We start from the raw sequence: 121896 nt of genomic DNA on the forward strand, positions 1-121896 counted from the left end.
CTGTTGTACAACACAGATAGGAAAGGTTTTTCAGATTATTATTTTTCAGTAAGTAGGAAGAGACAGAGTGTGTGGATGCCTATGTGTTTCCCTAACTGGAAGAAGCCCTCTCTGAGGAGGGGCTCAGTAGAGTCCTGCTCATGGCAGGGGCATGGAGGGGCTGCAGTGGGGGAATCACACAGGAGCCACTGTTCCTCTTCATTTTCCGGAGAGCATCCCTGTGCCTCACAGCTTGTTTAATGGTTTGTAAAATCACCCTGACAGAAATTCAGAGTCTCTTCTGATCTGTAAATGAAGCTGTACTTTGAAGCCACTTTTTAAGCTGACCTAACAAGCCATGTTGCCACTGGCTAATTTGTAAACGTGCTGGAGAGTCATTTGACAAGCAGGAGTGATGGCATTCCTGAAAGATTGTCACAAACATTAGTTTTTTAATACTGTGCTGAAGCCAAAGATAGTTGCCTGTGGGGGGGGAAAGTTTCTGTCACAGATCCAGCATGTTAAACACTGAGTATTGGCTAGATACTAACAGCTGAAAGTAAGAATTAATGTATGTCTTGAGCACTGAACAGTAGTCTAGAAAGAAAATCTTGCTGATACTTTGTTGAATATTCAGTTGTAGATGCTAAGCCTGGAACACAACCAACAAGTGCTTAAAGAGATAAATACTGTTCAATTATAGTCTCAGCAATTATGTTTTCTGGTTATTTTTAAATTTACTTTAGGAATAAAGATAGATGTTGTGATTTTGAAACACAGTTCAATTAAGCCTAAATTGATTAATTTTAATGTTCATGAAGCTTTAGGTAGTTGTTTGGAAAAGATTAAATAAGCATGTAAAATACCTAGAGATTTGCAATCACTGCAGTCCTCTTTTCTGGGAAGCAAAAATCAACATTCATATCTACATTGGACAGAACAAGCTAATAAATGAAAACTGTCTGAAGGGTTCATTTGTTCTCCAAACTATGACTGCACAGCAACCATGGATTTTTATGCAGAAGGTTCAATAGTCCTTTAGTAGATGGATGCTTGCTTATTTTCTAGTCACAGTATGCATTTACTGCTCTTTACTCCATGTGGTTCTGCAGAACCATCATAGGCACTTACAGGGACAACAACTACCACAGCACTGTCAGACAGGTTATACAGAGCTGACATGAGCAAGGGAAGAGCAAGCTTGACTTTCCCATGCACATGAAACACCTCTAGGACCTTAATAGCATCTCTGAATTTAAGATTTGACCATATCCCAAAGAGTTAGCCAACATGGGAGCTAATGCTGCAGTTCAGGTACTGACATTTTAGAGTAAAACTGCCAGTTTGGTAACTTCCTCTCAGCCAATTCAAGCTCTTTGAATGAAAGGTAGATCTTACATGATAAAGTCATGTTTAACAAAGGAAGCAAACTGACTGAATGACAGGTAAATACATTTGCCTATCAGATTATCAATCAAAATTAATATTGTAGAAGAGTAGCCTCCAGAAATATCCTGAAGAAATTTCTTTCCCTAGGCACAATATAATTACAGAGTATCATTATGAGAAAACCTGTTGTTGTATTAAAATTATCTTGGTAGCTGTAGATTTGCTACAATAGCTCTATTAAAGCAATCAGAAAATAATACACCAAATAATCTTAAAAGCTCATAGCCCTGTTTGGCTGTGACTTTCATCCCATTGACATCAAAGGAGTCAGTCAATGAATCAGGTCTGCTCCTTCAGCCTCACAGGAAGATGAGAAAGAGACAAAAGACATAAGGTATGTTGGAAGAAACAACAGTTTTGTTTTTAGGATAATAATCAACTAATATGCCTAAATAACACCAATTTTCTGTGAATCCACTGTTCTTCAGTGCTTGCTATTTTTGAAAGAACACAAAAAGTCCTTTTTTGGCCTGAAAGAGAGAAAATTTTTGCTTGGCTCACAGTACCCAAAGAACAATTGTTCAGCAGCTGTGTGGTTAAAAAGGTGTCAGGTGAATGGACATAGAAAGAATTGAACACAGGAAAGCTAGAAAAATGAGAACATCTCACCAAACAGTTCAGTGACATAAGAACTACAAGTTTAATACAGATCATAAATGCCAGAAGCATTTGAGCTTTTTGACCAGCAAATAATTTTACTGTAGGTGGAAAGTCAGCAATTCTCACAAAGGAAGCAAATTTGACACTGAGTATACCATAAACTAGTGGGTTCATATCCACAATTCTGATAGAAGGAGACTTCCCCCTTGTTGCAGCAGACCTCTCATTAGGGGTAGAAATTAGCCAAGACACAGATTCTCATGCAACACCATGAAAAGGGTCCTGGTTTATTCTTCTTTACAGCTCAGCCACCCTGATTCTGACCACAGCAAGCTCCCACTGCAGGGTCCAGCTGCAGACTGACTGTGGCTGCCAGTGTTGGTTTGCAGACTCTGAACAGCTTTCACCAGCTCAGCTGAGACTGCAGCTCCAGCAGCAGCTCTGACTCCCTCAGACCCAGACTGACCTCACAGCAGATCTTCTACTGCAGCAGCTCTCTTCCTTGTTTCATTCTTCTTTGTGTCTCTCTGGAGCATTCCTTGTTCCTCAAGGCTCCTCTACCTCCTCAAGGTCCTCCTTCTCCAGGCCCTCTGACTCCAAGTTCCCCCTGACCAGCCAACACACCCCTTCTATCACTTATATCTATTAATCACAGCTCTGACCTATTAAGAGCCAGTCGGTTCCTCTTCTTTGGTAATTAGTACAACTGTAACTTGTCAGGGGCAAGGTAACCTGTAATCTCTTCTTTTACACCTACACACCCACCCCAATTTCATTTAGTGCTGCAAAACCTGTCTGAGACACCCCATTGCAATACAAAGAGAAAGAAAATCTTCAGAGATGTACCCAGGCAACTCAGAGACCCATGATAAAGAGCACAAAGGCACGAGAAAGGCCCAGGTGTGCAAACAGCAACATGAGGGAACTGAAGGGATGGCTGAAACAGGGAGAGTGTTTAAAAACATATTGGCAAGACCTGCTGCTGCCATAGGACAGCCAAAACAAAAAGCCAGGTTCTGACTTAAAAAGGCATTATATTTACTTTACAAAAGATCTAAGACCATGTAGTAAAAATGCAAATGCAGACAGGAAAACAGATGACATTCAAGAGGTAGTCATGCCAAACCTTATCAAACCAGTACCCAAGAAATTTTAAAAACCTCCATTGCAAGACCTTCTGATCCAAATACCTTGAAAATCAGCCTGCAATAATTTGAAAGCAGTTGTAGGTAGTGTAGAATGCTCAGTACTTTTAGGTGCTACAGGTTTGTTGTGCAGAAGGAGAATTTAAACCCTCAAGCACAGATTGTCAGGTGTTTCCCCTGTGTTCAGTGCTTTCTGATAGTATATCTCAATTGCAGCCATTTGCAATTTCATCAGACCCATACCTTATAAACCTTCCTCTGGTGCAGTACAGAACTGCTCTCTGGCAGAAACAGCATTATTCTTTTGAAAGGGAAGACAGTTAATGGTATGCAAATTATTTTTATCACACTGTTTTCTGATAAGTTTTCAGCTAAATTAAGTTCTTGGTGAGAACTAGCCATTTACCAGACAGTTTCATCTTTTTCAAAAGTCAGTTTTACATGATCAAGTTTTGGTAGCAAGGAGACTGCAGGAGTTTGAGAAGCTGCCAGAAGCTTCCCCTACATGTGAAGAAACCAACTCAGCCAGCTCTAATATGGACCCTCCACTCATCCAGGCTAAGTTCATCAGTGAGAGTGGCAGCACCTCCTGGATCATGTATTTAAGAAGGAGAAAAAGAAATTGAGCAGCCAGAGAGAGGAGTGAGAATATGTGAGAGCAAAAGCTCTGCAGGCACTCAGGTCAGTGAGGAAGGAGATGGACATGGTGCTCTAGGTCCTGGGGCAGAGATGGCCCTGCAGCCCATGGAGGACCTTACACCAGGGCAGGTGCATGCCTGCAGCTGTGATCCCATGGGAAGCCCACCTAGGAGCAGGCTCCTGGCAGGACCTATGGCCATGCTAGAGCAGGCTCCTGGCAGGACCTATGGCCCTGTGGGGGACCCATGCTGGAGCAGCCTGTTCCTGAAGGACTGCACCCCATGGAAGAGACCCCCACTGGAGCAGTTCATAAAGAGCTACAGCCTGGCAAAGCTCATGGAGCATTGTCTCCCATGGAGGGACACAAATGGGAGCAGGGGAAGTGCATGAGGGGTCCCTTTCCTGAGGAGGAAGCAGCAACAGAGATGTGTCTGAACTGACCACGTCCCCTTTCCCTGTCCCCCTGCACCACTGGGGTGAGGAGGGAGAGAAAAGCAGGAGTGAATTTGAGTCCAGGAAGAGGAGGGCGGGGGGAAGGTTTTTATAAGATTTGGATTTATTTCTCATTACCCTGCTCTGACTTGCTTGCTGAAAAATTCAATTAATTTCCTAAAGTCAAGTCTGTTTTGCCCATGACAGTAATTGGTGAGTGATCTCTCCTTGTCCTTGCCTCAACCCATGAGCTTTTCATTGTATTTTCTCTCCCCTGTCCAGCTGAGGAGGGGAATGATAAAGAGGCTTTAGTGAAAACCTGGCATCTAGCCAAAGCCAAACCCTCACAACAGCTTGCCAGAAATCTAAATAATCTAAATTTTCTTTTTTTTCTGGCTCTTTGTTTGGGTTTTTTGTTGTTGTTGTCATTGTGTTGGGTTTTTTTTGTTTAAAACCCAAAACTTTAGGATTGTCCCTGTGGTAGCACAGGAAAGCTGTAGCTGTCTCCATTCCCTCTGTTGCCCAGGTTTTCTAGCTGGATTAGATTTCCTATGACAAGTCCTACAGCCGGGAAGTCACACAGCAGGTCAAGGGAGGAGCAGTTTGTTTAAGAAGCCCCCACAGCTGAAAGCTTTGGAATATGAAGCATGCAGACTACTGCTCCCGTGAGACTCTTGAGGTATCAAAACAAAACCATTTTCAGTTGAAAACATGAGCTTCATTTTTCATCATAAAGAACAATTTTCATTAAGAAAAATAATTTCTGAGCAGCTCCAAAAACAACAGTCCAGTGGCATACACAGTTCAATGGCTTATTAAAACCAAAATGGGGAATTTGCATGCAATAAAATTGAGGCACAGCCAGGATTTTCTCGGAAAAAAAAGAGCCAGGAGACCTTTGCAAATTATTAACAGTCACAAATGCCAGTGAAAACACATTATCCAAAACCTGTTACCTCTGAAGTCGTGCACCTCCCTAGGACACTGAGAAGGAAGTAATCAGGAAGGATTTGGGAAAACCTAGCAACTAATAAATGCCTACTTTTGCCAAAGTTGAGTAAAAGTCCTTCCTTTTGCCAACAAGTCAATTATTCAACATGTATACCTCTTTCTCCATCTGTATTAAAATGGAATGGTCTTCCCTGTGTTTGGTTGCTGGTATTATTAGAAGTACCAAATCTACAGACAAGGTGCATATTACTAAGAAAAACATCTGACATTTTCAGCACAAATGATGCAAATCCCCTAAGTGCATGTTCAATAACCCAAGTGTGGCATGGCAAGTCCAGGTTCTTCAAGATTACTAAAGAGCTCTTGTTCTCTCAATGTCAGGCAGCTGGCCTTGTTTACCACTGTGGGATTCATTGTCAGCTGTGAACTTGTAAAAGGCTCTCAGAAAGCAGGCACTACCTTAGGGCCATATTGCAACATTTTTCCCAGTTTTCCCAGCAAAATATTTTCTGCTCCATGGCTCTGAGAGTGAGGACCTTTCTTTTCTCTCAGTGATTTTTCAGTGCTCTCAGAGGCTAGGTGAGAGGCAGGATGAAAGCAATGGCACAGCTTGAAGAGCATCACCAAAAGATGTGTGAGTCTCAGCCCTGTGGGCTGGCACCCTGCCCTGTGCTGCCTTTGCACAGGGACAAAGGACAGGGAGCCACCATGGAGAGGCAGCACAAGGCAGCTGCAGAGCTCACCCATGACTGCTACAACTGTGCTAGAGCTTCAGCAGCCCTGGGATGGAGGAAGGCTGATTGAGGCAGATTAAGGAAAGATCAGACAATAAAGGCAGTGGCTTGCCAAGAGGAGAAGAGCCAATGTGTAAAGGAAAGCCTAAAATAGCTAGTCAAACCTATAGAACAGGTCAAACATCTGCAGGGAAAATCCCCCATTAGGATTGTAATGGAAGAGCTGCCTAAAAAAGGCAAATATTTGAGCCTTCCTACATTGTTCTTTGCTGCAAACTTAATACTACTTTTTCTAGGCTCTCAAGACAGCATTTTTTTTGTTCAGATTTTTTTGTTCTGTACTTACAAAAAAGAAAAGGGAAAAAATAAAATGAGAAAATATGCAGAAAAAAACAATTAGAATGATCAGTGGTTTATTACAAGCTGTCTAGTGTTGCCTGACTAGCATTTTTAAAGCAGAATTTAGAAAAATATTCATATATTTATAGTGCTTATGCCTCTCTTTCTATATTCCTTCTGCCTTGGACTCTAAAATGTCTGTTGGAGTCAGACTCCTTTCCTAAAAATTTTAATCTTCACTGACTTACATTTCTAGTGTTTCTTCAAATAAAAGCAAGTCCTGAAATACAACTGCTTATCTCCCAAAAGCTACATTTGAAAGTATATCTGCACATAGTTTTCTAAATCTGTTTTGTAAATTTTGAGTCATTTAGTTATTTGCCAATGGATAGGAGAATCATCAAACAGCACATTATTTGTGAATTCATAAAATGGTATTTGGCCTCTGCTTATGCTGTGAAATTAAGACAGGCTTGTAGATAAGGACATCAAATATCCCATCATGCTCTCCATCCATGGATGGATCTCTCCATCTATATATACACCCTTGCCTAACAGTTTCACTCAAAGCACCTGAGTTTAGGGCCATAAATAAGCTCCAGCAGCAGCCCAACCTCCCCCATGCTCATCCATTCAAGCCACCCAAGAGAGAGCAGGTGCCATGACAGTGACCAGACCCAGACTTTCCTCTCCAGGTGTACACCAAATACCTGTCTGAGCCCCCAGCAAAGCACAGACCAGCTCATAAACAACTTGGAGACTGGGCTTGAGTAAGGGCTTGAAATTAAAATATCAGGTTAGACACATCAACAGTGCTTCTACACATGACTGCAGAGATGCATTGTATGTCACTCATCCATGCCCGCAATTACAGGAGCAGAATTCTGTAAAATTCTCTTTATTTGTAAACATATATAAAAAAGATCAGTCAGGCACAGTAGAGAAAGTTATTATTTAGATGCAAACTGTTGCTTGTATCTGCCAGTGACAACAATAAAAAATACAACTCTTAGGTGAAATTGCTGATTCTCTAGTCTCTTGTTTTTAAAATATATTATTGATGTTGGTGTTAGATCTTGCCTGATTTACTTTCATTTGATCCAGGCTCTAGAGAAATCTGTTGCCTAGGTAACAAATGCTATGCACCATAATAAGGCAAATTGCTGTTGAAATAAATAGTAATTATGGCCCTGGTTTCTAAAGTATTATCTTTCTCTTTGTTTTAAAGTATCCTTAGGTATAGCTGTGATCACTGGCTTTTTTCACTTGCATCATTTCATTGCTCAGCAGCCAGGAGAAAAGACAGTGCTCACACATCTCTGTGTCCTCTACCTCTGCTCCCTGAGCAGCACTAAGTGTGTTTGTATGGATATTTTCAAATGCTATTTGTTCCTCAGGGGTACATCAATACAAAGTGCAAGATTCCATTCAGAAAGAGCAGGGTTTGATGTTATTCTTGTTCAACATCTCCTACAAGGACTGCTAACATGTGAGTGCTGTCTCACAGTATATCCCACACGCCCTGCAGAGTCCTGCCCTGACCTGAACCCTTGCACACCCATTCATATCAATCAGGTGCTGGATTTGTTCAGCATACATCATTCTTCATCTAGTAGTTTGGTGATTCAGAAACAAGTATGAGCTTGAAGGAACCAATAACAGTGTCATGCCTAACATTCCTGAATTTGTACTCATAAAGTATTTGCACTGAACAAATGTAGAAGGGAATAGTGATGCCTGCTTCCACTTATTGCCTTATTCATCAGTTTTTGGTATAGTATGGTGGTCTCAGCTCTAATGGGCAATGATCACTGGTAGGGAAGCTTCCCTGAGAGTGCCCTGAACTAATCATGAGAGAGCAGTGACTGTGAGGAGTGCTCATTCACCTGTGTCCAGGGGTTCCAGTCACAGTCAACTGCAGCACACACCTGAGACAAAGCTCCACACTTCACCTTTTTGCACAGTAATCAGGTCCCAGAGCAGGAAGACTATTGCTAAGCAGATATGTGAGGAACAAAATGCAATGAAACCACTTGGGAGACTGTAACCCCATTGCACATGGGAGCCCTCAGCCAACACCTCAGCAGGAAGGGAGCACACACCCTCCCTACTTGCTGCTACCACCCATGCAGTGGAAGAAGGATGCTCAGGTTATCACTCCACATGACAACTCCTCTGGGTGCACCCCATGTTTCCCTCTGCAGGAACTGGGATGCAGAAGACAAATTTATTCAGATGTAGAAGACATGTCTGTAAAGAGTGACTGCATTTCCATCCCTATATACACTTTCCATTGACATCAGATTTACTGGATTGCAATGAACTAAAAAAGCTAAGTGATGGTCCTCCTGACCAGCAGACCTCTGCAGTGGTGGCACTATCTTTAAATCATTCTTCATCTTAATGATTTTCTTGTGATTTCCCTGGTGCTTCTGCCTCTGTAATGCCTTTGCTTATCAGAGCCTTCAGGCATTCTGCCTGATAAACTATCATAGACCCCAATTCAATAACATTGATGTGACAGCAGCTAGGGACATGAGAGGATATGAATAACAGAAATGTTCAAATCACCACTTTGTGGGGTTTCACCATTTCATTCTCCCCAACACCACTTTACTTGGGAAAATGACTTCTTCCCATTAGAAGGTTTGGGGTGAAGGTGGGCTTGGTTTTGGACAGAAGGAGTAAGGCTGGTCCTCCTCTTGGCTTCTCCTCAGTTGTCAGAAGGAGCTGCAGTTTACAGATTATACACATCTGTATAATCACATCATTGCATCAGGTTTTTGCTTGGCTCACTTTGGTTGGGGTTCCTTTTAAAAGGAGTCAGAATTACATTGTGGGTATCCTTACACACCTATTGCTGGTAAGGTTTGTATATCTTTTTTGAAATGCAATAGGAGTTGAAGCAGTCATTGTGGTGTAAGCTCTAGGACACTGCCCTGGCAATGGAGATTTAGTCAGGCTTTAAAAGCTCCATGCTGAGCAAAAATGATCGGTGATGGGAAGTGAATTTTCACCTATTTTGGCTACTTTTTGAGACTTCAAAAAATGTGCAGAATATGGGCCTGGCTTCTTTAAAAAGCTGTGAAACAAATTTAAGTGTGTGTGTGTGTGTGTGTGTGTGTGTGTGTACGCGTGTGTGTACACATATGTACTGGGGGGGCAAGGAGGGAGAGGGAGTCAAAGATATTTTATTAACATAACCTGTTCTTTACAGAGTTTGACATACACAATCTTATCTAATTATTGAGAATATTTAACATCACCTACCTCCAGATAAAAATCTCTTTCCTCCTCCCCTGCCCCCTCTTTTCTGAAACTTAATACACAGAGACTAATACGGCACAGAAGCGTCTCACTGAGCTTTAAAATGTAAGACGACAATTCCTGACCTTTGCCATTGATTGCCAGCCAAGTTACACTCGGCTCAGGGGCTCAGTGGGCCACCATTTGTCACCATGCTGACAGTGAAATATGGCTCAGCCTATTGTTCTGCAGAATCACCCTCAGCCAGGGGAAGTCTGCAGGACCTGTCCCTGCATTCCCTGGGAGATTCTGCAGTGCTTCATTCCCTGGATAATCTGTCCCAGGGGTTTGGGACAAGTCACAGCCATCAGGGCAATGAGAGGCCTGTTCCTTGGAACAGCTCTGGGAACTGGGGGTTTCTGCACTGCCAGCCTGGAAAGGGTGAACGAGCATCATGCTTTTGGAAAGATCATTGTATCTTGGATGAAAAAAGAAAAAAAAATCGCCTTCCTCGACAACATAGTGCATTTCTACAGTAAGCTGCTGTTTGTGAATACTGTGTTCTGCACACTGGGGGTTGCTGTTCCCTCTGTGCACATTTCATTTGGGCAAAGGAGAGAAACTGAATCAGACTGTTTACTTGGGTGTAGCTACTCTCCCACCGTGCTGGCCAAATTTCCCTTGTAGGCTTAGAAAAACAGCTAAGGGCCAAGCAGGCTGTCAGACAGCTATTCTTCACAATTTGGTGCCCACAACTCCACGGGTACAATTGTAAGGCACTCTGCATTATGTGAAACACACACTCCCAGAATCCAAGTAACTGAGCTCTCATTATGTGTGAAAAAGCTCTTTGCCTCCAATTACCACCTTCACAACAGGAACTAAGTTTTCCAGCTGACTTCTGAAGCCCCAAATTAACACCCTTAAAACCTCCATTTGACACTAGAGATAGAGGCAAAAAATCTTTCTGCTTTCTACATTTCTGCACATGAGTATCCCAGAACCCTCTGCATCTTGGCAGCACTGAACTGTTTGAGCACACATATTTCATTTAAATCTTAGCAGCACTGCTCCACACCTAGCACCACAATAATGTGGTCTCTGCCCATCCTTTGAGAGCTAATCTGGTAATCAAAATGCATTTAATCCTAAAAAACCATGCAATTTAGGGTTCTAATTAAGTACCTATTTTGTACCTGTTTGGGATGGCAGGAGTGCTTTCCTGTCAACAGAAGTAAAACTGCAAGAAAGCCATATGCAGCCAGGTCAGTGGTCCAGTTCCATCAGCATTCTCCCCAGCAGCAGCAGCCTCTGACCTTCCAGTTTTATCAATCAGACTGCTGGGTCATCTACATAAAGGCACTCTCAGTTCCTCCATCTGGGGATGTTTCTGATCACATGTACAAATCATTCAGAGAAGAGAGAGACTGCCTCTCCTACAGCCCACATGAAAGCTCAAAATGCTGCTCCTACAGTGATAAATATCATTGATGCCAAACAGAAGCAAAAACACAATAAGAAAATGTGCAGAAACACCTTGGAAATGGGAGTTCTGAATTTTATCCCACCAGGCAAGTGGAAGGATCTAAGTGCTGGCCTATTCCCTCAGGTGAGCCCCTGGACTGCCAAGCTGCCAAACAAAAAGAGAAGGAAAGTTCTTCAGGTTGGTTACAAGAAATGAGATGTTGGACCCCAGCTCTCAGCACAGCCAAGGGTTCCAGACTTCCAGCCCACAGGGTTGGAAATATCCTGGACCTGCTATCCTCCTATCTTCTAGCATCCTATGCTGCCATGATGATCTCATATGTCATCCTATATTTTAAAATGTAGCAGCACATAAGCTTGGTAAAAGAATACAAGCTTTAATTCTATGAGCAAATATTTGTACTTCTGCTTCCAAGCACTATGGTATTTGACATTGTTCAAATTAAAGCTCCAAATGTTAATCTGAAGCTCTAGTTGGAGTACAATGAATACAAGCCTCCTTTGCTTGCCCAGTGACCTTAACCATTCTCTCTAGAAACAAAAATTCTTCCCTAGGATGCTTCCATGATTTCTGGCTCATCATGTAAGTATTGCTGTGATAAATCCAATAGGAACTTGCATGTCTTGTGTAAAAAGGCTGACCATTTCTCTTTCTTTTGTTTAGCTGTGCATCATTTCAGGGTAAGGAGGAAGAGAGTTTGGAGGGTTTTTTATTCTGATCACTGATCTTTTTGTGTGAAAAAACCGTAATTGTTAATTATGCTGGGTTTTGTTATTCATGCTGGTATTTTCAAACTCTAAAAGTTAGCTTAATTGGATTAGGCTTCCTAAGGGAGGATTCAAATAATTTAACAACAGAGTTGCAATCACAAGAATACAGTAAAGCTCTAGCATGTCATAGATAGGTCCACTCAGCCCAGTACTATATCTGATAACAAGCTAACTTCAGAGGCCTGTGGAAGGATGTTGGAACAGGGTCAGCACCTAGTGACACCCCTTCAGCCTCCAACATTTTGCAGATGCTGAGCTTCAGTTTGCATATAATGAATAAACCTTGGCAGGTCTTTTTCCTTGGGTTTTTAAACAAGAAAAGTCATGCTAAGACTGGAAAATACACTGAGGAAATGAGATAAATATCAGAGCTCTGCTAAAGTCAATAGATTTACATTTGAATAAAGCAAGTAGTAGAGAAAAAAAAATAAAGGTGCATTTTAAAATAAGCTACGAATAAGCAGAGGAAATCATCTAGACTGGAAACAATAGGAATATGCCCTGGTATTGTTTTATTCATCTTCAGGCTAACTTACAGCTTCAGAATGTAAACTTCCAAATACTCTATAATTTTTCTTCACACTGTTGAACATCTGTACTCTTCCTTCATTTCAGCACATGTGGCAGTGTTCTAATCACATAAATAGTAAGCTCCACAGCAGTACAATTTGCAGTTATATTCAGTTTGAAATCAAGCAACTACCTCTTGGATATGATGCATATCCTATTAAAAAAAAATACTGCCATTTATATTTTTATATTGTAGGTAGAAATTGTAGTAGAATAAGCCAAAACATCTCAATGTATGTAATCAACTGACTTTTGCCTCCCCTCTACACAGGAATGCACCAGCAGTGTGTAACACCCCTAGTGAAGTGTTCTAGTTATTTCTGAAACGAGAGTGGTCCTGCCATGTCCACACTCCATTCCCTACTCCCAGAAAGTGGGGAAGCAGTGAGTGTGCATGGTTTGTAACAGTCTTGGGTTGTAGAAGTTTGGAGGAGAAAGCAAGAAGCCTGGCAGTCAGGGACAGGACAATTTGTGAAGAGCCCTCAGAGCACTGGCTAGGTCCTTGTCAAATACTGTGCCACGGATCTGGAGGATTCTCTGCGGTCTTGATGATACAATTGATTATTTTCTTACCCTTTTTCTTGAGAATTAAGAAACAAAGGATCACATTATGATGGATATGATCCCAGGAAAGTGAAGGAGTCAGCATTCCTGGGTCTATTTAAAAGTGCAGCTGTGGTTCTTAGGCATGTGGATTAGTAGTGTACGTGGTAGTGTTGGGTAAATGGTTGGCCTTGATAATCTTAAAGATCTTTTCCAACATAAATTATTCTATGGCACAGAAATTAATGTTTTAATGGCCACAATACAACACCGAACTTTATTGTCCTAAAAATCTTTGTATATACATTTGATCAAGTTTAAAAAAAAATAAAATCCTGAGAAAGAAGAATATTTGAATTCTGAGTGTATTGGGAATGCTACAATCCTAGGATTTACCTCCACTATATTCACTGTGAGTGTTCCCAGACCTGAGAGGTGTTTCCAAGCTAGATTTAGCTTAATTATTCTAAGTACTGACAACAGAACTAAGGAGGCATGGACTATAACAGGTCAAAATACTCAATGTTCCTGGCAGTCTTAAACTCATAATGAATCTTATTACAAGAAGGGCAGTTCCTTATTGCCAAGAAAACTGATAATTAACTTGTTTGGTGGAAAACATGAAGATGTTCAGTACTGGAACAATTCATCAACTGCTGTCGACTGAAACCATTTCAAGAGTCTTAGCCCAGTTTCCATTGAATATGTTCAGCCCACAGAAACACTGTCACACCTTGTACCTTCTCATATCTCCCTTGACCAGTTCCCAAAGGGTCATCCTTTTGCTAAGAGAAATTTCTCTGCCAGAGCACCTCAGTTTATTGGTGCAAGAGAGTTAGGGAGAATGTAATTCTTCATTAAGTTAAGTTCATACTTAGAGTGATATTGTTCCAGGGAGAAAAATTTAGAACAACCCCTCCCTGAATGAAGATTACAAATAACTAAAATTTCTAAACTTCTTATGCTATGACTGTCCAAAATAATTTATGTTCACATCCCATCTTTCTTGAAGTAAAAAGAAAAAGACTTCTGCAAAAAGCAAGACAGAATAAGGAATCACAAAAAGTATTATCCATTAACTTAAATAAACAGTTACAGCTGAAACTTAATCAGAATTTTAACTGTACAAGAAGCCCAGAAATAATAATGGCAGGGGTAGATTATGTACCTATATGACATAAGAGGTTCTCTAGTCTTCATGTTCAAAGTCAGACAACTTAAGCAGCCATCTAGCAAAATCCCTTCCTTTCATTAGGGAAAAATGGTGTATGTATGGTGGTGTATGTGTGAGTGTTTGGAGAACTAAGCATAAAGGTGATTTCAAATAGCAAAATACTGTCTTGTTAATGTGCTGATGACAATCCTCCTTGTCCCATGCTGTGCTTTATGACACTCTCTGTGAAACAAAGTGCTGTGGTAGTTTCTTCAGTTTATTTGAGCATTGCATAAACCAGTGTATTTCTATTTTGCAGCCAGACTTGAGACACAGGGCCACTGCCCAAATGAGCAGTTGGCCCCACACAGACCCTTTTCCATGCTGTGACACTGTGCCTTGCAGCACAGCCACGCAGCCTCTGAGTGCCTTGGACCAAACCTGCTCCTTGACAGGTAATGTGTGCTCCTGGGGGAAGGCAATGGGAATGGTGGAACCTTCTGAGGGTGCTGTTATTGGCACCTCACCTCACCCAGTCTGTGACATCAGCCACGCCAGAGCACAGGTCCATGCATCCACCCACAGAGCTGCTGGGAAGTAAATATGTGCCAGTTCTGAAAAATGCCAAGGGAAAGCTGAAACTGCAAGACAACAGTGCCATGAGCAGTGTTTGATACCTGCTCTCAGAGGATTACTGCTGACTTAATCTCTTCAATTAGCACCTTTGTGGGAGGTACCTTTTTGAGGACTTTGAGTAATGACCATCCTTCTACTCCTAGACTTAGTACTTCTAGCAAGAAGTGCAGCCACAAGCTCATTCCAGATGCCTTGAGGAAAATAATGAGACCAGTCAGGTTATCTGGCAGGTTTCCCCTTGGGTACCTTATTTATTGTTCCTTTTACATGCAGGTTTGTTTTCCACTTGAGTATCAGTCCATGTGGCTCTCGGGATGGGATTCACCTAGCAAGAATGCTAAATTTCTGCTGAGAACATGCTAAAAAGTGGAGTCTGAAGAAGGCAGAATAGTTTCTCACCAAAAGGCCCCATCTTTCTTCATTGACTGCAGAGAGGATTTGGCTAGTTTATATTACACACCAGGCCTTTGCAGTCTCAGAATTAGGTGAGATAAATTTCATTTTCATCAATTACAGGAGCTTGAGCTATATGTTTTGAATTCTGAGGTGATGAGCTCTATGAAAAGCAGCTTATAAATGAAATTTGGGGGCTTATGTCAGCTTAAAAACTCTAGTGGGTATCAACAGGAGGCAGATCCAAGTCCTTAGTTTCTTCTGAGACCCCTGCTCTGTTCAGAGGTGCTGACCAACAGCTTCTGTCATTATTCCAGGTTTTAATATAAGTGTGTACTGGGCAATCTTCTCACTAATAACTTTTTTTTTATTATATCCTGTGAAACCACAGTGGGATAAAGCAAAACTCTTATTCAAATTTTAACCCTCAAGTCCACCTACACAAACCAACAAAAAAATTACCCTCCTTTGGAAGTACCTTGAGAGCAAGTAAATTATCCAACTGAAGACTACAGTTGGACCTGTTTTGTTTTTTTTTTTCAACCTGGTATTTTGCAGTGAAGATGCTGACTAATTCATTCAAAATCTGATAGTCTGCTACAATTTTGCCATAATTTCCCTTGAGGGATAAACAGATTTTTTCCCAAATTGACTGGGAAAGCACAGGAATTAGGAACTTCACAGTCAAATACATGTAATAAATTTTAAAAACAATGAAGAAGCCACTGTGCACACGTGGGTGTGCAGTTCACAAAGAGCTTGAATTAATTTGGCTTCTGAGTGACCAACTCTCAGGCTAGCTTTGAATGAAAGTCCAAAATAAATTTGTACATTCTCAAAATATGAAATATTATATTACTTTTAAGAAAAAAATAATTATTTTTGAAAATATTTGCTTTTATGAGCTTCTGGGACTGACATTAAGACATGGTGGAATTACACAAGTGTTTTGAATACACTAACAAAGATGATGTTCAAAAAAGAGACTAAATTGATTAGGATTTGCCAGCTTGAAAAAGTGACTACCAGGGGAAAATGTAAGGCTTACAAAGAAATCAAAGTATTACAGAGAAAAAAATGTAGGGAAAAGAATATTCAATATCTCTTAAAATATAGGAGAATAAAACAAACAAAATGGCAAAGCAGAGAGGTTAAAATGTACAGGAGGAAGTGTTGAAGGGTTTTTTTGCACACAGATCTTAGTTAAATAGTGGAACTCATTGGCAGAGGACACTGAAGGCCGTATGTATATGCAAGTACAAAAGATGACAGGAAAAGCAGATGGAAGAAATGTCAATTGAGCAAAGAAACCAAACTCTGAGGAATCAGGAACTGGCTCAGGAAAACTTCTGGGTGCAGGCTGTTGGAAATTGATTAGGAAAACAGGGGGAAATGTCTTTGTATGTTTGCCTTGTTCTTGTGCTTTCCCCCCAAACATGTTGTGGGGGACTCAGACGTTTGATGGGTTTCTTGGACTTCTCTCCTGGTTCAGTGTAGCAAATTTTATGCACTTATGTAGTCAGTGTCTCTCCCTGGATCTCCTTCTTTCTCATGACTTTCTAAAATTTCCCAGTGAAACCATACTTCCAAGTGCATTTTGTCAAAGCAGGTAAATTTTATATGTCCCAGGTCCATTCTTCTCAAGTTATCCATCAGGCCTTTGTCTCCACAAATTCTCCAACTTGGTTATATTGAGAATTCTGATCTATATTTCTTGATACAAGCTTTGGATATAAGGATACTTCCCCTTCATATGTGTATTATCTTAAACACTATCAAAACAAAATCATTTTTCAACAAATGCAAAAAAATTTATCTATTGACATTCTTCCAATATCAAACAATCAAACTACAGTAATGAGCATGCATTTTGTAAATAACAGGTACAGTGAAAGCAATTATTAAATTAAACAGAAAACTTCTTTTAGCAATTTTTAAATCATATTTGATGGAATATGTTTTTTAACTAGCCAGAAGTATGAGTATGAGAAAGAAGCAGGAGCTAAAGCCAGAACAATGAGTCAGTGTTCAGACTTACAGATGAAGGAAGTATGAGCAACTCAAAAATAAGCTGAGAACTGGTAAATAGAGAAAATAATAAATGCAAATAAATCACAGCTGCAGAGGGAATTACAGAAAGTTAAATGTTTGATGATGTAAAATCTAAGTAGTTTAATTCTAAGTGTTAATTATTTCAAGTGCCTTTTGCAGCATGCTGAGTTTAGTGAAACAGTATGAATCACTGTCTAGCCTTAAATATGAACCATAATAGAGTTTATTTCAGTGATGGTGTCTGTTTTCTGAGTTTTCTCCTACAGCAGTCCTCAGGCATTGTTTATTTTGGGGGTTTAAGGTCCTAGCTTGTGTACAGCACAACTTAACTTTCAGAAATGTGTTCTTACCTGAGTTTAAATAGGCAGAAATGTTATTTTTCATTCCCCTAAGGTGTAGAGCTGCCTTGATATAATATTGATATCTCTGGTTGTTACAGCTGCTAACAGTTGATCTTAGAATGGATCCATGCTGCACATCAAGCTACAGCAATGTTTTACTGGGGCTCTGCTTCAAATATTGGTTTTCATACATATGGGATTTGGGATAATGGTGCTGTCTTGGTAAACTCAAAAGGCAAAGACATCTCTGAAATTGCCATAGTATGTTTGGGCTTTTTTTCATGCCTTGACTCATTAGGGAATCACTTATGATGTGCTGAAGGAATGATTCAGATCCTCCAGGAAAAAAAGAGAGCATTTGGCTTTTTTCACTTTTCCTTGATTCATTTGGTCTAGTAGAATAGAGCACTTCAGAACCCACATTCAGAAGAACACACATTAAAAGATTCCCCTGATGCACATACCCAGACTTTCTCAGAGGTGAATGATGAAATTCAGTTTATCACAATGAACAATTACATACGTAGAAATTTTTCATCCCTTATAATAGCAGCCTTCAACAATTTAAGAAGAACTAAATTCCAGACATAATTTGCAAGTATCACAATATCTCAATTCAGCATTAGCTTTTGTGGATGCTGTAGAGGAAAGAATTGTTTAGACTACTACACTGCTTATGTGAGAATGTCTCCTAACTTTCAAACAGAAAGGAAGTCTTAGGAACTATGGAGCTGTTTACATAAATAATGTAAAAAGAAAACCATGTCTATCTCAATAGAAGTTTAAATTTTAACAAAAATTCTGTGGTAAGAAACGAGCTTTTTTTTTTTTTTTTTGTCATGGAGTGCAACACACACTTATGCCACTATGTAAATAAGGATGATAAAATATGATCTAGATATTATCTCAGAATCCACGAGGTGGCAGTGTCATAGTTTTCTTAGTATTGCACACAAATATATTAATACTCTTTTTTAAAACACTATATTTTATTATATCACATATCATTATAGTATTTATCACCTCCGGTTGAAAAATTTGGGGAATTATTTGACACATCTCCTTCATTTCTAACATCTGTCAAGGAAAAATTATTTTCCTAAGAAAAGGCAGAAACTGTTGCATAAAGATATGGAACTGTCTTCCTGTTAGGCATCTGTCATGGTCTTGGGTGTTCAGTGCTGGGGAGCCTACAGAAGCTTGTGAAGGATTCTGAATGCAGATATCATCATATCCTGCAACCAGAACATCACATCCAAAAATCAGCCAGTCTTCCAAATCAACTTTCTTTTACAATTATAAAAGTAAAGTAAAAAACAAATAGCATTTTCTCTCAATTTCTTTTTTATCTAGAAAACGTTGACTTCGTTATTTAGCAAAAAATACTAAATGTTAGGCCTATTTTTGCTCATATCAGATCTCTTCAACAAAAAGTTCCTTAACTGGAAAACACAAAAGAGAGCTCTATGTACATGTAAATATATCTGCATTATGTTTTTTGAAATAATGAGACTGCAGAACTGAAAAGAATATCTAAAAGAGAAATTTGTCTAAGGGAGAAATACCCTTGTCCTATTCTACTCTTCCCCAGGAAACACCACATCCCTATTGTAAAAGAAGGGAAAGGTCATGAAGAATTTAGCAAGTGGTTTCCCTTGAATCCCCTGGCTCCCAGTGCCTGTGCACCCTCTGCAAGGCTGTTAGCAGGCTGGCAGCTCAGTCCCAAGGGCTGGGGCTGTGGCCAGCTCCAGCTGCTGGCTCTGAGCCCAGGGGAGCCGGTGGCCCATGCCCAGTCACTGTCACTGTGAGGAGATTAATGTGACTGGAGAGATCCCATCCCTCGGGATCCGTCAGATTCCCAGGAGGATGATTAATTAGTGTAACCTAATTTAAACTCAGAATGTCAATTTCAATCTTTTCTACATCCAATATGAGCTTTCCTCCCTTATTCTAGTGAGCCCTTCAATAAACACCAGGCTATGTGGGGCCATAAATACACAGAGCTGTTATCAGCAGAGCTGCTCCTGGGATTCCTTGCTGCTGGGATTTCCTAGCTGCTGGGATTTCCTTGCTGCTGGGATTTCCTAGCTGCTGGGATTTCCTAGCTGCTGGGATTTCCTAGCTGTCACTCAGAGCATGAGCTGCACAGTTGACTAACTCAACTTGTCACCACCTTACAAAACACCTGGTTAGGCTCTGTGCAGCTGTAGTGCTCTTCTTAAAGGTTCATGTCTGTGACTGTACCACTTTCTTCTCTCCTGACTGCTCCTCCATGTGATTTTTACCTCTCCTCCAACTCTCCCCGTGGCTCTGACTCTTACTCTCTTTCACTGTTCTCTCTCCTGGGATAATCTTGCCCATGCATAACATCTCAGCTGTGGTCCCAGCTCTTTTTTCCATTCCATACTAAGTTGCATGATGAAGACAACCACCTGGAGGTGCCCATTTGCAGGTGTCCACATGTGAGCTGGCTACTCAGTTCACACTGTGTGGTGGTGTAATTTATACCAGCAGCCAGGTCAGGAAACAGGCAGACATCTAAAGTGAGTCCCAGCACACACAAGACCCACTTTACCCTTCTGAGTCAGTGTTTCATCTTCTCTGAACATCTTCCATCTCCAGCAGCTCAGATCACATCTGTTTAAGACAGAGCTTTCACTCTTCATCAAAGCTTTGTCACTTTGTCACTTTGAAAGCCCAAGTCATGCTGCACCTCAGACCTACCTGCAGATGCCCACACCTGGCCAGTCTCTAAATCACAGGTTCTGGCTGAAGGGTTCCCTGTAGCCTTTCAAACCCATCTGTAGCCATTCAGAGCAGTGGCACTCAGCTCTAATACCAGGCAGGGGGATCAGGCAGAACCACTTCTGAATCCATTCAAAAGGCATGGAGGCAGCCTCCCATCCAGGACAGAAGCATGCAAGGTTCACACTCAAGCCTGTGAAAAATATATCAAGGTTTGAATAGGAAGTCCCTTACCCTTAAACTTTCAGATTTAAATAGGACCCTGCTCCACACAAAGTAAATGTTTATCGGCTATTGGAATTACCAGGATATGAACACAAGAAGAGAAACAAAGTGTGCAATGATCCAAAATGTCTGAAATCTCTTTGTGGCCATTTAAGAATTATCTTCAAAACTACTGTGTCAGAAGTAGATCAGGAGGTCAATGCTAATGGTCTAATGCTACCTTTCATAATGAGAAAAAACCTCAGAAGTCTAGAGTCAAGAAATCTAGGGTAAGTTTAGGAGCTGCATAAGTGTTAGAGTTTTATGCTTTTTTCTGTGGATTTTGTTTGCTTTCTTCCTCAAAAGCAAAGTGGCCTGCTCCAAAATCTCTTGGACAACACTGGAGATAACAAGAATACTTCAATTGAGAGTTAATCTAAATTAATTTGTTTTGAAAATTCCATCTTTTGCTTTTTCCTAGGTACTTCCCTCATAGCACCTCAGGCAAAAAAACTGGGTTCTTTTTATATGACTACCTGTCTGTAACTGAGATCCAAATAGGAAGATGTCCTACATTTTGAGTCAAGAGTATGAAGAAAAGTAAAGTGATTCCTACTTTAGATGCATTGATTGAAACTCGCAGAGTTTTTCCTCTCTGTTGCTGTTTTCTATGAAAGAGACCAGACTGAAACCCTTGGACACATGAAGTGATCTGGTTCTTGCCTGGGTCAGAGGATGGCTGAGAGTCACCTCTGACACAGAGGCCACCCCACAGGGGGGTGATGGGGCTGGAGATCTTCCTTTCCTTCCTAGAAAGCAGCAGCCTTTCCTTTTTATCTCCAGTCACACCTCCACCCCAGCCACTCCCCTGACATGTTTGGGTTGAGATTAAGCTTGTCTCCTGATTAATGCCAATAGGATGTGTGCAATGAGACACATTGCAGCCTTCTAAGATAATGTTAACAGTTATTACATCATAATTGTCATTAAAGAGCACTAACACATACCAGCAAAATGTTTATAATACATTTTAGCTCTCAGAAAAGCATTAAAAGCTACTTTAAGATGTAAGAGGTCTGTCTAGCTTGCACATTCAGAGGAAATTGAAAACCCCCAACAAATGGCCATTCCCGCATCGCCCTCAGTGCAACTTCTGAGAGTTTCTCAGCCCTGTTCCTCTGTTTCTCTGGGGACTGAGAGGACAGGCTGAAGTGTCCTGGATGCTTTGAAGCATCCAGCTGACCTCACAAGCTAGCCTGACCATGATGACCTAGGTGACCTTCACATGGTGACCAGGATGCTCAAGGCAGATGATCTAAATAATTCTGATTTCTTCCCTGTTTCTCATGAAATGGTTGCAGACAAAAATCACTGGATTTCACAAACAAGCAGCTATGTGCACAGCCAGATAAACAAATAAGTTACTACTGTATAGATTAACAACACAGCATTGGCAAAAGGAATATTTTCAGAATCAGCATCATAGCTCAGGGTCCCAATTTCAAAGCTGTCATTTAAATTTTATTTTCACATGAGGCTTACCTCTCTGACCTATTTAGGCATCAAAAAAAAAAAAAAATCCCCATTTCCTTTAGGACTTTTTGGACATTCAGAAAGATAATTCTACATTAGACCTACTTTCATCTCTCAGCTTCTCCAGAGGTTTCCTTCCTGTTTTAACTTAGTCAAGACTGGTTTTCTCTGTTCCTCAGTCCCCCATCAGTAAAATGAAGCTAATAGTACTTCCCAATAGTGACTTTTGGGGAAGGCTAGGACAGCAGGAGTTTGAGATGTTCTTCAGTAGGTTAGCATGGGAGATAGCAGTAAGAGGGAAGAACCTATGTAAAAATGAAGAAAAGAAGGGTAAAAATCTTTCTAGTCTCTCAGTTCAGAGTCAAACTTTGGGAGCAAACGTGGGAGTCAATCAGAGCTGGATTTGTCCTGATGGTAATTGCAGCTTTTATACGATCATTTAAATTGTCTGTCAAATGAAAATATTTCTGTATAATGAGCATGCTATTAAAAACACCCCTGCCAAAGCGAGGGCAGACACAGTCACCATATCTATGAGGGACTGGCACAGATTCACAGCTACCACTGGGCCTGGTGAACACCAGAGCACAACGCCTGAGCCTTCTGCAGCCCTCCACAGCAGGCTGGGCAGGCATTCAGAGTGAGTACTGGGATTTAATTTGAAAAAAGCATCCACTTCCAGTCTCTCACTTCTGATGTACTCATTATACAGCTAAATCTCCCTAACTGGATACGCTTTGTCCTACTGGTCCCCTCTTTCCTGCTGCCCACTTCTTGGTGGGGTGCTTTTGTTCCTTCTTAGAGATAAAATTAAATCTATGAAAGTGACCAAAATCAGTAAGGTGTTCTTACAAAACCCACGTTTTAACTTTGAATTTTGCCTTTGTTAAAAATCTCTCAGCAGATAGAGGGAAGTGAAACATAAAATTACCAAGCTAGAGTAATCCTTTTTTTGGTTTGGCTCAGTATTTTCTCTAAGTTCCTTGTTTCATTTGATTTTAAAATGTTCCCAAACTCAAAGTTAAACTTTAAGCTCACCTGAATACTTGCTGGTATGTTTAAACACGCTTTCTCCCTGTATGTTACACAACAGTGCTATTAGCTCCCAAAGGAGTACAAACAATAAAATTGTAATAATAGTAAAAGGACACTCTGAATTTTTCCCTTTTTTTTTTTTTTTTTTTTTTTTGAGGTGGGGGAGGGAGGGGTTGTTGTTGTTGTTAGTTTGGTTTTGGGTTTTTTTTGGTTTTTTGTTTGTTTTGTTTTGTTTTGGGGTTTTTTTGTTTGGGTTTTTTTGGGGACGAGTTTTTTTTGTTGAAGAAATGCACTGCTATCAGTATAGATGATGTTAAGGGCACAAATATTTCCTGGCTACACATTATGGGTGTGCTCCTGCCTAATTTAAAATTATGGGATTTTAACATTGACTTCATTTTCCATAATATTACATTCATAATCAGCACATGTGTCTAATTAAATAATGAAAGCTATTGAAAGGAATAATCTCCCATCAAGATTATCATGAGTTGGGCTGTATCCTAAACCAGCCTTATGAAATAGAGCTTTTGGCAAATATCATATGCTTACATCATTACAGAATCAACTGTGTTATTGTAAAGTTAACTTTAAAATGCAGATTCTTTAATGATAATGAACCAAATCCAAGCCTGACTTACAATAATTTGGCTTGGTAACAGAACACATTTCTTTATCTTTAAAAATGTATCAGAATAGGTATTGTACATAAAAATCAACACAATTTAAACCGCATTTGAGAAATATCTCATATTTAATGACATTAAGTAAAAAGCCACTATGAGATTTAACACTGTGCTCTAGCAGAAGACAAATTTTACATACTCAAGGTGAAGTGACCAGGTTTTCTAAATTGACAAATATTTCTGTGTATAAGCCCTGAGACATGGGGAAAAGATGATGATGACATCTAGACACAGCTCTTCAAGGCTAAGCATGTCAGGCAAATTGCCACTGTCAACGACATCAGTCTGAGGTTTTGCCAAAGACCTCCACTTTGGTAGTTACAGAGAGCTAGGACATGAGTTCCCAAGTCTGCAAACACTTGTGTATGCAACTGATTTCATTACAAACCATTCTGAAATGCCTCTCCTTTCTTTCCTCCTGACACATGGTCAATGTTACTCCAAGAAAATATAGATTGATATGGGATCTCATTTTCTTCTGTATTCTCTGGCATTTTGTGAAATTTTACAAAGATGGTTTCTGGTTTTAAAGTGCCTTCCTCTCTCACACATGTTGAAAAAAATTACTGGGGAAAAAATCTTTGAGTTAATTTGAAAACAGGCGAAATGCTATAAATGCAAGAAGTGAGTAAGCAGAAAATGAAGGGGGCTTTTTCTCCTCAAAACCTCTGTTCCACTCCTTAGAAATAGTCCTTTCAACAGCATTACCTTAAGCAGTAGCATTCAGAGATGCTTTCAGACAAAGCAGAAATCTGAAGGTGATGGTTCTCTTTCAGTGCAAGGAGTTCACCAGCAGTATTACTAGTGCAAATGGCAACTGCAGAGCTGTGAAAGGATGAGCAAACTGCAAAAGCCAGGCTGCAAATGCAAATGGCACTCAGCATCACCCAACTTAGGCAAGTGCTTAATTTTAGGCATCTGATTATCTCTAGTGGAGCTTACATCCTCCAAAAGTAGGCTGAACCAGAACTGTGTTTGCTCATGCATGCTCACACGCGTGTTAGCATAGTCACACCCTTCCCCTGCTCACCAGGTGCACACATAGCTGGAGGCAGGATTTGTTCCTGTGCTTTTAAACAGGCAGATTTTCTATTTTCAATGATCTGGCTCCTATGCCCTTTGTAAATACAAACAGCAAACTGAGGGGAAGGGGAAAGCTACACCTTCATTACAGGAATCAGATTTAAAAGAGACTTTGGGAAACTTTCTAGCAGCTAGTCCAAAAAATAATCCTGGAAATATAAAAAACTGTGTGGTTTCACTACTAAACAAAAGCAACACATCTGCAGTTAAAATAAAAGGGTGGTAGTGTTGGAATTCGTTTAAAATGTACTAAGATCAATGTCAAAAAACAGTTATGCATTTTAACTAAATTTGCAATAGTGGTGAATGCATGAATATCATATATAGCAATTTCTTCACTTTGTAAATATTTTAATTTTGAGTACCATCACATTTGTTTTCAGTTATGTAAACAAATCTACAAAGTGGCACATATATGGTACTGGGTTTGGATTTTGTCACTGTGCTTTGCCTGAAGCAGTTCATGCTGAGCTATGCTAGAAAAGTTCCCTACAGCATGTGCTAGAAAGCCTTTGCTGCTGCAATGTGAGCTCAGTGAATGCGCCAAGGGCTGCTGCACTTCTGTCATTTTCAGAGATGTGAACACAAAGACTAGTCAGCTTTCCATCCCTGAAAATTGTTTCTTGGGTTTGCGTGTTCAGAGGTACTCATTCAGGGATTAAATGTATTTCAGCACCCCTAGGAAAGAAGGCAAGGTTCAGATGAAAGCAGTGAGATCCATACCATCTCCTCCCCTGCCTTCTGGAGGGTGAGGTGCCCCCTCCAGATAAGCTGATGTAAATTTCAGTTGCCATGAGCCCACCCTCCTTGGTTTCTGACCTCGTCCTTTTGCAGTACTAGGACTCACATTACTGCATAGCAGATGGATTTGAAGAGCTAATCTATCTGTAAACTAATCTTTGTTCTTCTGTGTTGAGAGATTAATTTTTGCTGGATTCCTGAACTTCATATACCAGTTTCCCACTTGATCACCAAGGTTTTGGGACTGGCACAAAAAGGACACAGAGCCATGGCAATCCAGACTTCAGATGCTCTAACCCCATAAACATTTTCCTCCTTTTTTAAGAATTACATTGATGCATTCATCATTTGGATTTTAGAATGGCCCAGTTGTGGTGTTCATTTACAAGCAGAAAGACAAACAAGGAGGAAAACCTCATCAAGTTAAACGACAGACTTCCCTTTGCTCAGAAATCACCTATCATCCACAGTGCAATAGGTGGAAACACCTTTGCTTATGATCTGTGTTTCCACACACATGGAGAACTGCCCAGGGTGCTTTAGTGGTTAGAGCTTAGGTCTTCTAACTTCAGGGTTCTATTCCTGGCTTTGCAAGTGACTTTTGCAACCACAAGTCACAGGCTGAAGTTTCTTCCAGTGACATTGTTGACCCTCTTACAAACAAAAAGAAAGTACTTATTTAGTTTTGAGAATCTGTTGGCTTCGTTAATAAATGGCTAGATAATAAATGCCAAAAAACGCAGCGATGATCAAATCTTTGGAATCTAGAGATCTAAGTAGCAATTCTGATATTTAGCCTGGTTTCCAGAGAGGCAAACAATACCATGGGCATTTTTACTCCAAAGCCCAATCCCCCAGCCAACACTCCCTGCCCACCATGTGCTGTTTGAGCCCAGGGAAGACAGTGAAAGACAGATTGTGTCAGAGTGACTTGAAGGGACAAAGCAGTCACAGGAAAATTTGCCTCAGGCAGAACCCCTTCCCTGAGCTGCCCCTGGCATTTGCAGCCAGGCTGCCTTCCAGTGAATAAGATCTACAGGAAATACAGCTACACATTACCCCAGCAGGCTGTTGCACGATAATTCTCCCCATGGATCACTGGGCTGTGAGACAGTTGAGTTGGGTGGGTTCACCTAAGGCTCTCATTTTGTTTATCAACCTCCAAGGAGACTCAGACTCAGCTATTCTGAGTCCCCATTGCAGGGGTCTGTGACAGCAGGGTACCTGATACCCACCACTACGAAGCTCAGCTCTAGAGATCTTTGTCTTGTGTGTTCTTAAGCATTAAATTAATTCCTTTCCGCTGTCTTGCTCCTTCTGAAATCATTTACTCATGAGTAAGCTCCACTAAGTCAGAAGTCTCTGGAGTCTCACAATGGTATTTGCATTTTATATCTGCTCCCAAAGGTGTGAATGACTGCAGAAGACAAAGAGTAAATCCTCTGATGCTACCATATAGCTATGGTGCCATATAGTAGAGCGTGGTTCTGCAGCAATGCACAGAAGATTCATGTTTGATTCTGCACTTTTAGAAAATGTGGTTAGATTCAGATTTGTAGAGGTATTTAAATATATTTTTTTCTTATTGAAATTAAGTATAAATCAGATACATAAGTCTATGGACTTCATTTTGCTACCCGTAGCTACGATAAATAACTTCTTAGGTTCTGAACAGAAGTCACAATGAAACCAATAAAACCAAAGTGGGCATTTTAGTGTGTTGAGATGCCCTACTGACAATGCACAGAAAAATAAATCATCCTTTGTTTTCATTCTTCATGTTTACACTTGAAAGTTTAACTTCAACATAGCCTTGCAATTCATTTTTCTAACTCTATGTTTGTATTCTTGGAAATATGATAGGGTTTGCTCATCAGCTTCCTATCTCAAAACACGTCAGGGCTGGAAAGCATGTGTCAATACACTCCCCAGTGCGTTCCAGTTCTCTTACTGAACAGATCACCCTCACAGACTCTCCTTCACACTTTTGAATTGTTTTTTCCAGTGCTGTCAGCTTTCTAAAATGTGTCACACAATCTTATGCCAGACTGAAGAGGACCAGCTCCTTTTGGACAGGAAAGAGAAGTTAGAAAAACCTATAAAGAAACCAGGATGATGAAGGAGGTCATAGTTTCTCTTTCACCCATAGCTGCACCATAAAGGTGCTTCAAGCCTCTGAGAAGCTGTTCATGGTGCACACATGTCATTGCAAACATGATGAAAAGAGTATCAGGTTGTGATTATCAAAGCCTCAGTGCAGAGTCACTGTCTCATAAAACTAACCTAAAATAACATGGCATCAGCATGGTCAAAATGGAAAGGAAACATCTGTTTCTCCTTTTTATGTTAGTGACAATTCATTTGTTAGCTTTAGAATAGCACAGGCTGTCCCACTGATAACAGCCTGGGCGCTGGCTGTTCAGCCCAGGCAGGTGCACAGCGAACTCAGGAGAGGACCAGGAACAGACAACATGAGGGGCTGTCCTCAGGATGAACTACAGATTTAAATCTTTATCACTTTCCTTCAAAACCCTTAAGGCAGATTGTTCCAAATCTGATGTGTCTGTATGGGTGCACAATGACTGACTGATCACTAACTGAAGCCCAGCATGCAGTACAATCTAATTGCAGCCATGGTTTTCCCTGGAGGGACTGACACTGTGTCTTCCTTTTCTAACTATTGCTGAGTATTAATTGAAAGAAAGGTTACTGAAGTAAGTGGACAGATTGCCAGAGACTTCAAAGAAAGGAGATCCATCAGTCATGAAGTTTAACAGAGAAAAGTACTGAATTCTGCACCTGGGATGGGACAACACTGGATGTACAGACATACTGGTTGGACACAACACTGTGGAAAGGGAGGCAGGGTCCTGATGGATGGCAAACTGAATTTGAGTCAGCAGTGCCCTGGCTCTCAAAAAGACCAACCCTGTCCTGGAGTGCATCAGGTGCAGCAACACCAGCCAGGCAAGGGAGGGGATTGTCCTGCTCTGCACTAGGACAGCCTCACCTCCAATGCTGGGGGTGATTTTGGGTGCCACAATGTAAGGACAATATAAAGCTACTAGAGAGCATCCAAAGGAGGGCTACAACGATGGTGAAGGGCCTTGAGGAGAAGCAGTATGAAGAGTGGCTGTCTGCTCAGCCTGGAGGAGACTGAGGAGAGATTTCACTGCAGTTACAACTTCCTCTCAAGGGGAAGCTGGGGGGCAGGCTGCCCTCAATCACACATCTGGTTTTGCACAGAATCAGCTTATAGCTAGGTTAGATATCTTTATCACTAGTGCCGGCAAGTCGATAGGAAAGGGGGGACAGGTAAATTGAGAAAGAACACTTTGTTCTGATGTACAGCTTTGTCTTTGTACACATCATGGTGACATCCAGGGCCTAAAACAAATACAGGCAATATTTAATTTTCCTTACAGTAAGTTTTGGTGTAAGGTCTGACATTTTTCCCATGGTTAATCATGAAACTGGGCAGTGCTTCTTACAGTTCCTTGTACTTCACTCATGAAAAACATTCATCGGTTTAAATGGTATGATTAAGGGGAGCAGAGTTGGGGCCAAAAAAGGAAGCAAGCAAAGAGAAAATAGATGTCTCCAGTAACTTCTATTGGAATATGGAGCCTTTCACTTAAAATCTGGTTTAAATCAGTAGCTGCTGAAACTCGTTACCAGAAAAAAAAAAAAGATGGATCCTTTGTTGCATGCCCCAGTGTTGAGACTTGCAATCTCTCGGCAGCTCCACGAGTGTACATTGCACAGGCAGTATTGTTGAATGACTCAGTTTCTCAGCACCTCTGAAAGATGAAGTCATCATTTGTTCTGCAAACCTTGTGAGGGAGAAACCCCAACCTGTGCAGTTTAGTACCCTGTAGGAAGCACAAAGGGGGGCGACAGATACTTGACACTATATATAAATTGAGGTCATTTACTTGAATTACACGTGGAAAGACATTTAAAGCACAGTCAGCACTGACACCATGATAATACAATATGGGCTAAATGTGTTCACTACGACATAGCCTGGGGGGCTCTCGGTACAAGCCTAGGGGTGTCCATACCTTGACCTCTGAGGGTTAGGCTTTAGCACCAGTCAGGCACTGACACCTGATGGTGGGTGCTCAGCGGCTGGGAGTGAGGAGGGAGGCTGTGCCTGACACCGCCGGTACCCGCTCGGCCTGAAAACACCGAGGTGCAGGATAAGGTTCAGCAAGGGTCCCCTCCTGGCTTTCCCCATCTGGGGAGTGACAGCCATCCCTCCTGCCCCGAGGCTGGGGGCGCCTGGCCGGGAGGGACGAGGAGAAGAAAGGAGGGGAGGGGGAGCGAGAGAAGGAGCCCCCCCTCCTTCCCCTCACCGCGCACCCGGGCTCCTGCGATGTGGTGAGTCACAGGCAGGTCAGGACCGCGCCGGAGGGCGGAGGGAGCGCGGGGACCGGCTGATTTACCGCTGGGAGCCGCCACCAGCGCGGCGGAGGCGCCGGAGGGAAGGGCGCGGAGAGCCGCCCCGCAGCCCAGGTGCCGTGCGGGAGGGACGGACGGACGGACGGACGGACGGACGGAGGGAGGGACGCCCCTGCCCGCGGGGCGCGCAGCCCGCCGCCCCCAGGTAGGGACAGCAGCGCGGAGACGGGGCCGGGGGAGCCTGCGGGCGGACGAGAGCGGCGCGGCCGCGGAGGTGCGCCGGGCTGCGCCCCGCTCCGCCCCGCCCGGGCTGGGCCGGCTGCCGAGCCGGACCGCGGGGCCAGCCCAGCCCAGCCCAACCCGCCGGGCCGGCCCAGCCCAGCCCAGCCCGCCGGGTGCAGCGCTCGCCCCTCCGGCCGTGGCGGCGGCGCGCAGCCCGCTCCGCTCCGGTAAGGACCGGCAGCCGTGGGGGGACGCGGGGAGCGGGATGAGCCGGGAGCGGGCGGGGACGGGCAGCGGCACGGTGCCGCGCTCTGCCCCGCCCGGGAACTTCGCGGGAGCGGGCCGGGGCCGCGGGGGCAGGTGGTAGCGCTGCGGGGCTGCGGGCTCGCCGCTGCCCGGCCGGGCTCCGCAGGGCGCTGCCGCCCGGTGCACCGCGGGCGGGTAGGGCAGGCGGCAGCGCTTCCCGGGCTGCGCTTCCCGGGATGCTGTCGCAGCCGCCCCGCGGCCGCAGCCCGAGCCGCTGCCCCTCCGCCCCTTCCCGCTCTGCGGGCGCGGCGGTGTCCGGCAGTGCAGCCTGCAACTTCCAACTCGGTGGCTCCGCGGTTGTGGTGGCCGCTCCGACCGCCTTCCGTGAGGCGCTGGGTGAGCCTGCGGGATTCCCCAAGTTGGGGATATGTACTTTATGGTTGCGCGGCGTTCACAGTTTTCCTTGCGGTGTGGCTTTTTTTGTTGTTGCGTTAGGGTTTTGGTTTTGGGGTTTTTTCCCATTTTTAAAAGCAGAATTTGCTTCGAACGGTAAACAAATCGCAAAGGGCTCATATAATGGCATTCCACCACTGTTTCCATGTCAGCATTAAATTATGTGGTCTTAGGCTTTATAAGTACTGAATGCAGTCCTTAGAAAGTGGAAGTTCTGCACATACATCAGTAGGGATTAATAATCAAATACCAGTGTTGTTTAACAAACTGTGCGTTTGTAACCTGTAGGAGGTTTATTCAAGCTGCAGCGCATGCTTTTCCCGAGGAACCTATGCCCTGTGTGGTAGTTCATTTGCTTTCATCCTACAGGTGCTTTTTTCATTGTCCAGCTGCAAAAAGAGGATAGTGTCTCTTTTTTGTCGTCTTTTTATTTTAGATCTGAGAGGTTTGGATTCATAATCACGCAAGATAAAGTGTTTCACATGTTTCTCAGAGAGCTGGTTAAATGTTTACAGATCATACACTGCGAGAGCAAAAAGCTAGCCTTTGGCAGGAGCTGCATGTTGAAAACAAAGTAACTTGGAGAATGACTGTATTGCTTGTTCTTTGTGCTCTAATCCTTCTTCAGCACTGTATGATACTTTTTCTGTCTTCTAATACAAACTGAATCATTTGGAAACTGGGATATTTTGTAAAACATTCATATCGCTATTTACAGAAGAGAGAGTCAATTTCTGTGTCTATTTCATGGGGAGGGAATGAATTGTCTTTATTGTTCTATAAGGATTTTCTCTTTTTTTCTCCCATTCCCCCACTTTTCCTTTTTTTTGCTTTTTTTTTTTTCCTTCTTTTCAGAGGTTAACCACTGCATAGCAGTTCTTTATTGGTAAGCTAAAGTGCCCATGTTGTGGCTGGAGAGGGGTTCATAGATGTATTATTTGCTCAAATGTAGATGACAGTGCAGCCATAGATGGCTGGGAGCTCACTGGGTCAGGGCAAGGCAGCCAGAAAGCCAAAATTCTGCAGAGGTTCAATGAAAAGCTCATGAATGCAAAACTAAGTAGCAAGTGTTGTCTTCCCAGGATAGCCTTTCCCATCATGGTTCTCCTGCATTTATGGTCTTCTGGTACCTTAACTGATGACCTGTAACCTCTTCTTGCTTGTCCAATGCAATCAAAGGGGGCAACCCACCTACTCTTATTCTTCTACGATCTGCAAATGCCTGCTCTGTATTTTTCAACTCAGATGAGAATTTCAAAGCCTTGTGCCTCCCAAATCTGGCTTCCAGAACTCCAGAGACTAACTGGCACAGCTGGTGCAGTGCAAGAGCAGCAGTCTTGTGTTTGCAGCCACAAAGGGAACCCGATGCCGGCAGCACGCTGTGCTGGGGTGGCCAGAGAGCCAGAGCTGCAGCAGTGGGAGTCAGAGCACCGGGTGATCTGCTTTGTGCCATGATTGCTTTGTGCTGGGGATGTGTCTAGACTTTATTTGCTCCAGGCAGAAAGCAAGGAGAGGTCCTGCATCTCCATCTGTGTTTGTGAAATAGCTAGTGTAAGGGAAATCCTGCTTGGGCTCTCAGCACTACACATCATTTCTTGAACAAGAAGGGGATAGGGTAGCTGAACAGTATTCTCTGAAACTGCAGAAACACAAAATGCAGTAGGGAGTTACAAGAATTTGGTGCAAAGCAGAAGGAATGTGTGCAGTGTGTGAAACTTCAAACACACCTTCCTAAGATTTTTGGGTGTCAACACCCCCTTTGTGGTGGGTTCCTGTGAAGCCTTTATGTCCAGACTTTCATCCTCACTGTTGCTACCTTGCTGTCAGTTCTTTGAGCTGGTGGCAAACTGCATGTTTCAGTGGGCTGTTGTCTTCAGATGGGCCATCAACCCATGCATCTTGTCTGCTGTGACCACAGTGATTTTGCTTCCCTTGCAAAGGTTGTATTGGGTAATTAAACCTGTGCAACACACCACTGGTGGTCATGCCACATTGCCCCAAGCAGCATGCCTTCACCAAAGAGGCAGGGCCACATCTCCATGCAGGACTCTGAGGATGGCATCTTTTTGCTAAACCCAAGATGAGGAGTTTTCTCTTGTTCTCTGACAAAAATGTTGTGTTTTTCTTGGCAGTGGCTTTAAAAATCTCTGTCTCATACACAGCAACTGAAGCAAACATGTTAGCAGAAGCCATTTTTAAATCAGTTTCCTCACCCAGGGGAAATGTACTATAGACAGGGCCTTCAGGAAACGAATAATTAGGTGACCTTTTTCCCCCCAGAATATCAGGTCTGTTTTATGTAGAGCTGTTTGAAGTCACACAAATTCTCATTACTCTCCAAATCTCTAACCTTGCCTTGTTTAAGATACCTTTTAGGAAATCAAATCAGTGTTTCAATCTAATTTCCAAAGGCATTCAAACACATGGTATGTGTGCTAACTTGTTTCCTCTAGCATTAACAAATCTAGCAAATTGCCAAGCTATTTGCCTTGAGGAAAACTATGATGTTGTACAAGAAGATAAAGTATTTTTTTCCTCCAATTTTAAACATTAGAAAAAGAAAAGAGAGGTAAAGTTATCATGCCACGTTAGTCCAGGATATAACTCCTTTGAAGTAAACAGTGTTCCCAAGTAGATTGCTATGGTTTTTGATCTGTTCTGGGTCTTTTTAGTCACGCTGTGATCTTTTTCAGTCACTTGATGTGACTGGATGGTGACTTGGCTCAGATGGACTTTCATTGAATTAGTTGCAATGGAGTATACCAAATATTAGAGTGGAAAACAGAAGTGGAGATAAATAATTTGAGAGGTTTATAGCCTCAAATTTAAAGAATTTTATAGTACTTGTATTTTAAGGAGAGGCTGTGTACATAAGCCAGGCAGAAGAGTGCATGTGGTGCAACAGAAGTAGTGAATGGTCTGAAACCTCTCCTCTGCCTCTCTGCCCAGCACACCAGTCTCCAGGGAAGCAAGTGCTCCAGAACATTTAATTTTTCAAGCAGTTGTCAATAACAGAAGAGTTTCTGCAATGCTCAGGAGTTTAATAAGCTCCAAAGTCTTAAAAAAAATGGGTTTTTGTGTATCCTACACCTCTGATAGTTACTTCTGCTTGTCCCCCCAAAAAAGGAACATGTAGTTGTCCTTTTGTATGGAAAATATCAAAAGGTTCTTGTTTGAATTCATGATAAATTTGGTTGCAAATGCATGTGGAAGGAAAATTGCCAAATGCTTTCAGGAGATTTTCATTTTGCTCAAGTGTTCACACCATGGCCATCACCATGGTATTTGATAGCTATCCACTTTGCTGTGCATGTTGCAGCTTTAGCCTCACACTGAAGGGTCGCACTGGCATATCATATTTTCTTGTAATCATACAGAAATGACAATTTTTTATGTAAGTTGCTTTCCTTTACTGCAGTTCCTTCATTTTGATATTTATCGAGCTAAACAATATCAGAATTTTTTTGACATGTATGTTTATCATTTCTGTGAAGGATCAGTGACCTAGCTTGATATATTTAAAAGTTCAGCAATAAACCTAAATATGTGACATTTATTGAAATTCATTCTTTGCCATGGAGCTACTTTCTTTCAAAAATATTGAGAATAGCAAGGGATTGCATCTGCAATTTGATTAAATCTACAGTTGTTACCATTTGCCTTCTGAAAATTGATTCCCTCCCCTCCCTGTCCCCCAGCTTGACATGCTTATTGATTAAGATTTCTGCACTGGCCTAAGCCAGCATATATTTGTTAATGTTTGTGTGCTTCCCATGCACGTTCAGAGAGGCTTTCAACTGTGGAAGCCAACTCTATTCCTAAACTATTGGAAATGGTAAGGTTCCTTAGTAATTGTTTTAAACTATATGATGACACATCTTTGAACTCCATTGTACGAAGGAAAAATACCTTCTGACTGGAGAGAGGCTTCCTGTTTATGTGTGTGTTTGCTGGAATTAAGCCTTCCCCTGTGTGTTGGCTGAGTATTTTTTGTAATCCAAAATGGCAACATGGCAAGTCACCTCCAGAGTTTATTTTTTGGACAGGATACAGGTCTTTTATTTTCAAAATAGCATGGCTCTGGAGTTGATGATGAAGCACAGGGACCTCTCAGTTACACTTCTACAAGCAGACTCAGTTAATTGAGGAGGCACACTTATAAAGACAGCTAGATTTAAGCAATGAGTAATTAATTTTTATTGAAAATGTTATACAATGTAAGTTGTTCACTTCCCACACAGGAAGTTTTTTTGCTTCAGCCAGATTTTCTTTCAGCATAATGATATGAAACTTGCCAAATGTATAATTTATTTTATAAAATGGCTAGAATTGTGGCTTTGGTTGTGACTGAAGAGTCATGTAAAATTTTCTGCTCTTTAGAGAGAGCAGGCCAGCAGGTGGCCTCCAGGTGGTAGCCCCGCTGCAGGAAGATGGCAAGTAATACCTGAAGGGGTTTCAGCTGCTTATATATGAGCAGGTGACCAAAATATATAGCATATATAATACTCTTGCCTCTTGGTATCTGGGGTGTGTACTTTGTGACCTTGTGGCATGTCCTTGCACCCTACCTGCCCTAGCTGAACCTCCTTCAGAGAGGAGAGTTGATGAGACTCAGGCATTTTGCCTACAGTAGTAACAAGGCTGGACCACCATGAGTTTAGGCAGTAAAGTTACAGTTATTTATGAAATACAGTGTTAAGGTTTCTGGTTTGCTTCAAATAATGCTAATTTTAAACAACTGTCTGGGACTGGGAGAAACCTGGGCTAATGGACTGATTACACTGAGTTAGTTAGGGCTAAGAGCCACATGGCCCTGGGGTGGGATGTGCACACCCAGCCCCAGCTTTGCAGGCTGCTGCCCCTGCCCACATCTGGCAGAACATCCCCTCACCTGAATTCCAGTCCCTTTATCACTCACCACAAACACCCAGGCCTACCACAACACGTGTGGGTCTTAGGAAACTGGCTTTTTTTACCTGTTTTAGTGGCTGTGCTGCTTTTCTGATAAGAGCCTTGAGCAAGACTGTGGCCTCGTGATTGTCCCTGGGAGTTTTGCCACTGACTCTTCCTGGACACTGGATTTAGCTCTGCTTTTGTGTGTGTCTTCACCATATTTGAAAAATGGATTTCCTCTCCTTTGATTTCAATAGAAGGTTGATGTATCTTACTTGACATAAAATTTTTCTCATTAGTAGTTGTACAAATTAAGTCCTGAAGGACATATCTATTTTCATCTAATTTTTGTGGAAACAAATCCTTTCTGAGCATGTTTAATGAGTTAGATGAAAACAATTATCATCTACAGTTGGAATTCCAAACTTACTTATTTAATGTTTCTTAACATAATGTTTCTTTTGTTTCTCTGTTTATTTTTCAGTTTGTTTGAGCTGTATGCTGAACCTCACCTTTCTTTTACTTTGTTTTGAAACTAATCTAGCTAGTGAGATTTCAAGCTTGATAGAGGTCTATTGTGCCATGTGAATGCCTGGAGACATACATGACTTTTTATTGTTTTGTCTTTAGCTGTATAATGAATAAGAGTGCATTTTGGTTTGGTTGACCCAAACTAAATCACCAGAATTTTAAGACCATCAAAGATATTTATTAAGACATTGAGGTTTGCTTCTTCCCCCCTACACACCCACATCATGGATGATCCTGTAAGGATCAAGTAGCAAGTTTCCAAATAAGCCCAGCATCCCAAGTAGGCCCAGAGACAAGTCCCAAATCTGTGGATTGTCCCAAAGCATTACTAGAAAAGAACAAACTACCATAATTCCACAAGCTTCATTTGTCCTAGATATATTCTAGGGTAACTCAGATTTGGATTGCTCTCAATCTTTGAGACAGTTCTACATTCAAAATTGTATTAGGATTTCTGTTATGGGAATTACATATCCTTTTATCTGTTGCTGTCATGTATCCCAGTATGTATTATGGGTGAGAATATATGAGTATTATTATTATATATACTTTCATATATCTTCTCATCCAAATTTATCAGATTGTGTTAGCACTGAGAAAGTAGGATAAAAGAGAACGAGGCAGCTTTGCTGAAGACAGTGAGAGGTGTTGGTAGTTGAATTTATGTTAAAAGTTGATTAGTTACCCTCTCCTGATGTCATTGAAAATGTTAAATTAATTGCTTTAGTTATATTCAGTTTTCCTGTCTACCCTTCTAGAGAGGGGGTACTAATTTTGCATGTTATATATAAGTGTCCTAAACCTTAAACTCTTTAGGTTTATTGCTTTTGCTCTTTGGATTAGAGGCCAATATTTTTCCTGAGGGAAAATATTTTTTGTTAATACTCAGTATTCCATATCATTCTTACAAATGCCCAAAGCTAAAGTAAAAAATACAATACAATTGCAATATTAATAATCGTTTAAAGAGTAGGTGGAATGCAAACAGTAATGGGCTCCAGTAAGCAGTGAGCCAATATGGAGCTCCCTGTGTGATAAAGTACTTCTGCATCAGAGAAAATAATCCAAATTTCACCCTAAAAAATGTATTTGCTATCCATTTAGATGAGTGAAAAATGTTGTTCATGTTTGAAGATGCAATTTAGCTTGCAGCAGATGATTGAAAACTATCTTAACTGTTTTTTAGCTCTTCCGATGAAGGAAAAGAAAACTTTGGTGAAGGAAAACTTTCAACACTTTGCTTTGGTCTTCCTATATATGTTTGAGGATGGAGTGCTGCAGGATAATGAGTTTTATCACTGTGTGTGTGTGCAGCACTTCCAAATAGTGAATAGGGGTGTTTCCCAGCCAGGATGTAGGTGCCTTTAAACTCAGGGTGTAAATTGTATCACCTTCAGTGGAAACTACACAAGAGCTGAAAACAGACTGAGGACCCAGATGTGCACTGTGTCTTTTTGCTTTCCTTTGATTTCTTCATTTCCTAGTATTTAGAGTTTATTAAGCCTATTGTAGTCAGAATCTGAAATTCCCAAATGTCTGTTTTTCCTGGTATTGCAAACACTGGCCTTAAAACAAATTACCAGAGTACATGACATGGTGGCAATATTTCACTGTGTCCTTTTTCCTTCTCAGAGGATTAAATAGCTCCTCTCTGGGAATGTCCTCTCCTGTGACGTTTTCAAGATCTTGTCAGCTCCCCACCATAAATTTCCACAATGGGAAAATCCTTTTGAATCTAGCATGGGAACCTTACTGTAAGTTTGTATCAGATTCCATTTGATTTTTGTCCTTTTTATCCTGACCTTATGTATACAAAAGAGAGGGATTGCAAGGCAAGTCCATTTGTGAGAAAGGGATGATTCCCTCCTTCTCCTGGTTATGTTCAAAAAGACCTAACCCACAACAGTCACCTTTTTTTTTTTTTTTCCTGGTTGACTATGGAAGGCTACATGTGAGCAGGTGTTCTGAATGCAGAACATGCTAACAGAAGTTGAGAGAGGTGAGAGCCAGACAGAAGGTAAGTAAAGTCAGCACAAGCATACATGAAATCACAGCAAACATTAATGACATTCTAACTGCAGAACTGAAGCCCATGATTTTCATAGAGAGCTAAAGAAAGGGAAAACACCTTGTGGTCACTTTCAGTTAGAAGGCCTATTTTCCAGTTCTGTGGAGTTTTCTCTCCTTTCTTCTGAAAACACATTTACAAAAATAAGCATGTGTTTGTTCTTCTTCAGGTGTAAGTTGCCATGACAAAATCAGCTGGGGTAGAGCTCAGAGACAACTTTGCTGCTTCCTGGAGATGGTTGAGTTGTGCTTTTGTTTGTTTTCAAATTGAGAAGATTTCATATAACATGCTTTGAAAGAACTTCTTTTATGCAAATAATGCCACAATTGTTTTGTAAGTGAAACACAAGCGGGGCTAGCCTCTGTCTGCAGGTAAGCAGGAATGGCTTAAAAGTTCCCCTGACTGCAGTGGGAGAGGTTCCTGCTTATCTGAGCAGAGTATGCACCCAAAATCCCCTTCAGGGCACAAAAGTAAGGAAACAACCAGTGAATTGTTTTCACAGTACAAAAAGCCTTTCAGGAAGCAGCAGGGGGCAATAAGAGGTGGCGTAAAAATTAGAAAGTACCCCTTCCCCAGCTGCAAGAGGGAAATCTGGAGTTATGTTATTTACTGAGACCACCATCACATGCTATTAACAGGGGTAAAAGCCCATCAGTCAAATATTTGACTAGTCATGGTTTATAGGGATTTCAGAGACTTATGGAAAGATAATGCCTGTGTCCATTAGCTAGTTACTTAGAAATGCAGCGTTGGTTAATTCAGCCTTTCTGTAAAGAGTAATTATTATCTTCATTAACAATATATAAGATTTTAAGATTTACTCTTCTGCACCTCTCATTCCTGATATGTCTTCTGCATCTCAGTATTTACCCTGTATCATCCATTGCTCATTTTAAATGAGGTGGTATTGAGATTCTGTCATTGCCACAGATCTTCTGTCTTTCAGCCTCTTTTAAGCACCCTGTTCTCTAGTCCTTAGTCAGCTCAACTGTCAGAGGAATCAATGAGAGCAATGTTTGCATGGAGACTGTGCAGTCAAGTCTTGGAAAAGATGATGGCTTCACAGTGAAGGAATGTAGCTTATCCTGACCTATCTTAGGTCCAAAACCAGGTTTTTGTGTGAAACCCAGGTGTGTGAGAGTTGAGATCTATCCATCTGTACCTTGCTCAAATTAAAAATGCTTAAGTGAGTAATTATTAATCACAAGTAGTCTGTATTTTTAGTCTGAACAGAACATATATGGTGCTAATACATAATACATTATAATTTGAATATTTTTGATAGGAGCAGGGATGTAAAAGAAAATGTTCCTGCTAAATAACAGGACCTTTGTTCAGTGTCCAAAATATTGAATTAAATATCAACTTATTAGTAAAACATCATGCTCAGGAGCAATTGTTTCACTGTAAAGTCCTAAATTAAACACATACATTGACTGACCAATTTCGAATTTTACCACTGCCATTTTATTTTCCTTTTGGATAAACAGACCAAGCTTGATATTATGGGGAAGATCCAGAGAGGCTGCTTTGGCATCTGAAATGGGGTTTAGAGTGAGTTCAGGCACAAGTCCAACCAAGGGATCTAAAAAGCTAATACTGACTGGTCACAAAGCTCGCAGGTGCTTAGATTAACCAGTGTCTGTGTTTTGTGCAGAATATTCCCTGGATCTCACCTGAGCTGGAGTTCTGGAAGAGAGGACAGAGCAGTAGGAGGCTCTCAGTCCTGGCTGGGTTACAGCTCCAGCTAAGCTCCTTTGCAGTGCCCAGACAGGATGGAGCAAGGCACGGGTCCTGCTGCTGACAGGCAGCCTCCATCCCCTCTCCTCATCCCAGCTGGTTCAGCTCCAAAGCATCAGGACAGCTTTGCCTAGGAGAGCTCACATTCCACTATCTGCATCTTCCCACCAGGACAGGAAGAGGAGGAGAGTGAGGAATGGCCATGGGGTGGTGGACTGCTGAATCTCATGGCAAAAGGGCAGGAGAGTGCAGGCAGAGGCTGCGGAGAGAGGGCAGGGGGCAGAAACAGCAGAGCCAAGCCCTAGTCCCAGATTTATACCTCTGCTCATGCAGGGATGAGGACCATGGTTTTAAATCAGCTCCTGTATGGCAGGCACCACCCTACAGCTCAGCCTTTCTGTGCTATGCCTGTAGTAAACACCAGCACTAAGCCTGTTGTGTTTTGGAGGTGTTTTGTAAGAATGGATTTGTTATCCTCATTTCACCCCTCTGAGAAAGGTAAATACCCTCTGAAGGTTGGAAACAGCCTCTTATCTCACAGACTCCTTGAATCTGGCTCCAGATTTCCTAAGGAAGCATTCCAGGGTCTGAAGAAGTCCAAAACCTCATTCTGGGCCCAGTATCAATGGGAACCTCTGAAGATCAACAGTTGCACATTTAAGCTTCCCAGGTCTCTCCAAATGAGGGGAGAGGACAGGCTGAAAGAAAGTAAATGAACCAGCTGAAAAATCCTTTCAGAAACAAACACACACAGAAAGATCCCATTAGCATGAAAAAAACTCAGACTGCTCAGCCATCCCTGAACCCCTTCTTCGAACTACTGAGCTTTTCAGCATCTTCTGAAGGTCAGCACAATATTTCAAAATAAAAACTGTGGCTGATGGACCCTTGCTGAGGGACATCTGCCAAAAAAAAAAAGGGGAGCTGAGGCTGCTACAGATCAGCCACTCTGCTGATTGCAGCTGTGACACTGTTGCCTCTGGTGTGAGCCAGGCTGGTCCCAGGCCATTTGGGGATTTATGAACGCCAATACTGTAAAGTCCTTGGAAGGCAATCATGAATCACAGGTTCACAGCAAGGCAGCAGTCATGCCAATGAGTCGTCATTAACTCTGTTTCTAAACTGAGTGGAAGCAGGGCATCAGTTAAAGTGCACTGCAATAACATAAACTTACAGTGACAAAAGCAAGGTCAGCATTAAAAAGAAAAGGTCATAACCTCCTAACCAAACACAGATGGGAAATGAACACTATCCTTGACATTGTTCCTGTTTGATTATCAAAAAGCTGCTATGAAGCTAAGTAGACCATCAGGTTATTAACTTTGGTAACAGATAATGTATGAAGCTGAGGCATAAATAAAGACCCCATTGCTTTCACTGGCAAATTTACAAACACATCCAATTCAGTTTGTTTGTAGCTGTTTGTTTGGAGTGTTTGCACCCCATTTTCACTTGGGGCAAAGACCACCAAAGCTTTGCATAGAGGTGGTTTGTGTTTGGCAGGGCTGATTATCTCAAACACAGCATTACACAATCGTGGTTATACATTGTGGAACCTGCTTGAGCATGGAAGGAGTGCAGTCTGCTTACCAGAACTAAATAGACATGCAGACAAAGCACAGTACCAGCCCAACACAGAAGCAGCCCAATGGACTGTGGCAGGTCAGACCAGTTCAGCAGCCCCACAAAAGTTCCTAGATGCAAAGAGATGACTTGGAGGCAATTTAAAGTCCTTTGTACAGTGCTGACACAGGCCCACAAGCAAAGCTTTTTCTCGTTTTTTTTGCCTTTCCCTAGATAAGCCACCCCCAACACACTGAGTAAAGGAGAGCTGAGGGTCTCATTGCAGCCTTTGGGCCAGTTCTCCAGATCTGTGAGCCCAGCTCACTCGTACAGATGTGCTGATCTTGCTGGGACCCTGCACAGTTGCACAGTTTGACCGTGACATCTCAGCTTGACAAGCTGTGTATCAAGCAAGGCATCAGCATCCTTTTGGAAATCCTTGACCCTGAGTTTTGTTGCTAATTTGCCTTGTGGCTCTTGGAGACACATTACCTAAGAAGGGTGAAGTCATGGGACACAGTGGCATGCTTTATGTGTGCCCACCAAGCAGAAAGCTGCTGCCTGACACTGTCCTGCCAGCTCTTTCAGAGGAAACAATGGAGCCAGCACAATTTCTTTTGCTTAGTATCCTAGGTATTTGTACCACACCTTGGAAGAATTCAGGGACTTCTTGGGTTTTAGTTGCTGATATTATTATATTTACTATGACATTTAAAGGAGACTTGGTAATTTGGTGAGCTTGTAGATCAGTTGGTACCATTCTAATAAAATATACCTTACCATCACTATTTTGGTAGAGTTGCCATATATCTTATAATATACTTTACCATCTGTATCTGTTGACATATAGAACTTCTTTTTTTTTAGGAGATAAATGTTTGGCTGTGAAGACTTATTATCTCAGGGACTCCTAAGAACCATTAGCAGCAAATGACAATTAAACTGCAGGAAATGTCCTGCATCAAGATCATTCATAATTGCTGTTGGAACATTTAGATCAAATCTGTATGCTGTCTTGGTTACTCATGACTATCTGCCTTTTAATCTTTTTCATTTTTATGACCCATGCCATTCCTTTAATTATCACAGTATGGAAGGCTGTTAGCTTAACAAGACAGTAAAGGCTTCCAAAATATGCTCTGCATTTCAATACAAGAATTCAGGTAGATGGATGTTATAATCATAAAACATAAAGTAGCAAATCTAAGTGCTGAGACTAGTTGAGGGAATTGAGCTAACACTGCTTGCAGCCAGGTTTGCCTCCTTTATAAAAGAAGAACAATATTCCAAGGAAATTGCACTGTCCCCATTCAGTATAGACAACCACAAAATGTTCAGATTCGTGTAAAAAAGTTCATGCACAGGATCAACTCAGAAATGCAAGTAAATTGCTTTCTCCTACTATAAGGAGTTTTGATCCCACCAGAAACAAAGACTTGGATCTTTACCTGAGGTTGTGCGATTTCCTCAGTCCACCAGGGTGTATCTGCATTTATCTCAACTCGCTAAAGTTGATAAAGCCCTTTGGTTTGCATATGTGGTGAAAATAGGTAAGAAATGAATTAGTCTGTTCAAACATGAAAAATTTGAAGCAACCCCCCAAATATCTCCATATGTAGAACCAGAAGACCAACACTGCCTTGTGTCATGACATGTACTACACCATAGCATGTTACTCTACTCAGACACACATAGATCTTTCTATGCTTGTACTGAACCTTTGGACTGAGCAAGATGTTCATATATCAGTCCTCAGGCTGAATTATTTGCTGCAGATACCAAGCTTAAGTCTATGCTAGAACTGGATTTATTTTACTTCAGTTGTAGTGGCAAAGAGCCACAGTAACATTTCAGTTACTTTCTTACTGAAGTTCCACAATTGTCGACTTGCATTTCAGATGAACAGGATGCAACAATTGTGTTGCTCAAAGTTTGCTTTCTATTTTCCTGTTGCAGCAAAACAATACAATGTTTTTTTAAAAATCCTTCCATCCTTATCATCCAGGTGTGGAAAGCTGTCCTCTTCTATTTAAGGATCCAAATCTATCTACAAATATAAACATGAAGAAACAGTGAAGGTTCTACCTAATTTGGGGTATTTCCTCCCTGGTTTTCCTCCCAGTTATTCTGTGTCTATTTTGAATTTCTAGTCCATGTTCTTTGTGGAATTGATTCCTCAGCCCTTAAACTTCTCACATGAGAAGTTTCTCTGAGTTGCAAGAAATGCTGTATTCCACCTATTAAATTAATCTTTTGGAGCAATATATAGCTCTTGATCTGTTCCACTCATTTGTAATATATCATTGAGTATTTGCTGAGGTTCATTACAAAAGAACCAGAAGGGCCATTGTAGCCCATGACAACAAAAAATGATTAAATAAATCCAGTTGTGCTAGAGACCCATGACATGAGTTGGCTTTAAGATGTTAAGTTCTGAAGCAAGTTTCAAATAATATACACTACTGCACTGCAGGACACCTCCAAAAAAATGCCAAATGAGTGTAAGAATAGCATTTTCTCACTGCAAAGACTAGATTAGTGTTCTTGTGGTTTAAAGCCTGTTAAAAATAAATGTGCTAGACAACAAAAATGCTTCTTTTGATAGCTGCTGTGAATTATAGTGGTATATTGGACCCAGTAATGGACTGTGTATATTAAAGGGTGTGTTTTATGCAGGGATAATTTAAATTCATTTTTATGTGTTTGAATATTGTAAGGAAAGGCTTACAGATCAGTTGAACCAGCTAATGAAAGCAATTTCTTCTGACACACACGACTGCACTGTGTATGTAGAGGATTTAGTTAATGTTAGATCCTCCAGCAATTGCCTAGATTGTGCCCTGCCCAACAGTTCTTCCCCATCAGCCATCTGCATGCACACACACCTCTTGGAATAGCACAGAAACCTCCCAGCTCTGCTAGGAATTAATTTATGACCTAAATCACTTCTAATAAGTTCTTTGACTCTGTACACTGGGAAACTGAATTGTGCTAGAGTGCATACCATGCTATAGGAAAAATTATATTGCCACCCTAGTCAGGATTAGTGACCTAACCTAGAGCTAAAATAGCACTGAAGACAAGGGAACATGAATTTTATCTCAGATTAGCCATTTGAATTCAACTCAGGGGTAATTTGCATGTTTGCTGCTGACTTACTCGTTTTCCTTGTTATCTCTTTGTTGTCTTAAGATAACTAAGTTCAGATTTAAAACCCAATTTTTTTACCTCTGAATTTAGAAAGCAGGTTACCCTCACTTAGTGTTTTACATATAATCAACCTTGTATATAGATATAGTTGGTTAATCAGAGAATTCTGATGAAGACACATCCATTGTAAGCTTAATCTGTTGAAGCTCATGGTAGTGCTGTGACAGATTTGCAACAACTGATTGAAGTTGGATGAATGGAGCTGTTACCACCCTCTCTCATTTTCCCTGTCCTCTTAAATGATGATGCTTTCTCCATGGCACAGCCTCTGAACCACAGGGAGTCTGCACTGGCACAGATTTTAGTCCAAAATAGCAAAGCAAACTCAAGTCTCAGGAGGAGTAGTCACCAGGGTTATTCTGTATAAATTTGCCACCTCAACTCTGTCAGAGACCAAAGTAACAAGATTTACTCTCCCACTGGAAAAAGTATAAAAACATACTATCAGCTTTATAGAGGGGAAAAGGCTGACAATAGCGTTTTTGAAACATGAATTAACATGGCTCTGCTGTTACCTAACCTGAAACGACCTGTCTGAGGACTAAATATGTTCTTGTACAAACATGCTCTCTGTGGAATAGAGGACCCTGTCATTTCCTTTTTTGTAAAAAAGCAAGGAAAAATGAGATGCACCAAACAACCTACAAAATGCTTTCATGACAGCATGTTGTCTGAGCTTGTATAGATGCATGGAGTGCTTGTGATTAGAGATAAATGGGACCAAATTTTCTGAAATGAGGGAAAGGCAAACAAGCATGGCTGTGTTTCCTGGCTTCCTTGCATATATACCAGCTTGGACATATTCCACAATAAGGCCAGGCCTGACTTGTCAGTACAGTCACAAACAGTACAAAGAGGAGACATGATGTTCAATATTTTAAAATTATCACCCAAGTCATAATTATAGGGAATGAAATTTGTAGGAAGAAGATTGCCATTGGGAAACTGTTAATGGTACAAAAACACTCAAAGCACCAACCATAGCACTCACACTGATATGACACATCATTACCAACCATTTGCATTTGGTTAACCAAAATCTATTTTCCCATCAGTTTTACTGGCTACAATCTGATGAGGGATGGAAAAATGAGCACATCATGACACTGGCTTTGAAAATATCCCTTACCAAAGGAATAATCCATGCACAGCTATTGCTCACTGCTAGCTATCACAGGCCAAAGCTTACAAGTCATCTTGTAGATGCTAAAAATAGACAGATGAAGGACAGTAGACAGATGAAGGACACACGTGACAAAGGAAGGTCACAAAAGATTGAAGAGCTTCCATCATTCAAACTAAGTAAAGAAACAAAAGGTTTCCTTGTTTTCTTTCTGCAACCGATAGTCTGCAGCTACTTCTTTGAGCTATAGCACAGTTATTATGGTTCCAATTCATCAAAACTCTTTAAGTTCAACAAATTACATTTGAATGTGTGCTAAGGAGAGCTACTGGGCCTTTGAAGAGAGGAAATACTTAATTTTTAATTCACCAAAATTTCTCTGCTTCTTCAGGGTGTATTCGGGTGAAGTGTATTTGCAGTGACAAAAGAGCAGCTCTGTGCTGGAGGTTACAGTGTTGTAATAGAGAAAAAACCTGGGCCAGATGCACATGGAGAGACCTCAAATGTCATGAGACTGAGTAAGAAGCAGCAGAGTCTATATGATGTGAGGACTGTGAAGTACAGACTACTCCTGCCATTCCTATGTTCTCCCTAAGCTATAAATATGTCAGCATAGGGCATGTTCCTTCTGATACCAGGCATCTTGAGAAGATTCACAGTTTGCTGGAGACATGGACTATGGTGAACCATTTTCCCTAAAGAGCTGCCCATACATCTGAGACAGAGCTTCCCATAGGTGGGAATCAACAGATTTCTGTCTGGGAAAATGCTTGAAACATCTCAAAATTATACAAAGGAAAGCACTGTGATGAGACTCAAGCAGAAGATAAAAGATTACTTGGTTTTCATTTATTGCTCATGTTTTCCTTCCTGTAGTAGTAAAATAAAGTACCTATTATTCCTGGCATTCTCTAAATCACACTCAATCCCACCTTTGTTCTTACTGTAAAATTTTCCATTCCAGCCTCACTTGCTGAAGGAGTCTAAGGTGAAATTTTTGTCTCCAGAGCATAGATTGAAATCAGTGGTGTTTTACTGAGTGTAGGCAGATCAGACTATCTGAGGATACTGGTCTCACATCCCAAAATATGGTTGGAGTGAAAGAATATGTCAGATAGCATTTATGGCTCTAAATACCCCTGCAGTGCACACTGGTGCTTGTTGTGGGACAATTAGGGGTCCTCTTTTTCAGACACTGGAAGGATAGGGAGGATTGTAAACTGAAGACTGAGGGACATACTGGGTGGGAAATCTATCTGGGAATATGGAAACGAGACCATAGCACAGAGTATACTGCAACAAATAAGGTGCCTGGCCAAGTAACCTTCCTTCCACCTTTTTTTTTCCTGTGTTGGTGATCAGTCAGCCTCATCCTCACACAACTCTTGTCCCACCCATTCCTTTCTCTCTCTCCTCTGCAGGGCCAACTCTGTTAAATGGGTTTAAACTTACTGCAGTAAGCAATATACCTACCTCTGCCTGGTGTCAGAAATGGGGCACTTTTGGAATTTTCTGCATAATCTAGTATTTGTCAGAACATGTAGACTCATCAGAAGTGAATCTGCAGGAATGCATCAGTTTCAGCAGTTTCTTGGGTGGAAGTGCTGGTTGAAGAGAGGCAGACAGTCAGACAGGCTCCCACTTCTCCCAGTGCTGGGGCCTTCATTGGCACTGGCCAGGCAGGATGTCAACACAATTGTTCTTGGATCATGTGTGACTTCTGGGTGTTTTACACAAACTTTGAAAGGTCTTGGTTTCATCCCAGCACAGAGGAGAAAAGATTTCATGATAGCAAGATGTTATAGAGGATGAGAAGACAGTTTCCTGCCTTATACAGTATGGAGATCAGCAGTTTGTGTACTGGGACTATTTTCTTATATCCTTGCTCTTTTTTCTTTTTCTATCAAATGTAAATCCAGGCTAGATTTGTTTCCAGGATTCTGTTATCACTAATTAATATCAGAAAAATGTTACTGATTTGAAGGAAGATCTTTATGTCTCAATACTATAAGTGTGACTTATTTTTACCAGCTAATACTTGCTAATAGCCTGTGTTTCTGGTTTTTATCTCGAACTGTTGATCATGATTCTTATCTGATAACAGGGAGGAAGAACAATTAGTTTCCAAAACCTATTATTTTGTGTAATTAAAGAGGTAAACCACAGAAAGAATTCAGTGGATGCTGAAATAAAGCACCACAAAAATTATTGATGGATTGTTTTAACCAGTCTAGTGAAAACACTAGATTTATACACAGCTGAAACAGCTCTGGCCTATAGTCATATTTTCATTCTGCATAAAGTCCTAATGAAATAAAATATTGGTACAGATTCCTATTTTTAGTTTGTAATTTTCAAGGTCATCTATTTTTAATTCTTTCAGTGGTCACAAGCATTTCTTGATTAGCAACAATTGCCTAACTATAGTCAAACTAGAGGGATTTTCCCAAAGTATGTGATCATATTGCTGTTAGAATGCATAATTGTTTTCTCCATGAAGAAGCTAAATTTGGCTTAGCAGCTGTGTCATGAAGCTGACAGAAAATATCTGGTGTGACAGGGCATAGTGTGGATACTGCTCTGAAATGCTCATAACCACAGTTCATTTCATTGGTCTCTCAAGGGGGTGAAATATCACACAAGTCATCAGCCTTTGGTTTTTCAAGCCACATCAAACAACTGTGTGGAGAAGTAAAAAAAAAGAGAGAAGTGCTAGGTGGTTTGATTTCATCAGTTAATGGCTGTAGGTCACTTGATAGCCCTTTGTTTACAATACAGCAATATGCCTGTATCTTGTAAGGCTCACCAGAGTGACTTACTGCTGTGGTACAGGGCCTAAAATAAAGCTTGCACATGCCAAGCACCACATGATGCATAAAATATTCTAATAATATATTACAAAGCCTTGTCAACACTAAGGAGAATGACTATTCCAAGAAGTAGGTCTGGCTGAAAAAAAGATATTTTTTTTTCCAAACTGGACCTTTATGAAAGACAGTGGTTTGGGGAACGTGGTGGGGGGGACAGAGAGAGAGAGAGAGACAAAGAGAGAGGGGTTTTTTTCCTTTGGTCGGATGGAGAAGTGTCTCTTCCTTGGTTAATCAAAAATATCAACAGAATAAAAGTCTGCTCTAAGTCAAATCTTGATGTTATTTCATGTCTTTTCTTACTTTTGATCAGCTGTGCTAGGAACCCATTTACCCCCTTGAGAACTTGACAGGTATCTTATATCCACACTCTGAAGTTCTCCAAATTCTTTGTGTGCCATTGTGTCCTAAGTGTCCTGGGCAGTTTTGCTTTCAGCTGTGTGTCCACCATCCTGTTCTAAACCACATCAGTCAGATGGTTTAATGCCATTGTGGAAGTAGTGCTCTCCCTTTTGCTGCTCTTCAACCTGCCAAGGGGTCTTGAGAAATTCATCATAAGAAATTCCTTCTGAGAATTGTTCGAAAGGTGGTGAAATGGGAACCCACAAAGAACAGTGATTATAGCCATTTCTAGCACAACTATTATGACACTAAACAAGATTGCAACACTTCTTAAACTGAAATAGTTCAGCTACTACATGCAGCCTAGAAACGGGTTTCTGTTGTCTGATAAACTGACAGTTTAGTGTATGAAATATAACCAGTTTTTCTATTAAATATATTTTGACAGATTAGATCTCTGACAATGAAGCCTTTTACTGCATATGCCTCTGGGTTTATCGTATTCCTGTTTGCCTTGCTGCAGAGGAGCCATGGACAATGCAAAGAAGCAGCTAAAAAATCAGAGATGAATCTTGGTGTAAAATACGATCTTCCTAACTTCGTTGCAGACACACCAATTCAGAATGTAGTTTTATACAAGCATCATGTTTATATTGGAGCAGTCAATAAGATTTACGTACTAAATGAAACTCTCCAGAACATCTCTGTGTACAAGACTGGGCCTGTTTTGGAGAACCCTGACTGTGCACCATGTGAGGACTGCCGAGATAAAGCCAATTTATCTAACAGCATATGGAAGGATAACGTCAACATGGCACTGCTTTTAGAAACTTATTATGATGATCAGCTCATTAGCTGTGGTAGTGTGTCCGGGGGCATCTGCCACCGTCACATCATTCACCCTGACAACCCTGCTGACATTGAAAGCGAGGTGCACTGCATGTACTCACCCCAGGCAGATGGAGAAGCCGACAACTGTCCTGACTGTGTGGTTAGCACTTTAGGAACCAAAGTTCTGGTGACCGAAAAAGACAGGTTTGTCAACTTCTTTGTTGGAAATACTGTGACATCTACATTTCAACCTCCACATGTGCTGCATTCAATATCAGTTAGAAGATTAAAAGAAACACAGGACGGTTTTGAGTTTCTCACGGATCAATCTTACATAGATATCCTCCCTCAGTTCCGTGACTCGTATCCCATTAAGTATGTCCATGCCTTTGAAAATGATCACTTTGTCTATTTTTTGACTGTACAGAGAGAAGCTCTTGACTCACAGTCTTTTCACACTAGAATTATCCGTTTCTGCACTTTAGACTCAGAGATGCGTTCCTACATGGAAATGCCTCTTGAGTGCATTTTTACTGAAAAGCGAAGGAGGAGGTCCATCCGAAAGGAGGTGTTCAACATTTTGCAAGCTGCCTACGTAAGCAAGCCTGGTGCAGCTCTAGCACATGAAATGGGCCTTGGGCTCAGTGATGATATCCTCTATGGTGTTTTTGCACAAAGCAAACCAGACTCTTCTGAACCAACCAACCGATCTGCTGTCTGTGCCGTCTCTGTGCGAACCATCAACGAGTTCTTCAACAAGATTGTTGACAAGCAGAACATGAAATGTCTCCAACACTTCTACGGGAAAGACAGCAAATACTGCTTGAACAGGGTAAGTGATAGTTGATTTGTTACATTTTGGAACTTTTGTTCTCTCTTGCCTGTTCCATTTCCAGGTATCCATCCCTTCAGTTTCAGTTGCAATATGTAAGACCCTGATCATTGCAGACTGCTTAGCATTGATGTGGATTACCTCTAAAAGGATTGGTTCCTGTAAATTGGGTATAAAAATTGATGAGGTCTTTATGGGGCTAAAAAACATAGGTTTTTTGCTTGAGAAACTATGATGCAGATAAATGGAACATTTGGGCAGTTATTTATTTTAATATTCAAAAAAGTATTCATAAACATTCGTATTCATGTGCACTGAAGAGTCCCTGAAAAACATCACGTACTTAAAAGTATGTTAATGCTGAATCACTGCCCTTCTCAGAAAAAAAATGAAAGAGCTGGTTTGGAATATGCCATGAAGAGCCAGATTGTAATGTAGTTACTCATGCTTGGTACTGAAACAGTCCGACTGACATCAGTTTTCTGCATGAAAGAAGTGTCAGTGAAATCTGTATCTGAACAAGGGTTCAGGTGGTCTTGGGTGGGAGGATTGCATTTCTGTACACTTCAAGAGGTTGCTGCTCTCCAACCATATGAAATACAGTGAGCAGAGAAAGCACAGAAATTTTCCTTTTCCCTTCTGGCCAGTGCTGGTTTCAGGTCTTGTAAAAGAAATACAGAATCTGGAATGGGATAGTTGCACAGTTACTTTGGAACATGAAACATTAGAACTTTTAATCACCTGCTTATGAAGCAGGCCCTTAAATATCCTACCTGGAGAGCTTCATTTTCTCCAATACAGAAGATTTGGAGCTCAGAGGTGGCACACTGTCTTGTACCAGAGGGCCAGAGCCTCTGTGGTGGGGCTCTGCTCAGGCTTCTGTCAGGACAGATCAGCAGCTCAACCTGCATTTAGAGGTGGATGGTACCTGTCATATCCCATTGTTGGGACAGCTCAGAGCAAGAGTGGGAGCCACAGACCTTCTTCACCTTATCACCAGTGTCCTCTTCAGCACAGCTGCTCAGCACAGGGCATCAGGTTAGGATGTGGGCACAATGCCCTGGCTGGAGATGGGAGTCTAATTTGTCAAAGAGAAAGGCTGCTCCCCAGTGCCAGAGGTGAGACAGGGTGGTCTGAGGAGAAGAACCCATTACAGAGACCCTGTGCCTTCTCCCCAGCAGCAGCAATGTGCTCAGAGGGGGTCTGAAGCAGTCTGAGCATAACCACAGCAGCCTTGGCATTTGGGGGATGGCTGCTTATAGCAGGCTCCAGGTATTCAACACAGATGTAGGCATTGACAGTGGATGCTGATACAACAGCCCCAACAGACACAGCATTTCATTCCCTTTTCTGTGAGAGGGGGACAGGCAATTTTCAGGAACTAAAAACAAGTTAGCAAACATTCAGCACAATATCTTATCTCTCTTCACTGTGTTATTGCTGTCCTAATTTTTCATTTCAGGTAGTAATATCCTCTTTTTTCTTTTTCTTTCTTTTTTTTTTTCATTTTTCACTTCATTTTTTACAAGAACCATTGTCCTTCTCTGAAAGTATTTTATTCTATATTCCTGGGGTATATGATTTGTGAATGACTGTCTTTAAAGCTTGTGGCCTTTAACTTATCTCATTCTGCACTTGCCTATACACACATTTCATAAGGTGATCTCTTCAAAGCAAAGTATACCATTAAAATATTGACAGAATAATTTGCTGCTTTTCACATGCTGGGAAGTAGTTTCATGTTTCAAAGCTTTTCCAGAGTCTGCTGCTGCTTTGCATATCAGAATGAATGTCTTGTACTGCCGACGTGTTTATTATAGTTTCCTATTTTCAAGAAATGTCATCATAGCTCTGATTTCTGCTACATTAAATTGATAAAGGGAAAAATGTTTCTATGATTTCTTGTGGTTCTTTTAAGTGGGATAAAGGCAGCCAGAAATTTTTGTTCTGATTGTTTGCTTGACACTGAAATATCAAGACTGTCAAGCTTTGCCATTCCATTTCCTGTGCCTTATTCCAGAGGACTCATTAAGGCTCCACTAAAAAGTGTCCTTTGAGGTTTTTTGGGTTTCAGCTAGCCAAAAAGATTGGCAATAATTTTCTGACCATCCTTTATACACCTGTTTTTCTCTGGTGTGTAAAGTAGACCTGAAGGGTTGGAATTTGAAGGAAGGGAAGGGGCAAACAGAAGAAGGAAAGCACATTATTTCTTACATTTGTCCCAAAAATGTCAAATCTCATCTTTCCTGATTTTACTGGAGATTAAATAATAATTAATAAAAAGGTGTCTCAAACCCCTTAACTCTTCTTAGACCCCTCTTTGTATATTACAAAAGTGTACATGAGGGTATAAAACATTTTTCCCCTTTTTGTAAATCACCTTCAACTTAAAAGAAAGCTTTTCTAAAATCTGAGAGTTTGTCACAGTTTATTTTTGCCAAGTTCAAAACTTGTTTCTGTAATGTAGCCAAGATGATCTTTGATGTCGAGAGGGTAAAACCACAGACCACTCATGCAAGTGAAAGGCACTGATCACTGCAAAATTGAGTCATAGGACAGTGAAAACAGTCCAGCAGTGAGTATGGTATACCACTAACTTCAACATTAAAAAGAAAAATGAGCCTCTATCACTCCTTGCAAGGAAATGCTCTCTGATAATTTACAGTTAGAGTCTGATTGATGAAAGCCATTTCATGCTATCAAAAAAAAAGTCCCATAAGACAATTGTATGTAATTTTGTTGGACTTTGGGTAGTCCATCTTTTTAAGTGGCTGTCCCTCAGGGCTGTTTAATCTGAGGCTTCTAAAGGTAGAATTAGACCAAAATAAACCTGAGTGATGCATCCAAAACACTTCCTCAGCTTGTTGTTCTCATATTTAAAGCAAAAGTAAGAAAAAATTCTACTCTTGATGTGATTGGCAAAATTTGTTCCATTTTGGCCTTGTTTTCTAAAGGAATGAAGTTTATGGGGTTGTGCTATTTTAAATGTCTTTATGTTAGTTATCCTTACAGCCTCAGCAATAAGGAATCTGAAAGATGTGAACTCAAGTGTGAGTCCAGGGACAGGTCCCATATAGGCATAGCTATGGAAACTGATGAAATTTTAGGAGCACCTTTCTAAACATCAGAAGGACTAACAAGGACTGGAGAAAGTATTGCTCACCCATGGGAAAAGTCTCCATCAGAGCTTGTTTGAAGAGCAAAGTCAACCAACCACAAGATATAAATCCAGACACAATTGTGCTTCACTCCAGTGCTCATGGAAAACTTCATGAAATCAAAATAAAACATTTCCAGTTGTGTTTAAGTGTAATAGATATTAAACCAAAACCTGGGCTCACTGAAGTCAGGGTTAGGAAAAGTGAATCTGATGGAGTATCTGATTGATGTCAGATGTACTTCAGCAGAGCTGTGACCAGTTAGTACTGCCACCTAATAATTTCCCTTAGTGAAGAGCTGGCTGACACTTAAATGACAGCAAGATGGAAACAGAACTGGCTTTGAATTAAAAGAAAAATGGGAAGTAATCGCGTAAGGAGGTTTTATTGCTTGAGTCAGGACAAAGATATCTGAGAGGTAACTGTGGGGGGTTTTGCATCACTGTTCAGGAATCTCCCACAACAAAGAGAAAACTGGATGTACTCTTTAAGCAGAGTTTATTTGGTCAGTTAGTCATTATCAGCCCCAGTGTGGTATCCTCAAAGCTGAGGTGTGCTTGGATGAGGAGACAAATGCTGCTTACTTCATTTGCAGGCATAGTCCAGTAGTGTGCATCTTTACTGTGGATTAAATGGCATTTTCTAGTGAGGAAGATGTATTGGTTTCAACCTTTACAATCTCAATTATACATTTCAGTTGTCATTGGATAGATCAAGATCTTACAGGATTTTTTGTCCTTTCTGCATCACTTATGTGCTAAACAATTATAAGCCAAATTACCTGACTTTAATAATTATGGACTTACATAATAAAATACTTCTAGAATGAAATCCAAATTCAGGTCTGTAAAGATCTTATGTTTTTGTTTTTTCTACAGGTAAGTTCAGGTGAAGGCCTAAAACACTTAGACCTTACAGGAAAAGAGAAACCACAGATAGGCTTTTGCCACCATGCTCCCATAAAGTGTCATAAAGCAAGACAAACTGGTCACAACACCTATTAGATAAAAGGCATAAACAGTTGGAGAACTTGAAAGGAAAACAGAAGATCACCAAAATAAAAAATAAAGTGAGAGTAAAATAAACACATGGTGATGCTTCTGTATTACCATTACACACATGATAGATGAGTAAAATTAGGTTATGCTTGTATTGTAATGGAAGAAAATAATTGCTGCCTTCTATCAGGAAACCACAAAGGCACTTATTGATCTGTCATCTCAAGGCTGTGTCTAAGAATATTTAATAAAATAAACAGAGACAAATAACTCTTTTGAGGAGGCCCTGTAACTGTAATATCCCACACCATTTGGCATGAAATTTTGGCAGGTTTAAAAATAACACCATGTATCTCTGATTAAAATGGGTTGTTGTAAATTACTTAGATAACCTCACAGCATGGAGATGTTTTTATACGGCGAGTAGAATGTGACTGAATATTTTCACTAAAAGTCAGGCACCAGAATCCATTAGATTATTTCAGTCATTATTCCTCTGGAAATGCTGTATCAGATGGCATACAGCACTCTGCCTGGGCACAAAGTCTCTTCCCATTCATATGCAAGCTCCTCTGTGGGGTTCTGACATCTCAGAACAATAATGAGGAGGGCAGAATGATGGGCAGAGTGCACTGGCACCTTTTAATTCATGCTTAAACCCCAGTAATAAGGGGGTGGGTGCATGCACATTCCTGCTCTGCCCTAAAACCTGGCAGCACCCAGGGTCTCTGCTGTGCCACATGGACATCCTCGTGGGGGAGTTCCTGGGGAAAAGACAAGGAAAAGGGCAGGGCAGGGAGTTTTTGGGAAGGTACCCCACCACTCCTTGTGGAAGATCTTTTTGCAGACTCTTCCAAGCTCCAGGAGCTGTGGAGTTTGGGGGCTAACCTCTTCATCAGTGACAGCTGCAGAAACTGCAGTTTTCCTTCTCCTGGTGTCCAGTTAGGGACCTGTCTTTCCTTGCTTCCCAGTGCTGCTGCTTGGCATTTTATCATCTTCTTGATGAAAGCTGGATTTCTCTGTGAAAAAGTAGTATCCGTTAAGCTACCATTTTCTGCAAAGGGCACAGCTTTATCAGCCAGAGTTACTAATAATGTTCCATTTCCAGACTTTTTAATCAAATTCTTCCACTGATGGCAGGGTTCCCTATTGGTTATTAGTGTGGAAAAGTGACTCTGCTGCTTTTCTGTGGAATTGCAGAGAAATCATTTCAGGCAGAAAGTAATTTTTATTTTGTTAAAATTGATGTCTGGTCATGTGGTTTTCATGTCTCAGCTTCTGAAGGCCCCTAAATAAATCTAAAGAATAGAACTGAAGAGAGTATAATTTTCTTACCCTGTGTAGCCTTGCAAATTAGAAAAAAATTACAGTCCTACTGAAAGAGATGTCCAAAAATGTCTACTAGTAGTTGTATAATACTATGGACACTCCCTGAAGATGCATAATATTTAGATCTGAGCCTCTTTTCTTAAAACAAATTCTAAGACTCCTTAATCCCGGATTAAGTTCATGCCCAGTCTGCTGATGACTCTTCTGCAGTGGGACCATCTCAGCCCCTTTTGAAAGATCTGCCTGGATGTCTTTAAGCACAGTTCCAAGTTCCAGAGAAATAGAAGCAGATTATGCAGTGCAGTGTGTGCAGATCCAAGTCCTGGATTCATCCCACCTGGCTTTGGTTGGTGTCTGACCCATCTAGGCAAGCAATGAATTTTGCTCGAGTTCTGCTGCCAAGCAGTGGAGAGACACATAAGTCCTGACCAAGCAGACATCTGCCTTTCAGCTCACTCAGCACCCACCTTACCTCAGCAGTTTTGTACTCACTCCACTTATTCTGACTCAGGACCACATCTGGCCATCATTATTGCTCACTAAAGCAACAGTAGGTAATTATTATCCAGGAGAGAGCTGTGTTACTCAAACTTTCTAGGTGGTATGTGGGTTTCTGATCTCAGACAGCTTTTGCATCAGAGTGGAATTACTCCTTATTTCCAAACATACAAGTAAAACCAGAATCAAATCCCACAGTAAATTAAAAAAAAAAAAAATTATGCCAAGGAAGAAGATCCATGGTATAAGTGGTTCAGAAAGCAAGTGTAAGCTACATGAAATTATTACTTGCACTGTCTACAGGGTGTGTGAAAACAAAGAAATGCTAGAGAAGTGATCTTGCAGGAAGTGGTAATGACAGCTTTATTTTCTTAAGGCAGATGTCACCTGCTTTTATACACAGCCTGTGGAAATTAGGGCAGAATGCATGATTTTCTTCTAGTTTCTTGACTTCTTTCTGTCCCACGTCTTGCACCACTGTTTTGGCTGGACATGCAGTTGTTGTGCAATGTTTTGTTGGAATAAGGGTCTCCACACTCAGAGTTATCTTTGGATAACTGGTCTAGATGGAATTTCCAGCTTTTCTATTTTACCACAGCTTCCATGTTACTGAGGACTTCTATGAAAAATGAACCTTATAAATGCTACACCTGTGCAGCAAAATTGCTTTCATCAGCACAATATCTCCAATGCATTGCTTTATTTCTTAAAAATGTGTAATTAGTCAACACCTCTTCTTTGATAATCTGTATACTGAGTTAAATGCTAAATTAATATAAAGGAAATCAGCAAAATACAAAGATTACTTAGGTCCATTTTGTCTGCTGAATCAATAGGATTTACTTAGTGCTAATGCACTAACCAGATTATGAGAACTAATGCAGTACTGTTCAATGACAAAAGCAAATAACTCTTTGAATGATCTTGACAAAAGAACATGAAATCATCTTAATTTGTATTAACTAATTACATTTAACATAGATGTTTTTTACTTATTACCTTAAGTGGAGCATCAGTACAGTGACTTCCTTCCCCCATCTCATTTTAGGAATAGATCAAAGCAACAAGTATTAAGAGTTGCTGAAATGATACTGTGTAAAATTTTACACTGATGGAGTTCTTTAAAAAAAATTATTCTCAGAAAGGGACATGCTTTCTCTGTATTCCATATAAAAATCTTTGAATTGCTTTCAAATACATGAGGAGTATTGGGAAGAGGAGGAAGGAAGAAGAGGGAAGCAATTCTTTATTTAAAACAAAAAGAGGAAGAAACTCTTCTACCTTTTAGAGTAAAGCTTCATTGCCTCAGCAGAAGTTCTTAGAAACAGGGAGCCCAGTCCCCTGTCCCAGGCAGGTTCTGTCCTGTATGAACACTGGACTGAGTTCACAGCACCCACACACCCTCAAGGTGTTGTTCACCAGTCAAGAAGAAACCAGAAGCATTGTGGCTCTGCTTCCATGGGAACTGCTTAGCACATGAATTGGCTTCCACTGGCAAAATTGAGCCCTACAATATGATTCATTTTTCCATTCCTTAGGATATTACCATGATGATGATCAAGTCACTCTCATCCTCAGTCTTCATCCTACCTGACTGCACTGAATTATTTGGGCTAGAATTACATTCTTGTATTTTCAATGGAGAGAATCAGTGATCAAATGCACTTCTCACCTGAAGAGAAATAATGCAAACTACCCAGAGAATTAGGGTGTATCAAGAACAGAAAGGTGTTGGCTGAAAATACAAGGAAATATTTAGAGAGGAAAAAATTATAAAGTTCTTCTTTGTTCCTCATGGTTACTCTTCCTGTTCAGAGTCTGCTGTACATGTAAATTCTTCACCATTATGTGCTTGGTTCCAATAGGACCCACTCTGAAAACTGTAGTTTTATTATTTATCCTAATTCACTGACTTCCACAAGAGAAGAGATATGGAGCTTACACACTCTCAGGTTTTAATGGACTTGGAACCAATTTGTTATGTAGAATCCCCTATTCATTGAGGAAGTCTACAGTAGTTTCTTTGGAAAAAAAAATTTTGCCATTTGCAAAAATCTGGCTGCAGTTCATTTAAAAATAGCTTATTTCTCCCTATTCCATGTTGTGCCACAGACCTTGAGGGTCTTTTCCAACTTAAGGTATTCTTTGATTCTGTGAAAGGAGAAATGGTATTGGCTCTTATAGGTGACAACTTCTCTTGAGGGAGAATCCCAGAGTTCATAGCAAAAAAGAGTTGATACTTAGAATTCTGATTCTTGACAGCCAAACAGTTTAAAGTCATAAAAGCAAACCAGCAGGAAATAAAACTCATGCAATATTCTTACTTTCATTTGAGCTTTACATCATAACTGCAGTATTTTATGATTGACACTAGGAAATATCACCTAGTTACTTTCAGACCATTTCTCCAATTTGTCAAATTAAATTTTAATTTTAATGATGTCCTCCAAGTGGCTCACAAGACATTATGAAATGTTCTGTAGCGATTAAGTCATTGACTTCCAGTTTATTAAGACATTAAACATAATATCAAGACATTATACATAATATCACTTTCTATATGAGCACTGCACTTAACTAAGCAGGTTTTGACCATCTCTAGAAGAATGACCCTGGAGGAGTGTTTCTCCAATTTGCAGTCACTGCAAATTAGAGAAAAGCTCACAAAAATATATTTGGATTTTTTTTTTCTCACTGGGTATAGTATTCAAACTAGAGACTAGACTTTTGGATCATTTTTCTGACACTGACCTAACCAGGTATTTTTCTGAGATTTTCATTAATTTCTGTAAGAATTCCTTCCTCACTTTGCACTTTTGGCTTCAAATGTGCAACTCTCTGAAATATTTTATTTTTATGCTCACTGAATATGACATGAAAACCATCAGCTGCAAAAGAGTGACAGCTCCTGATAGCTCAGCTCAGTGATGTCTAGAGACTTTTTTAGCATATTTGTCTTCTGTGGACCAAATCAAGGGTAAATTCCAAAACACCACAACTTCCCGTATGAACAAGATAACATTAATTATCTTCTAGTCTTCTGGACACAGCTGTAAGGCAGGGCTTGCTCACACCTCACTGCATTCCAGCAGCACACCTGTGCCAGTTTAACAGTAACAAAGCCCTCTCTGTGAATCACAGGCACAACTGGCACCTCTTGTCCTACAAGAGGAGCAGTATAGCTGAACCCAAGCACTTACCCGTGCTCTAATCGTCCCTTTCAATACTTGTGTGATTTCTCAGTGGAACTTGGCATAACATCCAGAGTGCATCATCTGACATCAGTTATTTTTCCACATTGACAGCCAAATGGATAGTTATGTGTATACTGGGAGAGAGGAAGGGAGGGAGGGAGGGAGGGAGGGAGGGAGACAGAGAGAGAACCAGGCTTAAAAGTGTTAATTTAAAGCAGCATCTTTGACAAAGTTTTCCCTGTTATCAATCTTCCTTTAGTTTTCTAAGTAGCCTTTTATATCTCTGTATTTCTACTCAAAGATCAAAGCCTTCCTATTTCTTGAACAGCCAACCCTACATTATGGTTAATCCATGAAGAGCCAGGTTTTGTAAGAACCATATGTGTAACAATCTGTAGGTTCTTCAGCAGATAGACAAAATTATGGCATCTCAGAGGAAGGCTGAGCTGACTTTGTGGCTTTGTAGAAGCTAAGAAAGGTGTCCAGGCAAGCAGGGAAATCTAGCCACTTTTTCCAAAGAGCTTGAACAGGGTTTCATGAGGCAGCATGTTAGGATGTTTGAATTGTGCTGAAATGACTATGTAGGAGGAAGTACTTTAAGCTTAGCACAGAAGCACCTCTCTCCAAAGTCTTTGCTTATGGAAAAAAACAGTTACAGGAAGGAGCAAAGATCCCATGTTGGGGGAGGGGAAAATCAGAAATCTGCCTTATTTCAAAAACCATGAAAACTGTACATCTTTCTGCACTTTATTCATACTCATTGTATGAGTAATCTGCACAGATGTTCCAGAAATACTTTTAGACTGGGTAGGATATGAGTGCAAAAGAATACAGCTTTTAGCTTGTTTGGTGGCCAAAACAAAGAAAAGCTAAACCTGCCCATTGATTTAACCCAGTCAAACACTGAGTTAAAAAATACTTAAGGTGTGTTCCTAGTTCAAAGAATTGATTAAGTTCCTGCTGAACAAAATTCACTGTATACTAACAGTTAATATAAAAACTAACACAGTAAAACCTTTAGTATGTGGATAACCAAACTGTTAAATCATGCTGTACCAGATCTAATTTAGATGCCCTTTTTCTGTATCATTAAGGCACTGCACAGAGATTTCAGTTTTGGTCTGATGCAGGCTTTCACCTAAATGATACAGTAAATTGACAGGGCACCTTCAGAAGAGCTGGCACCAGTGCTGACTGCAGCTCCTAGGGACCACAGAGAACCTCACCTGCCAGTGCTGCTGCTGGGCTCACCTCATAAACATCTCAATTCAACAGCAAAGGGCTGAGTTACTAGGTTGAATATTTTGTTGGTAGTATATTCAGTGCCTTGGGTTTCAGTCCAGAGTTCACCAGTTACGGCAACAAGAAATTCTTCATTCATTGCTTTTTTGAGGAAAGGCATCTGAACCTAGAAAATAAGACAATAAAATTTTACTCCTACATGCTCTTTAAGGGTAAGATGCAGGTCTATTTGACTTAGTAAAAAGAGTTCTTGAGTGTCTTAAGAATGTTTCTTTCAAGCTTCTTACAAGCTTTTTAAAACATGCTTGTGACCAAAAAAAAATCAATTAAAAAAATAGAAGAAATTAAGCTTGCTATTGATTTCAACAGAGGGAACCACCATAAGATCCTTTATAACCTTCCTAAATGTTTATTCATTAACTATGTCACAGCAGGAACATGCTAAATGACTTCCAAATTTAAACTGGTTAAAGATCCTTTAAGAGATTCCTGGTTATTATCTTTATACCATGTCCCCAAAACAGATAACGTAATATCAATAATAATGAAATTATTGGTTAATAGATTACTATTGAATTGTTAGGAGGTTATATTCTTCAAGATTTTTTCCAATGAAAATTAAAAACATGCAATCTCTATTCCAAAAATGAAAGAGAAAATCCTTCAAATGCAGCTATTATTTTAGTACACTCAAGACATATAGACATCAGATGAAATAGTGCATGAACCACAGATGATCAATATAATAATCTGTGCAATTTTTAAAATCTGTCTGCTCCATAGTTTCATTTAAACATACAATCAGAAACCTGCTTTTCCTAACTTATCTCCTTTTTATTTCTCTGTCTTCTCCACTTTAGTGTCTTATGTCTGAAAAAGGTGGTGAAAATAGAGAGAAAAGAATACTGGAAATTGTTATTTTAATGTAGAAAATCACGTTGTTGTTAGAGAATCTTTTTCTAGGAAACTGTTTTAGAAGTAGGTGTGTCACTGAGCAGACTCTGCAGTACAAGAATTCTCAGACTCTTGGAGAAGCAGCATTAAGGAAGTCACTGAGAAAGGATACCTTGATTATACACATATCATCTAGTTAAATATATGTTTTATATGTCTTATTCCTGCAGACATGATTTTAAAAGTTAATAGAAACATTCCCATAACATTAAGAAGTTTTTGCCTTCCTCATGAAACATCATAACTGATGAAGCAATTAAGTTTGAAACATCTTAAAATACTTTTGGTCGAATGCATTTGTGCTAAATGACTTCATTCTGACAAAGATCTATTGCTACTCATAAAGACAGCACTCATCTGTACTTCATTTTCAAACAGGCTTTTTCAAGAAACGCTTCATACTGCAGAGCACAAGATGATGAATATCGCTTGGAAGTGACGACTCCTCTGCAGAGGGTTGACTTGTTCATGGGCCAGTTCAACAGTGTCCTGTTAACTTCAATATCCATCTTCACCAAAGGGAACCTCACCATTGCTAATCTGGGAACTTCAGAGGGTCGCTTCATGCAGGTAAATATTACTGTATCACTACAGTAACTTCACAGAGAAACAAAATACTAGGGTTCGGCAGGATGGTGAAAAGGGAGGAGCACAATATACAGGTTCTGGAATATAAATAAAGTGTCTAATAGAGCATTCAGTGTTTTAAGTGTTTACCTGGAGTTTGTGGTTGGAACAGTGTCTGAGGAGCAAATTCTACCATGATCTCCAGTTGTCTTAGTTCACAGGACAGTTCTGGTCCATACAAACAGGAGTTCTTTCAAAGAAGACTAAACTGAAAGCACTGTCTTGGACAGACATCAAATATGCCTCAACCCCAGCTGAGGCAGAAAGGTCTAAAACAGTGACTGATTATTCAAACAGCTTCAAAAATACACTTTGTATGGTCATTTGCACTGGTGGATCAGATTAAATCTATTCATTGTAAAATACCAAGACAGTTTATAGTGTAGAAGCAGGAGCCTCAGCATTAGCTGTTTCTATATACTGATACACTCCCCTGGCACCAAATTCCTTGCTAGTGTACCCATAGCCTGTGACTCACAGCTGTAGAATTGAGATTAGCTCCTTCTCCACCTACCTTCAAGTTTCTCTGAATGTGTATTAGATTTTCAGGCTCTTGCTCCCTCCTATCTCACTCTTTTCTTTTGGATTACAGTTCTTCCTGTCCTAAAACAAGTTTTTCACAAAAAAGTGATAAATCACTCTCCTGAGTAGTCTGTCTCTCCCCACTAAGTACATAAGTAATCTAGACAGGTAGATTACACTACATGACTTCTTTGTAGGTGACTAAAGAAAACTTCCTGAATTACTGACAGTCCTCTGGCCTTCTTGTTCTGTAGGCTATAGAGAGTCATCAAAGATAATGAGAAGATCATCAGTTGCTGATTCCAGTTTTCCCACTTCCCATAACCTTCCATTAAAAAAGAAACCATGGGCACATGTAGCCTTTAGTGGAACTAAGCCTTTCCTTTCTTCTCTTCCTTCCCCTCATTTTCCTGCCACATGCAGTGCATGGGGTTATATATTGTCCTCAGTATATGCACCCTCTCTGGATAAAGGGAATCTTATACCTCCAGATTTCTGCACAGACTGGACACAGAACCAGCAGAATAATGCAAATTCTGCAGTGCTTCTACAAGCAAGGAGTTCAAAGTGATTTGCCACAAAGGACAGATAAAAAAGTAGAGAAAATCATGTTTCTCTCCCCCCCACCCCCGCAAAAAAAATAAATCCTAACAAAACTTTCAATGACAACTCTGCCAGTTTTACCTCAAATTCCCATGATGACTTTGGTAAATTTAAGCTGCAGTTTGTCTTCTGTGCAGGAAAGGCAAATGCTAAGAGCTGCACACTGAGCATGGGCCCAAACTGCTCTCTGTTCTTGAAAGCAGATACTGATTCACACAGCAAAATGAGCAATTTGTTTAACCTTTCTGAAGTCGTTTCCTTATCTACAAAATACAATTAATAACAACTACTCTCTTACTCCCAGCATTACTTCTAGGCTGTCACAAAGCTTTTAGGAAGGTTTGGTAGAAAGCACAAGGGAGCATTATTTTTATTTATAATGTTCTTTAAATTATTCATTCAAATCCTGCAGCACACACTTCATTCAGATGTTTGCCCAACTCACGGAACAATTAAATATTTCCAGAATACATTTCCCATTCCAGGTTCAGTTACAGATCAAAAGAAAAGGCTATTGTGTAAACTGCACATGGCCATTAGCAGAAATATTCTCATCATTGAATCAGACTGGCTTCAGCTACAGGGGGAAGTCAGCATTGGGCTCATATTGTACTAAACAGGAGCTCTTTCTTTGAGGGTTGGGTGAACCTAGCAAGAGAATAAGCACACTGACTGCCTTTAATGATACTACCTCCAAATAAAAAGTTAGTATTTGTTTTGTTTTTTAATTATTTTTGAAGGGATACCAGATCTGTAGGATATAGCAGACACAGATTTTTGGAGAATTTGATGTTCACTTACTTTTTTTTTTTTCCTAGTAGCAATCTAGGAAGTGCTTTTAAACATGTTCATTAGGAAATGCCCAACTAAAGCAGATTTGTAGTGTTTCTATGGAAATACAGCTATTAACTGCAATGAGATTTAGATCATTAAAAATTAAGCTATTATATGACCATTACTGAAGTAAAATGGGTAAAAAAAATCAGGATAATCTAACAATGGCTTAATTAATCAAAAATATATCCCCAGAGACTTTCACATACCAAATAAGTGTAATGTTTTTTGTTTTATTCACAAATCTGTTGGAACATATATCAAAGAATTCTCAGCTATTCACTTATTATACATCTCACTTTTGCACAGTCATTTGCACTGATATTTTTGTACTGATATATTTGTACAAGCAAATATTGAATTTTCTTATGCAATCTCCTTGTAACTTGTTCAAAGTAACTTATTCAAAACTGACTTCAGTCACAGGTATGCTTTCAGAGAAAATTAGTTACAAAATTCTGCCTGTCAGGAAACCTGTTTTAAAACTGGTTTTATTGTGTTAGTATTTTGAGAACATATTATCATACCAACTATTTAAAAACAAAAGAAGAAATATTCATGTACAGCTTTCTATATTTAGAAAATCAGCTCAGCCCTTCAAGTGCACACAGTTTATCTTGTATCTTCTTTGAAATACCAAACCTTGCTATATTTAGACAATTTCATTTCTGACATAAAATTCAGTACTAGCAGCCATCCATGAGATTAAAAGAATTAGTGCAGTATCTCTGTCTTTGACACCCTTTCACACCCTGAAGTGTCCAGATATGCTGCAGTTTGGTGAAAGTAATGAACATTTGAATCACATTTTTGCTGTATTAATTTGGGGTTTCTTTTAGTTGTTATGAAACATTTTGGGAGGGTTTGGGGGGACCTCTTAAAAATTTAGTGATCTTGTAATCTAAATTGAGTTGAAGCTCCAGGCCTGCACTGTGGAAGCCAGTAGGTGCAGCAGCAAGCTACTGGACCTGAGAAAAATTTATTTGAAAATGTTTCTCATACACCCCCATTATACTTGCTTGCACTTGATCAGCAGCCAACCACTTTATTCTTTTTTTTTCTTTCCTCTCTTTTGTCATCTTTTAATCTCCTTTTGCTTTTCTTCTGCTCATCTTTTCCTACCTTCCTATATTCCTCTTGTCTCTAACTCATTTCTAGCTCCATCTATTTTTTGTCTCTTTACTTCATGGCTATAGCACAGCACTGCTGCAAAATTCAACAGATTTAACATGTAGGTTTTTCCTTCTGTAGCTGATGACTACCAGATTCTGGAGTTTTGATGTATTTGTGGATATATCATAATGAATAGTTCCTAACTTTACAAATGATTCCCCCAAAGCTTATAGCATTGCCTATCAGAATTGTTAATGATCCAGCTCAGAGCATAGCCCATGTTTTACTTACTTTAAAAAGCTTTCTAAAGAACCAGTAATAATCAGAATTCAAAAGCAGGCATGTTTTGTCCAACCAAGCAACACTCACCTGTTGTTTTCTGCTTTTAGTTTGGTAAAATAGAATTATTCACTTGAACAGCTTTGGAAAGCACTAATACTGTAAAGCAAACATATCTTCCTTCACTAAATGTATATTTTTTTTCAGCCAAAATCTGGAACTAATATAAAATCAATCTGGATGGTCCAAATACAGAAGATGCATGTGTTCTTCTAAGGAGGATAATTAGGGCCATGAGGTGAATTCCAGATCTCTCCTGAAAAGTACTGCAGCCCATTCACATACTGAGCATGTTTTGGCTGCCTCAGAAATGTCAAATCTGTATTTGGCCATGAATAGATTGGAGTTTGTAGTTTACTAAATATTGTGGGGTTTCTGTTACAAAACAGACCAGTAATAATTTTTCTAAGACAGCTGACATGCATGAGACAGAAAAGAAAAATGGTTTTACTTCCTTCCTAAGCTGAAGCCTGACAACAAACTCTTTTTTCCTCTTCTCTTTTTTTTTTTTTTTCTGCTGAGAAGTTGCAGCTGTTTCAGCCTTTCTTATTGTGCTTGTTTTCAGACTGTGACTGGGAACACAGACTGTAACTACAGCTGTTGGGTGCAAAGTGAATCAGGTATTTCACAGTGGTTATTTGATTAGAAAACAGCACCCAGTCATACTGCTATAGCTGAGGAATCAGATTTTCAGCTGGTGTAAAACAGCCTTATTCTGCTTCATCTAAGCTATACTGAGAATACTACTCACAACTGGAAAAGACACATTACCAGCCAGTATTTTGGGAAATTATAGTTGTTAAAAAGAAAAGAAAAAAAAAACCACTCCATGATATATTGAGATAATTTTAATTTTTTGCTTGGTTTCAAGGCATTTTGTTTTTTTTCTGCCTGAAGTTGGCATTTTTTCAGAGAATGCTTTTAGAGTGATGATGAAATGAGTCTTCAGGAAGGGGAAATCTTTGTGGTAGCTCTGGGAAGTGTGGGATATGGGAACATCTAACAAGATTTATTCTTAAGAGCTCACATTTGGTCTAACCATAGCTGTGAACAAGAGATCAATACCCTTGACATAGCAGAGGCTGGATTTCAGCCTAAGATTATGTTTGGAAGCAGAATAGTGCATGTGCCCCCTACACTTTTAGCTGGCCTCAAAGAGTCAGCACTCCAGCAAAAGCACCACAGCTGCTTGTTGGTGACCTTCTTGAGGAAGAGAGATGGAGAAGTTTTCACTGTATGTTTTACAGCCACAACAGACAACCACTCTCTGCAGATGCAATTTTGGCAGCAGGGCCACCTCATCCTTGTGACTATGCCAGTGCAACTCAGTCACAGCAGGACAGCAGTGGTGCAGAATGAGGGACCCCACCACAGCCCCTCTCATCTTCATGGCTCAGTGGGACATCCATCCTCTTGATTCTGGAGCTGAGCAAAGGCTCTTCCCATGGGATACATCGACTCTGAGGTGCCACCAGCCACATGCTGGCTGCAGTCCTGTCCCATCTGGCTGAACATGAGCCAGCTGTAGCTGAAAAGCCAAGCATTAGCAAAACATGGTAATGCACTGTCATGTCTGAACAGATTCTGGACAGAAAATGGCTTTGGGCACAAAAACCAAAGCTTGATGGTAAGATAGAACTTGATGGAGTACTGCACATCAGACAACAGACCACTCATCCTCCCAGGGGCTCTCTGCACTTGCTAGACATGCAACAGTACAGATTAATATAGGCCTGATTCTAGAGAATCATTAAATCCCAGTATTTTTGCTAAGAAGGGTTATATAGAGTTATAATAAAGGTTCCAGGAGCAGAGTTCTGGCAGGGACTATGATGGATAAGGTAGAGGTATGAGACAAGTAAAAACACACAGTCATACCTTTCTCAGTACCCTCCAGCTTCTGGCACTGAGATATTTTGAGCTGGAAATTGCACCCATATTTTGTACTTAATATTCATTTATAGACTCCTTTCTCCTCAGTTTTGCTCACTGTTTTTTAAATTTATTTTTGTTTTCCCCTCCATGGTATGCTGTGACAATGACTTACATAATTTCATTACAGTTTGAATGATAAAGAACTTTTTGGGGTTTCTTTAAATCTGCTGCCTTATCATTTGCCTTTGATTCTGTTCTGATGAGAAATACAAGTGGAGCACTCACAAATCAATGGTTTGGAAATTCTCACACACTGAGCACAAATCTGTTGTCTTTCACATGCAAGTAGACAGAACACTTGATAATCATGCTCATTTCCCAGGAATACTTATGATTAAAAACAAACACCACAACCAAACTTTAACACACATCTCATTTCCCCAAAAAGAGAGAACTTAGCATGTGTTGTAGCTGCTTTCATAGACTACATGCCAGGGAACATAATGCATGCTACAGAAATCAGTGAAAAAAACCATCACATCTGCTTTTTATTTGTGACTGCATTCAAGGATTGGGAAAATTTGTCCCAGAATTCAGCAAGAGAGCCAAGTCTTCAACATTGCTCTCCTCTTGCAAACAGCAAAGCAGCAGGACCTCACCACTCCAGGAATCAAGAGTCAGAGCCATGGTGCCTGTCAGCAAAATAAGTTGATATAGAGCAAAGAAATACAAAGCTTTGCATCTTTCACTGTGCTCAGTCAAATTCGGTTTATATCATAGTGTACAAGGAGCCATATGCACCTTTGAATTTATCAAACTCCTCTTGATGCAGTCCCTGTCCCTTCAGACAAATGTAGTTGTGATAAAACCCACGTGTGCAAGTGGCAAGGCATATTTAAAGCAAGTGCAAGAAGGTCAAGAAATAGATGAGCACAGACTTCAAACCCTACAGAGCCTGGGAAAGAGTGATGGGATGCCCATGGAGTCATTGCAAAGGTTGTCCTCAGTGCCCACTGCTGTCCTGTCTCAGCAGCCCAGCAATTCATCTGGCTTTTCAGTACTGGCAGTCTGACCTATTTAAGGCTAAATGCAAACTGTGCACACAAGCATTAGTAGGAATGTGAATAGCTGCAATCCTTCCATCTTTCATTTTTTAGCCAACAGAAAACTGTGGCAAACTCTTGTTAAGTAGCATTTTCATATCTATAGCTCAACTTTTAACATTTATGATAGCAGTTCTTTCTGGGGTAAAGAATGTATCTTGATTCTCAAGAGAAAAAAGGTATCAAACACTGCATAATGCAAAATCTATATAGCCAAATTAAAATTAACACCTGGTGCTGAATAACTGGTTTGAGAGCACATATGTTTTAATATTCAGTTTGAGTAGAAAAGCTTACACTCTTCAGAAGAGATCCATTATATTCTTCATGGATTAGAATGATATACAGCATTTAGAGAGCCACATATGTGCCCTTTGCAAGGCTATGCTGCATATCCCAGGGCATTTGAGGCATTGCACAGTAAAGTTAACCCTGAGCCTATCTCTGCTGGGTAATGGCATACACCTGCCAGACATCTAGGGAAAAAATAACAATATGATACTTAGATTGGATTCCTTTTAGAAGGCCTCTCATTTTTGCAGTAGATATTTCAACATGTAGACAGTAACATTTGTAATTCAATCCTGCTGACTAGCAGAACTGAGCATCAGAATGATTTTTAAAATAAGCTGTTGCATGCTGGTTTTCAACTCCAGTTATTACAGTCTTAATTTGTCATGTTACACACAGACAAACCTAGATTCAAGTCTTCATATTTAACATTAATACTAGCTGATGGCAATGAAATAATATTTAAGTTAATAATTTTAGTGTTCATGGACCTTAGTGATCACTGACCTCCAATTCATATAATACATTAATATATTCATTATTAATTAACTATTGGTTGTTATCTTCATGAAAGTACTTTATGGAAGTAGTATGAGCTATGCTGGAAGAAAATTGTTTGTTTTTCTCTAAATAGAGAGTCATAAATACCATGTTTGCCCTAGTTACTGGTATTGAACGTGATTCTCCAAAGACATCAGAAGAGCCACATGGCTTTAAATGAAGAGTCCATCTAGTTCAGTGCTCTGTCTCCAGTGGTATTGACAAGTAGATGCCGAGTGACCCAGACACACATAGATACTACCTTCTGCTTCAAGTCTCCAAGTATTTTTTTCCTGGGAATTTCCTGAGCTATTGATTTTTGTCTGTTTAGCTCTTTCCATGTACCTGTGGAGTTTCCCTTTGAATGTGCATTTCTCTTGCATTCACATCCTTTAGCAGGGATACCATAGGTCATCACATATTGCTAGGATGTCATGTTCTTTTGTTTGCCTTGAACCCAAGTCTTGTTTTTGTCTTTTGGTGGTGTTTAGAATTTTTATTAGAATTAAATCATGGAGTAGTAGAATAATTTATGTAAAAACACTTCAAGTATCATTGAGTCCAACCATTAACCTAACATTGCCAAGTCCAGGACTAAAAAATGCCCTTAAGTGCCACTTCTACATGTCTTTTAGATACCTCCAGGAGTGGTGACTTAACCACTTCTCTGGGCAGCATGTTCCACTGTTTGACAGCCCTTTTGGTGAAGAAATGTTCCATAAAATATAATCTAAACTTCCCCTGATGCAACTTGAGGCTCTTTCTTCTTTTCCTATCACTTGTTACTTGGGAGGAGACCAACCCCAAGCTGGCCACAATCCTCTCTTGGGTAGTTGTAGAAGAGAGTTTAAGGTTCATCTCTACCCACTCATGATTCTCTATTCCTTTTCCATAGAGAGTCCACATGTACCATACTCAATCATTGTTCATTACAGCCTTTTGGTCATCTTTGTTACCCTTCTCTGAGCTTCTCCCTTTTTGACATGCTCTTTTTGCCAGGAGACAAGTAGAATTGCACAGAGATTTTAAATTTCAGCCAATTTATATGATATCAGGGTGTTTTCTGGTTTGTTCTTTAATCCTTTTCTAATAATTTCTAAGCTTTTATTAGGTTATTTTTGGCTGATGCTAAGCGGTTAGATATCTATCATACACTGTTTTAAATTAATTTTCTTCATTGCAGTTCACCTGCCATTATTTTGCCTTGACATGCTGTCTTGTAAAGTCATTCTGCCATCCTTCATAGTCTGGCCTCATCCTAACCACTTTGGATACCTTCAGACCATCACAAAACTTTTTTAATGAATTGCTCAACCACTTTTCTAACTCATTTGCAGATGTATTGAACAGTATGGACCCCAGCACAGACAGCTTGCAGAACACCTCTCGTGACTTCTTACCATTGCAGTCACTGACTCTTTACTGCTAATGTCTGTTTGTTCTCCTTTGGTTAATTATCTGTGCTAGACCTTCCCTCACTTCTAATTACTTGAGTACATGGAAATAAGCTTTCATTTCTCTTATGCTCTGGAGAAGTGCATGGTTAATAAATTAATTACTAAATTATAGATAAAACAAAAAATCCAACGTCCACTCTCACCCTGCCAAAAACAGATACCCTCAAAACCACCAGGATTTTAAAGTCTTTGCAGAGGGAAATTCTCCTGTAGTACTAAACCATTTTCATGGTAGTGGTCCCTGTATGTTGGTGTGTCCACGGCAAATGAAATTTATGCTGCACACATATCAGCTCAGTCCCAAGCCATAAAAATCAGAGCTTTATGAGAACGACACCAGAGTCCTAAGTAGCCTCTTCCTACTGCTGTAGAAGCTGTCTTCAAATTGCTTTTTTTTTCAGGATTATGTCGGATAAGGGTAAGATAGAATTTCAAGGACTGGGCTGATGTGTGCAAAAATCACACAGTTGCACAGACCAAAAAGAACATTTTTGCATCTAGTATCTGTTATAGCAGCACTGCAGGCTGGTAGATTAGTTCTAAGCAAAACCCAAACTTTTATTCTATGAGCTAGGAAGTGTAATCCGAGCTCCCTGTATGTCGTGAGGTCAAAGTCTAGTCACTCAGGCTTTGAGCAGGTGATTTGACTATCAACCTCAGTAAAATAAAGGTCAGTCAGTGTTTAAAGTACCGAGTAATTTTTCCAAGATTGTAGAGGTGGAAGCCAAATTTTCATGTGTTGCTCTGAGGTTGGAATGCAGATGTGTTTAAAGAGTTAACACCGTGGCTCAATCAGAAAGAATGCTTGGCAATAAGAGGAAGCCTGGATTCATGATGGAAAAGAATTCTTAGCATTTTATAGCAGTGGGTATTCGAGATGAGACACGGCTAATGATCAACTAAAAAGGTATTTGCAGCTGTGGTGCTACCTCTCCCCGTAATGCCAACATTAATCAAGCTTTTTCATGCAGCTTTCCAGTCCATTCTATTTTTCATTGTCCTGAATAGAAAAACAGAGCTCATGCCCTATTACACTGAGTCAGAGACCATACTTCTGTGTCACCAAAAACGATCATACCTTATTGATTTCTAAAATCTGTAATTTCTGTGCTGTGAAATAAATCCATACCAAAGTCTGTAACAAAGCCAGTCTCATTTTTAAAGGGAAAAAAGCTTCTTGCAATCCCAAACTATAAATACCTCTGGGATGTGCAGCAGTTATCGGCATGAATTAACTGCTCATATATTTTATTTAAATCTCGAATTACATCAAAACATCAGCTATAATTACAGCATCTCTAAGCCTAGTTTTGGAGTCAGCCATCTTGTTGAAAGCCCTTGGCAGTGTGAAAAGCCAGTGAAATCGTGTAAGTCAATGTCCTGGCTGTTCTGATTCTGCCTTCGGAGTCAGAAGAAAAGCTTCATTATAGTAAAAAATGAAACGTTTGACATACAAGTTATTTCCAGAATGGCTTCAATCTTTTTAAATAATGAACTCCATTGAATCCTTACTTCTCAGCAAATGTTGATTATCTAAATTCCTTAAGTAAACTACACGTGATGCAGCTTTTGAAACATGAACATGATCTTCCCTCATGTAAACAATCCTCAGCCTTTGTTGCCTGATGCTATCACATTTGGGCACACATCCTTCTGGATTGCAGGCCCAAGCCTATAAAATCTTGCTATCAAATATCCACCCCGATCTGCAGATGCTTTATGCCTCTGCTTAACAGCCGTGACTCATCCCGTTAAAGTCAACAAAGTTACAGTAGTAAAGTTAGGCGTGTGTTTGCAGGAATAGACCCGGATTCTCAGAAGAATTTAGGTAACTCAAGATGCAGAGAGATGAGTAGTGGGGAATTTCATGCTGGTGTGACTAATCTCCCTAAGATCTCCTAAAATCGAGAGAGAGAGGGAGAAAGGGAAGGTTTTCGCAAAGGGGCTTCAGGATGACTAAATTAGGCTCCTGTTTTGGAGTATCTCCTAAAGGAGCCTCCACTGTTCCATGTAATTTAAGAAGTGCTTTGAATGCTGAGTCCTGGACACCCAGCTCACACAGAAATCCACAGGAGCCAGAGCTTAGGGTGCCCAGTCAAGCCTTGCCAGGAGCCATCTCAGCAGCTCTGGGTGTTGAGTTCAGTGCATTTGTGGCTCTCAGCTCTGTGTATTCATGGCTCTGAGCTCTGTGTATTCATGGCTCTGAGCTCGGTGCATTTGTGGCTCTAAGCTCAGTGCACTCATGGCTCTGAGCTCTGTGCACTCATGGCTCTGAGTTCTGTGTATTCGTGGCTCTGAGCTCTATGTATTCCTGGCTCTGAGCTCAATGCATTTGTGGCTCTGAGCTCTGTGTATTCCTGGCTCTGAGCTCTGTGCACTCATGGCTCGAGGGGTGCCCACAGCAGCCACCTGCAGTGCCTGACATAGCTTTGCAATCTAATTGCCCCACTGCAGCAAGACCAGAGACTGTTGACACAGGCTAAAGTTTACTTTTCAAACTGAAGGACCGAAGTAAAAATAAAAGGAAATGTTTTTGACTTCTGAAGACCTGGAGTTTTAAGATTCTTTTAAACTGATATTGCAGATAAAGTTATTCACTCTTAAAAGTATAGGATTGACCAAATGACCTATCTTCATTTTTTATGGTGGTTTATAAATACCTGAAATTGAAGGACTAGGAAACATGCAGTGGCTCCTGCATATTTTAATAAATACAGCGTATTTTGAGGATCCTCCAACAGCCATGGTTTTGCTGTATTAAATAAAAGTAGATTTTATAGCACTTTAATCAGATTATGATGGAACATTATGCTAAATATTATGCAATGTAATGCATTAATTAATTAATTAATGCAAGCAGAGACCATGAGACAGCTGAGCAGCATGCATTTGTGTTACATACTGCCTGCTGATTTTCAATATTTCTTTCTTTTTTAGATAGTGGTTTCCCGTTCAGAACCCACAGCTCCGCACGTCAGCTTTCAGCTAGACTCCCACCCCATCTCTCCCCAGGTTGTTGTCAAGAATTCATTAGCAGATGATGGCTATACCCTGGTAGTGACTGGGAGAAAGGTGAGTGGTTCATAGTCCAATCCTCCTGTGTACTGTGCAAACCTGCCTTCAGAGCAGCAGCTGTTCACACTGCTGCCTTATGCTCTGCATCCTCATAGCCCTGCCATTCCTCAGAACACTGGGGCTGCAACTTCCCTCCAAGATACAGTTTTTTCCCCTACTGAACAAACTGGCAGCCTAATATTGAGAATTGTTTAAATAATGCAAGGGCTGGTGATGTAAACCAACAAAAGCCAGGAAATGCAAATTTTAAGGCTGAAACCCTGTCCCTAATTCAAGTGCTTGCAAAGACAAAACACACAATGGCTCAAGAAAAGAATGGTGTTCAGTTTCCTGGCTTTTGTAGGTTTGTGTCATAGCATTGTAACTTTTTAAGGAGGGTTGTCTGTGCAAGAGTTACATGGGTGTCTGTACTACTGTAAGTCAGAAAGGCTTGAAAATTACTTTAGCATGTAGTCTGCAAAGAGTTAATAAAAGATGAAGAGCTACCATAAATATGCTATTGTCATAAGTAGATATGCATTGAAGAATAGGTTTAAAACATCAGCAGATAATATTACAGATAATCCTAAACCATGATTGTAAGCAATAACTTGACCCCTTGAGTTCTATAAGGACTTACAGAAATACATCAGCCATAAAGATTGCTATTAATCATTTACTAGAAACGTATGAGATATTTATAAGAGTGGTCTTCAGAAAATGTACAAAATAAATTTAAGAAAGGTCCTGAAGCATAAAGAAATATGAGGCACTTACATAGGAATGTAATTATGTATCGATTTTAATATTTTGACCAAAAATAATTCTAACATGTTTAGAGTGATTATTTCATAGCTATCCTGATATTTGAAGTAATATAAATTTTAACTTGTGTTTTGGGTAAAATATAGGTTTTTTGATGATATGTGTTAAAAAACAAGTACATGGGCAGTCACATGCTGTAAGTGTGCCAGAGATATTAATACAGTCTCACCAAAGTTGAAATAGCCATCATGCCTATTTTTACAAATGTATAAACTAAGGCATACTGAGATACACAGATACAGTTCTGAGATACAGAACTGGGAGGAGCACGCTGCTGTTTTCTTTCTCCATCAGCAAAAAATGCTATCTTGCTGTAAACACCAGATGCTGGTAGTAACTGTATATAACATTAAGATGCCTTTAGGGTTTCTCCCAAGCGAATTTAAAATCATGTCAGTTAAATTACTTATAAGATCCTATAATTACTGAGCTAAAGAGAAGTCGAACTGTGGCTTGCACATCTGAAATCTGAGTAGCACCAGCACGCTATGCATAAATAGAGATTCTCCTTGCCACTTAGTGCATGTATTAAAAGGATGTGTGCATCATGTCTCTCCATCGACAGATAACAAAGATCCCTCTGAAGGGGCCAGGCTGCCATCACTTCAGGTCCTGCAGCCAGTGCCTGCTGGCACCAGCCTTCATGCAGTGTGGCTGGTGCAGCCAGCAGTGCCTCAGGGCTTCTCAGTGCCCCAGCAACACCTGGACCCAGGACACCTGCTTGCCTAGCATTTATGAGGTAAAGTGGTGGATTTCTCACGTCTGTCTCTTGAGGGAAGAAGAATCTGAACTCTGTAGACATTTTCTATTAATTGTCAGCTTTCCTCAACTTCTCCTCAGCCCTGATATCCATGAATCCTCTCACGTGGTCTCCCTGAGTACTGTGGGCTGAGATGCTCGTGGATGGACAGGTTTGTCTGGTCATCCTTACCAGCCTTGGGAGATCCTGGCCCTACAAAGCCCTTCTGATGGGGAAACAAGATGAGTCTGAACCAGCCTGGCAGAGGTCTGACAGGAAAACCAGTCACAGAAAGGAGCTTCCCTCCTCTTAGACTCTCTCAGAGACAAAAGTGGGGAGAGCACTTCCTGCCCAGAGCCACCACAGCCTGACCCAGCAGAGGTCTCTGGCACCCACTCTTCATCTATCCTTGTGCTGGTTCCAGGTCTGGAGCAAAGTCTGGTGTTTCTTTGTGAGAAAAATCCCCTTTTTCCCCCACCCAAGATCCCAGGGAAATTGTTTTTCCATAATGTCTCTCCCTGGCTCTTTGTTCCCATGTGTCCACTTGGCACCAGTGAGGAGCAATCCTGTAGCTGCACCCCCAGGACAGGGGCAGCCAGAGGCTGCTGCCAGCCAGCCAAAGCTCATCCAGGGTGTGTGAGAACAGAAAGGCACAGATGAGCAGAGAGCTGCACTGGCACGGTCCAGTTCTAATTTAGCTATGGTTAATGCAGGATTTGTACTGTACGTGGGACCAAATCTTCCCCTGTGAAGTGTGACATAACTGTGAAGGCAGAGGATTGTAGGGCAGTTGATGGACTAGAAATCTAAGGGAAGGACAAGCGTGAAACTTTCTAGTAGCATTTATACCCACTCACTTGTGTAAGTGCATTTAAACTACATCATGTAGTTAAATATACATTGTCCTTTATTAGAATACAACTTGTATACAGAGATGAAAGTTTGATATGCTAAGCTCTTAGAGAGAAAGGGAGGGAAAAAAAAGTGGGTTTTTTAATAAATAATGTATTTCTTTCATCCAGGCATATGATTTCATGTACAACAATATTTTTAAGTTCTAATGCAAAACTTCCACTAATCTAGAAAGTAGTATAGAAACACACGTTTATGGGGTTGGTTTTATCCATGTTCACCTTTCAGAGACAAAATTTTGGATTAACACAGGCAAAATTCTGTGAAAAAAACAATGAAGAGTTATAGGAATCAAACAGAATGGATGGAAAATGAAAGTGGGAGGGGCGGTTTGCTTCACCTTCAATGGCCATTTACTTAGGACAAAGCAGATGCACAAAAATCGCTAATGCAGAATGTGAATTGTTTACATTATATAAAAATAGTTTTCCTTTATATAGAACTACATTTATTTCATAAAAGTTATATTAGATAGTGAGATAATCCTTTCAAGCCTTAGTCTGAATTGCCAATTCAAAGGTATACAGTGAGAATTAGCTCTTACACATTTTTCTCTACCTCTGCAGGCCCAAGGTACTATACTGGTCAGTTTGTTTCATCTTTTCTAGAGCTCACTCACCCTTTTTAATTCACAAACTTTCCAGCAGTGGTTGTACATTTCCATAGCTCAAAAAATATTTCTCAGGCTCTGAACTGCTCAGTTTCTGATTTTCAAAGGGGCTGAACTCATGTAGCCCTCTTTAATTTCAATTTTGAATGTGGTCACTCAGCAGTTTTAAGAACCAAGAGCCTGGAGCCCACGCACAGGCACTTAGACCAAGATGTGTATCCCCCACAGCCACCTCTGCAGTCCCTAGGAGGGGAACACACCTTGGAAGTGGGGCAGTAGGAATAGGTGTGAGGCTGGTGCTCTCCCCCATGTGGCTCAGCCCAGCCTGCCCAGCACAAGCCCAGTCTACCCCTGTAATGAATATGGATCTGTGACACTGATGGATCTTAAAATGAATCTCAAATTACTGCATGCCGATGTTGGTAGAAGTTGCTTCCAGAGGGTTTGTCGGGGAAAAAAATGCAGCTGGGTACGTAAATCCATTGGATTGCTAGCTGTTAAGACAAATTTCATGCTCTACTGGACCATGACATTTAACATGATTATTGAAAAAAATATAAAACAGATTATTCATCCTCTTCTGATCTGTCTTTAAACTCACATGCATAAAATGTAAGAAACAAGCAAGTTTTGTTCCTAACAAACAGAGGATGACCTGCTTTGCACAGTATCTGAAATTCAGTCCGAACCTCTCCCTAATATTTTGCAGCTTTCAGAGGGACAGATTGCTTGAGATATGTCATATGATCTCTTTAACCCGAGGGGAACAGATTGCTCCCTGAGGGTCTGGTGCAGTGGATCTTATCTAACTAAGTCTTCAGTGATGTTTTCCCAGGTTATTACACAGAGTGGTGTACAACGGGGAAAAAATATTTTTTTTCCTCTCAGGAGGGATGGCAGAGAAGAAGCTCAGTGTTTTCCCATGGAGTCCTGCAGATCCTTTTCCCTGCTTTACACACTTTCCCTTGGAGCTGTGGGTTGGAGAGGAGCTGTCAAGTCTGCCCAGCCACAGACAGCATAGTAGGGTAGACACTGGCACACATCCCCTCCACAGCCCAGCTCCCAGCCTGCTCCCATCCACTGCCTGTGCCAACAATGAGGAGTTTCATCAGGCTGGAGGAGCAGTTCTAGAGGGAAGCCAGGAGGGAGTCTCCTCGGAGATCCCTTGGTGCTGGAACAAATTGCAGGAATCTGCGCGTGGCGTTCAGGTCACGCTAAAAGGTGAAGGGTCTAAAAGAAAAAATAAATTGGTCTCCCTTCTGATTCTTTGTTGTGGTTAAAAATCTGACATGGTCTGTTGTTGTTTTTAAAGTGAGTCATTTTAGCTGGCTTTTGTATCAGATGTATCAAGAACATCAGGCCTTCTGCTGCCTGTTTAGGTTGGAGGCTTTGCTGGAAATTTCACATGTGGTTGTACGTATTTTTGTCTTTGAATTAAAATGAATGGGCTAATGAAACTTTAATAAATAGGTATTTTCTTCCAAAAATGGATTAGCTATATAAGTGAATATTAGCTGTCAACATAAATAAAAGGAAAACATGATGCTTTAAAGTTTAAAAAAAAAAAAAAAATTAACTTTCTCACTTAACCACAAGTTCAAGGAACAGCAGAATGACAGACCTTGGAGTGGACTTGCTCTGTGTTATCAGTGGAGATAACACTATATTTTTTTGAATCCTGCATTTTGATTTGCATTTTGGTTGTTTTCTGTTACTACCAGTGCAGTGTAAGTACACAGAAGAGGCCTGCATATACCTCAGTTCAAAGACCAAGAGATTCACTGTCCATTTTTGTCAACTCTCCCAAGAAAAAGTCTGGAAAACTACATTTGATTTTCAGAAATTTCATTATACAGAACAATTTTTGTTCAAATGGAAGAAACATAAATCTTGAATTAAAATGGGGGAGTTCTGCAGAACTTAAAACCAAAACTTTAAGATTTTGTTTATTTATTTTTTGCTATCTACTTAGAGGGGTTGCCTTCTAAATTTGTTGACAGAATGTACTAAATACTTTCTATCCCTCAATTAAGCCATACAGGTTACTATCACAAGTCTCTTTTGCCATGTAAGATCACTAAAAATGTTATCAGTACCTTCAGTTTTTATTCTGTATGGCTTTATGAAGCCCTTACTTTGCTAACTTGTGTATTACATTTCAAACTCTTCAAATGCCACATGTCAATGTATTGCAAAAACCATCAGGACATCCTGTATCCCCACAGAGCAATTTCAGTTTCTGCTAGGGTTTTGTCATTTCTAAAACAGAGAATGTGCTGAGATACTGAGCAGAGTGGAAAACTAGAATCTGAAGTCAAATCCAGATTTTGAAGAAGAAAATTCCAAAGAAATAGGGAAAAGTTAAATTTGGGAATAGCACAGGTTTCATGGGCACAGTATGGCTCCAACTCATAGCTACAGTTGTGTTTCAGGGAGCTGTATGAGTTATCACTCCTTTTTTACAGATTTGTACAAAAGTGCTGTTCCTGCATAGGTTCCCTCTTTGCTCATTGAGAGCTGATTCAAAGCTCTTTAAAACAGGAAAGGTTCCTTCAGTGCATTTTAAAGCAGACTCTTTGTCTGGTTTCTAATGAGGGCAGTAAATTTCCCCATATATAGTATATGGTATAATTCTTTTGAAGTATTCTTCGACTGCCTTTCTATCTACAATAGTTCATTTGTGAGAGTCTTGAAGTATAGCTACAAGAGAGTTGAAAAGAAATGTGCTGTCTTACTGGATTTCCAGATGAAATAATAGCCAAGTATCACTCAAACACTTTCCTTTCAGCTTGAAAATTAAGCCGGGTTCTTTGAAGGACACAGCTGTATTGCATTTTAGGGGCAAAATTATTATCACTAAAGCATTAAGTTTAAGATACTTAGGCACTATAATCACAAGTATAAATTCAGTCTCTCATTCCTTTCATTCTTCTTTGTTTGTCTAGTAGTTCTGGTATGTTTGCAAAATTGTGCAGTATTGTTGAAAGTCCTCATAATTCCTAAACTAATGTCTTTTCTTTTTTGGTTGGTTTTTTTGGTAGATTTTGGGTTGCTTTTTTTTTTTTTACTGACAGTACTAACCAGTACTTTTACAGAGTTTTGTAAGACTTCTATAGTGTTCCTACGTTTTTCCCACCATTGTTATATTTTACAGGACAATTTACAATACACACACACACATACAAAAAAAAAAAGTATTTCCTTTGTAGATTGTCTCTGTGTTTCTGAGGTGCAGTTTATTTTTAACTTGGAATTAGAGGTGACCAAATGTAAAATGTTTAAGGAAAGAATAGCAGAAGTCGTGTTAACTTTATCACAGTCACCGTGGTATTGGATTATGGTGTCTTTGAAGCTACTTCACTCTGAACCCAACTTTCATCATGCTGACAAAAAACGGTCATTTGGGGGCTCTTTTGTGTTCAGCATTCAGCTTCTAACAAAATAAGTATATTGTATGTTTAACACGGCAGAAATAAGATGTGAAAGACAAGAACTGCAGGATTTAAAAGACTATTACAATGCACAGCTTGTTCAGTGCCCCTAAACACTATCTTTCAAAGTTTTCTAGTGTAGGTTTTGTTATTTATTGCTACTGTCACAGAAAGCTCATAATGTGACAAATGAAAGGTGAAGAACAATTAAGATGAATGCTAGGACACAGTCTAGCAAAAGAAATGCTTTTCTAAAGTTATTCCTTTGCCCATTCTTTAGCTCCAAGTGAAGTTCAAGAAAACCTGATTCAACTAACACAATATTTTTTTAACAGATTCTCCCGAGCAGTGCTCCCATAGAAGGTGGCACAAAATTGACACTGTGTGGATGGGACTTTGGATTCAGCAAAAATAACAGATTTGACTTTAAAAATACTGTAGTCCATATTGGGGGACAAATTTGTCCTCTGGAAGCAAAATCTAGCAACAAAAATAGGTAAGAAACCTAAAATATTAATTTCCACTTATATAGATGTTCTTTATGTTGTGTGGACTTTTTTTTGCAAATACAAACATTCAGCCTATAAGTATGATCTCTGATTCTGAAATTTCAAATTTGAAAAAACCCTGTGGTTTAATAAACTCCCCAAGAAAAACAATGCTCAGAAAGGAGATCTAGTTTCTGCAAATATCTCCTGTAGTAGTTTTTCTGATTTGTCTGTGAAATGCTCTTCAACATCTGTGGAAGCTGGCAAGAATGAATCTATTCAAAGGTTTGAAAAGGGGGCAGTTCCTTTGGCTGGGATCCTGCTGGGCTGTTATGTCACCTCTCTCTTCCTGATCTGTAAAGCTGCTGGAGAGGTGTGAGAAGATGCAGGTGTTTCGTCATCCAGGAGCTTATGACCCTCAGCTGCACCTCTCCTCCTCAGAAATAAGTATTTGAGACACTGGGATAATGGCTTAAGACAGAGGTTACTGTGGTTGTTATCTTTCAGAAACACAGTAATATCCTCTCTCTGGCACCAAGGCAATGCACAAATTGTGGCACAGCTTTCCTGTTCACATACATAGCAGTGCAGATACTCCAACAAGTGCTCCTGAAGTGTTGAGCACTCTCCTGACTGCTGTTCTGAACAGTATTAATGGAAACAAGATGATTTAAGGAGGCTAAATTATATATGAGACTATGTGAATGTAATATAATACATTGGCACATGCTGCTGCAGAAGTTCAAGTTTAATTTTTGGTAATATTTTACTTTTTACAACAAACTTGTGTATATGATTCATTTTTTTAACGTTATTGTCTGCCAAAATTTGATATTAAAGAAAAGTTCAAAAGCATCCATCAGCCATTGAATAGAGGGTTTGTTTATTTTCTGTCATGCTTCTTTTTTCTGAAATGTATACTAAAATTGTTTTCTGTGGCCAAATATTACAAAGACCAGTGTTTATATTTATTATTAAAGAAGAGGGACACAGTTCTTTTAGCTGTTATTTCTGAAATGCCACATGATACACAGAGACTGGTGATCTGTTTAGTATGGATTCCCCACTATTATGAGTTTAAAGTGGTTCTATTTTAATATGAAAAAAATCAATCAGAAAAAAAATGTAATCCCATTTTTTACCTTGTTTTCTAAAGGCTGGAGTGCACAGTTCCTGCTGCAAAAAGTCCAGGTTTTAATATATCCAGTAGTGTTTCTGTTGGACATGGCAAAACACTGTTCAATACATTTTCATACGTGGTAAGCACTATGATTAAACTATTATAGTCAAAATCAGCTTCAATATTTACAGATAAGGACTCCTCAAGAGTCCAATCTAGCATGGCAAATTCTGTATTCATATTGGCTTTATTGTTACTTCATGGAAACGTTAATAAATGTTTTAAGACCTCCTCTTTCCATTTTGAAAATATTTTTATCATCCACTGGTTTTATTTTTACCTCCCCTCAGAATCCTGTAATAACAAGTATATCTCCCACCTATGGCCCCAAATCTGGAGGAACATTGCTGACTGTAGCTGGTAAATACCTAAACAGTGGGAAATCCATAAGAATTTTTGTTGGTGAGCAACCATGCACTTTGAAAAGGTAATGTACTGACTAAAACACAATGCCTTTAATACTGAAATGTCTTGATTAAAAGCCTTGGAGTTAAAAAAACCAAACCCAAACATTTGCTTTCCTCTCCTTGTGTCATGTATTGGGGAGTTTATGCAATAAGCAGTATCTATCCTGAGTTTAGGATACCTGAAAGATTTCTAGAAGGGATTGCAGTTCTCTGGAAGTCTTGTTTATTCTGTAATTCATTAACCTCATTAAAAGGTGGCATAGACAAATATCAAATCAGCTTCTAATGGACAAGAAACTGTTATTTCCCATTAATTTTGTCACCCTGATTCCCACACATTTAGCCCTCTCTCTCGTATTAGCAAGAGCTGCTGTTCAAGCAGCAGCTGCCAGTGAGCAGCCAGTGGGCACAAGTTACCATTGCCTTGTTGGGTGGAAACCTGGCCAGTGTGACAATGTCTGTCCCATGCAGAGGAGCACTATTTCTGCACTGCTATCAGTGAACAGCCTACAAAACACAGGCAGCATCAGTTTGGGACTTTTCCTGCTATCTAGAAAGTTGGTTGGGAGGTTTAAGCCAGAATTTCTTGTGGCTCTGTACTGGATCCAGTAGGAGCTCAGGCACAAATCTTTGATGTGTTCTGTGTGGAAATGCCTTCTATCACATCTGTATATCAATTGATATACCAAGCACAGATTCTCCATTATGGACAGAATTCTGAATTTGGTAGCCATTCTACCACAGCACAAGTCCTACTTGGTTCTGTGCTTAGGTACAGCAGGATGATTCCAGAATTGTCACCTTTGTGGACAAGAGCAAAATCAGGCCCAAGGTGTTCCAGAAACAAGATATCCAGCAATTCCTCTGAAATTTGAGCATCATCTAATGATTATGGAAAGTCATTGTGGTAAAACTTCACACTTGTGGAGATGTGGGGAAGCAGCAGCCTGTTAGTTAATGCAAGACTCAGAGTCAGGAGAGATGAAATTTATTATTTACTGCTAAATGATTTATTGTATGGTTTTGATCAAATCAGCCAAGTCTGACTAAATCAAGAAAAAGGATTTAGATATTCAAGTCTGATCACTAAAAAGATCTTCATCACTTCTGTTCCTTAACAGTTAGGGTTGCATTTCTTGGTGTTTTCATCTCAACTGGTCAGCTAATGGAGAAATATATAAACCTTTTGGGAATGATTTGTTTGAGACATCTGCTATAGGGGAGGGACAGCAGCCAGCTCAGATGCAGATGTTGCTGAGGTGGACCTCTAGGTATTGAACAATAGCTGAGACTTGCCCAGTAAGCATCTCCAGCACCCCTCTTTCTCACTAGCCAAGTTGCTTCTAGGCAGGTCTTAACCAATTTCTCAAGGTAGGTGTTTCTCCAGCTAAACAGGCAGCTTTCCCCAGCCCTGAGGGCAGCTAGAGCAAGGTTGTTTTTTTTCTTTAAGATAAGTGAAAAAGTTTCCAGATATAGATGAGTGAATCACTATCCCTTATGGTGAACCCTGCCTTTCTGGAACACTATAAATTATAGCAAATGTCCCTTTTATCTAATTTGGAGGCCATCTCTTACATTCTATGAGAACAACCTCACTTGGATGGCCCATGGATGTGCTTGGGGCCAAATCACAGGAACCAGCTGGTACAGTTACATTTGCTTCTCCAGTCAGTTGCCACTCATATCTGAGGTGCCCTCCTTCCTGTGGCCAAATTTCATGTGCTTCAAACTTCAGCATCCTCCTGCTGCCCACTCACCCACTGAGCTCAGTGTAGGAGGAAGAGAACTTCCACAGTCAAGCATGATAGCAAGGCAAGGGTGAATATCCCAGAGACTGCTGATGTGCTGAATTCAGCCAGCTCTTGAATTTTCTCCCTTTTCTTTCTCCTTTCCCTCTGCCTGCCCCTCAGCATCTGGTACATCCCACACAAGCACCTTTACTTGAGGCTTTTAAGACAAAGTCCTGTGGGTTTGAAGGAGGCTTTATCCTTTGGTTATAGCAGATCAAGTCATTCTCCTTAAACAAGGAATGTGCCTTTGTTTTCCAGGCTGGAAGCTGCTTTTGCAGGGTTCAGGGGCTCATGGGTTTGTCACCAGTACCAGGGCAACACCTTCCATTAGGCAAGGTGCAAGTCAACTTAATTAAGATCAATCTTGAGCCTAGCCATGCTGTTGCAATTTCTACCTTATGTCATGCTTGCTTGTTGCAATTTGATTATCCAATGGGAAAATCAATGACATTTTTTTAGAAACAGATCCTTAGGCAATGTTGGGGCTCAGTAAAGGACAGTGTTTTAAGCCAAGTACATGTTTTATAAGGGTGACAAGCAATCTGTTTTCAGTCCTCCCAGCATTTCAGCAAGCACTGTGGAGTGCTACACTCCAGCACAGCAAATTCCCCAGGAATGTCGTGTGAGAATGGAAATCGATGAAGCTATTCGAGACACAAGCAGACCTTTCACATACAGAGAGGACCCAGTTGTTTTAAGCATTCATCCAGCCAAATCTTTTCTTAGGTGAGTAAAATTCTGTTACAGAAATAAGAAAAGCAACAAATGAAGAAAGAACTGCTATGCTGCTCAGCAATCTATCAAAAGAAATTGCATTTTTATCTCTATCTTCCGTGCCAATTGTTTCTATTATGGTGCAGTTGCAGAGGGCAAATCATTTCCTTTCAGAGGTGAAGGAGAAGGGGGAAGGGTGCCTCTTTTCTCTTTGTGATTTCATCCTAGCTGCTGCTGAGCCTACCTGTGATGTCCTGCTGAGATACCCACAGCACAGCTAAGTGTGTCTCCTATACTGTGTCTGGACATTACACTGATTGCTGAGGAAAATCATTTAATGTGACAAGTCAGCAGGCTCAGGAGAGCAAATGGATTTTAAAATGGTCTAAATACAGTGCTATATAAATATTATGAATATATATATATGGTAGTATGTGTGTGTTTTCAAGTGACATATTTATAGTCTCAGTAGCTCTAATCCAAGCCATCTTTGCCAAAAAAATGACAGCAGTAAAAAAGCACCTTTTTCAGCACCACTGAAAGCAATAGGTGAAATAAGTTAGTTAGCAAATGCTAAATACAAAAAAGCCACCTCTTTTAAAACGTACTCATTTGTTTTTTACCCTGGCTTATCACAGTTTTAAAAATTAGTTTTATTTTCTCTTTTTGATTCATTGTTATAGTAAATGTAAAATCTGTTCCCCAGAAAAATGGTCTCACTGCTCAAAGCTATATATTTGCATTTACCACTATATCCCTAATTCTGGTTTTATGTTATCATTTACTCTAAAATAGAATTTCTAATTAACATTATATTAGCTATTTATCCTACTTATCTTCTCTTTTTGTTTTCTTCTCTTGCTAAATTTTCCTAGTGGTGGAAGTACAATCACAGCTCATGGAATCAACTTGAACTCAGTGTGCTTTCCTCAGATGGTGATTACTGTACCTAAACTAGGAATGAACTTCTCTGTGGTGAGTCATTCTTAGAGAAGACAATCTGTTATCTTTTCATCTGGGTGTGGTGAATGGTTGTGAATTTTCAGTCAAAATACTTTGATTTTTGCCTTGAAACTTTGGTGCTTCCACTGATATTTTGGTGTTTTCTGCAAAGACTCTTTTCACTATATAGGCAAAATTCAATACAAATTTGAAATCAGGCTAAGGATTAAACAACTGTTTCCAAGAAACCTTTTCCAAAGAAATAAAGCTAGTACGGTATCTGTCAAGAAGACTTTTATATTTCAATTTAAAAATACAAATTCAGTGACTAAACACCGAGCAATGCAAGATAGATATGTCAGATCACATTACAAGTTCAAGCACTACTGTGATACTGAAGTGGTGAATGTGGATATATATCAAAAGAAGAGGAAGAGTAAATACATAAAATCAAAAGTAACTATTATTTTTAAGAATTTCTGATTGCCAAAATCCCTCCTGTGAAATTCTGTCCTAACTTCGGTAAATTCAGCAACTAAGTTTAAAGATGGGTTTGGGCTCTTCCAATTGGGTACCTCTACTTAAACAGCAGGTCAGTCAGAGATGTAAGTCTTCTTTTTTTGTTCCTGAGTTGAAACTGCACAGTGTCCAAATCTAGACACAGATATGACCCTATGATCTGCTTTAATTCTTACAAGGCAAAGATGGCATTTGTTGCCTGGTTTTACTGAAAGTGCCTTCTGTAAGCTTTTGTCTACACATTTGTGTTGTACCTCCATTTTCTTATCCTGTAAGGTTTGTTTAGTCTAACTGAAGCTAAATTGACCTACACTCTTTATGACATGCTACTTACTGTTCATATACTCAGCTTATTTCTAATGATCATCATACAGTGTTTCCTGAATTGAATTCTAACTATTAGACCTAGGTTTGCTCAGTGCATTTTAAATGGTATGTCTGCAAATTTGCAGTCTTTTATAGCTTCAAGGTCATCATATTCTTCATGATCCTAATTTGTATAATATTATGAGTGTCAGGACCTGAATTTCTGCAGCATGTAGTCGTGGCTTGTAATTTAATGGGTTCAGATTGTACTCTAAAAATCAGTTCCTTTCCAATGAAACACAGTGTTAAGTGTTATCAAAAAGTCACTTTACCCATCAGTCAGAAAATAAAACATTGCCGTGAAACCTTCCAAACCCAAAATTTATTAGATTTTGAGTAATGTGAGCATAAATATTTCTGAAAACAAAGCATTTTGAGGGAAAAGATCATTGCTGAAATCAGGTCTTGAGATTTTGCTTTTGTTAGCTTTTTCTGTTCCCCTGTGGGAATCTGCAATACTGCTTCTCTTCAGGTCCTGATTCTACATACCTTGTCAAATACTTAGGACTTTTTGGAATCTGAACAGATTTTAAAGATACGAAGTTTTAAAGAAAATCCACTGTCCAAAAGTGACTGGCAACTCCAGGCAATAAACACCATAGAATTTACTCTATTCCCCCAAATATTGGGAAGCAACTTTGCCTTTGAGCACTGTTTTGTTTTCATCCTGCCTCCAAGCTGCTCTTGAAAAAAGACATGGACGTAGTCAGTCAGAATTATCTTCTTTATTCTTTTCCTTTTCATACCTTGCAGCGTGTTTGACGTTTGCCAACAAATAAATCTCCTGCCACTGCCAATCTCTAAGAAATTGCCCCAGTGTATGAGCAGCTGTACACAATTTCATTCTCCCTGCACAAAAGGTGGAATATAACCTCAAATGGATTATAATCCAGAGTGTTTTGTACTTTGACATTGCCCAAGCAATATGTTTTTGCTCTACTAAAATTAAAGGTTTCTGGCACTCAGTCACCTTCCCTACCTCTGTGGCAGCCATTTGTTCTGCCACTATTCCCAAGCATATTTCTAAAGGAATAGTATTAATTCTCAGGTAGAAAGGGAACATTTAGAAGGACCAGAAAATGATTGTACTGTGTAACTGAGGAAATTTCTGGTGGAGGATGCCTATGGCTGTACTCTTACCCATCCTGCACTGGAAGTTCTGGACTCTCTGTGTGAGGGATATACCAAAAAACCCCAACATTTCATCCAGTCATTACAAAAATAAACAATGAGGAACTGTTTCCAGCAGATATCCAGACCACCCATCCCATTTATAAAGGAGAAGACAGATTGTTGTCCTGAACAGACCAAAGAAGTGCTCAAGAAGTGCTATAACTGAGGATACATGTCTTTTTCTCCTTTACTTTGGGATAGGATAGCTAAATGAGTCATTTTTTTTAATTGCTCTTTAAGCCCTTTTTCTTCCCAGTTTTCTCTCACTAGCCTCCTCCAGAAAGCTGCTTTTGTCAGCATTCAGAAACTCTGGCTCTTGGGAAAACCAAAGCCAGCACTGAAACACATCCCAAAGCATCAAAGGAAAGTACAGCTGGGAGGGACCACAACAGCCCAGCATGGCCCACTTCCCTGTGCCAGGGGCAAATGTACCCACACCACTGCCTAACAGATACTTGTTTAGACTGTTATTAAAGCTCCTTGTGAAAGAAATTTCACAATCGTGCTTAAACAAGCTTTAGAGAGAGCTGCTCTACCTGCTTACCTAGTGGTTTGGAAAGACTTCTTTCTAATAATTAACCCAAATCCTGTGGCTAATTACCTATCTTCTTGTTTAACCCTCTGTGGATACAAGCAACAGATTATTAATCTCTCCTGCTAATTTTATATATTTGCACTAAATTATGATTCAGCCTTTCTCTTTCCCAGTTAAAGTAACCAAACCACTCCAAATTCTCCTGATAAATGTTGTTTCCTAGAGTTCTTCTCATTCTTTCCCCCACCTCCCAGATCCTTTTCCATTTGCCTAAAACTGGTGGTTCCCAGTTTAAAACAGGTCTCACCTCTTCCTGTCAGCTCTCTGTCCTCAGCTTTAATTGTGGCCTAGAGTCCTGATGGAGTCACAAAGTAGGTGGAGGGTCATTTCTGTAAACAGCAGGTGCTGTTGGGGATGCTCTGCACCCCAAAGTCTCAGGGAGCAGAGCCAGTAGACAAGCACTGGGACATTTGCTTTTCTGTGCCTCTTTCCATCCTGGTGTTAGAGGAGAGTGGTACAACTGATACAAAAGTTTTTTTCTGGAAGAGCTTCCTTTAAGAAGTGCAGTTTCACTGAGACTGAAAAGTTTTGGGTGCAATGTGTCATCCCCCTGTAGAAGAAACAGTTGAGTTGAGCTTTTCAGCTTAGTTCTTTCAGCTTGGTTCTCTAAAAAGTTCTTCTATAGAGCAAAAAATGCCTTGTTTCCATTTTACAGTATTCTTTTAATATTTATTTACATTTTCTTAAAATTGTTCAGTACTGTATTCACACTAGTTGTGTTTATATTACATTTTGTGTTAGCACTGTCAAAATAATGCATTTTTCCTTCTCTGAATTTATTTCAATGAACAAAAAATGTATTGAACCATATGCTTCAATAATTGCAATGTGTTTCTTTATAATTTCTATTTCATGAGTTTTTTTGATCATTTGTTCTGACTAGGGAAAAAAAGTAGGAATTTAGGCAGTGCTGCACAAATTCCCCAGAGCTCTAGAGAATGCATAAGAATACAGAAATCTTCTCACTTCTCTCCACATGTCCAGTTCCTGTGTGAGGTACATAGGCAGGGAAGCAGCTCATTCCCTCTTTTTGTTGTCCCTGTAAAAAAATCCTAAGCACAGTTTGGAATGGTGTTTGATCAGGAACCTGTGCTGTAAGTCATGCTAGTTGATCCTTCTGCTTCTGAAGCACTTGGGAATACTTTTTGGTTTTGAGAGCCTGTAGTTTGCATTGTTTCCCCCAAAGTGAACAAGTCATTTGGGGATCCTTTCTTGTAGCATTTTCAATATTTCATCTATTAACTAGTTTGCATATATATTCCTACTGCCTAATCTCTTCTAACAATGAATATCCCAAGATATGCAAGGCAGCAAAACTCAGGAGCAGCATTTTTTAGTACATGACCTTCAACAACTGACCCTGTAGCTATGCAAGATCTTCTCTTTCCATACACTTTTAATTATCTCTTCAGTAAGCAGTCTTTTGAATGTTCTTCAGCATTCTGTAATTTCTCCCTGCCAGGTGCCATTTCCTGCTGTTATACAGGATAATTTTAAAGTACTCTAGAGTTTGTTCAATGCTTACAAGTCTGTAAGCAACCCATTCATCAAGATGCCTAGAATTCAGCAGTGAGTGTCTACCTTAGATGTATTAAATAATGATAAAACAAGTTCCCTGTAAAGTGTGGCTAGTGAGTGTGTGATTATTGAAAATACTAATGATTCCCTACCCAAAGACACCTAGGCTTGGATCCTCTGTCTGTCTTGACTCCATGGCACAAAGCCCAGTGAAGAGTTCCCCCACAAAGTGGAAAATTCGTCTTTCTTTCTGTGCCAAATCTGTATCTCACACACATCTCCTGCCAAGGAGAGGGATGTCAGGGAAATCCCACTGTGTGAAATCACCAGGGTGCCAGGGATGCAGTGCTACAAGGTGCATTGACCATCCCAATCCCATTTGGACTCCCAGTCAGCACTGATCATCTTGTGCCAAGGGCTGGCTCTCAGACCCCAGAGCAAGAGAGGTTTGACTCTGCATTCCCGTCCAATGATCTGATGGACTAGAAGTATCATCTTCCATCCTTCATCCAAGAAGAAGACTTAAATAAAAAGGCTATCAGTCCATCAAAATGGCAGCAAAAGGCAATGAATTGTCAGAAAAAACCCTCAGGGTAGGCTGCTTGAGTGTCACTGCTTTACACAGAAAAGTTTTCTGAATGGGCTGCTCTTCATGTTGGACCTGTATTTTCTTCTTTTCTATTAAGAAATCATCATTTGGCAAAGACAGTTTGGGAGTCTCTAGGTCTGTCTTTAACTTCGTTCATCTTTCATTCTTTACTGGAACTCCAAAAGTTTACTTTTTATGAAGGAACAAATTGGCCCTTTTCTGCTTTCTGACAGCTGCAGATTCTGTAATACACATCCAGCTGCCCCTCTCTAATCTGGGTCAGCTGCTGGGAGACCTCTGGAACCTTGAGATCCTCCCTCATACTTTTCCTGTTGTTCTATCAGATGAAAAAAATTGAATTGAGCTCTAAATTTCAGGTTCTGTAGGTCAGGTTTGAATTAATTGCCTCAAGGGTCATATTTTACAAATGGAACAAGAATACATACCTTAAGTGATGAGTCATATGCATTGTGCAATGGATTATTATTCCCTTTGGGGTATAGCATTTACTTATGCTTGTGAAATGCTCCATAATTTTTGTATTCTTTTTCCTCTTTGTCGTCAGATGCAGATTATAGTCACAAGAAAAATGTAGGCTTAGCTTTTAAAGTGAATGTACTTTTAAGTTTAATTAAATAAAAGTTAAAGGTGCTGGGTGATAGGCAGTATCTTAATTGAGAAGGCAATAGATTGAATTAGGGAGGTTTTCTTGGAGATCCTCAATCCAATATTTCTTGAAAACTAAACCATCATATTCTTCAATTGTTAAAACCAATTTCAAGGTAAAAATGTCATGTCAAATCATGTACCAATAAGGGCATTGCAAATGAGATTTTTCTTGACCTTACCAATCAGTCACATTGCATCGCCTCCAAAGAGTATTATTAGATTTTTATCATTTTCTGAAAGCTTCTGCTTCAGAGACCAGCCTGATGAAGTAAAGTATCTGATTCTAATAGATAGCCACAAACAAAGTTATGAATACCACTGCTATTCATTTAATGGACATCACTACTCTACAGTAGATAAAGAGTCTAATGAATTTACATTAATCAAATAAATATAATGATTACTTGGGACATATTTGAGTTTATAATTATATATATTTTAGTAATCCTTTTTAAGAATCGACACAATATGATAGATATCTTAAAGAATATTCATATATCACAGAACAGTATGACTTGAGCATGCATTATACTAATGATGCATCTTATTATTTCCATACTAATTGAAATTAATTTCTAGATCTGTGTGATAGAGCAAAGCCTGAGATATGATCAGTGGCATATAACAAGGTATTCAGATAACAGTCTGATGCTGTAAGCAAGTGGAGCAAAGATCTTCTTGTCTTGTGTCCCACAGTTTACATGGGGGTTACAAAAATATTTCTGATTTTCTGCTAGGAATATATATGGGCTGTTGGATACACAGGTGCAATGCCATTAGCGTCACATACAGCTCCACCAAGTTATTTAACTGAGTGCATAACTCACAGCTCACAGACACTTAGGAGCTCTAAACTGTAATGCTCAGTGTTGAAAATGTTTCCCTTGGCAGATTCAAGATTTCACAATATTATTCACAGAAACATGAATTGCTATGGTGATAACAGAAAGCCCTGATTTGCAGATAGCTAATTTAATCCCACTTTTCAAGCTAATGTGGGTATATAGCTGGTACAGCCTGAGTGGTTATGTCACTGATTTGAAACAGCAAAATTACATTGCATTAATTTAAACTAATTTCAAAGCTCCTTCAGGCAGCATTTGATAATGAGAACAACTTTATTTTGAAAAACTAAACAGAAAAATATATATTTTGGCCTTCTCTGGATGCACAAAGGTATTCAAGAGCATTGTTGATCTTCCAAGGAAATCTCCTGTGGAAGAAATGTAAGATTTATAATGATGAGGAGCTTAGCCCCATTCTTTCTGGGACACTTGTCAGATACGCTCTTTAATACTTTTTTAAAAAATTAAAAGTTTGCTCTGCTCTCAGGGCACAGTCCACAAAGGACTACTTTCAGCAGGTTTGTAGAGTTGGAAGAGAAATACTTTTGTGAGCTGAAGCAGCTGTGTTTGTGCCAGAAGTCCTTCATCCGTGTGGCTGGCAGGCGCAGGGCGGGAGTCGATGGTGCAGTGTCGAACGAGGCGCTCGCCGTGTGCGCGGTGCGGTCCAGCACTGCGCCTCCCTCTGGGGTTTGGAAATGTGCTATGGTGAGAGAAGTACTCCTGTAGAAACCTTCACAGTCTAGACAAAGTTGACATTCTAGAGCACCGTTAATCTAATTAAAGATTAGATTGTTGTCTAAAGTGGATGAGAAGAAACCCACCTGAGATGAGCTGTTGTCCCTCTGTCAGCGGCAAAGGCAGTTCAGACCAGTCCTGCATTTTGTACTGGGTCACATCCCCACAGCACAGAGCATCCTCTGGAAGGTCTTCTGATCATGGGGTGCACTAGCAGCTTTCCCCAGTGCAGGCTGTCATGAGGAATAGTGGCAGAGTGAGGGTTCATGCCTGTTGTCAGGCAAACATCTTGTCCCTGCTGGTCTGAGATACAGCACAAAGCCTGTCCGACAGTCAGCACTCTCAGCAGGAGCTCGCATGTCTGCATGCCTAGGCACCAAGTGCCACACATCTAGGGCCTTAAATACACATATTTAGAGAGAAGATACATTTTGCTAGCTTTTGTGGCCCAGAATCCACAGTGGCTTTGGCTCTAAAGCCCTTTCTCACAGAGTCCTTTCTGGAAACACAAACTTAGCTATGCTGTGGGTAAACAGTGCTTTACTTCTGTTTTCTACTGTTACAGTTAGCATTGTTGACTTTTACCTTGTCCTCTGGTCCCTTACTATTGCTTTGGCAGTGAAAAAGAAAGAGAAATCCATGTTGCAGTCACTGTGACAGTCTGGGTAAGCTGAGCTATGACTGCTTAGCACACCAGGCTAGCCTCCTGATGGTCCTTGGCTTTGGAAATCATTTTCCATTAATTATCTGCAAAATATTTACTTTAAAAGTGCTGTGAACAATCAAGCCAGGAAGCTTGTTTACTTGAACATTTCCTCAACAAGAGTGCAAACACCATTGACATGAAGTTTTTATACTTTTTCTCCCAGCTCTACATAAATGCTGTGTAGCACTGATCAGGATTTTCCTTTGGTTAAAGAAGAACAAGACCTTGGTGTTTATTTTTTCAATATATGTGTATTGTTAAAAAAAGTTGCATTAATCAGTGACTTCCTATGCGTGCACATACTTCAATTACCACTTTCTTTTTCTTATAGGCATGTAACCACCGCTCTAGCTCAGAGATAATCTGCTGTACAACACCTTCACTGAAAGCTTTCAATCTCCAACCACCCTTTGTAACCAAAGTGTTCTTTATTTTTGATGGTGTCAGCTCCTTTTACTTTGATTTTGATTACGTAAATAATCCTGTATTTAAGCATTTTGAAAAGACAGTGTTCATCTCAAGAGGCAACCAAAATGTTCTGGAAATTAAGGTAAGAAATGCTGAAATAAGTTTTTCAGTTATTTGCAAGCGCACATCAGCAGCACAGCATGGAATAGACTTTTTGATGAAATAAAGGAAGCCCCAAGAAAACAAGGGCAGAGAGAGCACTGTGTTCAGTACTGCATCCACCTGAGCCCAGTTGTTACAATTTAAAAGACACAGGGCTGCAAACAGAGATGAGTGTGCCAGGGTGATTGTTGTCATCAGGTGAAGTGGGAGAGGGGTTTTCCTTGTCCTCATGGGAGGACCACACTGCATCAGCTTCTGATTGCAAAAAGCTGCACCAGCAGTTCAGGATTAAACATGGCCAGCAGCCCAGAACATGAAGTATGTGGTCTGTGCAGGAGCCCTGGCTCTTACTGTCACATGCCCATGTGTCCTTCCTCACAAAAGATGTGGTCTGGCTTCCTTGGTTCTTCTGAGCTGAGGGAAACTCTGGGCTGTGCACAAAGTCACTCATGAGGATCAGTCACTGCTGTAGCCTAAATATTTATGGATCCATAAAAAATGCAAAGTTGATGCTGAATGCCTCTTCAGAGTGCACTGAGAATAGCCTACACAGCACTGAGAAGCATCCCTTAGGAATTTGGGGCCCTCAACAGCACAGGTTGCTCTCTACTGCTGTGCTGCTGAGAAAGTTAAATCCATTCTGCTAGAGTCCAATTTCTTGAAGTCTAGTTTTTTCTGAGTACTAAATAGAAAAGGTATAAATATGGGTATTTCTAATTTACAAAAAAATACTGGTATTTATATGATATTTACATAGTTATCTATAATTTATAAAAAATATAATTGATAAAAATGTTTTATGGAAGACAACCAGTCTTAATGCTTGGGTCATCTCTTTGTGTCACTCCTGCACAGCTCTGTAAGCCAAAACTTCTCTCCCTTCACAATGAAGAAATCTTGAAGCCCTAAGGTCTTTGACTCCAGGATGGTCCAGTGGGCCAATTTCTGGGCTGACATCAGAAGGATTACTTCAGAGTTCCTGTCAGCCATGCTGAGTTCTGGTCAAACTCTGACTATTAATCCATCTCTGCAAAGTGCTTTGAGCAAATTCCAAAGAATAATTGGTCTCATTTTTACTTTATACATTGTTTTTTCTGCTTGGAGCCCTTAGCCATACAATCACTTCTTCCTCAATGCAGAGCAAATCTCTTGTTCAGTTATGAAGAAATGCTAGAAAGAGTTCTGGTGTGTGGGTCAGCAGAGACCTGGGAATATATAGCTGCTGCATGGCTCACTGCCTCTGTGCAATGACAGTAGTCTTTTCCAGTATTTTCCAGGTCATGCATATCAACCAGTTGGAAAGAGGACTAATTTGGGAAAAAAATTCAGAATAATGTAGATTGGAAGGAACCTCTGGAGGTCTTCATAGTCTAACCTCATTGCTCAAAGCAGGGCTAAACTAAAAATTAGGTCAGGCTGCCTATGGCTTTGTGTAAATGAGTTTTGAAAATATCCAAGAATGGAGATTCTACAGCTTTAAAACACTCTGCTCCAGTAGCCTTGCATTGTATGTCTTATGCTTGAGATCCCCTCCGAGCTCAGTGATCCTCTTCTGTACCTCATCCAGTTTGTCAGTACCTCACCTTTTCTGTGGAGTTCAAGACTTGACACAATTGCCAAGGTGTGGCTCCACAAGTGCTGACCAGAGCAGAGCAATCACCTTCAATCTACTGGCTTTGCTGCTGCTAAAATGTGTGCTGAGCCTTCATCACTAAAGTGGCATTCTGCTGCTTGATTTCTCATTATGGTCCAATATATCAGTCATTTTCCTAAGTCTGATATCATCTGAAGGCTCAGAGACAGGGCATCCTATCCCTCTGTCCAAGCTGTCAAAAAAGATCTCAAGCAGTACTGGTCCCAGCATCAGCCATTGACAAATGAAGATTTGATCTCTGTCCAATCTGTTTTTCACTCATTTTATGTACCATCCATCCAGTCCATACCATCCTAAGTTTTTTCAATGCTAGGAGAAATTATGTTGCAAAACTTGCTAAAACCAAGGCTCACTTTTCCAATGCACTCCTTTCATCTAGAGCCAGTCCTGTCTACATAGAAGGTTGGTCAGGCAAAATACACTCTTGTCCTTTCTCTGCCTGGACTTGAGGACTTGAGGACTTGCTCTATAATTTTCAGAGACACTGAGGGTCAAAAATAAGTTGGTTTTTTTAACTCTTTACTTTGTTTACTCTTTTATTCTCCATGAAAAAGTCTCTGGTGCTGATTATTGCTGGGGAAAAAAACCCAAACATTTGGATAAGAAAGGCTGACTGAGGATTCTGATAGTGACAAATGACAAAGGCACAATTTTGTTGTATTGACCTGTAGTGATGGCACCCATGGCAAATGTCTCCCTCAGCCTAAAGTCCTGGTTGTTTCTTGACAACCAGCTGGAGAACAGCATTAGTGAGAACTGGTCTCCTAGAACAAACCATGAACAGGCACCAATTTGACATCTTCCTCTAAATAGAATTAGTTATAGTGGGATGCTTCTATCAATACAGTGAGACAACTTTCATAAATTATAGCCAGGAGCCAAAAGAGCATTACAAGCCATATTGGCAACACTTTTCCCTCACCCCATACCCACATTCAAAAATACACACACACAAGTTTACATGCCTCATGATCATATTTTGTGCAGTAATTAAGCAAGCTCAGCATGAAATTAAATGGCAGCTTGCTTCAGTGAACAGTCTGTTCTACCAAACCAAAGTTCTTTTATCTCTTTCTTAATTAGTTTCAGAGGGGCGGAGGGAGCTTTTATCACAAGTTTTTGAATCTAACTAATCTAGTGTGACATATTTGGCTTTCATCAAATGACAGTGGGTACCAATTGAAATGTTCTGTTTGGTTTCCCCTGATGACCACAAGATGTTTTTGTAAGAAAATGTTATACACAATAAAACATTAGGTTTTCTATTTAAAACACAGGGCACTGTGTGCCACAAATGCCAATCTTCCTTGTCTTCAGTGCCAGCCTCTCAACATCCTGCATCATCACTGTCTTCTTCTGCCAAGTATGTGGCTCTTTCAGGTCTCTTGGTGCCCACCATGCTGGTCAGAAGGGTCATGACAGAGTGGAACCAGACAACTATCTGCTTCAACACTGTGAAGACACCACTTCAGAAGTACTCCCATCTCCTGCCAACATGGAAAGCTGTCAGGGCAGGAGAAATTCTGGTGTTTCACTGCTGAGTCTGCTGAAAAGGCAGCACTTGCTGCCTCCCCCAGAAGCCACTGATCCAGACCTGCAAGCTGGGCTGCTGACAGCCCAGAGCATCTTAGCTGTGAAAAAAAATTATAAAACAAGTAAGAAAAGCATCTTTCTTCATTTAGCCCAGAGGCCTGGTCTCTTCTGGTGTTGTGATTGTCCACTATTAAGTATATTTTCAAATATAAATCTTCCACTAGAGAAATACATAGCACAGTTGTAATTCAGTGTGTAACAACTAGTATACTATACAGCACATCTGAGATCTTGGCTGTGCTCTGGCACTTCTGTCTTAAAACTCAGAGTAGGATAGGGCTTAATAAATTGCCTACTCTATTCTTAAGCCAAGCCACACATTCTTTATGAGACAATCTTAAGGAAATCTTTTTGCCTGTTTATAGGTCACTCTATTGTCAATCTTCTTTCACATCACATAGGAAATTCTTACTCTCAAAACCTGGTCCAGAAGAGAGCAGTATGGAAACTGGTATTTTTGAGCAAGTTGAGGAGAAATCTCTGCAGCTGCAGCAGTTCCTCCTTCCGCCCAAGTCAACCTGCTCTCTCTGCTTAGGAGCTACAAAAATGCTCCAGATACCAGTCTCAGAATTTCCAAACTTTAGTTAGCTTACTGTTCTTCTGCTGCTTTTAGACTTTTACCCAAATTATTCTCATCTATCTAAAGTTGTGAGGTGGCTGTGCTGTCAGATTGGGTTGCAACAGCTGCCCAGTACAGCTTGAAGATTAACTTCTCCTGCTTGCATTCAAGGGTATTGCTCACCAAGAAGGGGGTAATACACATTTAAAAAAACAAATATTTTTTCCAGTTTCCACAGGAGCCAGTTTCCCCCTTTTCTTAAAATGGTAGGGAAATTCTGTTGTACCAAGAAGAGCAAAACACTGCTGGGTGTTTTGAAACTCTCAATTTTTAGATATCATTATGAATATATTTGAAACTATAATATATTAATGGTAATGTCCTGGTCATAGAAGTAAGTAAAAGCTACTACCTTTATATATATATAGATAGATAGATAGATAGATAGATAGATAGATAGATAGATAGATAGATAGATAGATAGATAGATAGATAGATAAGTGGCTAAAGACCACCTTAGGAAATATCAGTATGATTTTTTTTCCATCAATTTTGGAGGAAAAATTCTGGGCTTTGGTGTAGAAGAAGAGACCACTCAACCACACTCTCCAGGATAATATATTTATCCTGAAGATGGAAGAATTAAATTCAAGTCTTTTGAAGTACATCATTCAGAGGAAAGATTTGAACATTAATGTTTCACAATCTGCCACAAGTCTCTGCACTAATAAGCACTAAGAATTCATATTCTCCCTGGCCCAGGAATATTTTCTTACTTGACACCAAACAGAATGGTTTTAATTAGACAGAAGATAAAGTGCAAAATGGACTTTTATGGCCAGCTATTAAAAAGCATTTACCTGAAGTGTGGCTTTGCCATCAAAATAGGGCATTAAACTGGCTGTCCTGTACATTTATTACAATTTTCCCAGGGTTCAGTCTCATTCTGAAGCAGATCTAAAACATATGCCGAAGTAAGATTATATTTTGCCCCTCAGAATGGAATTCTTGTTTCCTTTCCAATATACAAGGCTTCACAGTGGTGTGAGCTGTGATGCTTTCCTCCCTTCTCATGGAAAACTCCCAGATCCAGCCCATATAAATAGCCTGTATTAGTCCCATACTCCCTTCTCCCCTTCTAATCCCAGTTAATATGCCTCTTCTTTCATCTTGAGCTGGGCTGTGCATGGGCTAGGGCAGCTTCTTAAGTAGAGATGCACTCCTAAGCATAAAAGATCTTAAACTTGGCATTTGGATTCTACTGTCACAATATCATAAGGAATAATTTTTCATCCAAGTCTGGGATGTGAGAGCAGGTCTTTCGGGTAAGAAGTGTACTTTCCATGCCTCATCTTTACTAAGGTTTTTTCCTTTTTGGTCTGTGGAACATGATTTTTACAGACTTGTGTATTATTATAATTAATTACTTCTTTTTGAAAGCTTCACTTCTGCTATCATAACCACTTGCAAAACAAAATGTTTGAGATGCCTTTAGCTTGTGGATAATATAATGCCAGTTTTGTGTAAACAACAGCGTTACATAATGCATCCTTTCTTGCACAAATTATGCAAAAATCTAAACAGGACCAACGGAATTAATCCCTCAGACATTTACAATTTCAGAAGTCAGTATGAGCTGTATGAATGACAGCAGATTTTATCTGAAAGTCTACCATCCTACACTGGCCTGTCTGTCAAAGTCACATTTATATGAAATAAACCTATACATGCATATTGACAGGACAGTGTAAATTCTCATTAGTCTTTTATTTCACAATTTATTTTTCATTAAAAATATTTTTCAGGCTTGTAACTACTTAACTTTTATGAGATGGTTATGTAATATGAAATTGATTTTTTTTTTCCAAGGGAAATTATATTGATTCAGAAGCTGTTAAAGGCGAGGTGCTAAAAGTTGGAAATAAAAGCTGCGAAAACCTTCTCCTGCAGTCTGAATCAATTCTGTGTACAGTTCCCAGTGATCTCCTGAAATCCAACAGTGAGCTAAATATAGAGGTGAGGCAACTACACCACACATGAGATATTAATGCCATTTTTATTATTATTCACAGTGTCACTATTGAACCAATAAACTTTAAGCCTCAATAAAATTTAAGCCTAAGCCTGTGCTTACAGAGCTGTCTCTATCCCTGTTTGTTTGGGATGGAAATTCAAATAATATCAGTTATTTAAAAATAAATATGGCCATCACTGTTGTTACTACCTGTTTGTACAGAGACTTTCTGGAGCCTTAGGCACAAAGTAGGACCTGAGCTAAGCACAGAAATAAAATTATAGTTATTAATCCAAACGCAAGAGGAAACATGTGGGGAAGAATGAGAAGCTGTAATGGAGTAGTTTTAGTTGGAACTCACTGACCCTTTTTTCAACAAAAAATTCTGCTGCAGTCAAGAGGATCAAATCATTCCTGAAAGATTTTATTTTTAATCTGCATTTTATAGTTTAATTTCAATTCTTTTTGTAAGAAGAAGACACTTAGGACAAATGATTGAGTCATTGCTTTAAAGGTGGTCTCATTAGAGTCATTCAATGTGCTACTGCAAATTTTAAATTGTAGACATACTGTATTATAGAATAAGACATGAATCTTTCTAAAAGATAAAAAATAAATCCCAATTTTGTATTTTTCTAAATATACGAAAAAAGGAAATTGGAATGGGATTACCTTTAAAATATGAAATTGCACTCTGATTCACTGAAAACAGTGGAGACTTTGCTGGTCATGTTAGTATGACTAGGATCAAAGTCTACGTGAGCTCTTTTAAGCAGGAACATCTATTTTTTCTATGTCTTTATAAAATTCATCTCACAGGATCCTGGGATGTGAATGATATTCTTATGTGCTACTGCAATCTAAGTAAATGGTAATAACTAATTTGATTTATTAATATGGTAACTAGTAATTTATTTTAATATTAATTTCTTTTTTTAATAAGTATTTGTTTTCTTGCATACATCAGGCAAACTATAAAATTAGATGTAGCTCTCCTTTTGATGTAGGTCTCCCAGACTTCTAAGAGCCTAGTTTCATATAATACTTGTGCACAGGTTGGATCCAGTTAATATGTTGTATTTTTACATATGCAACCAGGACTAACATTGCATTCAATTAGTTCTACTATGTGATATTTTTTTAACCTCTAAGAAACAGATATGTGTGGCACGTTTCATGCACAAAGAACAAAACATAAAGGGGTTAAATAAGGTTTCTACTTGTTTACTGGCAAGAAGACTCAGAAATTGTAGTCTGCCCAGCGAAGAAGAAAATTTGCTCTTTTGACGGGCAAATCCATCATTACAGTACCCAGAGGGATGAATTCCACAGGAGGAAGAGAAAAGATGGCCAAATGCATTCCAACCGACTGAGCTAGTGCTGTGTGACCTAAAACAGTTTTTCCCTTTTAGCTGCTTGGTGTTAGCCTGGTTGTTGGTTTTTGGGGTTGTTTTCTTGTTTTGTTTTGTTTCTTTAAACTGTCAGCAAGCTAGAAGCTGGCAAGGGACAGGCTCACATGACCTTGGGAACTAAAGTGCAAGAATGCTGTCAACAAGAGACTGAGTTTGATGTTACAGCATATTTATGCTAGAAGAACACACATTAAAGACAGTTGAGCTATTTTTTTTCAATGTACATCTCAGCCCATATAGCTCTAGGTCCATATGAGTAAAAGTATGCACTTAACATTTTGAATCAGCATCTAGTAACAGTGGAACCCTGTTATCCAGAGTGCATGTGAGTGCCTGCTGTGTAGCAAATACACTATGCTGTGTCACTACCAGAGCTCTTGAATGTGACAAATGAGTCATTAACGTGTAGATCAGTTTTCATGTACACCAGTATAACAATTTCTCCATTCACAGTGTCTTAGCTCAGCACAGCGTCACAAAATCAAGATTTGATACATAAGGGACATATCAACTCATGCTTTAGTACTAATAATCTAGTTCTTACTTGTCTTTGGAAATCATTACATTATTTATTTTCTTTGTTATTTCAGTGGAAGCAAGAAGTTTTGTCAACAGTTATCGGAAAAGTGCTGGTCCGGCAAGATCAGAATTTCACGGGACTGATTGCTGGAATTCTTTCAACATCAATCTTAATTTTTATCTTTTTGGCGGTTTTCTTCTGGAGAAGAAAGAAAAAACAAATTAAAGGTCCATCGTAGTCAATCCCATCAAATAATTCCAATATTATCTTAGATTTTGAAAACTGACATAATTTTATGCTTTGCTTAACTGCCATGCATTGCCCTGTTGTAACCTGTCAGCAGAGGTTTCACAATCAAGTCCCAATGTTTAGTTGCATTTCAGTGCTTGGCAAGAGCCTCAGCTGGGTGAAGGGCCACATTATGCCTTAAGCAGAAAGATTTCTGAGGAACTCTGAGCTATTAGGAAAACATAGTAACTTCTTTTCTCTAACCAGCTTTAGAAGAGGAGATGAGTAAATGACATGTTTGGAATCACGAGTACTTCAGCTTCATCCAGTTGCCTTGCATTGCTCCAGGCTGTGCCTGAGTTGTGCAAGACACAGAGTGCTGCAGTCTCCTGGTCTCAAACTTGTTCAGACTCTGGTTCTTCTCTGGCCCCTGTGTCTGGGTTTCCTTCCAGTGAGAGCTGCCACACTGTGTAAGGTGGAAGGAGAGTTAGTGTATAACCAAGTCTGGTCCAGGTGCACTATCACAGTCAGACCATGAAGCTGGCCCTAGAGTCTTCAAAGCTGTCTTTGATCTTCCAGTGTAGCTAAGGGTGGGTCTTCAACACAAGATTTTTTTGCAGAAAATCTTGCACTATAAAAACAGCTCAAGTCCTGCACATCTGCCACAGCAACAACCTGACCCTCTTCCCAGCAGAGCAGAACATCTAGATTTAAATAAATAGACAGATAAATCAACATTGGCATGCCAAAACCATGAGGGTTTTCTAATCTTGCTTTCTCCTCCCCCTTCAGATCTGGGAAGTGACCTAGTTCGTTATGATGGCAGAGTGCACACTCCTCACCTGGACAGGCTGGTGAGTGCAAGGAGTGTAAGTCCAACAACAGAAATGGTTTCAAGTGAATCTGTGGACTACAGATCAACTTTTCTAGAAGGTACGCCTCTATTAGGAATCAATATGGAGGATATTTTACACATCTTGATTTTCATATGTCTTCAGATGATGGCTGTTTCAATCAGTATCCTAATTTCAGTTTCTCACCTGATTTGTCTGTGTCTGCATTTTTGGGACTCTCATGTGTTCACGACCTTGCTATTTTAACTGAACTTCTCAGGTGCTTCCCAAGATTAAGGTTAAAAGGATTTTTACTTTTACTAAGGTTGAAGGAATAAATAAAATACAATTAGTAAAAACTCTCTATAATTGTGCTCCACAGGTTATTGGGAGCTAGTATATATAGTGATTCTGTGTTGTCATAAGATCCATCCCACCATGCACAAATCCACTCTGGAAAGACTGGTTTTAATGATAGCATCAAGTGGCTGTAGGTTTAGTGTCTCCCAGTGACTTTCTACAGTTATAATAAAACAGTTCTGTTGGCCCAGCATGGAACATGGTGTTTCATAAACTGATATTCTTTTGTCTTATGTTAATGCCCCTCCCATAAAATGGGACATTGTAGAATGCAAAAATGAAACTAAAAGGATATGAAGACTGTGACAAATTGAATGGACATCTATGTGCACTATTATGCCAGTCTCAGGGAAGAGTAATCCTATGCCAAATACATGTTTGTGCTGTATAATAAGATTTTAAAGTGGGTATTCAGAAGACCAGACAGCTACATTTATCATACCATTCTAGGCTCCTTTAACACCTGTGGAGACCATGTTCTGTGATTACCATTAAAGAGTCTTTATATCTATTCAGAGTTACCACATTGTGGTGTGTGAGATATCACAGATATTTGTTAGTCTTGGTATAGACACAGTCTTGTACTATTTCAGGTGCTGCTGTATACAACACAATAGAAATAACTCCAAATCTTTACTCCACCTTTGCAAGCCACAGTCACAGAGCTATTTGAGACACAGGCCTACTCCCAGCTTTCCATATTATTCTTTTATTGCGGCCGCCAGCTCATACAGGAAGTTTCTTGATTGAAAAATTTCCAAAGGGAAAGTAAAGCCTGTGCCACTGGTCAGTAGGGAAAGTGGTACATGAGACAAAACTATGCAAAGATCCTTGGTGGAAGGTAAGCCCACAGTGGTCCTGCATCCATTGTGTCCTGGCAAGGCACAGTGCAGAGTGCATCCAAGAAGGGCATGTGTTCATCTGATGTTCCTGTAGCAATGTCAGTGTTGGTATTATCAAGGAATAAAATAAAAGAAACATTACAAAACATGCAGGGTTACATTTAGCAGCTGCAAAAACTATTTTGCAGCCATGGCTAGATTATTTTACTGTGTTTATTAAATAGATATTTGCCCTTAGTCACAAATAAACTAATTTTTAAGTTGTAGGAGTTGGTATTTTTGCTCCTAGATAAAATAACAGAGTATTTCTCAGCTCCTAGAGTGATAAAAGCACTTTATAAAAATTTCACAAGTTTTATGCAGAAATAAATAAAGCATGTCTGTACAATACTTTTTACTTTTTGCAGTAAGATACCTGATAATTTCTGTTGGTAAATTTGCTCCCCTTTTTTTGTTTCTGACCCTGGACTAAATTCAGCTCCCTGACTCCACGGAAATTATTCCAGGCTGAAATTGGTATAAACTAAACATAGTTCTTTCATTCAGTCACACAAAATGTTAGGAACAAGGTTTTAACCAAAACCAATTTGAAATACCTGAACAACATGCTGTTGATAAAAAAAAAATCTCAGATAGATACTCCTGGATTTACTGAAATATTTACTCCTGAAATATTTTAGTTTCTGCTATATCAGATGGCTCATGTTATTTTCATGAGTAGCACCAACTGTATTATCTTCAGCAGCTACAGGAAATGAATCACCTCTAGGCATTTCCCTGGTTGAATATTTACTATTGGATAAATATAGCTAGTCACCAGCACTTTGGAAACCTTCATGAAGTGTAAAGTTCCCTACCAAATTAGAACATGACAGTAACAAAAAGCTTCATGTTTTTAATTGTTCACTACCTCCTCCTACCATATTGCTGTATGCTGTTTTGTTCTTGTTACTCCCAATTGCTAGAAGTGCAACAACCTCTGTTTGGCAAGAAGTGACAAGGCTTCATTCCATCCCCTCAGAAAAGTGGAAGTTTTGCCATTTACTTTCATAAAAGTAGAGCTGAGACAAGCATAAGTTTCTAGTGACATGGTTTTCCTGGAGGTTGGCAGATTACCAGTGCATATTTTCATTCTCCCTTTGTGACCAAGACTTCCTTAAAGCCAAGTCACTTCCAAACTGATAAAATCAAACCTTGCTTACCAATGCAGTAAAACTCTTCATTTTTCAAGGAGTTTGAAAGGATTATAACAGCTTCTGTTCATTTTGCAGATCAGTTTCCAAGCATGTCTCAGAATGGATCGTGCAGACCTGCCCAGTATCCTCACTCTGACCTCTCCCCAATTCTGTCTAGCGGAGACTCAGATTTAGCCAGTCCCCTTCTCCAAACTAACGTCCACATTGACATCAGTGCCTTAAATCCTGACCTGGTCAAAGAAGTGCAGCATGTGGTTATTGGTGCTGACAGCCTGATTGTGCACTTCAGTGAAGTAATAGGAAGAGGTGGGTACTGCAACTCCTACACTGCAAACTGCTCCTCTTTTTGCACACCCATTCATTATAAATTATTCTGAATAAGGTATCTACACAGAGATTTTTATCAAGCATTTTAGTTCTTACAGCACTGCATACCATGCACTGAATCAAGGGGAGAATGAAGGGGCTTTCCTTTGAAGTCAGTGCATTGATCAGTTGGAGAAGACACTGTCAGGAGGATTGAGTCTGCCAACTAACGAGGCTCTTTTGAACCCATGGACTTGCTGGTGCCCCTCCAACAGCCTCACTCTCACCCTTTTCCAGGCTACAGAAAGCTCAGCCAAGGCTTCTGATCCATGAGGCTGTGGTATGGGAGTGAATCTGCCACAGAACATTATGTGAAACCTAAAGCACACACCTAAATGTCAGGGGATGCTGAGGTAGGAACACAAGTGACCTTAAACTTGGATGACACAGGAGACTCCTGCAGTCTTTAGAGTATACAGTAAAAATCCCTGTGGCCCAGGTGAAATGCCCACACCCATTTTCCCTCCTCAAGTTTCCACCAGCTCTGAGGAATTTGCTGCTTGTTTCCTCCCAGCAAATGCTCTCCATATCACCTCATTCCTCTCATGCCAGCTACAGAAATATGTAGCTCCTGATTCACTTCCCCTTAGTTTTGATTAGTCCCTGATTTAGCAAATCTCCTGTTTTTCTAAATTTCTCTCATCACTCCTATTCCTCTACATCTTCATAAGCAAGTTCTGTTCACCTTTCATAGCCCAAGGCAGTATTTCTGTTAGGGACATTTTTAAACTCTGTATGATTGAGTATCTATTATTAACCAAAGTACAAACTGGATTTTCAGTATTTCTAGAGATCATGCATGGGAGGTCTCTTGTTGAGTATCAGAATACTGATAAAAAAATTGGCTTTAAATGATATTCTTAATGCCTCTTCTGCAGGATAAGAGCCACAAATCAAACAGTCAGTGTGTTTCACGTCTATGTATTACATACACTTCATCATCCCCAAAGCAAGGGTGGGCCTTTTTCTTTTCTTTTTTGTTTTGGAAAACTGCAAGTAATTTCCCATGTTTTAAATGTTGAAAAATATCTGGAATGACACAAAGATAATAAACCATTTTAAATTTTCTCCTTTCTAACCAGAAATGGGACAAACCCCAAAATATTTTAGACACACCCAATCCAAGCTTTAGGATTTGTGCCCAGGCTCCAAGCAATCTGTGGTCTGATGGGATTTTAGTTGCTTTTATAAAACAAACTTTGGATTAATTTTACCTCAAGCCAAAAGCAAAGCCAACTGAGCTCTCTGAGCAGAGCTTATGTCGTAAATTTATGAATGTAGTAAAATTAATTAGATAGTCTTATTCTCTGTAGAACTCACACTTTAAAAAAATTTTGCTTTCTAACTGCAAATATTAGCATTTTTAAAGTGCACAGTAAATAGTTTATCTATGAAAGAAAGCCACAACTGCACGTAAATAGTTTGATTTAGAGAAATTAATGTGTGAGCCTGGAGCTCAAACTTCACTGTTTCCCAAACTGACTTTTCATAGGAAGTCTTGGTAAACAACATAATTTGCTTGACAAGAAAGCACAGGATTTCTGTGTCCCTGGCAGTTCATTTCACTGCTTAGACCACGAGGAAGAAGGCAAATTTTGTTCAGCATCTTTTAGTGATATTTTATACTTGGAACTAGGCCATAGAAAAAACTGCCAAGTGGTGTCATCAGTCTGTGATCAGTAGAGCAACTCCCAACCCATCCACAGCCAACACATCATTTTAACATTCAACATTTTCCATGGAATAGCAAGACCTGAGCGACTGCAATCCCAGAGTAGCTGTCCTTTCCATCAGACACATCAGATGCATCAAGTTTGTACAAGCCAGTGGACCACTTAGCCTGGGCTTGAGATCACTGGGAACCACCAGTCCAATGGTCATGCTGGCTCCTAACTGCTCCCTGTGCTTTCCAGGTGTCCTCCTTCAACACCTGTGTCACAGGAGAAGATGATGGGAACAGGCTGACATGGGTTTTGTGTGCATAGTCATTACAAGAAAATTAAATATTTGTGGCGCCAGCTTAGTCATTATTTATACTCTCCATTTAGGTCAAGAAATACCAATTATGCTGCAAATAGAGTTTTCATTTTATGTAGTGGTGGTTTTATGTAATGGTGGTTTTATGAATGGTGGTTTTATGTAATGGTCCGTTTCCATTTATTTTAATATGTTAGTTAGGAAGTATATATTACAAGTGTTGGGAATTGGACAGAAATGGAATGTGATCACTTTCTTAGAGTATAATTGCTACCCAGTGGAAAATATCAGAAAGCTAATCTTACTTAAAGCTAATATTGCTCATTTTTTTTACACAGGACATTTTGGCTGTGTGTATCATGGGACATTGCTGGATAACGATAGCAGGAAAATTCATTGTGCTGTGAAGTCACTGAACAGTGAGTTACATGTTTAATAGTGAGACATTACTGTTAATTCCAAAGATAACTGGGATGAACCAGTAAATTCCAGTGAAGTATACATTCAGAAACAAGGATTCTTAGTTGCAGCTGAATCAGATTTATCTTTGGAGCAATTCCAGTTGCTTCAAATTACCACAACACATTGGCATATGTTTTTACATCAAATAAAATGTCCATATATTTCCTCTACAAAGAAAAGAGCACTGGAAAATAAGGGAAAGGTAGCATCATTTTTTATTCCACCGAGTCATGAAGATTTGGGTTTGGAAGTTAAATTGCTGGAGAGTGGGCAAAGCTGCTGGAAAAACAGCAAGAAGGAAGATAGTGATGAAGGATTTCACTCAAGTGTTGTTATTCAATTTTAAATCATTCAAAATAAGAAATGGGGAAACAGAATTAAAATCACCAACAGCCAGTATTTGGCAATTGTAGGAAAACCAATGCACATGATCTGGTTGTAATGTGGGAGGTGGAGAGCATGCTTGTAGTCTCTTGTTATCACTTTGTTGTGCAACTACATGCTGTAGAGAAATGAACCCTAGTTTGTTTCTGTTTCTTCTAACTAACCTATTTTATTACTGGATTTCTCAGGGATTACAGACCTGGAAGAAGTAGCTCAGTTTCTGAAAGAAGGAATAATCATGAAAGATTTCACTCATCCCAATGTTCTGTCACTCCTGGGAATCTGTTTGCCCAATGAAGGATCCCCATTAGTTGTTCTTCCATACATGAAACACGGAGATCTTCGAAACTTCATTAGGAATGAGACTCACGTAAGTACCTGGTGAGGTGCAAACTGTAATGCAAGTCTGGCCACGCCCTGCTCCAGCACCACACTTCACAAGCTCTCATAATTACATTACGTCTGCCACCAGCCACTCTTACTACACCTTAACCTTTAGCACTTGCTTAGGCTGGCATCAAGCCCAGCCACAGCACTGCCACTCCTTCCCTTCCCCCTCAAATTCCTCTCTAGAATGTTTCCCAGAAATTATCAGCAATAAGTATTTCTCATTTCCCATCCATAAGCCTCTTAATAAACAAATGTGTTTATGAGATCTGTGATCAGGGGCCCAATCATCTGCTGGTTAAACTGGCACATCTCTGTTGACTTGAGCACAGCTGAGCCAGTCAACATCTGCTCTTCCAGCTCCTAGGTAAGGGAGCTCCATATCCCGCTAGGGTCACAGTCCATTTACTATCAATATTTTTTCTTCTTATCTTGAGAAAGAAAAGCAGGAACTGTTATACAAACTATGAGTACTCTCTTACCAGCAATCTTCCCCATTTCCACTGAAAGGCTGTAGATTCCTCAAATGTGCCTCACTGCTGTCTCTCAAGTAGACCACTGATCTTACCTTAGGTAGTGTAAGCCTTTACACTTTATAATGTAGTATTTCACCTCTTTCACAGTATTAGGACAATACAAAGTGACTTCTGAGCCAATAGGATTTTGTCTTTGCTTTTATGGCAATCAGCAATAGCCAGTAGAATTTAAAAAAAACCAACACATTTTGACTAATTTTTTGGAGGAGTTTAGCTTCCTGAGGCTGGAACCTGCTCCCATTTGAGCAGCTTTCATTCTACAAGCACTTGTCTGTAAATAGTGCCACAGTTCTTTCTGAAATAAATAGGATAATGACCACAGATTGTTCCAGAGAAGAAAATTATAAGGAACAATGTCAAAACCACAAAAAATCTGTAGGATCCTTACTATTGCATAACAAGTCATATGATTGCCATAAAAGACAGGTTTATGTTTATACATATTTTGATATTTAACATTTTGCGTATCTTCTCACCATGTAGGCAAGCAGAAAGAGTTTACAATCATTGCCAAAAATCTTCCTCTGGTGACTGCTAAGGTCTCATTTGCTTTTTTCATGACATCACACTTATGCCTTTATTTTGTCCCAAATAGGACATTCTTTTTTCTTCTCCAGCTGATGAACTCCAAGTTCATAGTTAGTACCTTCCACTGAGTTACATGCTGTCACTCTTTAGTCCACATATGTGAATTTTGTGTGTCATTGAGATTTCAGCATACTGTTCTACTTCCTAGGCCAGGTTATGCTGCTCATGCTGCAAACTCTACTCTTCTGGAGACTGTCAGCTTTTTTGTTTTCTTATAATGTGTTTTCTCACTGGGAGTAAGGAATTGACCTAAACTTATACCAGTTTCAGTACAAGAACAAACCTTTGTTGTTCATTCTGGTGGCAGAAGAGGTGTAAAACACCTAAAGACTCACAGCATAAAGCAGTCTGATCCTTTAGCTTCAGCATTCATTTTTACATAAATGTTTGTATTTTACAGAATCCAACAGTAAAAGACTTAATTGGATTTGGCCTTCAGGTTGCAAAAGGAATGAAATACCTTGCAAGTAAAAAGTTTGTCCATAGGGATTTGGCAGCAAGAAACTGTATGTAAGTACAAACATCTACTTTCAGCCACATTACCATGCTCTTCTGTGTAAAACAGTGAGATGAGACAAACTAAAGTTTCCAGGATTCTGCTATTTTTTCGTCATAAGATGGTGTTTTTTTCATTGCTCTGCCTTTATGCTGATGTTTGTCTTGCATGATGATGAGCTACTCATCTTGCTAAGGGCTCATTTCTTACACATAAGCTTTTTTTGAGTGTGAGAAATAAGAAAGCTGAGGTCAAAGCCATTGGTTAGAGTTTAAAAGGCATCTCCTAAGGGAAGTTAAACTGCTGTTGTCTCAACTTGCTGTGTTTCTACCCAGCCTCTTCAGAAGCAGCATGTCTCTGCTGCCACACCTAACCAGGAGGGAGAGGAGCACAGGGGAGCTTTGTGAGAAAAACAGGAACACAAAGAAGCACCAGTGAGACCTCTTGACAGTAGTCTTTCATTACATGAGTATGAGCTTACTTTGGCTCAACTAGGCACACAAATTAACATTCAAAGAATCTTACTAGTGTCTGGGAAGCCAGACAGTTCAGTTCCCACAAAGACAAACTGATACAGGAGTTGCCAATATGATTATGCTGATTTATCACTGATGTTGTGAATTAATGAGGCACAGCCTTAAACATTAAAGATTATTTTTAGCACATCATAAACTGGAACTCTGGCTGCATTAAGGTCATTAACCTGTGACATCAGGTATCTTATTCTTTTTTCAAGGGTGCACACCTGTGCAGCTGAACAGCCTCTGAAAAAGAACATTTTCTTACAGGTATTGGGTTTTTTTAGGGGATGAAAAAAGCCACAAGCAGATTTTCAGATTTCCTAAGAAGAAATGTGTTGGGTTACTGAACGACAGACATCTAATCAAAGTCCAAATTATGGCAACAGGACATTCCCCTTGGCCTACTGTCTCTTCCTTGGGTGAGGAAGGAACAGCTCTCAGGATGTCTCATACCACCCCTTCTTCTATACTTCTATAGGAATCAGCACTCAGAGCCTGGAGAGTTGCTGCCACAAGACCCACTTTCCCCAGTGGCCATGTGCAATCCAGCACTCAGTACAGGCTCTGCTACAGTGGTGATGTTTATCATAAAGGAAGCCAGGAAAGGAAGCAAATACAGTCCTCAGGGACTCTTAGCTCTATTCCACTATCCTGAAAGAAGAGCAGGAACCTGCTATGGCATAAACTGTTTCCTGCTGACCCATCAAAGCTCCTTCCTACTCCCTTCACCAGAACAAGTTACAACATCAGTAAATCCATCAGATGGTTCTATCCCATACACTGGGACTTCAACAGACCAGAGTTGTCCAGAAAGAAAACTCATAAATTCAAGACAGGGAAGTGTTATGTGTAGACACTGAGAGAGAGGATCATTTAGCCTAGAAAAGGTTCAAGAAGATCTTATCCTAAGGACAGGGAGCGGGCACAAACTGAAATGGGGAAAATGGCATTTAAACATAGTAGTGCTTTTACTATATGGATGACTGAACACTGGCCCAGGTTGCCAGAGAGGTAGTGGAGTCCTTATCCTTGCAGGTATTCAAACCCACCTGGTTCTAAGTAACCTGCATTAGGAGAACCCTGCTTTGAGCAGGGGAGATAGTGGTGAGCTAAATTATCTTCAGGTGCCCCTTCCAACCACACCCCTTCTGTGATTGTGTGATGCTGTAAAGAAGCCCAAAGGGAAGTGCTTGCTGTGACTAGGTCTGCACATGTAAAGAAGGATAAGCTTGAAAATGCCAACACCCACACTCTGTCTGTTTGTGACAATGATACCTCTTATCAGGACAAACACCAAGCTTAGGAGAAGCAAAGCTAAGGAGGTCTTCTGGTGTGGCTAAGCTGTAACCCCAACAGAACTTTTGTTATGCCATCATTTTCTCCCAGAACAGACACCAAACTCATCCTTAATTACAGGACTACATCATTACATAAAGGCAGCCACTGAGATAATGATGGATCCCTCCATATCAAAACTGAGATTAAGTAGAAAAGGTGGTGCATTGACTTGGAAATAAAAATGAGCAGGTTTTAAGGATACAGAAGAAAAAACAGCTGTGGAAGTAATGATGTAGAACTCCATCAGGATGTACAGGCTATTAGCAAAGATCTTTTTATACATAGCAATTGTTTTAAAATAACTGTAATTCAAATTGTATAATCAAAACAATATCAGTCATTTCCTGAGTTCATTCACTGTGTTAAATGGGTGTCAAGTATACTTTACTGCACTTTTGTTTCAGTGTTACATTAGTTTTATAGGTTCCAAATAAAGTACTGCCATGCAAAGTCACAGTCTCAAAAATGCAAGTCAGTCATTATAATCCACCAGCATGGTAAGTCTTGCCTGCTCAGTTGCAAATAATATCTTTTGTCATTTCTCTAGGTTGGATGAAAAATTCACTGTCAAGGTTGCTGATTTTGGTCTTGCTAGAGATGTCTATGATAAAGAATACTACAGTGTGCACAATAAAACAGGAGCTAAACTTCCAGTGAAATGGATGGCTTTAGAAAGTTTACAAACTCAGAAGTTCACAACGAAGTCAGATGTGGTAATGCACAAACATATTTGTATCACCTATTTATTTCTTTTATATTGCCTGAAGCATCTTTCTAGTATTTAATTCATGGAATAACTCCAAAACTTATATTTGAATCTAGCTTTTGTTCACATAAGAATGAAAAAGCCTGTCTACATCCAGGAAGTATATTTGTCCCAGTCACTAAGCAAGAACTTGTTGACCTGATTATATCTTACTGTTCAGAAAAGAATTAGGAGTTTAAACCTGTTCCAAGGGAAACTGAGGACATTCCAAGAAATGAGGTTGGAGCTCCTGTAGCTCCCCTGCTATAGGAGGGGCTTTGGGAAGCTTGACAAAACAGGCTGACTTGGAGACTCGTAAAAGTTAATAGTTCTCCAAAATACTTTATTTGCTTTATAAAGAATTACTGGCTGCCTACAGCAATCTCAAGTACTACCTGGCCATTTATGAAGAAAAAGTTGTTACAATGAAGTCAGTTGGCTGGATTGCTTTGTATTTTAGCTCTCCATTCAATCCAGATTCAGACTGACCTGTGATGCATAGAATTTTCACCATGTATATTGTCTTCAGCACGTATTTACACAGAGTTAGTCAGATCATCAGTTCATGTAAACTGGCAGAGCTCCATTAACCTTAAAAGAGGTCTGCCAATTTATACCAGCAAAGTAGCAGGCCTATAAGTTTTTATATTCTTTCATTTACTTAGTTGAGATTCTCTGGCTTTTATTTAACTGGCTCCTCAAGTCCCTACAGCATTTATTAGCCCACTTAAAAGAAAGCTGAATGCAGTAAAACAACTTTTCAAAGGAAAAATCCATGCAGTTGAATGCTTAAATCTGTCAAACCATCTTCTAAAACAGGAATGCAAAGCCCTCGAACCCTTTAACTTTTTATTTATTTCTTTGTTTTCTTAGTGGTCCTTTGGTGTATTACTATGGGAACTTATGACACGAGGGGCACCACCTTACCCTGATGTAAATTCTTTTGATATAACTGTTTACTTACTACAAGGAAGAAGGCTGCTGCAACCTGAATACTGCCCTGATCCACTGTAAGTAAATAGTTTGCAAAGGCTTCTGCAAATGCTGATGATTCTATAGTACTATAGTAACTGAGACTGCTGGAGGAAAGAGAGAGTTGGTTTTTTCTTCTTTTTATGTGATTTCATAATTGAACACTTCTTTTATTTGAATGGCAGGTATGAAGTCATGCTGAAGTGCTGGCATCCGAAACCTGAGATGCGTCCAGCATTTTCTGAACTTGTTTCAAAAATATCAACAATCTTCTCCACTTTTATTGGGGAACACTATGTCCATGTCAATGCTACTTATGTCAATGTGAAGTGCATTGCTCCCTATCCTTCTCTTCTATCATCACAAGACAACACAGACGTGGATGTTGACACATGACGGGTATGTCTGAAATTAAGGAAAATCCATTCTTAGTTGTATGAACAAAAAGCAAAACATTTTGTCCACTAGTTTCTACTGCCCGGTCTTTGTGAGAACACTGTTGCACATGTTTATGTTGTTGCCCAAGTTGCACTAGTACAAGGACACAATATCATATTGTTTAAGGATACAGGATTCAGTAAACCATCACAGTGATTTCCAAGTATTGGGAGAATGCCATCAATTTACCAAATGGAAATGTGGTGTGCTACCATCCAGTGCTGGCTCCCACAAACTGTCATTAATGTGTGCTCAGACCCAAGAACAAATGCCATGAAAGTAGAATATCAATTAATATGGCTGGAAGGACTGTTACTGTGCATGTACTTCAGGATAACGAGCAGTGCAGAAATGCCTTTCACACAAAAGGCCAAGAAATGCAATGAGAATAACAAGAGTTTAAAATGTATTTTCATCCCACATGGGGCAAACTTTGGATTTTTGAACTACATCAACAAGGTTTCAAAGAACCTAGGCAGCCAAGATAGCCAACCTCATGGTGTCTCAACAGAAATCAAATTCAAGAAATGCTGTGCAGTAAAATAAATATAGAAAAGTATGATTGGGTAAGGAGTGGGTGAGGAAGGCCAAGACAAAACTGAAACCGAACCTGACAAGGGATGCAAAGAATGACAGAAAGGGCTTCCACAGGTACGTTAATCAGAAAAGTAAAGCCAAAGGTGTCCCCCCTCTGTTAAACAATGCTGGTGGACAAGGAGAAGTCTGAGGTACTTAACTTTCTTTCCTCAGTCTTCAATGGCAACATCTCTTCCCACACTTCTTGAATGGATGGACAACAGGATGAGCACTGGGAGAGCAGAGCCCCTACCACTGTAAGCAAAGACCTGGTTCATGACCACCCAGGGAACCAGGATGTGCACAGGGCTATGGGACCTGATGAAATGTGCCCCAGAGTCTGGAAGGAATCAGCTGATGCAGCTGCCAAGCTGCTCTCCATGATATTCAGAAAGTCATGGCAGTCAGGGAAAGTCCCAGGAGACTGGAAAAAGGGGAACAGTCTATCTCTCTTTAAGAAGAGAACAAAGAACAGAGAACCCTGGGACCTACCAACCTGTCAGCCTCACCTCTGCACCTGGGAAGGTCATGGAACTTATCCTCAGAGAAGGCACATGAAGGACAGGGAGGTCCTTCACCAGGATCCAAGACACCAGCACAGTTTCTCCAAGGGCAAATCCTGCCTGACCAGCCTATGGCCTATGGCCTTCTATGATGGAGTGACTACACCAGTGAAAAAGGGAAGGGCTATCAGCTATCATTTGTCTGGGTTTCTGTAAAGCTTTTGCCATGGCCCCCTACAACATCCCTCTCTCCAAACTGGAGAGAGATAGATTTGATGGGTGGAGTGTTAGATGGATAAGAAATTAGCTGGACAGTCACATCCAGAGGATAGTGGTCAATGGCTCAGAGTCCCAATGGCCATCAGTGACAAGTGGTGACCCTCAGGGGTTTGCACTGGGACCAATGTTATTTAATATCTTCATTAATGACATAGACAAAGGGCACGAGTGCACCCTCAGCAGTTTGCAGATGACACCAAGGAGAGTGCTGCAGCTGACACACCTGCAGGATGGGATGCCATCCAGAGGCACCTGACAAGCTCAAGAATTGGGCTGGTGGAAATGCCAGGAGCTTTAACAGCACCAAAGGCAAGGTGCTGCTGCTGGTCAGGGCAGCCCCTGCATCACCACAGGCTGGGGGAGGAACAGATCCAGAGCAGCCCAGCCAGGAAGGACTTGGGGTGCATGAGAGGCTGGACATGAGCAGGCAAAGTGCCCTCCCAGCCCAGAAAGCCAATTGTATCCTGGGCTGCATCAGGGGCAGCATGGCCAGCTGGGCAGGGGAGGGGATTCTGCCCCACTGCTCCACTCTGGTGAGACCCAACCTGGAGTGCTGCATCCAGCTCTGGGGACCACCACAGGAAGGACATCAATCATCAACCATGATGGTTAGAGATTCAGAGCATCTCACCAGTGGGGAAAGGCTGGGAGAATTGGGATTGTTTAGCCTGGAAGAGAGAAGGCTTTGGGGTGACCTAATTGTGGCCTACTAGTACCTGAAGGGAACTTGCAGGAAAGATGGAATAAGACTATTTACAAAGGCATGAAGTGACAGAATAAGGTGGAATGAATTTAAACTGAAAGACAGTAGGTTTAAATTATATATAGGTGAAAAATTCTTTACTGTGAGGGTGGTGATGCACTGGAACAGGTTGTCCAGGGAAGTTGTGGATGCCCCATCCCTAGAGTTTTCAACATTCATCAATGTACCCACGGCAGACGGGCTTGATCTATAAGATCTTCAAGGTCCCTTCCAGCCTGGGCCATTGTATGATTCTCTGATTCTTCATCTTACCAGTTCTCTGGTATAGTTAGTCAGACGGTACCAAAAAAAAAAAAAAAAAAAGGAATTATCATCTAGCTTAAAGCATTCCTAGTGTCAACATTATTCCAACATTCAACCACTTGAGTCAAACAGTCTATAGCAACAGATCTCTTGCTGAAAAATGAAAAGCCTCCATTCCTTCAATAAACAATGAATCACTCTGAGAATTAAAACTTGAAGGCTGCTGTCTGGTGAGTCACTTGGTGAGCAACTGAAGCTCTGCCACCTACCCTTGGGTGAAGCTACTGACAAAGGTGAGTAAGGAGCAGAGGTGTTGCAGGCAGCCCTGACCTAAAAAGACACCACCATAAGCAGGCATATCAGTAATTTCTTCATACCAGCCCTGAGGAGCAGAGAAGGCTGATCAAAAGAAGAAATGGCTTTAGGCCCTGTATACTCTCTTTTTGGATCACACAACCCAGTGAATTACCTACTTTTAATGCTAAGTTATGACCTGGAAACAATTTTGAAAAAAAATAGTAAATAAAACTTCAATTCATTAGGGAAGAGTACTATAACTTTGGGGCAAACATCACATGTCATTTCTGTTCCTGTGGAATTCTGTGCATACTACTGTATAGTTTGTTTAGAATAGGGTAGAACTGGGTTTGCTGGTGTAAACACATAAAGTATTCTATTTTTATATTAAAAAAAGTTTATTTTTAATGACATTTACAAAGTTTGGTTAGGCCACAAAATACTGCACTGTGAACATTTCAGAAAATGTATGTCAATGTACATGATTCATAAACTGTAGCAACCTTAAGAAATCCTGTGTAAATATTAGAAAGGAAAAGAACTGACTGTAAACACACTCCACCCTAAGTCTAATATCTCCATTGCTGCAGGGCAACCATTTTAAGGTCTTCAAAGAGACGTAATGCAGATAAAGAACTGATATAAGGGAGATATATTGTACTTGGGAGACTGTGTTATAACTGAAAGATTTATAATGAGGGCAGAGTGTGCAGGCAAGCTATGAGCAGATAATATTGTATTGTGTTTCATCACCACTTTCATTTCAGAAATGAACTTTCATGTCTGCTGAGAGTGATACTAATTGTAGATTGCTCAAGGACAAAAGGCTTTGCTGCAGGCAAAAAAAAAAATCATCTCTATGGTTGTTAAAACAGCTAAGGAAGTTTATGACACATAGATTTGGAGAAGTTACTCCAAACTTGTACGTACATGCTTGAGGAACGCTGCAATGTGAAACAGAGGACATTTTTACTATTTATGAACTTTTGCTTAATAAAGTTAATGTTGTGTCTGGGACACCTGTAAGAATATGTGATTCTGGTAAAGATTTGATGTTAGTAAGTTCATATATCTGCAAAGAGCTGAATGGTACTTATGTTTATAGTTGTTGTTATGACCAAATAAACATGTTATTAAAATGAATTATTGTAATACTTTAAATTCCTAGTGGTATAATTACTGTTCACATTGACTGTTAAACTGACAAGTCTGTCCATATGCTTTTTCTGACTAAAATGGGAAGAGCAACCTGTGGAATTGTGGAAGGGAAGGGAAAAAAAACTCCATAATCTAAAAATACAGAGTGCACCAACAAATCAAACACACTGTTCATCAGCCTCCTAGCCATTATTCTGTCAGAGAAAGATGCTGGATATTTGTGATCACCAGCTATGGCATAGTCTGTTTGAAGAGGAATCCTCTTGCCTAACCACAGGCTGCATCCATGCAGACCCTTACAATTCTTGATGCACTTAGAGTTGGGGTGGCAATTGAAGCTTGGAATTTAGCAATCATAAGGAGTACCTGCATGGCCCAACGTGGATGCCAGCACTTGTTTGGTATCCAAGTCCCTAATCAGTCATGATCCACAAGAAATTTCAAGTACCTGAATCTGTGTCACTCAGAGTCATCCATCCTGTGTTTCATCTCTGCAAGGTGTTTTGTATCTGTGACACCTGAAGAGAAAAATCCACAGGGCTCTTGGTTCTTCTGGAGCAAGAGGAGCCAGCCCCACCCTTCTCCCACATTTCCTCCAAGTTAGATGAGATGTCTCCCACTGAATTCACAAGTTTCCTTTTATGAAGAGTATTTTAAGTGGGTACCCCACAAACACTGCAATGCACTGTCCTGTGCCACTCTAAGTCAGACCTTACAAAATTATTTCTCCAGTGTCTTATCTCAGGGGAACATTTTGTACTTAACCCACTCAAAAATATTTCAATGCACATCATCTCATTGACAGCAGCTGAACAAGAGCCAGGGTGTGCCAGGGGCCAAGAAGGCCAGTGGCATCCTGGGCTGGATCAGGAATGGAGGGGCCAGCAGGAGCAGGGGGTGATTCCTTTCCTGCACTGGTGAGGCTGCTGTGAGTGCTGAGCCCAGCTCTGGGCCCAGTTTAGGAGGGATTTGAGGTGCTGGAGCATGTCCAGAGAAGGGCAACAAGGCTGGGGAAGGGTCTGGAGCACAGGTCCTGTGAGCAGCAGCTGAGGGAGATGGGGTTGTTTATCCTGGGGAAGAGGAGGCTCAGGACAGACCTTATTGCTCTCCACAACCACCTGAAAGGAGGCTGCAGCCAGGTGGGGACCAGCCTCTTCTCCCAGGGAACCAGAGACAGGACAAGAGGACACAGGCTTAAGCTGGGCATGGGGAGGTTTACAGGGGAAGAATTTCTTCACAGAGAAAGGTGGTGGAGTCACTGTCCCTGGAGGTGTTTTAGAAAAGACTGGGTGTGGCACTCTGTGCCATGGTCTAGGTCACAAAGTGGTGTTAGGTCATAGGTTAGACTTGATGATCTCAAAGATCTCCAACCTAGTTAATTCTGTGACCACAAATGATTAAAAACAGCATTTATATGCTCTTGTCATTTCAAAATATCAGGAAAACCCGACATCAAAACACATTTTCTTCAGACACATTTACTTCTTAGCAAAAAAATATATATGCTCAGTTTCACCTTGAACTATATTTGAGGGAAAAGTTCAAACTTGATGATTTCCAGAGGTCCCTTCTAATCCTAAATATTGTTTTATTCAGTAAAAAAGGCATTGAAAATAGTAGCTAAGAATGAAAACATTCTGATATGTCACAAGACCAATCCATTTTTTATTCTATTTATTTATATTTCATTTACTTTCGAATAAATTTTCAGGACTTGCCTGAAAAGTCAGTAAAAAATCTCCAAGGTTTTAACACAATCTGCTATTAATACCAGGATCTTCAACCTAAACCAGCATAACACACAGTCAAATGATGGTCTGAACTTAAATACCAGATTTGAAACACATTCCTCTGATTACTTCTCATGATTTCTCAGGGATGCTATATATTGCATTTTTGAAAGGGTCAACAGAATCACAAGCTTCCCATGCTGTTTTTCATCCTAGTAATTTTGATGATACCAGGTACACACTGCAGCAGATCTGCAGCTGACTTACACTGGCAGAATTCCCACTGCAGGAATATTAACAGTGGATGGGGCTCATGCTCAAAACATTGCATAACAGATACCCTACACAAAGGCCAAGAGACTGAAAAATAGGGAGGGATATCCTCACCCCATGGAAATTTTCCTGTTGAGTTCACATCAACTTTTTGAGTGCACTATTAACTCAACCATTGAGAGTCATTTGCCTCTATTTAGGAAGATTTTTAATCCACTGAGAGTAACTTGACTCTTGTTAAGGAAGATTTTTAATATATCCAACAATATTAAAGGTTTCCAAAACAAAGAAAAATGGCACGCAGTACCATTGGGTTGCTAAGCCTTAACATATTGCTAATTTTTTGTCTCTGGTGTTAAAATCAGTCATGAAGAAGAGACCTACATGCTTTATGTAAATAAATTATGAGGTTGCAGCAGCAAAAACAGTACAGGTGAGAAATTGCAAAAGGGCCTCAAAATAATTTTATATCTGAAGATGAAACTCTCCCTTCAGAAATTTCATTTCTGGGAGTCAGCCATAATGTTATATCAGAGGAAAGGGTCATAGCAGATAAATGAAATAGAAATCATAATAGGTTTTTTACTCACTAAGCAAAACATCTATTCCTGAAAATTCCAATTTCTATTATTTTTAACAAACAGGTCATGAACTGAGTATTCCGATCATGAGAGAAAGACACAGAAAATCTTAGGATTGTGCCAAACTGATTAGTAAAAACATTTACAAGAAACTGTGATCTCACAGACAGCAGGGAGAACTCAAAACAACTTTATTGACTCAACAGAC

General features: G+C 40.1%; 1 protein-coding gene and 1 long non-coding RNA gene across 2 annotated transcripts; both read left to right on the forward strand.

The window, feature by feature from the left end:
- Window positions 1-14551: 14551 nt before the first annotated feature.
- On the forward strand, window positions 14552-21033 carry LOC306801504. The gene is made up of 2 exons (XR_013774106.1): window positions 14552-15157; window positions 20889-21033. It is a non-coding gene; the product is annotated as an uncharacterized lncRNA (long non-coding RNA).
- Window positions 21034-29984: 8951 nt separating this feature from the next.
- Window positions 29985-119100, forward strand: MET (MET proto-oncogene, receptor tyrosine kinase). The gene is made up of 21 exons (XM_079304704.1): window positions 29985-30094; window positions 49596-50810; window positions 62562-62753; window positions 74425-74559; window positions 75932-76105; window positions 81394-81554; window positions 82703-82805; window positions 83017-83153; window positions 85476-85649; window positions 86513-86612; window positions 94626-94844; window positions 100540-100686; window positions 102687-102843; window positions 103637-103777; window positions 106151-106381; window positions 108757-108837; window positions 109453-109634; window positions 111176-111285; window positions 113678-113843; window positions 114749-114885; window positions 115033-119100. Exons 2-21 carry the CDS (start codon window positions 49611-49613, stop codon window positions 115241-115243), a joined length of 4158 nt encoding a protein of 1385 aa, XP_079160830.1. The 5' UTR covers window positions 29985-30094; window positions 49596-49610; the 3' UTR covers window positions 115244-119100.
- Window positions 119101-121896: the final 2796 nt, after the last annotated feature.

Source organism: Erithacus rubecula (assembly GCF_903797595.1).
Source record: "Erithacus rubecula genome assembly, chromosome: 4".
Lineage (NCBI taxonomy): Eukaryota > Metazoa > Chordata > Aves > Passeriformes > Muscicapidae > Erithacus > Erithacus rubecula.

Excerpts from the sequence above, each read along its gene's own strand:
- MET (XM_079304704.1), top strand. The coding sequence starts at position 49,611 with ATGAAGCCTTTTACTGCATATGCCTCTGGGTTTATCGTATTCCTGTTT. Across the intron at positions 85,650-86,512 it reads CCAGCCAAATCTTTTCTTAG|TGGTGGAAGTACAATCACAG; the intron begins GTGAGTAAAATT and ends AAATTTTCCTAG. Across the intron at positions 114,886-115,032 it reads GAATACTGCCCTGATCCACT|GTATGAAGTCATGCTGAAGT; the intron begins GTAAGTAAATAG and ends TTTGAATGGCAG.